At 47.7% G+C, this 144179-nt stretch overlaps 1 protein-coding gene across 2 annotated transcripts; it reads left to right on the top strand.

The window, feature by feature from the left end:
- Positions 1-23810: 23810 nt before the first annotated feature.
- Positions 23811-133783, top strand: LOC149339490 (uncharacterized). Of its 2 annotated transcripts, XM_089548269.1 has the most exons (7): positions 23811-24393; positions 48151-48195; positions 110278-110427; positions 124467-124533; positions 125203-125289; positions 126426-126531; positions 130449-133783. In XM_089548269.1, exons 1-7 carry the CDS (start codon positions 24153-24155, stop codon positions 130746-130748), a joined length of 996 nt encoding a protein of 331 aa, XP_089404395.1. In that variant the 5' UTR covers positions 23811-24152; the 3' UTR covers positions 130749-133783. The 2 variants fall into 2 exon arrangements, with proteins under 2 accessions (XP_089404395.1, XP_089404396.1); XM_089548270.1 differs by lacking the exon at positions 48151-48195 and having other exon boundaries at positions 23823-24393.
- The last annotated feature ends 10396 nt before the right edge of the window (positions 133784-144179 follow it).

Genomic DNA, 144179 nt, shown 5'->3' with positions numbered 1-144179 from the left:
AACTCCTACGGTCGCGAAAAATGTCTTGCAGCGGGCGGCCATGACCCCAAAAATCGTCACCAAAATTCAAGATTTGCGAAAATCAGTCCTGCATGCGCGAAAAAGCAGTGCGCTGCTAATTCTACCGTGGTTGTAAAACGAGTCTCTCCGGCCGGAACTAGATGCTGGACGTAAGCTGGCATGCGCTTCGTTCGCGATCATTCCAGGGAAGTGCGTGTCACGCCTTTTTACTCATATTGCGCCTGTCAAAGATGCAGTTGTATTATCTTCCGATTTGCGTCGAAGAACCATTCGGCAGAAAGAGCTGCTCGGACAGCCGCGGTTAAGAGCAAGAACCGTCGTGCCTGCAACCAATCACTTGCTTGTACAATGAGGCACCACGCAGCACCTGAATGAGAATTTTATTTGGCTGCGCATATACAGTTTTGAAACTCTGGGCATAACGCAGCCATGGACAAAATTAACCGGATGAGGATCTGCAGAAAAAATTTTTGCATGCATCGCTTGCCACTCAGAGGGTACCCTATCCAACATATAAATCACGCACTCACCGTCATAATTGTGTGCTTTTAATTGACATTGTTTGCCTGGCCACGCACTAATAATAACTTTTCCTTCACCGCGACTCCACAAACTTTTGTCCACGAGTGCACGTGAGTTTTATTCAACAAAGAAGTTCGCCAGTAAATTTCAACGCTTTTACAATAAACAGCCTACACTGTCAAATATGCGCTCTGAACTAGACGTCAGCATCATAGCTCCATTTTTTCAAGACCAGTGATGTGCTTACTTCCCCGTCGTCGCGAACACAAATCCTATTCACGTGAATTTTAGCGCCGGCATTTAGCTGTCACTTAAGTATGGTTTCGCGTCAGGAGCAAGATTTCAGAGCTCGCGCTTTCCCGCGGCAAATTTGCGTATCGCGAACTTTAAAAACTGAAAATCTCACTCAACAATCCATTCACATCGTGCTTCAACGACGTCTGCCCTCATTAACTGCACCGAGACGACGTACGCGCCGGGCTTCGACGACGGAAAAAAGGCCTTCATAAAAAAGCGCACCTCTGTGTCGCGAGTACTGATGTTGTTCATCATTCTTGATTAAGCCTCCTTAGGAAGCCCCCCTCCTCGCGATGGTCTTTACAGATGGCGCAAGCGTCGGCGTGAAGTCCACGCCACGCATTAAGTTTATGTCATTGCTTATGCTGTGCTCAGAAATGACCGCTGCCCATTCCGCTTCTAAAAAAATGCATACGAACGTCTGTCGTGTTCCGCAATTATTGTCTTTAGCAGAAGGTTCCGTCGTCACTAAAAGCAGCGAAAAGGTTGCACAAGTACTCCCGAATGCGCATCGAAGCGGGTAACGGCTTTGTCCTCCAACGAGTCGGCGAGGTCTTGATACACCCGATAGATGGCGCCAGTTACTTTGCAAGCTGTCAATTTGACACCGTTTGTAGGGATGTGCGGTAAAACCAGCGAGACGCTGGAAGTTAGGCAGACACTTTCAACGTCACCAGCGTTGCCGATATCGTACTGCTGTAATCCTTCACGGGTGAAAGCTCGGCGCGCTGAATACATATCGAGAGTCTTCGATGCTTTCTCACGCAAGACGACGGCGCGTTTAAATGCAGCCAAGAATGGTTACCGATACTCGAGAAGCATGGCGAACCGCGCGGTTGAGCGACTGGGAAGTTTCGTTTTGCGACAAGGCCGCTCGGCACGGTGAGCGCGCGGCGGCCCCTCTGTTTATCTCGTATCGCCCTTATCTCAAGACCATTCTCTTGAAAGAGGAGGGACGTGTGATGCCTTTGCGCAATGACGGTGGCAATGGCTAGGTTAGATGAATGCGACAGGAGTCGACTCCAGCCAACTTTTTGAGGGGAAGAGCAGGTTTTTAGAAGCAAAGGCGTGTCTCGTCCTCTACTCTCTTGTTCGACTTGCAAGTTTCCCTCAGAAAGTGGGCTGGAATAGACTTCTGTCGCGTTTATGTAAACGGGAGTGTATTTTACCGACACTCGAAGGCGGCTGCACGGGAATGCTTAGCGTCGTTAACATCGTTATTTCCCTTTCTGCTTTTATAGCTAGGTTCGCGCCTTGAGCTGGCCGTTATTTCTGTATTTTGTCGATCCACGAATGTAGAGAGCGCAATTTTAAAGAAATAAAATACAGGTTAAGCTACGCGCGACTAAATACGGTAGTTATGTTTGAAAAGAATCTCGCGGGTCCCTTGAGTCGCCTCTCCGCTAGGCATTGTTTCGCGGGCCCCGGCTCAGAGGGCTACTGCTGTAAGAGGAGAGCAAGAGAGGGTTTAGAGGAGATGGACTTCTAAAAAAGGGCTTATCTTACACGTTTATAGGAACACAACTGAAGAACGCCAACACATCGTCCGGTCTCCTTAAGCAGTTCACAATCCGTAGGTGTCTTACTGCTGATCCTTGCGGTTTCCTACTAGCCCAGTAACTTATCTGCTCTTTGAAGATAGGACACCTCATCGCAACGTTTCCGGGAAAAGGGAAAGGGGGTGTGAGCACTCCCCCTGACTCGCTCTCGTTTAAAGCCGCTCAACCCCTTGGGAGAGGGGGTTGTTTTCGCCCCTAAGTTGCTCACGACTGTAGTCTCCACACCAACGCTGTCATCGCAGCATGTATACTTCCACAAGGGGAAGCGTACTAAGACCAATGGAGAAGAGATCATTGAACCTTGGTCGGGGACGCGTCCATTGTCCACTCTGCCCAGCAGAACCACCTATCCAGGGCCACCTAGAAACTGACACTCCCATTGAATTTGTGGGATGGTATGCTGTGGCTGCTCGTCGGCCAAGAGAGACTATTACTTCCTTCGCCAAGATTGCGCCGTTAATGCCGGCACACCAAACGGAAAACGAATCAAAAGGGTCGTAAATAACGCAATAAAAAGACAAGAACACATCCTAAGTGAAAACTAATCTGCATGCGATCAGATGGGGTGATCACGACAGAGAGAAAGAACTCTCCAGCTCTGAGTGTCCGCAATTTCCTCACCTTATTCGCCAAATATTAGCTAATCGATCAGCTAATGCGATGCTTTAGCCATTCCCGCATCGCGGAAGACGGGAGTGGGTAGTGGTGTGGCTCAATTTGTTATTATAAAGCTTCAATGAAATGTCGTAATGCCATGTGCTGCAGCATATCCCAAATTAATAAAGCTGGGTAATGAATCACGACTTGTGCGCAGCTGTGGAAAGACAAGTATTTAACACCACAGCGTGAAGGAGCTCATATCGCAGAAAATCGGGCGTCGGTGTCGTTGACCGTGAGCGCAAAATCGACGAAACATTCCCAGAAAAGCAACCTAGGAGGCAGGTGGGCCACCTAGGTCACTTGACATTTCTGTGTCATCACAAGCTGCCCACCGAATTATGAGATTATGAGCAAACTGCCCACCGTGAGTGGTGGCAGTTAAATCAATGACTGGTCGTTCGGGAAGACCAACCTGTGTCGCACAAGGCCCACCGGTGGCAGCACCTGCCTCCCCAGGGCAATGGCGCATCGCTTAACCACTGCACCACTGCGCAAGGAGTAGTACGCAAGGATCTATGAATGTAAAGTATAGAGGATGCCCAATTCTGAATATATGTGCGTAGACCTATTAAGCTATCGCGTTAAACCCTTCAGGCGAAGCCTAAGTGTCGCCTCCAATTTTTTTTGCTTACCGCTAAGCAGATTACAGCTCACATCACCAATGAAAGAAAAAATGTGAGCTTGTTACGTACTAACGAAAATCCAACTTTCTGGTACTAAAGTTGCGCTCCAGGCTCTACAAAAACGCAAGAAAAAGTCAAAGATTAGGTAGCAACCTTGCACAGATAGCTGTTATAGGTATTGCCTAAATTGCATCTGATATCATACTTTCCTGTCTGTTAGCTGCATAGGCGATAACGAGAAGACCACAATAATATGAGAGAGAGGGAGAAAGAGAAGAGGAAAGGCGGGGTGCGAGAAATTTTGTATAGGAAAACCATTTGAAGTCCCAATTCTTTTTTACGACTCCGGAAGTTCCACAAATTCAAGGCGAAGATAGGATACTCCCCCCCCCCCCCCCCCCCCCCCCGCCCCGCCCTCTTTCATCCACTGTCCGGTTTCCTACCTTGCACTGCGAGAAAGAGGTGACAGGATGTACAAAAGGGAAAGACGAGAGAGGTGTAGCGTGAGGTGCAAGGGGGTCAAGAAAGTACTTATATTCTGCAGAGTCACAATCAGTCGAGCGAGAACGACGCACTCAAGATTCGAAGATTTTGCTCTCCGTCAGTCCGCGAAGGTCGAGTGTCACTAGAGGACTGTACAGCGTTTCTCTTTCAGCGCTAAGCACAGGACGCTTACAAAACAGATTTATGAGAAAAACAACCCCTGTCTATGTCGTTAAATCTCTCTTTTTAAAATGGTCGCACTACATGGCAGTGCATGAATAACTACGCAACAAACGTTCAGTGCAAGTCACTGAAGTCTACACAACAATACGCTCAGTGCAAAATGATGATGCATTACACGCCCAATGCCAGCACTTGCGGGCGTGTGTTTGCAAGGCAACAAGCAAGAAAAACATCGCCTTCGATTTTGAAGGCCTTAAATTTCGAAATACAGAGTTGTTCCCTGAGAACAAAAATTAAGAGGTTGGTTCGTTCGCTTTACGTAATCATCTCTGTATCGCACTCTGCCGCACAAATAAACTCCTCATAACCTACCATCCACCTGGAAAGACTCAATCGACGTATCGTTCCGAGTTTTTCAAAGCAAAGTGTGCTGTACTGAATTACTTAAAGCGTACCGTATACATTAGAGCTAGTCTTCACACGGAGGGACCATGCCCCAACCAATCGTTCATAATTAAAATACGTTTCGATCCTTCTTACATTGTGAACACGACTCCCATGGTGTTGTGGAAACGTCTCTTGATTATTAACGATTGGTGAGCGCTTGACATTTCGTCATTGCTATTCCCGATGAAATGCATTTCCGTCCATGCAGCCATTCATTTTAAAATTAATTGCAGGTTTAAATTTTGATGCAGCGGTCTGCACGATGTTAGGGTTGAAAATACTTGCACTGCATAGGATAAAAGGATTGCGTGGCATTTTTTTTAATAAACGCTGTATCATCTCAAATTTTTTATCAGTCAATATGCTTCTATGCCTTAATCACCCGAATAAAATATCGCTGTTCCATTCACGAATATCTTATATAAAAAGAAACACTACGATTCACGAGTGAAATCCAGCTATGTTTGATTTACTCCACCGCTTCGAAGTGTGCTGTAACGTTCTTCACACCAAAATTACGGCCTCTATTAATTGCCTCCGCACAAACCCTCATTACAGTAAAATTATAATTTCAGTATTCAACATTTTTTTCTGTTGCGCCATTTGAAATACGTGTTTAAAGTTCCTAAACGGGGATTATTTTATTCAGTAGCGTGGCTTTTTGGGCTTGTTGGTACATAGTTCCAATACACTGTAGCGCAGCAAAAGACGAGGACACAAGAGACGAGAGACGAACACCACGAGCGCTAACTTCCAACAAATTTTATTCTTCTGAAGCTTCACATTCATACGCCAGAAAACAGTAATCACATGTGCGAACAGTACCAATTCCTCAGAAAAACGAGCTCTTTATCTGAGAGGAGAATGGAAGGTGTGCTTACACACGAGCATCCTGACCTATTAATCTTTTCGGCTTCAATGATTTCGCGCGTTACCCTTTCTCTGCTTTTTCCGAAAAGATGAAAAGCTAAGCCGAAACGATAAATAGGTCAGGATGCTCGTGTGTAAGCACACCTTCCATTCTCCTCTCAGATAAAGAGCTCGTTTTTCTGAGGAATTGGTACTGTTCGCACATGTGATTACTGTTTTCTGGCGTATGAATGTGATGCTTCATGAGAATAAAATTTGTTGGAAGTTAGCGCTCGTGATGTTCGTCTCTCGTCTCTTGTGTCCTCGACTTTTGCTTCGCTAGAGTGTATTGAATTATTTTATGTTATCCGCATAATGAGAAAAATCTTTGAATGTTTTTTTTTTCTTTTTCTCCGCGTAGTTGGGCAAGCTATACAGGGGGTTTCACCCCAAGACCTGATATAATCTTTAAAAATAGCTCATTTTTCTGCGCAACACTCTAAGCGGTGTAGTACATCAGAATACAGCTAAGACGTGCTAACTTGCAGGCTGGTTAACAAATATTTATTAGTTGTATTTTTAACTATTACTTTTAGGCTCCTTCATTATTATGAGGCGTGTAGCCCACCGTAAGTAATGCCCACATCAGATTTTAGAATTTCGAAAACGCGATTACCCTCGGCGCTGCGGCCCAAATATTTTTGGCAAATTCGATGAGTTCAGTTCGCATGAGAGGTTGCTTTCCCTGCAAGCTTCCAGGCAGCGCGTGTATTTTGGAGCGATGAAGCCAGAATTTGTTGGGCCATAGCGCCGAGGGTAACCACTTCTTCGAAATTATAAAAACTGATATTGTTGTTACCTGCGGCGGGATACATGCCACTTAATTATTAAGGAGCCTAACAGTAAGTTAACTATTCAAAATTAGTTAATTCGCCTGCTAGTTATCACGTCTTACCTGTATTCGTATGTGCTACACCAAAATTCTATGTCTAGAAAAGCGCTCTTGTAACTGAAACACCAAGTTTTAAAAATTTTGTAAAGTGTTTGGTGAAACACACTGCATACAAACAGACACCGCAAATTTAGAAAAATAACCTGGATGACTAGAAGTTTAGAGCCCAGAAGCCCTTTTCTGCTAGCCACAAAATCAAATAAAACTTTTACAGAAGGCCGAAATGACGCTTATGATCGGTGTGGCTTTTGGGGTCTTTTCAAAGCAGAGCCTTGGTTGCTTACTTCCGGGAGCAAGATACCAAAGTGTTTATGATGTTGCCAACAGGTGAGTGTGACTAGGAGCGGTAGTATATAGCGGGAAAGCCTTTTTGGCTTGGTTAGAGCAGTCCACCTTCGAGCCAATTTGCACGCACCTCTCCTAAAGTTGGATACAACTTACGAAAGAAGCTGTAAATAAAATCCCCTCCAGGCAAAGCCGTCGACCGGTTCCCATGATGTCGTGGTTAATCCCATTGAACACGGTAACGTGGCATCGAAGGGGGCTGCAAAAGCAAGGAGATTAACCACATATTAACTTCGCGTTCCAAGGCGGTATGGTGCTAAATAAAAAGACATGCCTTAATTGTCTCCCTGTGAGCACAGTTTTTTCTCTTCCTGTCTCTGTTAAATGTTAGTAAATTATCTTCCATGCGTTTTTGCAGGGGAACACAGGAACCGAATGCGGAAGAAATTACTTCCGTTCCTAATGCATTTCCTTTTTGCATTTTTTGCATTTTCTGTGCCAGCAATTAAGGAAAAGCTTATTGCATGGCGCCAATTTCAGCTGAAAAAAAAAATTGTTGTGAAGACCGCGCTGCGCCTGGAGCCGTTGTAATCTAGAATTTATTTGGTTGTACAGAACTTTATTTTGAGGGAGTTTTCTATCGGAACAAGATTTCGCGGCTACTGTGAAGCAGAAACAAAAGCGCTAAATGCAATCCTGCATTAAAAATAACTGCGGAAAACTGGTTAATGCAAAGGTTTTCTATGCCGAATGATTTTTCCTGCAATTTCTTAACTGATGCTGAGCTTCACGTTTGTGTTAAAAATAAAAATAAAAATCAGTACACTGTACGCAACGATAGGTTTGTGGCAGTGCTAGACTCCTTTCAGCAATTTTTAAAGCAACTGTTACGTGCTTTCAAAGTTTCACGTATCAAGCAAGAACATCAGTAATAGACTACTATTAACTTTTTTTCTGTCGGGCTTTGTCTTTCAGGCATATCTCTCAATAAGCTGCCAATTAACGCATATTTTTTGGCGAAGATATCCCTGCCTTCCCTCTTCCCTTTTATCTCTCTCTCTCTTGGCGAAGATATTACCTACGTGCAGCTCTTCTTTGTCGGTAATAACTCATCATTATCAGCCTGACTACGCCCACTGCAGGGCAAAGTTAATTAAATTAAAGTTATTTAGGGGTGGGATTTTCGGGACATGTCCCTGTTTTGAAATGTTTTTCGATCGTAATTCTAGGTAGTATCGGACACCTACACAACTTTCTGCGCTTAATTCGGCCTAACTTTCTTGTCCCGAATTGTCCCGGCTTTACACTGCGGGTCCCAGGAATTTACAGATTGTCGTGGCTGTCCTGATATTCCCAAAAATATGTGTCGTTATTTCGCAGACACTCCGCTCCTAAGCACTTTTAAGCCGTGGCCAATATAATTATAAGACAAGAAAGTGAGACGCTCATTTCGCTAATGCTGGACCCTGATTAGAGTGCGTGAGCCACGTGTGATTTCCGCCGCAAAAGCACGTGTCTTTAGGCGACCCGGGACTCTGGATTACAGTGGAAGAAACAAGTAATTACATATTTCCGATCACCCATTTGTCGCTACACATCTCCGGCTTCAGTGTAGGAGTTGGCGCGGAGCTCGTCAAAGTGACATACAGAGACGGTTGGCAGCATCGGGCAGCGTGTTTCCAGTGGTCTGGTGCAGTTTTACAAATTCACCTCTCTACCTACTCTCAGAAGTCTTGTTTTTCCTTCATGTTCCCTTCTGTGGCAGCACTGGCTTGCGGCAAACGGCGTTCTACACACAGGCGCAGCCACTGCTGTCATCAGTGCGAAATATGCTCTGGAAGCTCTGGAAGTCAAGCACTTTGAAGCCTACGCGCACTTCCGTCTTCTTGTTTGAACAAGGCTTTTATTTTGAAACTGTTCTCACCTTACCTTGCATGTGTACCGGTGCAAGAAAGTTGTTGGTATGGCATGTCTGTGAGCAGGTTTGAAAGAATGGAAAAGCGAAGGCATTGAGACCAGAGACGGACGCACGTTGTGATCTGGATATGAATGAAGTATTTAAATCATCTGAACAAGGGATGGTATGGTAGAAAAAGATCGAATTAGCATATCGAAACACAACTTCACTAGAGAGAGAAATAAGAAGTCATGTTTCTGGGAAACGAGAACGCATTGAAGACTTTTCCCGATAGGAGCAATGCCTCTGCGATCGCTAGCGTCCATTAAACGGCGATCTCGCGATATCAACTGTGAATGATAGCGTTGCATTTCAAAAGATGGATCATCCAATAGTTAAGAACTTCATTTCAAAGTGGGCTGAACAGAACTGCCCTGACAGAACAACTCTGATGTAGCGGCACCTCAAAACAAGATATAGGGAAGAACACTCAAAGCGTTCGGGCGAATTTGGCTGACCCAACCGTACTTCAAATTGGACGGAACAAATGATCCTTGCCACCGTTTCGTTGTTAATGTATTCGTGTCTCCATTGAACGGATACTTTTGTCGCCCTGCGGTCCTAAGTGCAAGCTTTGTGGAGGAGGCTAACAAAGTGACGATTCAAGGTTAATTTATTAATGCCTGCCACAGGCTTTGTCCCGACTGCCTTCAGTATGAAATACTGATTGCGGTAACAACTGGCCAAGCTTCATATATGAAAGCCACGTTCCAGAATGTCACGTCTATGCTTCCTAACCTAAAGCATGTCACTCGCATTGCATCCGCTCTTCACCGATTCGCAGATACACCCTAGGGTAAATACGTTTGCGTCCGAAGTGAAGACAGTGCTCCGTAAATCTGCGAAGTGACGTTCGCTTTTCGTATTGTAAAAATCTTCCCTTGCCTCCTGAACCAGTCGTAACCTGACGGGGCACATCCTAAGAGCAGCGAAGTATTAAGCAGGAAACTGTGTCAAGGTAGAAGAAGGCTTTGTAAAAACTTCGGCGCGACATCTGCTGTCGCGGAGTTGCTGCGTGAAAGTGCGACCAGTGATGCATTCTCCGGTCAGCTATACAGCACCGAGAAGCACACATTTATTGCGAGAGCCATTGCAAAACTGGAAACGGTGGGACTCGAGCTTGAGGCCCAGTTTGAAGTTTTTGGTTCCGTTGCAGATAAGCTGGTTGGCACGCCAAACAAGAAGCTTGACAGGTCGCTTGACAAATATCCGACTGCGGGTTATGGATTCGCCCTTAAAACGAGCACTGAATCTGCCTTTAGTCACTGTAGAAGTGGAGCAATCGTTCCCTGACTTCGAGCATATCTTAACGGAGAAATGAAACAGCTTAAGCAAGGAGACCCTGGAAATGGTACTAACTACTTCGTTAACTCACGAAACTAAAATAAGCGTTTAAAAATAATCACTGCGGCGTGGTGTTGTTTCAGCTAAAACTAATAAAAGCACTTTAAAAACACTCACGTTGTCCAGGAAAGCGTCCTCACTTCATAGCGTTTTCTGTCTCGATTTTTCTCGCTTTCAATAAAATTTTGGTCCTGGTACTCCCGGCTCTGGTAATAAATCATCAATATATAAAAGGTGCGAAATACTGAGGCACTGTTTCTTGAGGATTGTTCCTCGCGACGACCTGCTAAGCATGCCATTGAAGAGTGGATCCCAATTCGGTCCACATTTAAAATGACGAGCGACAAGTATTGAGAGTTTATATTAACATTAAAAGCTACCCCGTTGGCAGTCATGGATCTTTCTAGACTACACAGTTTGAAATGTGTGGCAATAACCAAGATCTAGTGTGCAATATAAAGTGAAAGTGCGGAAAGCAGCTGCCGTTGTGGGTCAGAAATAAGTCTCATCAAGAAAGTATGTTGGTACTGCTACAGTTATTGTTTTTAATTTCGAAATGATATAGACTTTCACGATTGCTTTGAAAGAGGAACGAAAAGCAGTTGAAATTGAAACGGGTGAGTGATACATGCAATCAAAAGTACAAAATTTATTTTATAAGCGTCGATAAGTACATGATTGAATTCCATCAGTATTGTTTCACAGCATCTGGGCTACAATTATGTTTTTGATAACCAATGAGTTCTGATAAGTAGGCGGCCTTGCGCAAGATTGTGATCGCAATTCCAGAAACCGTATTCGAGAAAGGTATGGTGGTGGTGTGCCGAGTTGAACGTCCCCAAAGTGCTGTTGGATTACGAGAGGCAAAATTGGAGAGCTCCAGGGTGATTTCGTCACTAGTTAGCTATTTGTCAACCATGCTGGCTTGTTTTGTACGCTTATAAAGGTTAAAAAGCGCATTGTGCCTGTATACGACTCTAAATGGCCAAGAGGGCTGAGGTGTCGTCCCGATGTTTGTCTCGTCTATTCGAGGCGGTACCGCCGTCGATGCCGAGGAGGTTGCTGCATGGTACATATGTGCTTAACACTCTCCCACACCTCCGTAAAAGCGATAAACACTAAATACAAAAGGCAATTTCCTCTTCCTCCCAAGTGGGTACATGTACTTTCCTTCCCTTTAAAAAAAAATTCGGGTGGCGCCAATGCCTTCCGCATAAAGATATCAGGGAGTTACCTATATGTCTAAAATACTTGTATTTTGCTTCCTTTATATATTTTTCATTAAAATAGGGCGAATTATTTTGCAATTGTATGTAGTTCGTTTGCCCGAGCTCTTGAGTTAAACCAAACCGCCTTTCTTGTCCGCCTCTTAGTTTTCCTTGGTAGGGGTCACTCGGAAACAGAGCACAATGGAATATGAGAAAGATTCTTTCCGAGATTTACGGAGTCGCTTTGCGAGGCAAGCGTAAATTTCGCAGAACATAGTAATATCAAATTTTTGCGTTGATCTGCTGGGGAGTGACAGCCTGCCCCAAGTAGGCCTGGACGAGGGCCTACTTAGGGCCGAAGGGCGGAGACAAGGCTCAGGCCTCTGTCGCCTCAAGAACCAGAGCACAGAAGAGTTTTCCCACGTCAAATAACGTTCTGCTTTCAAAATTTCCCGTCACATAAAAAAGGAAACCTTCGAAAGAAAAGAACGCAAATCGATCGGAGGGTGATGCGACAAATCTGCGCTTTAAATATTGGTTGTGCATTTCGGTTTTGCTTTGACCGCTTCCCCATTACGTCTTTAAGTTTGATTTCTCCGTCATATTTCAGTTTCGGTGCTGCATTGGCTTCTGATGGTGAGTGAGGGGTGCAGGCCTTCAGAAAGCTGTAGGCGGGTGAAGAGTGGAGGCCTTCTGGAGGGCAAGTTGGAAGGGTGATAGCGGGAAGTGCTTATGGAGGGTGGAGTAGGGGGGAGGCTTCCGAGAGGGTGTAAGTGGGGTGGTGATGGTTAAGCTTCAGGATGGTTGAGGTAGGTGGATGGAGCTTTTGGACGGCGGACATGGTCGGGTGAAGCTTCTGGAAAGTTGAGGTGGGTAGTGGTCGTATGCCGGCGATGAATTTCAGCTGTGGGTGCTCCGATGCGCACCCATTGAAGGGTGCTTACGGACAGCGGAGACTTAACACGCATACACCCTCACACTCACAGATCACATTTTTTTTTTTGAAGGAGAGAGTATTGTACTCCTACCATCGAAAAAATGCCTGGCTACCTCCCACCGTCACCACGAACAACATTCTATGCGAAGATGAAATTTCAGCCAATTACTCTTCCATGACTGCACCCTCGTATTCTACTGCGTCAGAAATATAGTGCCCTTTTGGGCGAAAAGGCGTGATCAGTTTGTCCGTCTGAAGACTCCACTTCGAAGCGCCCCTATCGGATCAGAGCGGATCCAGGCACGCTCTATAGGCATCCTCCTTGGCCCGGTAAAAATGCATCTTCACCTACGAGCCTACGGGGCATTGTCATGCGGTGTCCCTGACTAGGGACGCCGACCATGTAGCGGGGCCACTCTGTGGACAGGACAGAGCTCCTGTCCTGTCCTCACGCCTCTTGCGTTTTTCTTCTTCAACCCCTTTGCGCAATTTTATTCCTTTAATTGCTGTTATGAACCAACTCGCCCAGACGAAAGTGCTTATTGACCTTTCAGAAGCTCTGCAACAATCGTAACTCTACCCATCGCAAACCTATGCCGCAGCGATCAAAAAAGCGACAGCGAAATCACATCCAAAGGTCCAATGGATATGCGATCAACGTAAAAGCGAATTGTACAAAAAATACTGCTAGCCCATATTTGTCTCATCACATCGCCTGATCGCCTACGCACTCAACTTCACAACTGCCAGTTGTTTTTTTTTTTTTTTGCAATCACCGTCCTAAAGTTTCGTGAATGCTTGCGCTAGCTGTCCATGCGTGCCCCTCAGCTTCTCGTTACTGCCAGCGCAGGGTTTTAGCAATCTTTAGGTAGTCGTTGGTATTTTTTTCTTGGCGTCATTGAATGCAAAGCCAGAGATGGACGCTATGAAATTGGCGGAGGTTTTCACTGGCGGTGCCTGGCAGAGAGCGATAAAAAGAGAGAGAGAGAGAAAGAGTTGCCACATGTAATACAACTGACAACTGTACGACTTTTTGCCCATGCACCCCCGAAAGAGTGCACAGCGCAGAGAGAAAGAGAGAAGCTTTATTACTATGATGGCCGACGGCGTAACCAGAGGATGACGACCACGTACAGTAAGCACCCTTCGGGCAGATAGCGAGGAAGGAGCAGTGACGTGACCTATAGCGTCGCTCGAACGCGGCACGGCAGCGTACCATGCTGAGTGGCCCGAACTCAGTGGCGCCATGAGTTACAGCGTAGTTCATCTCCCTCGCAACTCCTCCCACTCATGTGTCCTTCTCCCGAAACGCAAGCATAGACCTCGTCTTTGAGAATAAGGAATTGGTCCAGCACCTTGAACACGTCTTCTGCCCCTTATCGGATCACAAGGCTTCCTCATGACTGTCGAGGACGAGGTCTGTCAAAGCACTTCACGATCCACATTTACTGGAGCAACACTAGAAGAAAACATCTGGCAGCACTGGACGCTCCACTGGAAAGATAAAATACCTTTATTCTTTATATAGAATAAAGGGTGTACTGCGTCTTCTTTATTAGACGAATGGTCGACTGCCGTTAGAAAACTTGGGAGCCCAGCGAATTGCGCCAGCTCTGGCTGATTTGGGTATGCCCTGGATTCCCGGGCGCTGGGGACCGTATTGAAAGTACAGAAGCCTGGGCAGGCGCTGCTGCAGAGCGAGGTCCCTGCCGACCAGCAACTAGCTCCAAGAGAGGAATATGTCCCGTCTGCTGCGCTGTTTTTACGCAAAGCAACCAGATGTCCGCCGGGCAGCTGAAGCCGCGAAGAACCAATGTATCTTCGCCGGTGTTTAGTCGCGTAGGACCCGGCCTCCTTCCTGCGTGCCAGGGGCTAGGAGTAGGGGCCCTCCTACATCGGTGGAAATAAAGTGTTAATCATCATCACCACCAAAGGTGGGTGGGGGCAGGAGAAAGCAGAGCGCTGAGGTTGCGAGACTCCGGCTTCCTGAAGGGATCGTACGCACGTCCCGATGCCCTCTCGAGTGATTTGATACTTCTCCCGCATACCACTGCCAGCGCGTGAACAGAACATATGATTCGGAGTGGCACCGCGGCCATGTTCTTCAGTACAGTGGCAGTAGAGGGGAGCCGTCGTTGGGGCTGTGGCGCGCAACTTCAAATTTTTTCGCCTGCAGAAAAAAAAAAAAAACAGTAAAAAAGGCGCCGATTAAAAGTCTCTGAGCAAAACAACGATAAAACTAGCTATCAATCAGACCACATTTTAAATTCTTACTAGGCACACCTGTGTATTAAATTTATGGACAAAAACGCGGCAAAAGACACGTTTTTGGAAGTTGTACACTTTATTCCTGAAATGTGTTCTGTGGCATTCTCCTTTAAACTTTTTGATGGGATAGCACGTGTTATATAGAGTCGTTCAACATTTTTATATTTCTCATGAATGTCACGAGTGGGTTAAAAAGAAACGATGCATTCTAGGACAAAAAGTTTAAATAAAGTAACGCGAAAAAGTTTGTACACAAAATTCCTTTCTGTGTAATACAAAACCACAATGCATATGCATTATCCATAAAAAGTTTCAAGCGTAAAAGTAAAATATTTGATTTCTAGCAAATTTTTTAATGAGACCTACTTCTGCACTCGTCTAAGAAATTGAAACGACTGTCACATGACCGAGAACCCTTTTCCGCAACTTTATTAAGGGCAATATACTTTTGACGGTTCAATAGAGAGCCACAAATTTTATGGAAGAATTTGGAGAGGTTGAGCGCAAGCTTTTTTGCGCTCGGCATGGAATGACCCATTACACAATGGTAGCCGTCCTGTTAGCTTTTTTTCGCTAGCAATTTAACGGTGTAGGTATCGGCTACGACATAGCGTGACTCCCGCGGCGACGTCGCCGCCGTCGACATCGGAGCAAGAGATGTGGTTACGTACTTTCACATAAATAGAGAAATTGCCTACGCATCATTTTACTATATTGAGTGCCATAACGAGGTATATGCATTGTTTCTTACGTCTAAGAGCCGGCGGTGACGTGCGCGTCTTTAAAAATATCAGGCTGAATAATACTCAACACAGGTGTTTCAAATGGCAGTAACTATACCTGCCATGCGCAGCGCTCGGAGCACATCGTTGGCAGCACCGGCGCATGCATTGAGAAATGCATGCATTGAAAAGTGACTTCACCGTATGCAGGTAGTACACAGGAACATACTGATATAAGGCATGTACAGTCGGCGTCAAAAGTCTCTGATCCCCCAAGTTCCCAACCGTGCCGAGCTGCATGCGGGCGCCACCTGACGACACCCTCCTGGTGTCGAGACTGGTGGTCAGAGACTTTTGACTCCGACTGTTCAACAAGCTGCTGACCAAAAAGGGCACGTGATATATAATAATACTGCAAGCAAACTCAGGGTACAGTGTGTAGTTCATTTCTGCCGCAAATGAGCAGAGAATTCAGAGGCATTCGCATGTACCACATCAACAAACTAGCTGCTTTTGTTGCCAGACTTCTAACGGTGTCTCTTCTTTTGCCTATAGCAGCAGACATAGAAAGGAATTACCTTGCTGAAATTGCAGTATTTTTTCACTTTTTGTAGTAATTAATAATGCAAGTTGAGCAGCGTTGAGGTGCACACTGGGGTTTGCTACACCTCAAACACGTTTCCTTGCTTATAACGCTGTTGTCCGACCAATCTTAGAATATACTGTAATGATCTGGGACCCATACATTAAAACCAATATTCCCAAATTAGAAAGGGTTAGAAAAATAGCAGTGAGATTTATCTGTAATTTCTATGGCCACACCTCCATTACTGACCTCCTCAGAAAAAGTTCTCGTTCTGGTTTATGGGGGTTTAACGTCCCAAAGCGACTCAGTCTGTGAGGGACGCCGTAGTGAAGGGCTCCGGAAATTTCGACCCATCTGTTACTGATAGGAATCGTATTTGTCGCTTGAAATTATTTTTACAGCTGATCGATAGGCATTTAAACATTGGCACCTCGCAAATAATTTGTTATTTAGTGGCTACGCTACACGCATGCGACATTGTTTCATTAAAACCTTTGTCAGCAAGAAAAAACTGGTATAAATCTTTCTACTCCCCTAGAAACATTACAGAATGGAATAACCTTGCTGGTCTTGTAGTTACATTGAATTCGTTGTGACTGTTTTAGTCTTGCCTGCAATAGTTGGTGCTTTACATACTAATAATATACATGGTGATTTGAACTGGTTCCTTCAATTGCTTAAAGATTTTCGATTATGCCCCAGTGGGGGATGACGTCTGTGTGGTGTCGTTTTCTTTTATTTTAATACTACTGACGTATGGTCCAGTTATTTTGTTGTTGATGACAACTTGCCTGCTGTATTTCCTTCTCGTATTTTTGTCCTTTTATATTATTGTGCAATTGTGTGTATACCCACCTGCCTGGTCTTATCTAAGACCCCAGAATTTATAAATAAATAAGTAAGTAAATAAATAAATAAATAAATAAATAAATAAATGAAGAAGTATCACTCCTTACGCTGGCAATTTCCGAAGGAATGCATTACTATTATGCAGTGATTTGGTCACAAACGCGATTAATTATTAGCAGAATTATTTTTGTTAAACAAGCGCGCTTGCTTTTCTTCGTGTCAGCCCCGCTTTCCGCTCGTCTGCTCGTGATCCTGGGCCAGCGAGCTGTGAGAGCCTGGGCCCGCCTGGGCCAGCAAGCAGCACTCACGGACGAACGGTGATGTGCGGGCAAGTATCAGACACCGCTTTGGCGACGAGTCTCAAGAGAAGGACAGCTGCTCATCTTTCGGCACCGAATACGCTTAAGCACGTCAAACCGCCACAGGCTGGACCTCAAGGAGCTTTCCGTGGAAAGAGCATGCCGTATTAACCTATACGAACACACGCACTGCAAGCGCTTGAGAGAGTCCTTCCCTGTCGACCACTCCGTATTGTACACGTCGCCGGACTCCCATTAACTCTCGACTATAGTCGGGTACAATTCAAGAAAAACTCTAGTTTGGGCGAGTTGGTTCATGTTGAAAGAAAAACTGGTAATGGCGCAAGAAACGGTGTTGTGTTTCTACCCCCCCCCCCCCCCTTTAAGAGAACCGTCATTTTTCATTTCTTGACTTGGTCAGTGACCCAATTTTCCTTTGTGAATAAATAACACAAAGGGAGTTAAAAGGGGGGGGGGGGGGGTAGAAACACAACAACGGGGACACAGAAGGCACACAAAAGACAGGACTGGCGTCAGTACTGTCTTTTGTGTGCCTTCTGTGTCCCCGTTTCTTGCGCCATTACCAGTTTTTCTTTGAACAATTCAAGAACCAAGCGACTTTGCCCTGTCAAAGAGACCCCTTCCAGCCAATGACATCGGTCAATTCTCATGATCCTGCTGGCGTGACAATGCAGGGAGTGTCAGATGAAAGGGGATAGGCCCCTTCCTGCATTGTCACGCCACTCCCTGCATTTGCCAACCTAGCAAGTTCACGCGAATCGGCTGACGCCACTGGCTGGAAGGGGATTTTCGACAGGGAAAAGGCGTTTCGTTCTTGAGTTGCTTACGACTATCGTATTTACGCGCAGTCGGCGACAGGACAGCACTGGACACTGGCGGTCTTGAACGCACGGTCTTACTCAATCCTTCTCTACTTTCCGATTCCTTAACTGACGCAGGCTTTACACGCGTAGCTGCTGATTTCGAGGCGCACTACAGGGCGTACGAAAGACCAACGCTTTGCCTATCCACAGAGCGGTGATGAATTTTAGGCGAAGTAATTTCGGAAGTAGTTAATTACTTTTGCTACAAAATTACAACTCCAAAGTAATTAATTACTGTAGTAGATTAATAGAGCAGGAAAGTAATTCATTACAATAAACATTACCTGGGAAATAATTAAGTTAGTGTAATTTTATGACAGTACTTTAATTACTTCTCCGTCTGGTATTAATAAATAAACTCTAACGAACTATACGTACGAAAATTAAAAGCCAGTTGAGCAGGGCAAATTGCAAGGTGCTTTTATTTACGTTTTATGTCTTAATCATAAACACTGGCAGATGTCTTTAATTGTTGGAGGATTTGTGCTCCCAGTTGAATACGTAGAAATAAGGGCCCGAAAAAAGTTTGAAAATTCAGAAAGCAAGAAATGTTTCTTTCGGCTTTTTTCATTAGCAAAAGGATAGAAAAACATTTTTTTTTCCGAAAGGAGATTTGTTTACAGTGTCTCATCACAATGCACTGTGAATATTGGTTTCGCTTTCTTGATGTGTCATGGCACTGTTTATCTAACCCTGCATCGCTGCGTCCGCCAGGAAGACCAGACCAGATATTCATAGTGGCGGCGAGGAAGGAACTGTGTATTTATTGGCAGTCCCTGTTATTACTGACAGGTTTTTTCACATATTTCACCAACCGACTAGCCTAACATGGGGTGAGTCGGCTATGTAATTATCTTACACCACATCGTGTATCATATACGATCATTACGGCGCAGTTTTCTTGGCCTAAGTAGCCGTCAGTGAAAATAAAGAAAGTCTTGCCTATTAAGCATCTCAGAGGGCTCTCTCTGGCTACCATGTCTGCAGTAACTCAAGCTTCGGGACGATCTCTGATATGGTTGTAAAATGTACGCGGAAGCATTGTTTTGTGTTTCTTGCTGAAGTCCGATAGGCAAAGAAAATATTTTGTTCACTCTAACTCTAGGTGGCGTTGTAAAAAAAAAAATATTACTCTATAAGGACACTACTCTTGGTCGCTCTATTACAGCATTTCCGGAGCGATACTCCTTCAGATTGCGTTGTGAGAGGTTATTACTTGCGTATCTCGTGTGATATAGCATGCAGGTATGGGTGACGTTGCCACTAAAGGCATTTGCCACTTTGCCACTTGTGGCGCTCCGTAATTTCAGCAGCAGAAAAGAAACTCCGCGCAATCGAACTCTTTTACATGCTTATGCTCGTTCAGAAGATAAGACGCCTTTCTTAATCGACCGCCCATCTTAATTAAACCGGTGCTAGAACCCCAGAAAGTTTTGTGGTCGAATCGGAAGTAAGCTTCTATACCCACTAGCCAGATGGTGGCAGGAACGGCGCTAATATACTGCGTGGGGAAGATGAAACCCATGATGATGATGTTGAAAACATTCTGATAATGGTGGCTGGTACCCTTATTCCGGGAGTCCATTGGACCTTGCAGCCGCTCTTGCGCTCTCGGTCAGTTCCTGCTGAGCTTTCGGGTCGGAGCTCGACAGAATTACCTCCCTCCGCTCAATCGTCGGTCCTGTTATCTTTTCTATTAATGTGTTGTTTTGGCAGGTCAATGTGGTATAGGTCCACCTTTTTGCCACAGTGTGCGTATTGTGGTGAAGACTTTTTGGGCTTGAGTATGGGTTTGTTTGTTTTCTTCTCAGTGTAATTTCCTGTTCCTTGTCTAGTTCTGCATCTGGTGGGACGCATTCTCTTCTGTCTGTGCTGTAGAATTTCTGAGTAAGTGGTGAGCGAGGTTGAATCGTGGTGCTCGTTCGTGTATTGGGGTTCCCGGTCGATGATCTCCAATACAATTAATACGTTTTCATCCTCATCACCTCCGGTGTGTAGAAGGAACGAAAAAGCGAGGAACGCAAGATGAAGATAGGAATGACGTATAAAAGAAGAAAGAAAGCAGTAATGGAGCTGTTTCTGCAGTATTAAGTAGTTAGAAAAGCAGCCCATAAAACAAGAGAAAAGAAGTCTACAAATGAATATTTAGTAGAACTTCAATTTGTATAAAACTTTGACGGAATGAGCATGGTCGCTGCACGGCAAAGACGAAGATGATCGAAGACGGAGACAGTGACGAAATCGTGAGGTGAGTTTTTTTTTAATTATTGTTATTCTCGCCAAAATGTTCTTTGTTATTTCACTTCAAATATTCTTCTGTCGTTTTTCATGAATACATTTTTCAAAATTCACGTTTAATCCTATGAAAATTTTCTTATGTATACCACTACACCTTGGCCAATCCCCCCACGTGGGTATGTGCCATTATAAAGAGGCGAAGAAGAAGAAGAAGAAGAACCGGACACGGCAGGACGACAAATCATGTCTCAGCCTACCCTGAGCTCACGCTCAACAATAATACCAGGTGAAACAAAGGGAGCGACGCGATTAAGCTCTCAAACTGAAGAGCCTTTCGAGGCAACCGAGAGCATGGCACCTTTGGTGCCGCCCCCTATTGCTGATGACCGCTTGGGCAAATCAATTACCCCTTTGCATAGAGCGAATACCCTGTGCGCCGCCGCCCTTGTGTCTTCCCGATTAACGCTCCGACTTATGCGACAGATACTCTGTCTCAAGGCATCCCACCAGCTTCGAGGGTTTGCATTGAGAGCGCACTGCGCCAATTGCCAGGGGGATAGTGGCACAAGAAATGTTACTATAGTCGTACATTTTTAGGGACTATCTATAGCTGGAGCTGTAAAAAATACTGTTTTTTCATGAAATTGTAAATGTGTCATATTGCATTGTATCCGTTGTTCAGTTATGGCTGTTTAAATGCAGTTTTAGGTGGTCACAAAGTGTACCCCAAACTGCATGATTTATAATGCATGATACGCGACGATATTTTATTCAAATATTGCGCCACATATATCTTATCTGAAGACTAAGGTTGTTTTGGGTCTTTCCGTCTCAAACTGAGCTCGCTAAAATTTTCGGCGAAAATAAAAATTCATGCTGTTGGGGGATATATCAGGCTAAAAACCCTACATAAAGCTTGTCAAAATGCCAGAGATCTCAAGTATGTGAAACGAACTCACGCTATCGTTGCTACTTTCAAACAAAGGCAAAGCTCGGAATGCTGGAAAGGCAATTTCACGATCCTCAAGCTGGCGTTGCGCTCTGGCTAGAGAGCGTAGTGAAGAATAGATAAGCATTCCAAGAAACTGTAATCCGGAGAGATGGAAAAGTGAAAAAATCCCTGCGGCGAGCCGTCTTCGTCGGAGATTGGTTATCGAAAGCCTTGCAGCTTCTTGGAACTGGCTTCACCGATTTATGCAGTAACTGTCATGAAAGAGGGGAGCGCAGATATCGTCCCCTATTGTTTACTGCCACCAAGAAGAATGAAAGGGGCACTAGCATGAACATGACCACCCAAATGGAGAGATATGTGCAGCCGTGGAGAGGGTCTATATGACGCTTACATTCCAGACTAAATGCGTCTATCAGCCGACCGCACACCGTTCTATTGGCACTGGGAGACTGCTTTCTAACGCCGCTGAGTATCGAACTTCGAGAGGTATTTTGTCTAAAGGAGGCATTCGGGAGCCTTCAAAACATTCGGAGCCGACCACAAGATGGAAAAGTTTTTGTACTGATGCTATTGCGGCCAATCCTCTTTTTACCGAAGGATCGCAGTGCACTGGATCAGGCTTAACCAACCTATGATGTCTTGCATGTAGGCGACTCCGAACTTCCTCACCGTGAACATACTGCGGATGAAGCACGTTGCATTTCGACAATGTGCGTACTGAGGTGCTCAGCAGGCTCACTGGAAATCGTTTGCATAATTGGTGTATGTGCACTTGAACCTTAAAGTGGGAACAGGTGCACAAACAAACATTTCCCACGCAGCACACCAGCAGTGGTAAATGTGACGAGTCAGACAGATACAATGTGTTGTATCGATGCTGAAGCACGCGAAATGTCATCATCTATTTCTGAAAAGTTTGTGCAGGAATTCTTATTTTTCTAAAAAAGGATAATTTCTTACCCCTTTCAATGTAAAAAAAAGCAAAACAAAACAAAATGACAGCTCTTAACGACAGTTGCGTCCTTGTTATTTTCCAGTCTTATATTTCACGGGAAACAAAAACTGTTTTTTCTTTCCCAGCTTCCAATATTTTTATAAATCTTGCTTTCCCATATCAATGCTCCAGAGAGCTGCCCACTGCTCCCAAGTACTGGAGCCTTAGGACGATGGCGTCAATTCTTGAAACTTTCATTTCAGAAATCGAACGAAGAAACTGTCCATCCTTCGCTCACAACGCAGCACTTGAGAAAGCACCGCACAGACTCGCTTCTACCATGTGCTAACCCCTCGTTACTGCCGTTTTTACTCGCTTTTTCAGGTTTGTAATTGCTCCCCCCTTCCTCCGCGCATTTTTTTCCGGCCGTCTCTGGAGAATGTGAGCCACCCCCGTTATTCAAAACCCAGCTCGCACGCGCGGATGCCTTCGCCAGGCGCGCGCCGGCGCTCTCGGGAGCACGCGTGATGACATATGAAACCGGAAGAGAAGAACGCAGCCCCCCCACGCACAGGCGGAAGTAGGGAGAGCTCAGAGAGGCAGGAGATGGTGGGGAGGGCGACGAGGCACACACTCCTTTACACCCCATCCCATCCCCCCGTCCGAAGCCGTGATCGATCTGAGCGAGCTTCAAGCGAGAGCGGGGCGCGGGCCGCTGCACAGATTACAGTGGTCATTGCACTGGCTTTTGCTTGCTCCGCTCTCTTCCCTTCCCTCACCACGGCGTCAAAGCGCCGGCCTCAAAAGAACAATGGGAACACCAAGCACTAGAGAAAGGCTGAGTGGTTTGCCTTTGCAATGCTGGGGGGGATAGCGCCGTGAAGAAAGACAGGCGTGGAGGGGGTCTGGACTTCGAGGGGGAGTGGGGGCGTTGAGGGCGAGGTGATACTTGCTTGGCGAGGGAGTGTTGCGGGAAAGGAAGGAGGTAGGCAGTGCAGTTCCCAACTGAGCGCAGAAGCAAGACAAACGGCGGTTGGGGCTGTTGGTTAGCCGCCGCCCTCGGGTCGTTTTTTTTGCTGCTTTGTTTTTCGCTTTTCCCTCCAGCCTGCCTGGCACTGTTCGACAGCACGAGCAAACCCTGAAAGGGGCGTCAGCAGCAGAGACGGAGGGGAAGCGGGCGGGGCGGGCGGACAGGCTTCTTTCTCCTGGGCGCGGAAGGGTCCCAGCCTAGCGCGGTGGCCGACGGAGAAAGGGGGGAAAACCAAGCAGGAAGGCAGGCCCGGGGAGGGCTGCGGAGAGTCCGGCGTGTCACTGCGGTTTCCGTGAAGAAGGATCATCAGCCGGTCGGGCTTGGAGGGGGGAAGAAAGCCATCATTCCGGGGCGGCGAGAGCGGATTGAAAAGGCTCCCCCTCCGCCGCAGCCATGACCGCGCGTGCGAGCGGCGGCGCGGCGGGGTAGCGGCGCAGCGGCCACGCACACGGGCGGCTGCCGCCGCCGCTGCCTGCAGCCTCCTTCTTATCGTCTAGTCGCGTCTGGTCGATAATAATAGTAATAAATAGAGAGCGAGGAGGAAGTCGCTCTCTCTTCCTCCTCCTTCTTTGGCCTCGAGTGGAGAGGAGAAGCAAAGAAGGAGAGAGGGGCGCGGCGATGCCTACTGCTGCACCGGGGGGAGGAAGGAGCGGGAGCGGGGAAGCGGCGTCGCCATGGCAACCATTGCCTTGAACGTCGTTAACGTGCGCGCAGGCGCACTGCATCCGCTCCTAATGATAATTAAACGGGGCTGTTGCGTGCGGCGGCACCCGTCGGCGCTGCGCTGCTAGTCGGGACGGGCGAAAGAAGAACCGCGCGCCGAGTGCGTCGCCGGCTGGGAGTGCGGACGAGCGGCGGCTGCGGCAGCAGCAGCAAAGCACGGGCGCTGTCGGCGGCGGCGGCGTTTGAGCGCGGTCTCCCCCGTCAATGGCGGCCGCTCCATCTTGCCGCTGCTGCGTGTGACTATCGTCAGGGGGTGGTGGCGGCGGAGGCGAGGCCCAGTGACTGCGGCGCCGCCCTGGTGCCCACTGCGGGCGACGTCGACGAGCCGCGGCGATCCAATATGGAGCTGGTGCGGCGGTCCAAGAATTTCAGCGTCGCCGAGAGCGACGCGCTCATCACGCTGTGGAGTGACCCGGAGACTCAGAAAAAGTTCGACTCGGCCTACCGGCACTCGGTCATCTGGGAGATGATCGCCAACAAGCTCCGCATGCATGGATACGAGCGTTCGTCCATCGACTGCAAGACGAAGATTAACAACCTCAAGGCGACGTACTTCAAGTTCCGCAGAATCTACAGCGCCGGTGAGTACGACTTGGACGGGACCTTTCCGCGGTTGACGCGTGAGTCCCGGTCTGCATGACGCGCGCGCGCGGTGGCCTGCCCGGCTTTCGTTCAGCTTTAGCTTTTCTTCCTATCAGGGCCCGTTTCGGAAAGCGCGGTTTCCGGGTTAACCCTTCGGGTACGCTCCCGCGCGTCGGGCGCGCGTCAGAGTGAAATGAGCAGAGGGGAGAAGGGACGAAAAAAAAGTAAAGGAAGAGCAAAGGGAGCGCTGGAATGGAAGGAAAGCTGGAGAGTGAGAGGGCACACCACAACACGGAACGGCCTCGGTCGCTCGGGGTGTCTCTGGCCCGATCGATAGCACGCTGGCCGAAGTCAGCGAGGCGGCAATGTTTTGATTTGCAAAGGCGCCAGCCGGGCTCGCTCTCGCTTTGCAGGGGGCGTCGGAGTGTTCGCGGCGCCGCCGTCGCTGCAGGAAGTCTTCCGGTTTGCGCCTCCTCGCTTCCCCACCGCGCTTCCTTCCTTCCCGAACGGACTCCGGCTCGCGCGCGATGTCATCATCGGGACGACCGCGAGCGGTCCTGGCGCCCGTCGAGTTGGACGCGCGGGGATGGATCAATTCCTGTGTAGGGCTTTGGCCATCCCCCCGATTGTAATGCCTTTTGACGCAGGATTATCTCCATTCAAACTCGTGTACGCAGCGTTCGCGCATGCTGTGAGGTGTTGTGGGTGCTGCAAAGCTGCTGGCATGAATTTTTCCGTGGCTGCAACTCTCTCAAGCATAGAGGCAGTTCGAAGTTTTTACATGAGTTTAGTGCATTGCTCTTTAAAAAAATGCAGACTTCACCTTTTCCTTTTCGCTAGCGTACCTCAACGTGGCCACATAAGTTGCTCTGCACTGAATCATCCAGAATTTCACCGCTTACATGTTACCGATGACTTGGAAGTTTAAACGACATTCATTGATCTCTATCTGAAGCATGTGTTCGAGTGCGCCTCTCACTTTTTTCCTTTTGTTATGTGAAAACTTCTCAAGAGTACACATGTCTCACCGGCTTCATACAGCCATATCCAAATAGGGATTTTATGAGGAAATTTGTCTTTTCATTTCCGGCGGTTTAGCTTGACAGCATATCTCCAACGTCAGAGCACTTTGAACATGGAAGTTGAAGCCGAAACTCAGATCATGCCAGACCTCACAAAGACATCGATCTACCTTTGTGGCATCGGTATTTGTGCGCGCCTTTGAGGCATTTCCTCTAATAATGTGCAGAAAAAAAAAAAGACTAAACTTTATTTACATGTCCATGTGTGTTCCGCTTCGGCCGGTCAGAAATGTCTTCGGCCGCTAGGTAGCCTTCTCGAGTAGACGTGCCTCTTCCGCTCCATACAGCCGTCTCCTATGCGCGCTTTTACGAGGCATTTTTAATTTTGATTTGTGGTGGCTTAGCTTATTAAATCGTACACACGATCTCTCAACTCTCGGACCGTTAGGCTATCTGCTTCAGGAATTAGCGTATTAGCGTTTCTCCTTGTGATTCAGAGTTCGGCTCATGGCGTCTATTTTAAGCACCGGATACGTGGTCATGTACCTGTTTTTCCGTCTGTATAAGTTTTCATTCTAAATGAAGGCCGTGCAAAATTTTAGTTTATACTTGTAAGGCACAGATATGCAAGCGCCTCCGACTAATGTCGAGTGGTTAGCGTAATAACCCCGGTAACCACAATGAACTTTTTTTTAAGAAACTATGGCCTATATCTTGCTTTTCTTTCCGACAAGATGCCACTTGTGAATTTCTTCGAATGGCGAGTCTGTGGCAAGTGCCTCACGAGCTTGTTTGACTCCTAGACTTGTTGACGTAGGAGAGCGCTCTCACAGTCTTCTCCTTTCTCGCTCCTTTCTTTTGTTTTTACTTTTTTTTATTTTGAATCGTGTGACGTAATCAGGAAGAGCTTGCTGTTGGCTTAGGGTCAACTTTTGTGGCCGCTGCCGCAAGACCCAGGCTTCGCGATATGGTCTGTGTGTAAACTGACCTGCAACCTGATCTGGTCGCAATCGCTGTCAGTGAGTGTGGCTAGCGTATGTTTCCCTTCATGACCTCAGAAAAGCGTCTGCAGTGCACAAAATGCGGCAGCGTTTTTGTCACCCAGTGGTTTGCAGTTCTGCCCGGCAAATGCTAGAGAAAACACGACTCCTTATACTTTGAACCTCGTGACTGCTGCCTTACGGTAGTTTTTTTGTTTTTAACGACTGGGCGCGTACTGACACAAGAAATTGGTCTGATAGGAACTCATGTGCACGGGCACGAACGCCCATTGAAAATTTCTAGACTTCTGTCTGTGAAGTCTATAGACTGTCTATAGATAAAAGGATAGGCAATACAAATGCCACAGACAGTCTATAGACAATCTATAGATTTATGGCCATACACTTTTAGTAGACTTTTGTCTATAGACAGTCTATAGACTATGAATAGACAGAGCAATACCTATAGCAAGTCAATAGAGTCTATAAGAAGTCTATGGGTTGTCTATAGAGCATTGTTATGAGAGAACTGCGGCGCTTTCTTAAATCGAGTAACCGTTTCTTTCAGCTTGTCGAGCGTGTAAGAGGTCACAGCAGTGGATTCTTGAGAGATGTTCAGGTGGATGAGCTATATACTGCGTGACATGACTTGAGCTACCGAGTCTTTCAACCTCGCACGCTGCATGCCGTGCGACGGAATGGTGTCTGCGACGCGCTCACCATGCCTCCTTTCCCTTTCCTGGTTTGTTTACTGCGCCCGCAGCTTCCGTCTGCTTAGCTTTTCCTGGTGCTCCAAGGTTCAGCAGTTAATGTTTTGCAGTCGGAGCATGGCTGCATGTGACGTGACGCGCGAGCGTGACCTTCGTCTAAATGAAGCTAACGCGAAGCGAAGCAGGTCTGCGTCGCTGCTCTCGAGAGTGCTCTCTTGCTCGCGTGCACAGCGCCGTCCGCGCACTTCCTGTGTGCGAAATCGGCGGGCGCGCTTCGCTTTGCACAACCTTGGGCCGGAGGCGACGGAGCAAGAATCGCCGATCGCACTGCCGTGCGTCTATTCTGTGCGCTGTGAAGATGGTGAGGGAACAGCGCGAAGGAAGAGACGCAAGGGACCGAACGTTGAAAGACACACGCACACGGGCGCTTTTAGTTTCGTTCCTCGTGTCTCGTCCCTTTCGTTCTTCCCTCAGCGTGCAAAAGAGCCTACTGGCTCGCCAACTCGCTCTTGAGAAATGAGTCAAATAATGAATCAAAGAATCAATTCACCTTTATTTGATTCAGCGATGGCGAAGAGATCGAATGCCAACGCTCGCGATGTTTGGTGGTCACGAATAGTCCGCGGTTTTCGGAGATTCCCTCTTTGTTTCAGCAGCACCTTGAAACTCTCACAACGTAAAAAGGTGCACCGAACAGCTTTCCTCGAGAGATAGAGAGAGGGAGAGAAAGTGTTTTCTTTCTCACCTTTCGTCTAGGGCTTCCTTTGTGAATTCCGGGGCGTTTCTAGTATACTTCCGGGCATTCATACAAGAGCCGGCCAGAAGCTCCCATAGCGTTTCATCCGTCCCAACTGCTTGTACATCTTTAATGACAGCTCTTTCATGGGTTGGCTTGCACGTCCAGCAATTTCCAACAGCAGTGGGGCATTTTGCTGTGAATGATGTTCAGTATGCATTTCAGTGCCTGTCGGGCGTGAGGGCGATCGCTACTGATGTGTTTTCGTTTGGAACATCATTGGCATTTTGTTTCGTTTTCTTGCGTGGGGTTTAACGCCCCTAAGCAACTCAGGCTATGAGGGACGTCGAAATGGGAAAGCTCCGGAAATTTCGACCACCTGGGGTTCTTTAACGTGCACTCACATCGCACAGTACACTTGCCTCCAGAATTTCGCCTCCATCGAAATTCGAAATTGCGGCCTGGATCGAACCCATGTCTTTCGGGTCTGCAGCCGAGCACCATAGCCACTGAGCCACCGCGGCGGCTCATTGGCATTTTGTTTAATTGGTTTGTTTATATAGGTTTGTTTGTTTGCCCTGCAGTGGGCTTAGTCGGCTTGATGCGCATGGTGATGGCATTTCGGTCATTAGGTATCGCCTTCGTGTGCGATTAAGTGAGGCGTTATGCGTACCCTGCGAAGGAGCATGGAGTCCAGGCACTTAGTCGGTGTACCTCGTGGCTTTGCAAACAGTAGCTTTGACAGTTTCACACTCTTCGAGTTGCGTAACGAGACAGGCACGTAGTCAGTTTTCTTTTTTTTTATGGAACGGGGCCCAAGGTAGTTTTCTGTACACAGCTAGGGACGGCAGGTCCGCAAGGGGGTACATGTCAACCAAGAAGAACGCGGGGGTCCAAGGCTTGACGTCTAAGTACGGCGAGGCTTCCTTTTTGTCGCATCTCAGAGAGAGAGAGCAGTAGTGCCGTTGTCACATATTCTCAATTGGCTACCGGAATAAAACCCCTCCCTCAATCCCCCAATTCTTTATTTGTAAAAAGCGTGGTGTGTCACCGTTTCGCTTCACCCGCTTATCTTCTGTGGACGTGTCGACGTTTAGTCTCCTGAGCACATGCGCTGTAGGCGGAATACGCGAAGGAACCTTCGTGTGTTCCGCCTACAGTGCATGTCAACTTGCAGGCCCTCAACCATACGGTATCATGCACTGCGTCTGTGTCACCCTTGCAATGCTTTGTGCGATAACGTATCATGTGATTCGGTATGTGATCATGCGACTCCGTATTGCAATTATCGGAGCGACTGCACTGGGGACGACGATTTTCTGCAGGTAGTTTTTTCGCGGATGTTGCCTAGACAAAGTTACGTTTCATCATGGATGGTCAAACTCTTTGTCAGCGTTGTGCGAACAAGGGTCGCTTAGAAATGCGACTTTACCGCGTTGAATGTAATAGGAAGGCAGCAACCTGCTCCTTCACAAGAGTGCGTGCGATCCATTGCAGTTTTCTGGGACCTCGAAACGTGAAATGCTGGGGGCACTTGAGCTTGTGACAGAGGCCAGCTAATAAAGGACCTCTCCGGTGATAGGTTACTGGTTTCTAAAACCATTGTTTTGTACGGCTTATGTGAGCGACTGACTAACTCGTGAAAGGTAGTCAGAGTTAGCAGTGCGGGCATTTTCTCTAGAACAGTCTATCTCGAAACATGGGTGCAACCAGAGGTAACGAGACAAAAGGTAGAAAGGTCGCATGCGATAAAGCAGATAGCAGGGGGATACGGCTGCCTTCTTTGATCGAGGCCTCGCCATACGACAGAACAAGAAAGGAGAAAAGAATGTGAGGATGATAAAGGGTGTGCAGGTTATCACGGACGCACCTTGTAGGTACTTTGAGACATTTGTACCGAAGCCTGGCATAGTCAGGGGGAACATCCTCAAGGATCTCTCACCTTGTAGTGTAATTTCTGCACTGTTCGAGACCGTTATCGCGGCCTCACGAAAAAGTGACGTCACCTTTTTGCATGACATCACATGATTTTAGCACATCGGAGATGATGACGATGATCAATTTTGATGACGCAAGATCAGCTTTGGCCAAAGAGTGCCAGACCACAAGATATTCGTTTTACACAAGGTGGAGGTCAAATGCCCATTTCTCAAGGATTTTACCTCACAGAAGCCGAGCGCCAAGCCAGGGTGTAGCTTGTATCCATTGTATCACAGATGGGTACCCGCGACGGCACTGAGGATCGAGCCCCGCGCCTCCCGAATGTGAGGCGGTTTCCCACACCACTAAGACGTAGCTTATGAATTGTGAATCGAGTTTTCTGCATATCTGCGCTGATCCACAGAAGACGTTTGCCGTTAACGCATTTGGCGCGTAGCCGTCTCCACCACCACAGCAACCTTATTTCACCGAATACAAAGCTTAGCTTGCGTTGCGAAATATCATGTTACAAAAGTTGCGGCCACACAGAGTATTTGTAGGACTTTTAGTTACATGTTCCTCGTTCACTGTGTCGAGCTAAAGTTGCAAGTATCTAAATGCAGGTCTTATCTCGCGTTTAAGACAAGGCAAGCTGTATCATGGGTAAGCCGACATCACCCGTGCTCTACACCCGGGGAGCCCCAACCGGACTTTGCAGAACAAAACGAGCATTTACTAGGTTTTCGCCGCCGCTGTGGCTCAGTGGTGATAGTGCTCGGTTGCTGGTGCTTGTCTGAACCCGAGTGACGCGGGTTCGATCCCGGCCACGGCGGTCGCGTTTGCCTGGAGGAGAAATGGTAGAGACCCGAGTACTGTGCGATATCAGTGCACGTTAAAGAACCCCAGACGGTTGAAATTTCCTAAGCCCTCCACTACGGCGTCCCTCATAGCCAGAGTCGCTTTTGGACGTTGGCTCCACATACCACCACCATAATTTACTAGTTTTTTTTTTTCTTCTACACTATAGTGTCTATACGGTGAATATGGAAGGGGTGACTGTCGCGTAGCCACAGCTTTTGCTGCCGTTTTATCATTACCGCTATCTATATCTGCTGCGTTTAGGCGACCGGCAGTCGCAGAATAATCTTTTTCTCCTCCGTGTTCGCCGAAAAATGTGCTATCTCCGCTGGCTTTTTTGCGCTATCTTTTTTAAAACGGATGCTTTTTTTGAGGTTTTTCTTTCTGTATTCGTGTTATCTTTCCATTGTGCCATTCACGCTGCACTAGGACTATACGGTAGTGGGATCTTTAATGTTTGCCACCAATTCACGATTCCGGAACAGCGCTGCCTAGCAGTGTGTGAAGGCTTGTAAGAGCGCCCATCCATGGATTATAAAATCCATAGAGCAAAAAATTTGCGACCTTAAGGGTGATTTTTACGTATCTGTAGAAGGCACCCTTCCAAAAGGTTGCAAAGTATACTTGTCACACTCGTACAGTAAGGGTGTGATCGTTACACTGGCAAAGCTACTGAGGAGACAGAGTTCGAAACAGGAGACGCCTCTTTAGCGCGCAATTATTACTTTACCATGACGGGCATGAACCTTCTCCAAGTTTATGTAAGCCATTGGAACGAGCCCCCATTTAGGGTCATCTATGCTTAGCATCTTCAGCTAAAATGATTCAGTTAATTGTCACATTATGGTGGTGCAAATTGTAGTCATAGCTGCACGCATCAAAGCTGCAGTTGTCATTTAATGGGAAGCTCGATCAGCTCACATCATTTTAAAGACATGCTTGACGGAACTATACTGCAAAGTTGTTCAAAAGGTCAAAAGAGTAGCCGTACACCTTTACGCACCCTTGCACCGGAAGGAGCTGCAACAACTGCACCCGCGCGTCTTTGATGGGTACATAGGTGCATTAACGGCGCTAACGTGCTAAACGCACCCTGCTTAAAAAAAAATTAGTAAGAAAATGAAATGTAAGGGAAGGGTGCCGTCATTAGTGCTTAAAAAAAAAAAGAAAAGTGCACCTCGTACAGGGATTCTCCAACTTCCCAACCGGCCGGTACGCACTGGGGTGATTATCGAAACAAGACATGCTCTGTCTGTGTATTTGTCAATCCACAAGCGTCACTACACTGATCCTTGTGCACTGACCCCTGTTTCGTCGCTGAGTTTTGGAGAGTTGAAGACTATCCCCTTCTCTCTCTAGTGTCAAGGCCCCAGCCTCTCGCATGCGCGATGTCCTGCTGGTCGACTACATAAACGTTACTAGCCGAGCATTGTAGCGTTGTACAGGTTCTTCAGTTAGGACATTTACTCAATTTAGTTTGGCTTAAAGCCGGATTAAACGACTCGCGAAACACCACAGTGAAAAATATCCCAACCATGACATGAAACTAAGTCTTCTCTTTTTCCATCGGTGTCATTCATAATCGCAAGATTCTATAGCTGTGGCTCGTACAAGCCCATTAATAAACGATGAAAGGGCTGTTATGATAGTTGCTTCTGAATAGATCTGCCTTTGTCTTCGGGGTATATATAGCACCGCTTTAAAGTAAGCGACTTATCTGCGGCAGTTTCTGCAGAACTTTTAGCCTTTGAAATTTTCTTCGGTCATAAATTCACTGAAGTCGCTTTAGCTGTTGTGGCTGGCGTTGGCTGCCGGATGAAAAAGTATTGCTAATAGTAGTCTGCGGCTAGCTGATGCTAAGACGCGTGTCTAGTAGGGATCAGGAGTCAGTAGAAGTGAGTAACTGAAACGAATTGAGGTAAGCGTGTTTTCTGGGGAGCTTTCACTGCTCTCATTCGGAACCGTAGTTTTCTTCTCTGAAGGTCTCAAGTTGCACGGCTGGAGACCTCATTTGTGCACGTACGGTTCATAGGACAATTCTGAATTTTGTGGACGACCCACTCTACGTACTCGTTTTTGAAGCTTTGAGGTCAGAGTCGCTGTGACGTCTTACTAGGCGCTTAATTTGTCGCCAAATAATACGCGTTCTCGCTCTCTCTCAACTACAGAGCTTTCAGGATGTCGTTCAATGCACGTCTTCTGCGGTCTCTCCCTCTCTTTTTTTTTTCTTCCTTGCGTCCGCTCATTCTGTAACCACCGCACGCGCACACACGCACGTTCACTGGTTTCTAGTCAGGGGCGCCAACGTTATAAATTCTCACGGCGTTTTCTTTTCTTTTTTTTTAAGAGGGGGGGGGGGGTGGCACCTCGAGCGTCAGCGCATACTGTGGTGCAAAGAGATAGTGAAAGAGAAAAGAAAAAAAAAATACGTGTGGTGGCCGAAGCGTCGCTCGTCGAGAGACCGCGTGAAATACGTGTACCGTTAACTTTTCCTTCCTTCCGGGTTTCTCCTATGCCTACCCACTCCGCTCGGAAAGAGGGCGAACGATTGGCCGAGCAAGATAATAAAAAAAAAAGTCGAGATTCAAAGAGAACAGTGGACTCAAGGAGAGGAGGGCAAAACAAAAAAAAAAAGGAAGAGAAGAAGCGGGACGTCTCTCTGCGCGGGTCACGATTCTTGCCCGCGTATCTCGCAGCCGGGGCTCGCCCCCTCTTCTCTGGACGCTGTCCAGCGAAAGCTGATGACGATGGCGCCGACTAGAACGTATACCGTTGCGTGCGCTTGACTATACGCGGAGGCCACGTCGTGCTTTCTGGTCGCCGGTAAGGGTAATAATGATAACGATAATGGTGCCTGTACTGCCGGTGCCGTGTCGTAACGTGCGCTGCCATCGGTGGAGTACACTACACTGCGTCTTCCGCCTCTGAACGTCCCGCTACCCGTTGGCGTTGCACCGACGCCGCCCGAGCGGCGCATTTTCCGTCATTACGGCTCCGTGGTTAACGTGCGTGCGAAGTTGCGTAGCGCGCACTGTCGTTAGGTGGAGTCCCCGGCAGCGCTTGATTTGCGGCCCCGCGGCAGATACGCGTTATTCGTGGATTAGAGCTCTCGCATATGGCATTGCTTTTGGCATTGAGAGTGGCTGCCCACGGCGCGCTAAGCGCGCGGGATGATAGCGCTGGTGATGGGCTGAGCTTGCGCGAGTCGCCTAGGATGGCTTAGTCCTTGCGCGCGGTATATTGAGTGTATAGTTGATAGCAGGTATGGAGTTGGGACGAAATCTTCCTTCTCATTGCGGATGGTCTATAGGTGTATCAGCAGGCCAGATGCCGTTAATAGGACGGAGCAGACGCGTTGCGAGGTGTACAGTTGGTTCTGCAGGTAGGCGTAATGATGTTGAGTTGCCAGCAGAAGATCCGGCTCTAAACACACTGTCAAAGGAACGGATTCGGAGGTTTCATCCCGGTAGCCAAATTTCCATCGAAGCGAAAATGAAAGAAAAATTGGCAGTGGTTTAGCCCTTTATAAACCTGGAGGATTACGAAAGCAACGAGGAGAGGGAGAGGCGATGGAGAGCGCGCGGCAGCGGCGGCGGCCCCGGCACGCTAGCTATGCGCCGCTATTGCGCATGCGCAACTGGCGAGTGCGGCGGCGGAGTGCCAGCCGTGCGCCGTGTGACGTCACTGCTCCTCGCGCATGCGCAGTATGGCCTTTCGTCAGCTCCGCAAAATGGCTCGGCGACTCGCGTAGTGTTGCTTTCGCAACAAAAAAGCCTGTGTACTCATACGCCGATGCACGATGAACAACTCCGGAGGGTTGAAATTAGACCGGTACGCTCTACAGTGGCGTGCTTCGCAGCCTATCGTGTTGCTTTGTCATGTAACAAAAAATGGAAGGACACTTAAGCTTCGCCTGAAAGGTATGACGCGATATCGCAGTGGATTAATTCACATATACGCAGAATTGGTCTTCTATACTTTACATTCATAGATCCCTGAGAGTCCTCATACCGCTCCTGGAGCAGTGGTGCAGCTGTTAAGCGATGCGCCACTGCCCTGGGATGGCAGGCTGCCAGCGGTGGGGCTTGTACGACCCAGGTTGCTCTTCCCGGGCGACCAATTATTAACTGCCACCTGCCACGGTGGGCAGTTTGTTCACAATCCGATGAGTAGGTTGAGATGACGCCACATGGTCACGTGGCAGATGGCTCGCGTGGGCCACCAGGGTAACGTAAACTATGACACTCAACGATGACGCCGATGGCGATGCCGGATTTTCTGCGACACGAGCTCCTTAACGCTATCGTGTTGAAAAAAAAGCATATATGTTAGCCCTTTAACCGCCTTTAACCGTCGAGGAATCCAGAGGCGACATTTATTTGTTCCGAAGTGAGCCAGCATGGGCGCCGCCATCTTGTGAACGCATTCCGTAACGTCCCCGTAGCGCGCACGCTATAATTTTTAGCCTGCGTATACGCCCGCAAGACCTTGTGAGATGCGTAGCGTTCTTCGCAAGTGCATTCGTTGCCCGCAGAATCGCTGCGTACGACCAACTAACAGCGTCTACAATCACTCCTCCATTCTCATGAAAAAGAGGCTTCTTTATCGCACTCAGCGATGCTGCAAGCCGTAACCGCATATCCTTTCAGTTAGAACCCAAGTTCTCTAATTCAGGCCATTTTTCCCTCCAGCCGCTTGTAAACTACATGAACTTGGAAAAAACGAGACAGTTGTGGTTCTTAGTACTCTCTGAAACTCAGTTAAAATCCCGCGGTCTCGTCAAATTTTACGCGGAAATTCTCTGCAAAAGGGCAAATTTCCAGAGTGGAACATCACCTGTCGCAAAGAGCCTTGGCAGAGTTCAGTGCATTGTACGATATGACCCCCCCCCCCCTCTTTTTTTCCCCTCTATCCAACAGTCCTCTCCAAGAGCGGCTTATTAATCCGCCACTGCGCATGCGCGAGGGCAATCCGTATGATAGACTAGCAAAAAAAGAAAAAAATAGGCGTTATGGCTTGCGACACACTGCGACTTCGTTTCCCCTGAGAACACCATCCACACACACACACACAAAAAAAAAAAGCCGCGCTTTTTATGAGCTACACGTGTGTCTGCGCTGGTTTAACAGCTCAACCTCGTTATAACGAAATTGAAGGGGTCCAGTGATTACTTCGTTATAGCCGTAGCTTACTTCGTTATAGCCCGTGTTGACCGACCTTCCAAGAGGAATCGTCATTCCTTCGTTATATCCATTATTTCGTTATAAACAGTTTCGTTATAACCAGGTTCGTCTTATTACGAAGAACAGTGGCTTATTGGCTTATTGGCCATGACAGAGCTTTAGACAACTAATACGCACACTGCACCAGGCCTCAGCCGCCCCTTTGCCTTTCTCCTCCTCCTCATATTTGATTTTTCTGCAAGCTTGCCGGGAGTACGGGAATTGCTGAACCTGTGCGGCCGCACCTGCGCGCACCGTTCACACGCACACCGGTCGAAGTCGCGATCGTGCAGACTGCCTGACTGCAGGTATTATACTGCAGGATGCGTGGCACATGCGCCCGCACGTCAGCGCCGTGGCCTTTCCATGCGTGCGCGAGGCTTCCTCCCGACCGGACTGCAGCCGAGTGGCTGATGATTAATTAGCACTCTGTCACGTCGGAAGCGAGCGTGGGGGGGTCGACCGCAACCAGGAAGAAGAATAGCGCCGAAAGTGGCAAAAGCGATGAGCGAAACGCAGCTGGCGCGCCCGCCGCGTCTTTTGTAGTCTCGCGAGCGGTTTACGGTTTCTCTCTCTCTCTCCCCCTCACTTTTTCGCCCCTTTCTCTCTCCCTCTCTACTCCGTATTCCGAGAAGCATAAGCGGCCTGACATTCGTATAGTTTACCGCCCGCCGTCCTCCGGGAAAGGGAATAAAAACAAGATTTTTTTTCTTTTTCTCGGAACCGTCACGCGTTAAACGGGCGTGCCGAAGAGCGCTGGCAGACATAGCCTTCCCCCTTTTTCCCTCGCTCGCTTAAGATTTTATAGAGAGTTCTAACAAATGTGTGTGTCTGGAGGGGGGAGGCGAGCCAATATACGAAACCAAGCAGACACGCCGAGAAATAAATGAGAACAAGAAAATCTACGACTGTCTGGAGCAGCGATGGATGAAGAAAGGGGGGCAACAAGAATGAAAACGAAGTTCGCCAGAAGCGTCGTTGTTCTTGCGCTGAGAGCGCCGGTTGTAGAATTCTCATTGCGAATGGCGACCGAGTTGCAGCTGCTTTTTCAGTATTAAGGCCGTATGTCGCGGCCGACCATATTTTCAGCGCTTTTCTTTCTAATTCTGCCGAGCCTATCAAATGCACGGCGCGGAGGCCGCGTGAGCGGACGGATTGTTTCGGAGAAGCCTTAGGGGCGCGCAGAACGAACGCGCGGAATCGAAAGGCCCCGGACCTTTTGAAGGGCGTCATTGATACGTGGACGTGTATACAGGCGGCATAGTTTAAAAGGCTGACACGCGAGCTTTTGTGAGAGCGTATTGGCGTTTTAATTTTTCCGTTTTGCCTAGGAAGAGGCATAAAGGATGATGGAAAAGGGGGAAGGAGCTCGATGGGAAGCAGAAGGGCGGAGAGGTTGGCCGGGGAAGCTTTCTTCTCCAGCACAGGAAGAAACACTTACGCAAGACATGGAAGTCGACAGGACAGGCTTCTTCCTCGTTGCCCAGTCGATTTTTGTTCACTGGGGGATTGGGAAATGCCTTTGTTATGTTGAAGGCTTAACTAAGCTGCTGCTGCTGCTCATTGTGATGATGATGATGATGCTTGTGCTGAGGATGATGTACCAACTTGCCCAAAAAGCAACCCATTTTTTTCTTCCTGCGAGGAGTAGGGTCAGCAAAGAAAAGAAGTTAAGTTAGTGTACAGTCCCCGCTATTATATTACCGAGAATGCTTCAGCGGTCAAGATCTTGTCACGGCCTGGCTAGCGAAATTTAGGAAGCACTTTCTGCTTGTGCTAACACACGCTGCTGGTGAGTTTGCTTATAAACCCAAGAAACCGTTTTCTGCGGAACGTGGCTAAACAGGCGAACAAATGCTGTCCACACTGAATGGTGCGCTGTCAAGCAGATTTCACATAATGAAGGTCAAGGTAAATTTGTCTTCCGTTGCATGAGGTAACATGAAAGCAACATAATCCCAAGCATGCTAAACAGGCACAGACATTTCTTTTACCTTAGCTGCCTTCCTTTGTGCGCGCCGCCCCGTCTAAAGTAATATGAGATAAATGCTATCCTCTTGCCCTGCTCTTTCCGTGGTTCCTGTTTTGCATTTGTTCTTCTCTCGCGGACTGGCTTCAGGTACCACGTATTTACTTAGCGTACTTCTAATACCGCGGTTCGTCCGCGAGGCTGCCTGGATTGCGGATGATAATGATTGCGGATTGATGATGATGATAAATTGTGTTTTGGATCTCAGAGTGCATCGCACCTTGATACTGCGTTTCATCGCACCAAGCTTGTTCACTCCTCTGCGCGGGCACAAAGAGGTACTCAGATCAGTGACCTTGAAAGCTTTAAGCAACACCTGTGACACAGGTGGTAGGCGAAGCAAGTATAGCTCTGAGCGCCTAATCGGTATAACCCCCCCCCCCGCTCTCCCCTTCGAACTGCCAGTTTGTCTGCGCTAGAATCACGCTCGTGTAACCTGTAAGTTCTTAAAAGAAAGCCCCTTTGTATTTCTAATTTCTTCCTTTTTTTCATTTCTCTCAGCTCCTGTTGCATTAGACCACGAGAGCCATGTCTCCCGGGACAGCTTAGAACACTTCTTCGGTGTCCTCCTTCAAACCAATGGCCTCCTCACTGCCGCACAGAAAAAAAAAAAAATACCTGCAGAGCCACGTTGTATGCAATAAACCGACCGTGCACTGCCGAGGAGGCTGTAGTCACTCTGCTTACGGGAAAGCGCACAGCGGGCGCCTGTATAACGCGTTGTTATTGCGTTCTTTATCGCTAATCTTTATGACTGCGAAGTTCAGCGCCCGATGAAGTGGCCATAGTTTAGATTTCCGCTACCTGAGGTGACACGTGCCTGAAGCGTAGGAGAGCAAGTGAGCGCGCTTTTGACATTCCTGTGACAAGAAGAGTATGTTTCAACCGTTCTTTCCTTTAGGGCGCGTCTGCAGTCCTCTTTTAACCAGGCCATGATCATGTGGGGAGATTTTGATAGAAACCGGAAAACTAGAAAAAGTGCTAGGGGTTTAACGCAATTGAACCGAGTAGACGTGCGAAAGCAGGTGTTCATTCTTCACGTGGAAGGGACACTTAAGCTCCGCCTTGAAGGAATGACGCGATAGATTTGGTGGGTTGATGCCGATATATACAGAATTGGTCATTCTCTGCATAAGATTCATACACCTCTGCGAGAGCTCATGCCAGCGCAGTGGCGCACCGGTGGCTGTTTCTGTCACAGCCACCGGTAGGAATTGTGCCACCCATGCTGACGAAACCACAAGGCAAGATGACAAGACTCGTGACAAGACTCGTGCCACTAAAACAAAGAGGCAAGAATAGTTGACAAGAACTTCTTAAACAAGCGCTTTAACCACTTGTTAGCGATATTTCGAGAAACGAACTAAGCTGGATTACTGTTCCAATAGCCACTTTACTGGGCGAGCCCTGATGCGTTTGTACCTATTTGACACAAACTTTTATATTTGACCCCCCTTACAAAGTGCCCCTCTTGAGGCCTGTAAGGTATGTGTGAGTAAATAAATAAATAATTCGCTAACGGTTGATTTCTTCAACGGGTCTGTTCTTTCCATCGCGATTTCGACGTTCAGGCGCCGGTTGAACACACTCTTCATTCCCACGCTGTAAGTACTCTGCCACGACGGGGATAACTCTCGAAGCTTGAGCTTACACCCCATTATTTCTTTGAGCAAATGTTGTTAGCGAGTTGTCACAACTCTAAGCTTGACGTAAATGACTGAGCACCATGCATATGAGCCTTCGGGTCGTTTAGTTTTGTGTTGTCAGTTCAATGCTCATGCCATGTTCTTAAGGCAATTTCTATAGGCGGCTTGTAACAAATGAGGCAACGAGTGATAACGCAACTCTGCGAGATAAAGCGGAAGTCGCTTGAAGCAATGCCCCTCGCGACGCGGCGTCCGATGTAGGCGGCCGTCGCCTGCCTATGCAGCTGGTACACCCACGCGAAGTGACGAGGCTTGGCGGCAGAGTGGCACGTTGCAGCAGTATTGTTCGCTTGCGGCCGCTTCAGTGTTCAATCACCTCGCGTTGTCGGGCAAAAAGACTTGCACTGCTAACCTGTTTTTTAGACTGTGAAGTGCAATTAAACTTTGATGAAATTCAGTATATTGTTATACATTACAGAGAGAGAGATACAGAGAGGGGGAAAGGCAGGGATGTTAACCAGAAAGGTTCCCGGTTGGCAACCTTGCACTGATTACAATTTTTAATAAAATATATGAACCAAAGCTGCAGTGCACAGTGACGCCTCACCGCATGAGGCGCCACTGCCTCATAAGCATTTATGAGGTGTTGAGACTTGTAATTAGGGAGAGGTTTTTCTACTACGCCTTTTTCTAATCCGCAGCTCCTAACAGTCTTTCCTTGAACTTTTCTGATGCATGGGTGATAGCCAAGCGAGCACCGGCTGCTTCGCCGAAACCGCGCTAGAAACGAACTTCGCTCGCAAAATAGATGGAACTCATGTACGAGGCCTGTTAGAAAAGTATCCGACTTTATTTTTTTTCACGAACACCTGATGGATTTGAAACAAGCACGCTTGCACCAGCCCATCTTGAACCTTCGCGCGCATGCACAAATTTTTTCCCGCCTGCCGATAGCGTCAGTCACTGGCAAGCAGCGTTTGAGTGAGGCAGTGCGCAGTGCTCTCGTCGGTTTTTTATTGCAAGGAAAATGGCGGAGTGACAGGAGCAGCGCTACCGCATCAAATGTTGCCAGAAACTGGGCGACAGCCAAGTGGAAACCATTCGGAATATTCAGTACGGCTTTCGGTGACAATGCTATGAGCAGCACACAGATTAAGCAGTGGTACAATTGGTTTAAAGACGGCCGCACATCGATGCAGAGAGAGCCACGCTCCGGTCGGCCGTCAACATGCTGAAATGACCAGGTCATTGCCGAAGTGAACGCTGTGGTGATGCGGGGCCGTCGTGTTACTATCCGAGAAATTGCGGAAGAGGTGAACATCACCAATTTTTCTGCACATTCTATTATCACCGAAAATTTGGCCATGGAGAGAGTTGCGGCGAAATTCGCGCCGAAGCTGCTCACAGTGGAGCAAAAGCAGCTTCGTGTGGAAGTCTCACAGGATATGCTGGATTCCACAAACAGTAACCCCGACTTCATCAACACCATAATCGCTGGTGACGAGTCTTGGGTGTACAGCTACGACCCAGAAACCAAATCCCAGTCGTCACAATGGCAGCATTCACGTCACCAAGACCAAAGAAGGCCCGCCAAGTGCGCAGCAATGTCAGAGTGATGCTGACTGCTTTCTTTGACTCCCTCTGTGTGGCACACCACGCGTACGCACCCCACAAAGTAAACATTGACCAAAAGAATACTACAGGGATGTCCTCCGTTGCCTGCGTGCTGCTGTGCGGCGCAATAGGCCGAAGTTGAGGTCAACAGGAAATTGGCGCATCCATCATGACAATGCTCCTGCACATTCCTCGCCCTAAATTCACACTATTTTCGCGAAAAACCAGACTGCTGTAGTTCAACAGACTCCTTACTCTCCTGATATGGCCCCCTGCGACTTCTGGCTGTTTCCCAAAATCAAGAGGCCATTAAAAGCAGCGCGATTTCAGACAAGAGAGGACATTATGGCTGCAACGACAGCTGAGCTAAACTCCATTCCGAAAGGGGCCTTTTCGGAATACTTCCAACAATGGCAGCACCACTGGGAGAAGTATGTGGAGTCCCAAGGAGACTACTTTGAAGGTGATTAGGTTTCCAACGCTCCAGTTATGCCAGTTTTTTTTCTTCGGCAAAAGGTCGGATACTTTTCTAACAGACCTCGTATACCCACAGTGCCTTCTGCTGTTGGTTAGTCTCGAGAGCCACTTCCGCTTGATAGGCGAATTCGTCTTTCAAAACAGGACCTGAGCGAAAGTGGCACACAGCCTTCCAGCTCATCGGGTGAAGGCGCAGCCGCATGCAGTTAGCACTTTAGTCGTCGGGATTTCGCCGCGTTATAATAGTAAAAGAAAGCAAACAATGGCGTCGCGGATAAATTTCAATTTGCCGTGTCGTTTCTCACGTTACGTGTGCTAGGAGCTGAATCGAATGTTCTGCAGCCAATATCTTTCAATGGGTTTGACTTTACAACGAAACACTTTTATCGAGCCGCCGCGGTGGCTCAGTGATTATAGTACTAGGCTGCTGACCCGAAAGACGTGGGTTCGATTCCGGCCGCGGCGGTCGCATTTAGATGGAGGCAAAATGCTAGAGGCCCGTGTACTGTGTGACGTCAGTTAAAGAACGTTAAAGAACCCCAGGTGGTCAAAATCTCCGGAGCCCTTCACTACGGCGTCCCTCATGGCCTGAGTCGCTTTGGAACGTTAAAGCCCCAGTAACCAACTAATTCGGCTCGTTAAATTCCCCGAAACTCCGTAGAAGTTTTATTTTCGCTAAATATTACTGATAAAATTCTCTGAAAAGGGGAAAATTCCTCGAATGGAACGTAACTCAACGTCGCCATATTTGAATGCTCGTAGAGTGTCACCTTTCGCAAGTTTGGGGAATCGGTGAGTTCCCCACTGCCACCATAGGCCACGCGATGTAGTACGCCTAGAGCTCGGTAGGCGGCGCGATTGTCCACAATTCAAATCCTCGAAGAGCTTGCTGAACGCCCTTGACCGCATGTTTATACCACGTCGCGTGGCACGAGTCTCCCCTTGATGACCATGAAGGGTGCTGCGACCTAATAGCTTTAGCAGTGTATGCTGACAATCTCGCGCCATACAGAACAGCCAGGAAGGAGTAGCCAACACCACATAAATCCCTCAGTAGGTTAGAAGACTACAAACCCACACATACCCAACGCCAGCTAAGTTACACCAGTGGTACCCTACACTATACTCTCTGCAGTGCCCACACTGGAGAGGTAGCTAACCTCTACCACATGGTGTGGGCATGCCAATTTAATCCCTTAGTTGACCCCATTCAAAACCCCTCAGAGGAGCAGTCGAGCAAAGGCAAGAAAAAATAGGGTGACCCCATCAAGCGGCCGTATGACGCCGAGCACGTTGAGCACCGCCATTTCAGCAATATTGTACATGTCGTTCTTGTATAAATACTCGCTACTGGCCAGCCTCAATGTGGCGTAAGTTTTCCCGACATACATGCCGAAATTGTAACGCAACCGTTTTATCGTGCACCGTTTCGGGTGGTGTCATACGATTTTTCGTCGCATATAGCTTACATGTGCTAGACAAGTTGGATGCTAGCTTACGACAGGGATTCGGACCGACGACATATGCACCTTCAATTTAATGTCTTTCCAGACTTTTGTATCAAAATTCTTATGCCGAATTTTTTTTAAACCGCCAGGACTGAAGCATTTCGCTCGGGCATCCAACTTTGTTGTCTCATCCGCTACACAGTTAGGACGAGTGCATCGTGAACGACGCGCTGACGTCATACTTTTTAAGTTGTCAATGATAAATTTTCCCGAGTCGTCTCACCATTTCAGATTCGTATATGTGTGTGTAATGAAACGTTTGTCCGCGAACAGAAATCTCGTCTCGTGTTTCGTGCACTGCCCAGCCGCGACAACGCCACTAGCCCCAAGTGAAAGCATCGCTGTCGTATCGCATCGCGAACAGCGTGTCTCGAGTAAACAACACGGTAACAGCGCGGTCCGTTGTTTATCCAGCATGCTTATCTCTGCGGGACATTCTGTTTGGCATAAAAGGCTAGGCATATACAGCGGCTAATCACCATGCTGTGCCTGTTCGGAATACTCAGCCTGAGCGTTTGGATCCACTGAGCGGTCGAGTGACTCATACGTCCTCTCCGCATCGTGCCATTCTTTACTCTTTTTTTTTTTCCCCATCATTAGCTCCCGCCAGAGCTAACAGAGGAGTTAAGCTGTTCTTCAGCTCTATTCCTCTATTCTTCAGTTGAGCACGTTTGGAGTTCCCTGCAGATGACGTAGTAATCTGTGCACCTGTGAACACCAGCTGCGCGTACTGTGCTTACTCTTGCTGATGCGAAGACACAGAGAGAATCACTTTCAAAGGGCGGCAGGTTAGGCGCTCAAAAGATCGTGGGCATGGAGCCCCAGATAGCTCTGGACGTCTGATTGGTCCGACGCTAGCCAGTTTACTCCAGGTAGAGGGAGAAAAGGGTGATTGGATGGCCACTGGGCATTGAAAGAGACAGTGCTCCAGGTTGGCGTAGTGTTAGGGGCAGTTGGGGAAGGAGGGGTGAGATCCTAGGTGAAAGAGTTGCTGGCCACCTTGCGTGAGAAGTTTATTAATGTGAATCTTGCGGAGAATATGAGTCTGCGAGACGCTGAGTTGAGGGGAGAGGGGGAGGGGGGGGGGGGTGGAGTGCTTCAGTTTCACTTGTCATGGTTTACTCGGCTGGGTCATTCCCGGACCACTGGTTGTCGATACTGAGCACTGCATGTACAGCATTTGCCAAAACTGTATACTAGAAGTTATTTTTATCTAAACCATGTTCTAAACCATGTTGCAGGATCCGTGGAAGCGCTAGCCTTCGGAGGGTAATGACCAATGTTCTTGTTACCACCAAGAGATTTGGAAACCTGGGCATACATAACGAGGCAGACGACGTGACCAAGAAACAAAACCGCGTGAGCTGTAAACTTTTCGCAAAGGCTCTATCGAAGTTAGTAGCCTCCGGTACTAATCAAATCCACGCGGGCGGTTTGTCAACTGCGAGGCGAACAACGGAAGTAATTTGAAAACGAAAGTTTTTTTTACATGTGGCACCAGTCGCCTGCGTAACTACAATCGGATACAACTCAAGAACGCAGCCGCAAACACCCTTGAAAGGGCGCCCTGCAGCCAAAATGGCGTCGGCCGATTGTCATGATATCGCTGTTAGTATTCTTCGTGGAGCATCCTGCTTGCCACTTGCGATGTCACGATGCCTAAAGGTCGACGCCAATGGCTGGTGGGCCTCCTTTGAGAGGCATTTGCCGCCGCATTCTTCACTTGTGTCCAACTACAGAGCGCTACGCGTCGCACTACAGATAAGATTTTGATGCAGGAAGTGTCGCTATTAAAACAAGGAAGCTGGCAGATCTAATTGGCCCTTTTGGCTGTTAAGTGGTTAGGAAGGTGTTTTCGCTAAGATGGACGAATAACTATACAATGGCGGAGTCTTGTGTCACGGTTATTAGCTCAATTAAGGCACAGGTATTACGCAATACATTATTGTACCGGGGTCCGTATTTTACTACCGTAAACACAATTTGGCCAGAGCGTTGGAATAGGCGGAAATCTTAAGCACACTTGTTTTTTTGTTTTGTTTTGTTTTTGTTTTTTTTGGGGGGGGGAGGATCTGGAAGTTTTGTGTGTTTTCACATAATACCAGAATCATTGCGACGGGCGACTGTCGGTCGTATTAGATAGTGTCACGTAAAGGGAGATCGGCTAATGATCTTCAACCGAAACAGTTTCGAATCTGGCGGTTCTTCGTTTCTGTTACAGCAGTTTAGTTTTCGTGCTAATGATCTAGATCAGCTAACTGTTGCCGTGTGTTCGTATGTGCCCCGTGGTGTCCTTGTCGGTGTCGTCTGCATTGCGGCACTTCGTTTACACATAATCGACTGCAACAAAATCTTCCGCCGGCATTTTTGTTTATTGTGAGTTCTTTTCGATCGGAGAGAAGTTCTCGTCACGTGACGCTCAGATGTGTATAGATAATTTCATTATACGTGGATCGACGCGTGAAGCTAAGTCTGCTGTAGGTTCCGTGAATGTAAACACCCCGCCTTATGTGGCTTTAGTTGGGGCCCGACTCGCAGGGAGCAGATCGCGCCAGGAAGGGCAGGAAGCAGGATACGATCGACCCCGGATGTGATGGGAGTGGGAGGCACAGCCCAGCTGAGCGTCGTCACCTGTCTCGCATCGCGTTTCGCGGCTGTTTGAAGCGTCCACGGACGAAGGTCGACGGTCGGGGAACGATGTTGCACGTTCCCGGTGCTATCAGTAGCGATGGATGTGGCGGAAGAGACCTGTAGGTGTGGTGGAAAAAGCTGTAAAAAGAAACAAAAGCTTGTTTACAAGAGCCCTCACAGTCGGGGCTTTAAACTTGTCACTGAGGACAACTTCATCTAATTTGTTTTAAGTTGAACCTCGTTATAACGAAGTTGAAGAGGCCCGGCGATTACTTCATTATAGCCGTAGCTTCGTTATAGCACGTATTGACCGTGCTTCCAAGAGGAGTCGTCATTCCTTCCGTATATCCACTATTTCGTTATAAACCGTTTCGTTGTAAACAGTTAGTGTCGTTTGGTGGCTCGACTTATGTTCTTAGACATATTCATTTTTTTCAGAAATCCGATATTGAAAGTGGAATGTTCTTTTTCGCCGCTCGATCCAAACTTGAGACGTTAATGATGACGTGGGCTGAAATGCGAGAACTGAAAGAAAACAACTTACATTCGGTGCGAGCTAGCCTCAGGGGCCCGCGCTTAAATCACTGACACGATCGATATTTGTTTGAGGCAAAGGCTGAAGGCGGCGAAGCATGTATACCAATTTTTTGTCTTTTAAAAAATGTATATATATTGGCGTTAAAGCGTTGTGAATAATCTCTATAGGCCTACATCAGACTGTCGTGTGCGCTGGCGCCTTCACGCATACAACGCTAAAGCGCGTGACGCAGTTGTAGTGAATCAAACTCTTTGCAGGCCTTTTTAACCGTAGTTGAACCGACTTTACCACTGCACCGTTTAATTCTCGTTGAGCATCGTCGATGGCACTTGAGTTGAATACAGGCCGGCGTTGCCGGTTGAACGCGCCTCCTGACACTTGGTCTAGTCCCGTGGTGACCGACTTGACAACCTTTACTCGCCATCATTTCTGCGCTTGCAATGCGCAGCGTAACTGACCTTGTCAATGTAGACGCGCATATGGGCTTAAAGGCGCGAAGCGGCATCCGGAAAACATCCAGCAAGAGCTATGAAGTGGAGTGTCCTTGGACCCTGGCACGCGCGAAGTGCAAAACTTGCGCTGCAGTTTCGCGTAAAAGAAAAAAAGAAAAGAGTACGGAGGTCATTTAAGACTACTTACGTGCTTTGAAGGCGAAAACATACATTTCTATTTTTTTTTTTTCAGCCTTTTAAATTAAACAAGTTCTAATTAGCATACAGGTGTAAGGTGACGCATACACTAGGTTCACGGTTATTCTCCGAGAAGCAACGGGCATGGTGGGCTCGTATTACACAGCTTAGTGGGTTTTTTGGCATATAAGCATACTTAGATTTTCGTTTTCTTCATTATTTACATGCAGTAAAGAAAAAAGTGGCGTCTCTGTGTCCTATGGGTTGCATGATCGCCTCGCAGTCTGAATGTTCCTGGTTCGACTCTCTGCGTCTTCAGAAGAATTATTTTTCTTTGATGATGACGTCATTGGGGTTTTGTATACCTGGACGCTGGGTTTCGTTGTTGATGAGTGGTATAAGGCTTTCGTCTTAGAATAAGCAAGAAATGAATTAAGCGCTTACAAATAAGGCTAGCGAGACTATATGGGCACGTTTTATCGATTAACGGGGCGTACGACGCTGTCGAGGAGTTGATGAAGTCGGCTGCGTGGAATGCACTGCGCAGCCGCAGTTCAGTGACCGTCGGGATTGATGAACTGTCGTTGGATTTAGCGGCAGTTGACACTTCCCTTTTGACGTCGGTATTTTATAGGACGGACAGATTTCGGAAAGGCGAAAGTTGACTGTAATGGCCAAAAACTGACATCCGCGGCTAGCGATAGTTCATAGCACTGTCATTGTACGGGTCATCAGAACTGAGGGAATGAAGGCAACAAATGTCAGCCTTTCTACCAAACTGCAGAGACAGAAAATACGAATCGAAGTCTGTTCTTGCTTACAGTCCGTTCAACTGTAGGCAGACGCAAAGTAGGCAGACGACGACGCAGTGGTGCGCTGTTATGAGCGTTGTATTTTCCATTCCCCAGGGTCACCCTTATCAGAGCTTAGAGATTATACCACAGACCGTTTGCAGTGCACAAGTTCAACCTTTGGAGCAGATTTCTAGGTTGCCTGCCTGTTATGCCTTTCTGTGTCAGTAATAGTCTGCTGACGTTTAGACAGCTTCCTTATTGGCCTCCAAAGGATCGAAGTTGGAAAAGCGACACGATCTGTAATTTCATTCAGTTATTTGCGTACTGATGTTTCTGTAAGCTTCTTTTCGGCGCGGTTAACTTTTTTGGCGATGAAACCGCTAGCAACTTGAAGAGATCGGGAAGCAACGGAAATGTTTTTTTGTTTTTCATCTTACGACAGATGTGCCCCTTGAGATGTCCGTGGACGGTGAGCCGAGCGCTGAATGTAAGATTTTATTTATCATTTGGCTCCCGCTGTTTGAAAAAAAAAAAAAAAATCAGCCAGGCAGCGTGATTCTTCCGGAAGGTGTCTGCAAATTTTCGAATCCGGCGTTTATTCTGCGTCGCGCGGGGCTAGAGCTTTACAATGCTCCTAGAGTTAACTCGGAACCTGCACTTTGAACACGAATACCACTAAAAGGAAGTTGAAAAGGACTAAGCTGTACTCGAGCCCATTCAATTTTATAAAAACTAGTGCGCTGGTGGTCAGCTCACTCCCTGTCTAATCCATTCTGTTTAGAGTGCGGCATTTTTCTCGGTACTTTCGGCGGTCCCGTTTTATGCAGCTTGGCTCTTCGGCTAATCGGACAAACTGTAACACCAATGCTTTCCGGGCCTCACGGCCTCACGCTCGTGGATACTATCAAAGAGAGAAAAAAAGCGAATGTTTGTTGTTTCTTGCACTTATCGCCACTTCACGGGACATATCTCTTCCCCCCTTCTAGAGCGGGTGAAATCAACAAGGATGCTGCGCTTACACTCACGACATGCTCAAATACTTATCCGCTATCTGCGATATATCTTTAGCAGCGAGATAAGGAAGCGATGCGGCGTAGAAGTTTGGCCGTAAATAACAGAAGGGTCGAGAGCTGCGCGTGTCGCAAACAGCCGGGAATGCCTGGAAACACAATGGAGTGAACTGGGCGATATGCGCTTCCTTTTTCCTTGCATCGTCCCGTCGTCCACACCAGCCGCATGCGCATCTGCTTGACGAGTTAACCCTCGCCGTACTTCGTTCACCGCAAAAGGTCGTAGAATAGCACCTGCGTAACTCGATTAAATGAAAGAGAGAGGGAGAAAGACATAGTCAGAAAAGGAACTCAGCATTCTTCGCGGCATGTAGAAAGCAAATGTGGTAAAAGCTTAAAGAAGCTCACTTATTGGCGTGTATGTTTTGTGCACGTGTTGAGGGGTCTTCATGATCACAGATGAAGTAAACAAAAAGCGCTCTAGGTACCAACGCCTTGCGCTTAGCATCGTATGAGCGGCACTACTACTACTACTACTACTACTACTACTACTACTACTACTACTACTACTATCACTACTACTACTGAATACTACTATCACTACTACTACTGAATACTACTACTACTACTAGATACTACTACTACTACTACTACTACTACTACTATTACTACTACTACTATTACTACTACTACTGAATACTACTACTGCTACTACTACTACTACTTCTACTACTACTACTACTACTACTACTACTACTACTACTACTACTACTACTACTATTAAATACTACTACTACTCTTCCCTCATTAATTCCCTCATTGCCTTCCCCAGTGCACGGTAGCCAAACGGAAACCTTTCTGGTTAAGATCCCTGCCGTTCCCCCCTCTCTGTGTCTATCTACTACTACTACTACTACTACTACTACTACTACTACTACTACTACTACTACTATTACTACTACTACTACTACTACTACTTGATTCTGCTTCTAGATATTAGATTGGGCCTTTCAGCTTAGAGTGGAAAGTGTTGAACGTCCTAATTCTGGAACAAGTCTGTCTTATTGGTGTGAGCCCAGGAGCGACAAACGGAGGTCTGGGGTTCGCGGTGATTGTTTCGGTAACGAGCGACTTCTTTGATTTCCTCAGCGTGAAGCCCTAGCATTAGACGGAATCTCGGGTGAATATCAGAGGCAGGGTATAGCGGTAAACACGTACTGTCGTTTATAAAGAAGCTTCAATCTGCACAGCTAACCGCGTACCCTTTGGTTATATCAGCTGGTAGAGGTCCCTCCCACCCCCTCCGCTCCCTTAAAAAAAAGTGGCGTAAAAGCATGCATCGAAACTATTTGTCATTTTCTCATGCATAGGGTACAAAAGAAAATACGATTAAGAAGGGTACCTTAAATTCACTTAAAGTGCACTGCTCTTCAGGAACTGCAATCCGATAAACCCCCAACGATTTTTACACACTGAGAGTTACGAAAGCGATAAATTAGCATGCATGAGAAAGTTTGATAGCGGCGTCATTCATAGCTAGATGGTACAGCAGGCGCTGATGCCGGACTGGTCATGTACGCGAGCGCGAGTTGATTCGTAGTCTTGGTGAATGAAGAGCACGTCTTTGGCCTGTGAGAACGCTAGTCGTCAACTGGGTTGTCAAGCGCCTACGGAGACGTTCACGCGGATGCGCTCACAGGGCAGGGGCACACACGTATGCGCAGCACAGGTACACAGGCGAACACTTGTGTCTTTACGTACGTAAAATGGCGCGCGCCCAGAATGACGCTTAATTCACCTCACTGCGTCGCATGCAGAGCTGTGGCTGTGCACTGTAGTAAAAAAAAGAAAAAGAAAAAAACAGCTGCGTGTTTTGCGGCCTTCGCGCGCCGTCCCCGCCCCACTCTCCCCTCCCGCTTCCTGGCTGACCTCCTCCTCCTCTTCTCGCTTCTTGTCACTCTCTGATGGATGCATTACACGTTGTTGTTGCTGACGCCCGCGAAGTGACTAATTCGTGTTCATTCATTAGCCCGTTGAATGGTCATGGGTGCGCGAAGATGGGCTTCCACGCTCGACAATTTCTCCTTTGTGTCGCACCAGCACTGTCTGTTGAAGCGGAGCCTACTGCATGGTGGATTCTTTCATATCGAGAGAAAAAAAAAAATGAGCAAGTTTTTGTTTGAAACGAAGTGCGAAAGAATTGCACAAAATAAAGTGAGCATGTCCGCTACGCAGCGTTTCGACAAGGAGACTATAGTCCTCTTGCCGAAACGTTGCGTAGCGGTCTGAGGCTCCCCCTGAAGCCTTGTTCACTTTGTTTTGTTTTGTTTTGCTGGGTTTTAATGTAAGCGACTCAAGCTATGAGGGACGCCGTAGTGAAGGGCTCAGGAAATTTCGACCACCTGGAGCTCTTTAACGTGCACTGACATCGCACAATACACGGGCCTCTAGAATTTCGCCTTCATCGAAATTCAGCCACCGCGGCCGGGATCGAAGCCGCGTCTTTCGGGCCAGCAGCCGAGCGCCGGAACCGCTGAGCCACCGCGGCGGGTTTTTTTGTTTTGTGTTGTCAATAATCTCAACTCCTTGCCCTGTCTGTATACCTACGAATGAACTGATCACTTGGGTCAATAGGGAGACGAAGAACTTTATGCGTCTAAAGGCACACACAGGCGGGCTTTGGCAGACGTGTCGATCCTGGTACTCTATAAAGGACGTAAAGTCGGTAAAGCAGTCTTGTTACTCGAGGGCTTATTCAAAGTTGTTTCTCCGGTCTCTCGTGCGTAAAGTGAGGAATGCTTGGATGTCTTGCGAATGACTTGCAGTCAGTTCTGGGGCCACGTCACTCAACTGCCGGTTTTCAAACACGTATGTGTCCAGGGACTAACATATCTATCGCTAAATCGCGTGTTGAGGGCAAACACAGAGTTTTATGATGCTCCGATTCACGGAGTTGGTTCAGCGGAGCTGGAGAAGCTCTACAGGAGATCCGGTGCATCCACCCCGCGTAAGTGCGACGCCTGTAGTCATGATTTCTATGAAATATTGGCTTGGCGTCCAAGCAGTCCTAGCGGAAGCCTATAACCAGCGTCACGCTGGGGATAGGGTTGTACTGGCGCCGTCACGCTGGGCATAGCATAACTGACTATGAGCCTGCCAAATTTCAAGGAAATAAAGGGTAAGTAATGCCAGTTTCGTTCGCGCGTTCACAAGACCGTTTACATGAAATCCACAGCAACGCGCTGGGGCACAGGACGTAGTACGATGGCTGCTGTCTTGTGCAAGGCAGCGGAGCGCGACTTGTTTTCACTTGTTTTCTTCCAGTAACCTATATGGTATGAGGCATTTTGGTGCCAGGAAAGGTTTCCCTGTGAAGAAACGAGAAAGCGGCCCTCACATTTGAGAAACTGCATTCACTGAAGGGTAGTCACCCCACTGTTCACGTCTTATTATTGCGCGCACTGTAAGATGGATTTGCCTGAAGCTGGTCCTTCTCAGCGTATATCTTCGGCGCACACGTATTCATTGTCGCGCCGGACAACAGTACACTCTGATTGGAGTATATCTTGAGCCAGGCACGCCATTTGATGCTATGAGACTTGATAACTTGATAGCAAGGACGCCCTCACCGCATATTATTTGCGGGGACTTCAATGCTCATAATGAAATTTGGGGCAGCTCACATACATGTGCCCGAGGTGCCAAGCTTGCAAAACTTCTCTCCAAGCATTCGGTTCAGCCATTAAATGATGGCAGCATCACCTACCTCCGAGGCCCGACGACTACCAGCAGCATCGACTTGACATTTGTCACAAGTTCATTCGCCCACAACTTTGGCTGGTGCACTGATTTGGAGACACGCGGAAGCGACCATTACCCAATCCTCATATCGGCTTTCCATGCGCAGAGGAACCCAAAGAAATTCCTTACAAAATCTACAGACTGGGACGCATACAAGGGCGCTGTAAGCAGAGGAATTACTGCGGCAACTCGCAATGAGGAATTAGCATCAACAATGGCGTATTGCCTGAGAGCGAGTACACAAATTACAACTAAAAATGATAGCCTACCTTCAAATTATGACACATTTCAAAGGCTCTGCGCTATACGCCGGCGAGCTGAAAGGAAAGCTCTGCGCACAAAAAGCCTCGATGACCTACGTGCATGCCGACGGGCACAACGTCACATTCGACGCTATATGGATAAACTCAGTCGGCAAAAGTGGCGTGACTTTTGTTCTACGCTGGATGTGCGCCAACCAGTAACCAATATTTGGCGGATAGTTAGAGGTATGCGCACGCCACCTCAACAACTCCACCCCTTCGCTGCACTCTCCCTTCACGAACAAAAATCTATAAAAGAAGTCTCAGAAGAATACTGCAGGCTACTGTCGGCAGGGTCAGGGCATTCGACACTCTCCGCAAATGGTCAATCAGGCATCCCAAAGGCGGCAGTGCCAGCGTTAGACCTGCCTTTCACAATGGAAGAACTATCCACAGCTATCGCGGAGACAAATAGACACACGTCTCCGGGTCATGATGAAGTGACCTATGAAGCCATTGCAAAGCTACCCCACACCTCCCGTCTTCGACTCCTGGAGTATTACAATTCTTCCTGGATGACTGGTGAGGTCCCCACGGAATGGAAGCTGGCGAAAATTGTGCCTGTTTTGAAACCCTGTAAGCAGCCAACAAGCTACGCATCATTCCGGCCCATTGCCCTACTGAGCTGCGTAGGTAAGCTCATGGAGCGCATGATCTGCAAACGCATAACTTGGTTCCTAGAAAGCCGAAATGAGTTCCCCCAAGAAATGAACGGGTTCCGTCAAAACAGGTCTGCGACTGACAATATCATCTCCCTCGTCTCATCAATTGAGGAGTACCTTCATGCTGGGTACATCCCGACAGCCGTTTTCCTAGACATCAAGGCCGCCTTTGACTCTGTCTTTCACCATGCAATACTCGCCGCCTTTGCCAGTCTTGGCCTTGGAGGAAAGCTATACAAATGGATTGGGCATTATTTGAAAGAACGGCAAATTTTTATGACCACTCCAAACGGTCCAACACGCTTTCACGCAGTAGAGAGGGGCGTACCACAGGGAGCGGTGCTCAGCCCTCTCCTGTTCAATATTGCCCTTATACACATAAGAAGAAACCTTCCGCGAGGGGTCCGTATAACAATTTATGCTGATGATATCTGCATCTGGACCGCATCACGTTCGCGCTATATCACCCAGCAACGTCTACAGAGAGCGCTATTGCACATTTCAATGTACCTGGCTTCCAGAGGTCTTCGTCTCTCGCCAGAAAAGAGTGTTGCAATGGCGTTTACAAGAAAAACGATGACCCGATATCCGCTGCTCCTAGGCGGACGATCGCTACCATATGTACAATCTCAGCGATTCCTGGGTGTTGTAATCGACTATAATCTTTCATGGACACCTCAGATAAAAAAACTCCGCGAGAGGATCACTGCAGCATCGCAAGTGTTTAGGTTCATGGCGGGAACAAGGTGGGGCAGCAACTGCCGATCAATGCTTCTGCTTGAAAAAGCCTACGTTGAAGGAACCTTGCGCTACTGTCTACCAGTGTTTCAAAGATTATCTACATCAAGCAATAAGTCTCTCGTTGCCGCACGGAACAACTGCCTGCGAATATGCCTTGGCCTCCCAAAGGGTTCCTCTGCATCAGGAACAGTAGCGGAGGCAGGATGTCTCCCACTAGAGGTGATTGCCGCCCAGGAAACTATGCGTACCCATCTCCGCCATGTTCTTCAAGGGAAGAAGCACTTCCTGCACCGTGTCCACCTAACTCACAGCAACTCTAGCTTTGGCCAGGCAGTGCAGCTCCTGCCCATCCCTACTATTAATCAGCCACAGAAACTACTACCTCTGACCTTTCCTCCATGGACACTCTCTCCTCTAAAGGTGAAGAAGTTTGTTCCAGGTGTGAATGCAAAGAGCCGCATGCCACAGGCAGGTCTTCTGCAAACTACTCTCGCCTACTTAACGGTGGAATATAGGCAGCACACCCATATTTTCACCGATGGTTCAACAACTAAAGAAACCTCTTCATGTGGCCTTTATGTGCCCTCAATAGGCCATGCCCTTTCTTACCGGCTGCAGCGGAGGACATCCTCTACGACAGCTGAGCTTCACGGCATTAAGGAAGCTGTTTCTTACATCCTGCGCCGAACCGCCGACCGTTGGGTTATCTTCACCGATTCGAAAGCATCTCTTCAGATCCTGGCCAACCTGCTGAAGAAAACGAATCACCAGCCAGTTTCCCTGGACATCGGATATCTACATCATTTAGCTATTGCCGCAGGCCACTGCATAACATTTCAGTGGGTACCTGCTCACTGTGGCATTCAGGCTAATGAAAAAGCAGATGAAGCGGCCCGTAAGGGCCACCAACATCGGAGATACATTAGAACTTTTTTTACGAAATCTGATGCGTCCCAGGTGGCCAAAAGTTTTGCTTCCGAAGAAATGTATCGGCTTTGGAGTTTGCCGACATATCAGTACCAATTTCTTCACTCAATCGACCCACATCTTAGATCAAGACTCTCACCCAGAATTCCTCGACATCTGGAAACACTTTATCATCGACTTCGTCTTAATGCTGCATATACAAACGGCTTACGATACCGTTTCAGACAAATGGACAGTCCGCACTGTGACAACTGTGCCGCGATAGAAACTGTGGAGCATATCTTGCTTGAGTGCCCTGCATATGCCAACGAGCGTGCGTACTATGAACATTGCATGCAGAAGCTCTGCTCAGTGCCCCTTACAATGGACAAAGTTTTAGGTCCCTTAGCCTGCCTTAGGCAACAGAGACTTGCAATGACTTTTCTATTCACATATTTAAAAGACATTGGACATCTTGATAAGCTTTAAACTCACTTGCACGTCACCTTCATGCATTCTTCATGCAGTGAACTTCGTCAGCCCATTTGACGGACTATGCACTCCATCACTCCATAGGTTACATCAATTCTCGCCATTGCATCCTTAGTACCCATTTCATGGCCGCATTTTATCTTCGTTTTTTTACCTCTTCCACTCTGCTCTCCTTCTGTCTTTATCTCCCAAATTCCCCTCCCTACGCAGAGTAGCATGCCAGCGATTTTTAAGCGCCGGCTAAATTCTCTGCTCTTCATTAAAGAGTCTCTCTCTCTCTCTATATCTTCGGCTTCACCACATAATCTGACCTTTCTTTCCTTTTCTCTTCCGTCTTCTCTTGCATTTCTTCTTTCACTTTTTCGTTCCTTCCTTCCTCTTTCTTTCTTTTTTTTCTTTCTTTCTTTCTTTCTTTCTTTCTTTCTTTCTTTCTTTCTTTCTTTCTTTCTTTCTTTCTTTCTTTCTTTCTTTCTTTCTTTCTTCCTTTCTTTCTTTCTCTCTTTCTTTCTTTCTTTCTTTCTTTCCTCCTTTCCTTCTTTCATTCTTTATTTCTTTCTTTCTCTTCCTGTCTCTTCTTTCTATTCCACAAGCCGGTCAACGTGTTCCAAGCTGAAATCCAAAACGTTTAATGACCGCCGGTCACGACAAAGAACAAAACAACTGACGTTTGTTGTGGAATTTTACTGCTCCTATACAGTTAACGGCAGCTGCTTCCTAGTTTTTCATTTCATGTCTCGTCGGTGAGCCTTCTTCATTGCTTCTTGCTGACGTAAACTATTCGAACATTTGGTTTCATGAAGCGGATTTTTTTTTTTCTTGTATATGGCAGCCCAGCGTTTCCGTGTTAATTTCGGTGAGGCTTCAGTACAAATGACGAAGCTGCCCAACGAGCATATATCGTTACGCAACCCCTTCTTGAAATGAGTGAGTATGTAGCAGAGATAGTTCTACAACACGCTGTTAGTGATGCTATATTGTTCAGGGCATTTTCCGGCCGATTGAAAGTGCGTCGCGAATTTTCTGGATGAAAAATCGGCGCGTGATTTGTCAGAAGTGCTTCGTTTGTGGCAGTTTCAAAGGCCTTATATATTAAATAGTAGGTCTTTCTGTGCGCTAACTAGGCAGCAGGACAACACCGTAAACGGCTTGTGCGCTGCTGCAATGGGGTCATCACGAGAACCTTGTCTCTATAGCAACTGTGTACAGATACTGGACGCTGTATAAGAAGACACTGCATTGTTTCGGAATCGCACAACCTTTTTTGGACATGCTAACGTCACTTCCATTCTATCCGGGCCGCGCGCGTCGAAACTTTAGCGCTCAACCACAGTAGTTGAGGCGGCTGTGTTTTGTGCGAGGCCTTTGGGAAACGCTCATCTGTTGATGGCCTATGAGAAGCCTCCAAATATGCTAAGATCTCGCTTGGAATAACGGAAACTGCGGTGGTCTGAGGTTAGGCAAGCCCCTTTTACGCATTCGCCTGCTTCGAAGTTCAACCACTCCGTAGCTGTTGCAAAAGCGCGATGAGTAGCTAGCGTTTCGCCGTCGCTACGATTTCGTAAGGCGTGCATTAATGCTCTGCATTGATCAAGTGTGTTCTCGCGAATGTACTTCACAATGCACATATATATCTATAGCACTCGTAATTCTTTAGAAAGGTGCAAAACGTGCGGCCCGTTTTGTTTCTTTCTTTTTTTCACAACTTGTGAGAAGTCGCAACTGTTCCTAGAATACCCTCCTTTAAGCGAACACAACAAACTCGTTGGGCTAAACGCACACCATTTTCCAAGTTCGAAGTTTCGGTGTGCGTTGTAAACCACAACGGTTTCGTTATATTTATGTATTTTGAATTCATTCACCAGCCGCAAAATCTATTTTACAGAAAGCGACCAACTGTTTTGACACGCAGTTCGACAACTTTGTTATTATTCTTATGTTTTTTTTTTATGAGTTTGGGCTGACAGCTCAGTTACATTCGTTGAGGGTCGGCTGTCTATAGCCCCTTCTGTTTGGAGCGGGAGATATGACTTTATCGGCAAACTTTCGACAGAGAAATAAACCTTAACGCCGATGGGTTAGTATTGCTTCGTGCCACTCTATGCGAAACTACTTTGCACTAAATGTTTCGCTCCCACTTTGGCATCCTCAGAGTCCGGGTGCGTGTCTGTATTCTTAATTATCTGCTTTTAATTATTTGACTTGGTTTGTGGTCCAAAACTGTCGTGATGCCGGGGCCGAATGTTAGATCTGGTGTCACCTTATAACATCACCAGCGTCGTGCCAATCTTGGAACGCGCGCTTTATCAACGGATACATTGATACGCTACACTCGCTATACGTACAGGCAGCTGCAAACAAAATAAAGTTCTGAATTAGTGACTAGGCTTTTAGAGATTTTAAATACCAGAACCGATTTCGAGGAACGCATCAGTTGTAACTCCAGATGCCTTATGTTGATGGTGATGATGATGTCCTCAGGCTTAATGGCACATACCCACGGCGGGGGATTGGCCAGGGTGCATAGCGGATACAAACGCACTCATGTTGCCTGAGGGCAGCATGATTTCTTTTTCTTTTTCATATTAATGTCTTTGATACTTGCTCGCCGTTCACGCATCGCATTCCCACGATAGACTGATTGGTGTTTGGAGCCTTCCACGCTACGTAGCGATTAGTGTTTTCAGCGGCGATCTTTATTTTATTTTTTATTTTTTCAATCCTTCGGGCGCCTCCGCGACAAGAACCGGCTCCGGGTGTTGCTGGCGCGGTCACGAACATAATTAGCGGCGAACCGCGCTATTAATTGCGCATTAGGCCCCACCGATCTAACCTTCGCTCCTGTTTCCTTCGAAAGAGACCGCCAGGCAGGAAGGTTTCGCCCGCGCGCTGGATGTGCTTTGTGGCGTAGTGTGTGCATCCGCAGCGGGTGGTCTGTCATAGAACGGTGTCAGCGCCCTTAAGCCTCGAATTTTTGCCGGTCGGGGACGCTCGCGGGCGACCTTTCGTTTCACCGCCACAGCTGCGGGCAGCATTTTTGGACACATTTTAGCTTCCGTTCATAAAGAGATGTGTTCCTCCCGCCCTTGCACTGAGGGCAAGAGGACAGATGTGGTGTTTGTTTCCTTTGCGTTGCTCTTGCTGTTCCATGTTTAGTTGTACTACAGTGGCCGAGAAATGAGGATTCAACGCAGTGATTGGCCCTGTCAGAAGGTATTTTGGAGACTCATTCGGAAAATGTGTCGAAATAATGACGCCAGAGAACCCGGCATCGGACTGTCTCCTTTGCACCAAGTGTACTGTCTGATATCTACTGGCAATAGAGAACAAAAAAGTGATCGTTGAGTGGTCGGCGAAAATGGCATTTGCGGCACCCGAGCTAGCGCATTCAGCGTCTGCGCATGCGTAGTATCGTGAATCAAGAGAATTTAACGTCGTCGCGCCCTTCCATGTCAAGCCTTGAACGACGCGCCCGAGTATAATTTTTACTGTTAAAAAAATGGCATTTTGAGTGTAAGGCGAATGCTACACGTCCTGAATACAAGTTGGGCATCGCGGACACGACATAAGGGGCAGCGGTCACGACTAGTGAAATAATGAGCCAAGAGTGCTTAATATTCAATAATTTAAATTGGGGTTATATTGTGACTGTGTTTCCCGTTTCTTCTCTCTACCCTCTTTAATCCCCTCATTCCCTTACCCTGGGCAGGGTAGCCAACCGAAATACATTTCTGGATAACATCCCTGCCTTTTCCCCCTCTATGTATCTTATCTAAATTGGGGTTGATATTACAATCGCAGCCTTCAAAACTGTAGTCATTGCAGGCTACTCCAGTTTACATAACATGCTTTGGCAAGTCTTGTGGTATCGTTTTCGGATATTTGCTCATGACTCCTCTCTCCCCTCCCCCTTTCTCTCTCTTTTCGAAACTGGGCGTACACAGCGCTGGAAGTCCCCTGTAGGGTAATTTGTCATCTACTGATGAGCTCATGCCGATACCCGCTTAGGGCGCTGCGGCGTGACGAGCTCTGACGAGCACCTCAGACTTCGCGCGAGAAGTGTCGCGCGCTCGCGGTGCACTATATGAATGCCACCGAAGGGAAGTTCACGCTTGCAATATTGCATTGCCCTCTGCAGAGCGTCGCCGTGCGTTCGACTGTCTCCCCTAGCAACAAAGCGTTAGCGTCACGGACACAGCGATCTTCACTTTTTATGTTGTTGTTTGACGGCGGACTTAGGCACCTCTTACGCGTCGCTTCGGGCGTGCAAGTTTTTGACAGGCACTTGGGGGCTTCTTTGTTATTGTTGTACTTGTTTTGGTTAATAATCCGGGAACTGCGTCCAGCTCCGAATGCGTTCTGCCCTGCGCCAGTAACTGTGGCTGAGCTGCTGCGTGGCCTGTAAAACAAACAAAAAAAAAAGTACGAAGAAGAAAAAGCGTTTTGATCCTCATGATACGCCCGCCTGGAACAGTGCTGCCATTGGGTTTGCTGCGTTCGTGGGATTAGAAAACCATGCTGCAGTACTTCACGCCTAAATGAGCGCGTCTTGACGAACCGCGTTTTTTCACAGGAAAGCGGCGATTCAAACGGCACCAGCCGACAGCCATTGATACTGCGCCTTGGAAACAAAAATTTGTTTACACATTAGCAGGATTACATGTATAATCGCGCCGACTTCCTCCATCCAACTGAAGAAAAAAAAAAAAAGAAACGGTTGGTTGGTTTATGGGGTTTAACGTCCCAAAGCGACTAAGGCTATGAAAACGCCGTAGAGCAGGGCTCCGGAAATTTCGACCACCTGGGGTTCTTTAACGTGCACTGACATCGCACAGTACACGGGCCTCTAGAATTTCTGCTCCAAAGAAATTCAGCCGCCGCGGCCGGGATCGAACCCGCGTCTTTCGGGTCAGCAGCCGAGCACCATAACCACTGAGCCACCGCGGCGGATAAAAGAGAGACGGAAAAGTAGGATACTAGAGTGCAGTGTTGGTACAGCACAGGGATTCTCGTAATCGCTCTCCGGCCCCAGCGTTTACACGCGCGGAGTGCAGGCCGCAGAGCGAACGAAAGGGCGAGACATCTGCTCCTGACGTCACGAGCGCGCTAGCGCGCCTGATTACTCAACCCGCCCGCACGCGAGTGGCTTTCCATTCATCGGCCGCGAAAGGAGGAGAAGAAGAAATATCGAGCGGGCAGCATGCTCCAGCGGCGGCGGCTGCGAAAGCCGTGAAGAAAGCAGAGGGAGCGAAGAGGGGTGGGAAGGGACAGCCGAAGGACGCGCGCGATCCCGGAAGTCAGCGAGAAACAAGAGCACATCGTCGGCGGGGGATGGAGATTAAAGCACGCTCTGGAAGAACGTGGGGCCAGCTTGGAGTCGTGGCGGCGGAGGTGGGTGGGAGGAGCGGTGTGTGTAGCACGGGCCTTGCGAAATTCCTGTCGAGATCCGAGCGGTCGATAATATAGCCGCTGCGTGCTCTCCCCGCTCACATCCTCTCCTGGCGTTTGGAACGCTGCCTTTTGAGCTCGCGCTGTTTTCTTCTTTTTTTTTCTTCTGAGGGAGAGGGGGGGGGGGGAGATTTTTACAGTGGCTTAGCCCCCCCCCCCCTCGTTTTCACACACGCACACACACCGTTTTTTGTTTTTCCTTGTTTTCTTGGCTCCGTCTTTCTTTCTGTGCCGTACTCGGTTTATTTTTACGCCACTTGGAGAGGAGTGTGTCCGTCGCGCGCGGGCTCCGATGAAGGGCAGGAGATGTGCTCTCTCTCTCTCTCTGTCTCTCTCTTTTTTTTTTTACCCCAAGGCTTCGGTTCATTGAGCATGTCTGTGTCCGGTGCAGAGGTGGTGTGTCGTGTATAGAGCGAGATCTTCTGTGTTAATAGGCACGAGAATAAAAACAAAGGAATGAAACGCTGAAAGTACAGTCGCTCACTATTTATTTTTTGTTTGTCTTAATTGAAACGATATGTTCTAGTTCTGCGTTGATAAAGTAACTAATTTTGTTTGTGGAAGCCACTTAGACACAGAAGTAAGGCTGCTGTTTGTGTACTAGCGGTCATTGTCTCTGAAGCTTTTAGCGCGTATTGTTCGAAATGGACGGTACTCTCTCCTCTGCATCAATTTTGCCGGCGGCGCTTATACAGCGTTCGTGTCATCTATTTCCCCTTCTTGATTCTATGCCTGCGCTGGTCGACATCATGTACGTCGGTGGTCCCAGACAAGCTTTTTTTGTCTCCTTGTCGATTCTGCCCACATAACATTCCAGGAATTGCTCTGAAGGACCCAAAGTGCTGCAGAAAGGGCATTGAGGTGCACTAAATGCGAAATGAATGGTATTGGCCCTCGGTCTTTTCCCACGTCCTTGTCCTTCAAACGCTAAGAATCACCTACTAACCCTAACCGAAATTCTTCTCCAATGCTGCAAAAATAATTTGCCCTCTCCAAGGCTTCCACGGTTCTAGTAATAACGCGGTGGTGTTAAAGGCACCGTCTTCAGAAAATCTGGCGTCGGCGTTTTGAGCGAAAACTCACAACTGTGACTCTGGCAGGTGGCGCTCTGAGAGTAACCTAGGAGGCTGGTGGGTTGCCTATAGGCCACGCGACATTGCGGCGCCATCACAACCTGCCTACTTTTGCAGGTGGGAGGAAAATTAATGATTGGTCGCTCGAGAAGAGCAACCTGGCCGGCACAATGCTCACCGCTGGGAGCAGCTGCCATCGCGGTGCAGTGGCGCATCTCTTAACCGCTGTACTACTGCGACAGGAGGGGCATGAGGACTCACAGGTATCTATCAATGTTAAGTAGGGAATCACCTTCTGCATATATGTCGATTAACAATCCTGGTGCCACTTAGAATTCTGGGAATTCTAATAATTGTCTTGGAATATGTGAGTAGTTCGGTTCCGAAGATTGGTGGATATGATCTCGGCAAGCTAGCAAGCTTGAGGGGCATGAGTTCGGCGGTGCTAGTGCTTTTCGCAGCGTGAATAACGGCAGTTTGCTGTGATCGCTGTTTTTGTATAAGATAGATCGTTATTTTCAGGTTCTTTCGAACGATGTTAGAGATTAAGGAAATAGAGACCCTACCTAAGTACGTGATCATAATCGGAATGCATGATATCGAAATCAGTAATTCAGTCCGATTTTCCCGCGACTGTACGCGTAGTGACAATATATATATATATATATATATATATATATATATATATATATATATATATATATATATATATATATATATATATATATATATATATATATATATATATATATATATATAAAGAGAGAGAGAGAGACGAAACAATGCTTCCGCCTTCTGATTACACTACGTCACCACACTACGTGGGGTAGGTTTCTTTTACTGCGTTTTGAGCCCTTCACTACGGCGTCCCTCATAGCCTGAGTTGCTTCGGGACGTTAAACCCCAATAAACCAAACCAAACCAACTCTTATAATAATAGCAGTGCCATTTAACACCCTTACTGTCTGCTCTAAGCGTGGCTAGCTTGAGCTTTCGACAAAGAGAGGAATTAAGGCCCTCGGCTTTTTGCTCCTTCGTGTGCCTCTCTCTTGTGTCGTTGCGTTCGTCAGTCTCGAAACGATGCACCATTTAGCTCTAGAAATCATGCTTCAACGTAGCAAGCGGGGGCTGTGGAAGCCAGATCACAGCCTTGATTCTCCTTGCCCCGGTTCTACTCCCGTCGACCGTGGCTGCACCTACTGGCAGATCCGGCTGTGATAGTGGCGGTCATCGCGACGCTGCGACCGATAATGCTGAGCGAAAAGGATAAGAATCTCGTAGAAATGGATGAAATTGTTGCGTTATCCTTATACGGAGACCTTATTTTTGTGATTACTGTTATTCACATCCGATCACTGACACTAGGAGTAGATGGGAGTCCGAAGGAGATGTGTGTGAGTGGATGTGAGTGTGAGGACGTGTGAGTTTGACTGAGTGGGCGGACATGAAAAATATTTGTGCGTGAGTGCGAGACAAGATTGCCATGGTGCCGAGGTATGCTTCCTACACCGGCCTGCCTTGCCGTCGCGTTTTGGCATCTTCCAAAAATAACTGTGGTGGCGGAGGGGGGCGTGTAAAGGAATGAGCCCTGAATTGAATCGTCACAGAGTGCACCATATTTTCCAGAATAAGTGATAACTATCAGGGCAGTGTCGTGGCAGAAATTCAGGCTACGAGATTGTGCGACGCCGATAATGTTCAGCAGGCGCCTTTTAAGAGTAATTTGTGCTCATGGGATCAATCCGTTGTGAAAGCCCATCTGCGGATTAGACAGGATTGTCGCTGCTTCTCAGATTGGTCACATTTTTCTGATACTTGACTGACATATCGTACACATATTACACTACTTGTCAAATGCAAGGGCGAATTTAACAGGGTAAAGGGGGCTGTGCAGCCAAGAAATCTCAAGAAATGCGCGATGCAAAAAAAAAAAAAAGAAGACCCTCCGTCGCCAACCAGCCCCGCAAAGAATGGCCCATAAATCCGCCCCCGGTCGGAGGGAACCCTTTTGCTCTGACTCACCGCAGTGTAGTGCTTGCGGTTTAATTTTGAAGCTCCTGGGCTGCATTTTTTAAGACTGCTCCGCCAACCTGGCTTGGCACAAGAAACATTCAGCTTCTTCGGTTTCTGCTATACACTCCTGGGGTTGGGGTTCTATGACGTCTTTATCGTCTTTCAGGGATGCTTCTGTAGTTAGCCGCCATCGCTCCGCGGCTGCCGCGGTTGGGCTGGAACACGAGTACTAGCGCTGCTTCAGAAGCCACCGGCCGCCGTGACGGGCGACTTGTTCCGCCCGCGCCCTGCCGCGGTAGAGAGGCACGCATACGGCGGCTTGGCCTGCCTTCGCTCCCTCCCCTCGGCCGGCTGTACGGCCCTCATAACCGGAGGCAACCAGCACGCGCTCTTCACACACACACAAGCCGGTCCGCGTGCGCGCGTGGTGCGTGTGGCCGGGGCGTAAATCATGCGAGATTTATGCCCGCGCTGCGGCCGGCGGCGCCTCTGTTGGCGGCTTGCTTGCTTGTACAGGCAGACCGCAGCGGCAGCCCACCGGCCGCCGCGTCCTTTTTAAACACGGCCGCCGCCGCCGCAGCGCCGATAGCCTCGAAGGGTCGTGCGGCGCCTTTCTTGTGCGTGCGTATGCTTGCGTGGGCGCTCGGCTTTTTCCTAGGCTGTGCGCTCAGTTACGCCGCCCCACAAGTAAGGCGCGCTCTTACAAAAACTTCAACGGACCGCCCCTCTAGTGTGTCGATAGTCCTTACAAGGCTGTGGCGAGTCTGAGGTCGTGAGCCGCCGGCCGTTGTAGTGCCGCTCAAGGTTTTGGAGTAGTTGGTCTATAGGTGCAAACTCCTGTCACTGTGTCTTCAGCCACGGCTTTCGCTTTTCATATGTTGTCCCCTGCTAGCATTTTCTTTTCAGTCGCTCCGTTAGTCGTATATGCCTGTACAGACCCATCTAACTTTGCAACCTGGTTTCAACTCTTTGTTCCCCGCGTTTCTTTTGTCATGCACTCAAATGCTGCATTTCTTTTCAGTCGTTGCGTTAAATTCACCAATGCTTGTGCTCATCTAACTTCGCAGTCGGGTTGCAACTCCATTTCCGTTTTGTTTCGCAAGTTTCTCTTGTCGTATGCGCAGGCAGACAGTTCCCTATTTGGTTGCCCGACGAGTTGCGTAGCTGGAGCTGCCTGGAGGCTTAGGCGCAAGGAACCGAGCGCCATATTTTGTAGGGATCCTTTACCCTTTCCATTCCTGGCATATTCCCTTTGGTTAGCCCCGTCTCTCATGTCAGGGCCGGCAAACGTCGTTGGATGGTGAATAACAACCGCAGCGTCGCAGGTTGGAACTGCCAATTGTAAACCGGAAAAGGAATCTTTACAGAATGCGACCCCAGGAATTGACCAGAGTGGGTGGCGACGGCCACTTATATGTTATACCTTACTGAATTTGTGGTCCAAGTTGTCTATGCCATAAATTGAGGAGGTATCTTTTTTAGAGGAGGGACTATATAGAGACACATCCTCAGTGCCCCTCAATACCCTCTCCCCCCAACCCCCTTTCTTCTATGTACACTCCTCTTTTGCATCCATAAGCTACTGCTTTAATGGCAGCAACAGCTGCATGCTGCGCTTTCCAGGCCTCGTTGTTAATGGCACACTGCAAGACGGATGCGTTATAGCTACACACGCACACATAGTCAGACCATATCGTGGTTACGGCCGCCGTGCTCGCCTGTATCGCCTATTCACTGATCCAGAGCGACAAAGATTTATATGTGCGGCGAGAGGAAAAAACTGGCCACAATTGTTCGGCATCTGGGGCAAGAGTCTTTTAAGTGCTCCGTCGCAGAACGAATGCAAGAGTTGGAAAGAGAGAGCTTTAGAGGAGGGACATAGCCGCGTGTGTTGAGGCTTCGAGCCTGAAGTCTTCATGGTTATGTTCTGTAAACGTGCCAGATAGAATTGGGAAGAGAATTTTCGCGCACGGCTTTGTTTTCGAAGAGAGAAAAAAAGAAAACGCGCATGCAAGTATGGTAAGGCCTTGCTCAACGAGGTTGTCGGATAACCAGCTCGAAAGCACATGCGTCTCAGTGCCCTTCGCATTTGCGAGCTGCAAGTATTGTCCATTATGCGCAGGAAGATGGAATGGCGCCCGCACAATGACAAACTCTTCAGCTGTACAGATGCGCCGTACGTCTTAACTGTTTTCACGTGGTCCCTTGCGACGAGCACTCTTACGTCTAACTATTTTTGTTACGATAACTGCAGGCGCCCGGAGGCAGTGAGCTGTCAGCGGTTGACGAGTTTCATGCCAAGAACAGCACAAAGAGACGGGCACGTCTATAGGGAAGTTGTCATTTCATGTCGCAGCCAGTTCGGCCTGTAGCCGGAAGCGACTATCGTCACGTGGTCGTATCGAGCTGGTCTTGTTCAGCATCGAGCAGACGATTTACGAGCTAGTCCAAGAGAACAACATTCTCTGCTAACATGCAGAGAGCGTCACGCCTAGAGTCACGCTTAGATTCACGCCTTGGTCGCGGTTTAGTCGCGCTTAGGGTCACGCTTAGAGACACGGCCAAAGCCACGCTTTGGCCATGCTTTGGTCGCGCTTAGGGCAGAGCTGTAATATTCATAAAGCGAAATGGCGCCGGGGCGCGGACTTGACGCAGGTTGGCTCGAAAACGCTGCGTTGGCTCCCTGACGACATCGTGTCTGAATACAGCCCGTGCTCCGGTGTCTCCAGCTTTGTAGCAAACACGACGGCTGTCACATAAGCTGCCTGCGTGCCCTGTTGGCGCTGGGTGAACGCGGATAATGCGGCAGTGGCGCAGCTTGCCGCTTTCTGCACTCGTGGTCTCAGCATAACGAGCTGGTGGGGGTTACGCATACACTGACGCACATATATGTGACGATGAGCAGGTGGCGTGGGGCACAGTGCGTCTCAAATAAGTACCCACAGCGCATGGAAGAAATCCTATGAGAGCCGACGTTCTGAGGTCCTGGGATCTAAACGCGAATCTTCGTCAACATAGTCTTAAGATACTAATACGTTGTTAGAAACACCTATATTATTAGTTAACGTGGTTGTTGCTGTAACCATTTATCGATGAGAACAGTGCTGAATCAAATATTTTCATCCGCTTCAATGTTCAACATTTCTTGGAGTTCCTATAGCTGGGGATGTTCAGTGATTATACAGTATACACGTTTCTTTCTATGTACAGTCGCCGTCAAAAGTAAATGGAAGGCGACTTTCTTAAAAAAATTTAATTTCTTTATATCTAAAGCATAATGGTTCATGTTTGTTGGTGCACACTCGATTCGCACGATCACAATTAGCCTGGACATATAGGATGCATGAATTGAGCTTGCAATGATAAAATTTTTTCGTTAATATTGCCTTCCATTTACCTTTGACGGGCACCTGTACATATATCGGCTTCTTAGTTCTTCATAAGGCTTACGTATTCTAAGCTTTCATACGAATTGTGATAACAAAATTGTAGACGCTCTGTATAGATTCTCGTGTTAGAACTGAATTTGAGAACATTGAGCCCTACATTACGAAAATGTACTGCGCTTATATAGGGTGTTTTACCTAAAGACTGTTAGCAATTTTTTAAAACTGCTGTCTGTCTTTAGCTTTGATCCCCGGCGTTAGTTCAAATAAGCAGCACAGGCGCACGTACAGATCACCTGCCTTACGTGACACTGTCCGCCGTTTCAAAGTCGAAGCTTAACGCGCTTAACCAACGGTAGCTGTAGTGAGTTCTGCAACCTGCTGGCGGAGCTTTAAGGCTATGCGTGGGCAGGATTTCGTGTGGTGCTCTCTTCAAGCGATCTTCGGCCCACTACGCCACAACAAAGCGAACTGAGAAGTAGACAACAGAAAACTGCAGGGCAATATCAAGTTTCTGTGCTGCTTTAACGCTTTGAGACGTATAGTATTCTGTATCCTACAGAATAGAGGATACAGAATACTACGTCTCAAAGCGTTAAAGCAGCACAGCAATTTGATATTGCCCTGCAGTTTTCTGTTGTGAACAATGCGGCTTTAACGAAGTAGGGCTTCGACTGTGTCTGAGAGGAAGACACAACTGCGGTCGCTCAGAAGTTCCTTTGGGGAACCATGGTGTAGTACGAGATGATGCAAGATGAAAGACGCAACGTCTTTTGCAGACGCGGATGGCAAAGATGAGGTTTCGACGTAACGGGTAAGGTGATCGACTGCCACTATGGCCCAGCAGTGTCCAGCCGTACAGTCGTGAGCACTCTGAAGGGGAACAAACTTTCTGAACGCCCCGCCTCGGTGGCTCAGTGGTTACGGCGCTCGGCTTCTGACTCGAAAGACGCGGGTTCGATCCCGGCCGCGCCGGTTGAATTTCGATGAAGGCGAAAATCTAGAGGCCATTGTACTTTGCGATGTCAGTGCATGTTAAAGAACCCCAGGTGGTCGAAATTTCCGGAGCCCTTCACTACGGCGTCTCTCATAGCCTGAGTTGCTTTGGGACGTTAAACCCCATAAACCATAAACTTTCTGAACGAAATCTCGAATTTCCCGGTTGTTTCTTTACCAATTTCAGAATGGCTTTAGCATATTTTACGCCAAGAGGATAATCAGTTAGACAAAAACAGTGCTTGTAATAGATAATTATGTAGATCTCAATAAACGGATGCTCGAACTTGGCTCCCTCGCCATATTACTCTCGACTGCGTGTATCGAGACCTGCATTAGGTGAGCGAAAAGCGTAGCGTCGTGCTGCTATCGATTATAAGATAAGCACGTTTAGCTTTTCTTGCCAATCGTGCTTTGGTCTAGCCGCATATTGACGACCGCTGTGTGGCAAAAGAAAAAGTTTTGCACGGAGGCTTCGGGTCGCTCCTCTGGATTCGCTGGTAATGAAGTTTCACCACCACCACCGAAAGGAAGCAATCGTCTACTACTAATCGAATGCATTAGTGGTCGAAATTGGTCGAAATTTCCGGAGTCCTTCACTACGGCGCCCCTCGTTTTAGGACGTTAAACTTCATAAACCGCAAGCCTTTCAGCAGTGCTCGGCTTACCGCTGTGCATGTATGTATACATTACACTCAAAGATGAACTCAAGAACCATTGGATTTTCTGGTGGCTTGATACTGAAAGAGGTAAAAGCGTTTGAATGGTTTGTTCAGAGTGGCGCGAAGCACTCGCTGCCGTTTTGGTTTTTAGTTTCGCTAATTTCATTTTATCTTCCACTCTGTGCTCTCCATGCAGGCCATTTTTCTCCCACATGACGCGTCCATACCGCACATAGCCGACTTAGCGAGACGAAGGTGGCGTGGTTATATGTATCAGCAGCGCGAACACAGCACGGGAAGAAGAAGGAGAAGAAGGTAAAGAGCTCAACGCTCTTTACCTTCTTCTCCTTCTTCTTCCCGTGTTGTGTTCGCGCTGCTGATACATATGAATCGCAACCAACTAGCCCGACAGATGGTGTTATTCAGGTGGCGTGGTTGGGGCGTATCGTTCTTGGTTGTGGCGATCGCGATGAGAGTATGTCTGCTGACGGAACGAAAACTGCCCAGCTTTGTCGCTCAGTAGTAGTGCTCCAAGCGACTTGTTCGTCAAGCTGGCTGTTTCCAGAGCATAGATAGCTAGTTTATAAACTGGGTTCCCTTATCGCCTGTATCCAGTGCTCTCGCTTTCCCGAGTTATCTTCGAGGCCACGCCGAATCTGCCTGAGAGCTCCACACTGCGTCCTCGCGCCGAAGCTCGAGATCTTGCATCGCTGATGGTTTGTTTACCGTACAACAAATAAACGTGGAACTTCTATTTCGGGACACATCCCCCGTCTTGGCTATGTTGCAGAGGCAACGGGACGTTATAGTTGACGATGGGTCTTGTACGTCATACTTGCAACAATATTGTATACCTTGACGGACTTCCGCCATATTGTCGGGAGAACTAGCCAACGTGAGCCGGTGATAGATTACTCGAGGGCGACGGCTAAATAAATACATGCGGACGTGACCATTGTGAACGCCCTCCAAAATCCTTATCACGCAGAAGCTCTCAAAGCATGTGCTGCCTTTGTGTGCGTTTCTTCTTCAAGAAACGTTTGCAGCGAAGGGCTCACGTTGCGACAGTTTCGCATGGTGAAATACGGCCATTGTATACGCTGTTCTCAGCAGTGTTGCGCATGTCACTTTGAAGGTTTTCGTGTTCGTCGTATCTGGAAGAAGACTTAGAAAAGTTGGAATTAATATTCGTTGTGTACCATCGCGTACTTTTATGAATTACCATCACTCAGCCGTCATAAGCATCATAAGTATTCAGAAGAGCGGATAAAGAGGCGATATACATAGCGACATGCATAATCAACATTTCTGGATAAAAGCATTTTTGAGGGGGAACAGGTTATGCCCGCATTGTTTTTCATATAAGGTAAGATTTCAGTATAGCGATCAATATATCCGCAGACCACCCGACGACAGTCTTGTATTTTCGTTGCTATTAACGTGTTTGCTGCCGTCAAAAGCGTTCCCCATCGGTTTTTATATGACAGTCTTAATTGCTTGATGCGGTCGATGGAAACACGTTAAAAGAAAGATTTTTTTACATGTCAGAAGAGTGGACCATTACCCTCAATATTTCCATAACAGGATCTTAAAATTTTTCAGTATTCGATATTTTTTTTCAGAGAATGTTGGGTGTGATCAAGGTTTGCGTGTGTTTATTCTTATCTTTGTAACTGAAACGATGGTCTTCATAGATATCTGGCGCCCTTTACGGAGTCTAAAGTAGCTAGAATTGCCGACAGTCTTTGCCACTGGTTCAGTGTGGTAAGTGCCGAAGAAAAGTGAATGAACACAGGGAAAATACGCAGCGCTTGTCTGTCCTTATCTTAAAATCTTCGCTTTGGGTTCTTATAATCATTTGGCGCCCTTCTGCGCGAATTATCAAGATTTCCCTATAGCGATTGGGACTGAGATGAGGATTTTATGGGGACGGGAAAGGCGCGGTCGGTGTCACACCTTCGACAGGCTCGAGAACAGCACTGTTAGGATGGGCTGAAATCACTGAAAAAAAAAGGGGTGTTCCCAGCCACGTTTTATTCGGAACTTTGGTACCAACTTGTCACACGCCTGCGCGCTGCGGGCTTCGCGATAGTGAGAGGACACCCTCGGTTCAGAACTGAGGGTTGTCGCCATTTCTAAAGCCTTGCCATTCTAGAGAAGCAGTAGTTCTTGGCGAAAATCTGCAGTTCTCTGTACGCACAAGCCTAAACGAACTCTCTGCGCTGGCTGCGTCAACCTGAACTTCTCGTTAGGAGTCCAGCCAAGGCACGCTGGAGCGGCTCGTCTCCCAACGAACTGTCATGGCGGATGCGCATCAACCGAGATGAGATGGATACTGAGGCGCTGTGTTGCTGAGGCGACTGTTATACTTCTCCCAGCCGTAGTATTTAGGAAAGCCTGTGCTAGCACTTTAATGGCTTACATTTGGCTCTTATCGGTTTGAAATTGAACTGTGTTGTCTCTCTTTTCCAGCCGGAAAAATTTTGCCATTCTCTCGCTGGAACCGCAGAGCGATGTGTACATTAGCGATACGGTGCTGTAGCTCTGATCCCAACTTCCGTTACTCCTTGCTAGGCAGCTGGTACGGCCCAGCGTCTTCAACGCTCCCGATACTCTGCCGATGAGTTCAGACCGGCGGGGACGCTCGGCAAAAAAGAGGAAAAAATCGCGACGCGTTCTATTGAGTGAACTACGTCGGCGTCTGCCGCCGCTTCTGCTAGACGGCTGGCGACCTTCTTCTGTTATGACTCGCAGCGCGGCGCACGCAGAACGAGGAGCGCTGTGCGGTGTAGACGGGGCGGGGAGAGCGCTACGAGACGGGCGATGGTGGCGAGGGCCGCCGCCTTATCGCAGACGCAAGCGAACATAAAAATACGCGAGACTGCGTCGTCGGCCACCTGCCTAGAGACAAGCGTTCCCCTTTCTCGCCTGTCTGAGATGAGGGGCTGTTGCGGCGACGGCGTCGGCAGGGAGGAGGATCTCGCCCGGCCGCCGCAGCTGGGCCAAGCTGGGCATCTCCCGTGGCTGCTTCGCCAGACACTGGCTGGACGACCGCCATTCCTGCCCGGCCAGTCGCCCGCGTGTTTACCCAGCCCCTCTCTCTCTCGTTCTTCCTACTGCGCGGCTGGCGGCCTTTGTCACCGGGTCCATTGTGAAGCGACGACCCCGGCCGGTAGTGGCGGCGGCGGCTAGCGCATCACCCGCTATCTATCGGCTCTGTGCCCCGCTGTTGCCACGCCGCCGCCGCCTAGTACGACGAGGTCGTCCGCCGTCTCTCCCCCCCCCCCCCCCCCCCCTCCCCTGTGCTGCTGCCAGCCAGCCTTCTTCGCCGTCTGAGACACAGCTGCCTCTCGCGCGCAGCTTTTGTCGTCGTCTGGCTGAGTTGCGTCGGGCATTCCCTCGCCTTGGATGTGCCCCACATTTTGTGCGCTGGCTTCCACGCTGACTGGTGCCAGTGCCAGGTGCCCTGTGGCAGGCGCCCGTGTTAAGCCTTTTCTTTTATGTTTATATTTGAAATCGTTAGCTTGACATGATTGACGGAGGCCCAAGAGGCGAAGTGATGCGAGGCTGGCGCGTGCTGAGGAGCAGGGATGTAGCTGCCGTGGTTTCGGTGATGACGTCATTACGCGCTGTTCATGCTCTGATTCAGCGTCTATGGGCTGGCTAGGCTGGTGCCTCAGTAGTCCTTAGTTCGGGATCGGACAAATTGTGGAAGGCTTAGTGTTGAGATTTGTGGCTGATGACTGGCATAATGCAGAAATTCGTTTCCTTTGATTTCGTATCATTACCTCTCGTCTTGGTAATGAGGTGATCTTGGCGATTTTGGAGACGTTGCTTGGCTTGAGCCAGTCACTTAGGGCGGGAAGAATCGACAGGAAATAGGAATGAGAGCGATTTATTTATTTATTTATTACCTCAAAGGCCCCGGTTGTGGGGCATTACATGAGGGATTATCAGAACCAAGGATCCCGAAGTTCCATCTCCGTCAGCATTTCTGCTCGAAGCAACGCAACGCAGTAATGCTTGTTCCTTTGCTCTCCGTGGTCAGGAAAGCGCAGACTTCTGTTAGAGTTTGCACGGAGCGTGGCAGAATAGGTCCTGGCTTCACACAGAGGTGTGATTGCGTGGTAGTGAGACGCCTCAGTAGTGAGTGGTGGTGGCAAGAAAAGAACTAGCCATTGGCATCAACGTCACAAAGCGCTCCCTGAATGAGTATCATTTTGAACTACCTTTTCTATATTGAGAGAACCTTTATTTCCTGCCGTCGGGCGAACGGTTCGAGTGGAACAGGCCTGAGTTTAACGCTGCTTAGCCTATTACTCGTTGTAGTTCTTACAAACGCTTTTCGTGACGCGTCTGTTGGCCTATGGTCGCTCGTACGACGTGATTAACGACGTCTGGCGTTTTTTTTTTTGTTTTGTGCCTGTATAGAGAGAAAGGAAGACACCACTTGTGGGAGCGACGTCATCTTGTCTTTCTGTTTTGCCTCGGTTATATATGAATAGCGTCTGTCTGACAGGGGAGGAAAAAGGAAGCAAGAAAAAAAAAGCATGAACGAAGACGCATTAGGCGCTAAAGAACACAGACAAGACACGCAAGTTCAGCTGTTCTTTCTAGCGGTCGTACCGAAATGCCCGAAAAAGCAGCGATAAGGTTGGAGAAACTCAGCCCATTGGCAGTGCGGTTACGACAGAGAAGGCGAGCAAGAGATTCTACAAATGCCGCTACTTTTACCAAACTCCTTTTACTTCAGTACGTGAGGGCATTTAAAATGACATTAATTTGTGATTATGTCATAAGTTTAATAAATATACAAGGCGTTTCACCTAAAACTTCGCGTTAAATACAAACGTCACTGCCTACGTGAACACCAGCGAGGGTCCCACTAAAGGCGAATACCACTGCCTGGGCGAACATCAGCAAGCGTCACACTAAACGGGGACGCCACTACCTAGACGAACATCTACGAGCGTCACACTAAAGGCGAACATCTTCTGTAGCTGGAGCTGGACGTTCCCGCCTTGTCTTTGGGCCAACCGTCCACCAGGATTCCAAATTTTGCTGATCGAGGGCGAAGCTACATAAAAGCGAGAAACTGGCTTTTAGGTATAGCATATGCTTCTGTTCTCCTATCTTGGGCGTTTCGTTGCAACTGCTGCCTGCAAGCAGGCAAACAGGCTGCCTGGTGAGGACCGCGGCTACTTTTTTGAAAAACAACGCGCGCGCGGGTATATGAACGGCGAACTGGAAACTCGCTTATTATTTTTGCTCAGTTTCGCTCAAATTTCTTCGTACCGAATATCATCATCACAATCTTTTATTTTTCTTTAACGGCGCCTATGGGGCATTACATAAGGAGGCGGAAGGAGGAAAATTTATTGTGATCTGCGTATCACGCGTTTTGACCTGGACGCTCGGAATCCGGGAAGAGCCAGCTATCAGCTTTATCAACAGCGTCACACCCAACTTTTCTTATCTTCACTGGAGCGATTTTCTTTCGCGAATGATGTGACCTGAATGGGGGTGTTTTACAATGTGCCAGTGAAATCTGCAAATATCCCACCAACGCGATCGAGTATCGTTTAGTACTTGCATTATCCTGCATAATCTCAGTCGACTTCGTAGGGTGCATTGTTTGTAAGAAATGGCACACAAATTTGGATTAGATCTTGTTCATTGGAGTGGTGCAACCCTGCCGGCCATGGAAGGCATACATTGGTTTGTGTAGCTTCTATACATAATGTTCTTATACTGTTCCAGTGGGATGCATCAGCAGCTTTTTTAGACTGAGTTCCGTGTTACTGCTCCGTCTTGGTGTGACTTTCGTTTGCAAGAAAACACTCGATTCTATAACCTGCATTTAGTAGAAAATCTTAGTATAGAGTCACCTAGGCACATCGGGGCACAAAATGCTCTGTCTTAACCCTCGGGGGAGAGGGGGCTGGGGGGGGGGGGGGGGGGGTTCTGTCAGATTCGACGAAAGACAACGAGGAGAGGACAGCAGGATGGGGTTTTATACCACGCGAGAAGTAGATCCCATGGTCCAGAAACCTGCACGCAGATTGGTTCAAAACTTGAAACATGCATATCGGCCCGCCTCCTGTGACAAATGAGTTGGTTCCTAATAAATTTGCCCACAGTTCTGGGAGCACCACCGATAGATGGCGCCAAAGCTCGTGGGCGGCTCCTCATTTTGATGATGATTATCATCATCGCAGCTGTCATGCTCACCGTCGTCGCTATCATCATCAGTAGAGTACGTCCACTGCAGAACAAAGGGTTCTACTAATGTTTTGGATCGCCGCCGCGGTGGCTCAGTGGTTATGGTGCTCGGCTGCGGACCTGAAAGACGCGGGTTCGATCCCGGCCGCGGCGGTTGAATTTCTTTGGAGGAGAAATTCTAGAGGCCCGTGTACTATGCGATGTCAGTGCACGTAAAAGAACCCCAGGTGGTCGAAATTTCCGGAGCCCTCCACTACGGCGTCTCTCATAGCCTTAGTCGCTTTGGGACGTTAAACCCCATAAACCAACCTAAACCAACCTAATGTTTTGGATCCGTCACCGTTCTGTGCCAGCCACGGAGGTTTATAACTATAGGCATCGGACATCTTGAATTCTGAATTAGTTTCGTAACTATTTTTTCTGAAGGACTTCTGGGTCTCATCACGATTCGATGCCGTTTCGGCTCTTCTTCAGTGAGACCTCGTGGGCTACTTGTACACTGAGAAAATTATTTTTCTGCATGAAAAAAAAAAATAGACGGCGATTAACAAATGTAGCAGATGTGAGTCTCAAGTCCCTTTAATAGCGTTCTGTAAAGAGTGCGTTCGGTTAGAGCGGTGCCATTTCATTTATTAAATAGTAATTCCGTATTTTTGGGTGCTCTAAGCACGATGAGCTTTAATACAGTGAAATGCAGTCTGTTTTTATTCAAAGCCGATGGCACAATCGCACCACGTTTTTGTGGCCTGTGAACTGTGCGATGTCAGTGCACGTTAAAGAACCCCGGGTGGTCGAAATTACCCGGAGCCCTCCACTACGGCGTTGCACATAGCCTGAGTCGCTTTGGGACGTTAAACCTCATAAACCTCATAAAACCCACAAACCAAACATCGTGTTTTTCAGACTATGAAAATTGCATTGAGGTGTGCGTGTTAAATTGTTTTATTCGTTGTTGTGAGCAGAGCATGTTAAATAATACTCACTCAATTAAGGAACCTACATTTTCTACTTTGTACCTCTCACTAGCATTCCAGCTATGGCCCATACAGATGAGTCTACACTTATAAAGGAAGTATTCATGCTTGACTACGCGTAAAACACAACCAATAGCAGCGCCTTAGCAACATCTCTGCAAAGTGAAAAACAGCCGCCTATGTGGCTCAGTGGTTATGGCGCTCGGCTGCTGAACCGAAAGACGCGGACTCGATCCCGGCCGCGGAGGTCGAATTTCGATGGAGGGTGAAATTCTAGAGGCCCGTGTATTGTGTGATTTCAGTGCACGTTAAAGAACCTCGGGTGGTTGAGCCCGAGGTTCCGGAGCCCTCCACTACGGTGTCCCTTATAGCCTGGGTCGCTTTGGGACGTAAACCCCACAAACCAAACCAAACCAAACTGAGAAAAAGATGACGAGGCGTGAAATGATATAAAATACAATGAAATAAAAAGCAGGTAATTGCACCGGTGAGATGCTCGGAGTACGGCGAAATAGCGACGCACTAAAGCACCTCTCACTGAACTACCGCCAAGAAATTGCGACCGGTAGCATTCAGCAAGTGGGCAAGTGTGATCAGCTACAGAGCATTTTTCCGCAACGAGAGATGCTTATTAATTCTCGCGATAGCTGATGAGATAGGCTGCGATACCACGCGTCGGTCTGAACGGCGATTTCTGTACTGCTACGCACGCGTAACGCGTTTGAGTCTATAGCGTAGCGGTTGCCAGCTGTGTACCGTTTCACTATTTCACTTGTGCGTGACGTTCGGTTCACAATCATTTTACGGGAGCCCACGTCGCTGCGTCGGTTGATTGATTGGGATGCGTATCGACTATACGTCGGCTGCAACTGCCCGCTTAACCAGCGCGACTTGTGCTGGAGCTGTGGGCGCGATAAATCAACGCATTGACGGCTTCAGACGGAAGTCCTAGCTCGCTTTGCCGCCACCGTGCAGACAGAGACAAATGCGGATTGTTGCGCCACTGTGCCGTATACGTTAATAATGCTCTGGCTGACCGGTCTTCTCTTGGTTTTTGCCCATTGTCGGAGTTTTTAGTACGCCTGCTGCGCGAGGCACTCCGATAGGCATTTCAATGGACGTCCTGAGCTTGTCTTGCTCTCTTTTATCTTCTTTTTTTCACTCGGTGTGGGCTTAACCTCTAACGAAATGAACAATGTAAAATGAAACACTGTGTGATATGCTTTGATGCGACTGCTACGCATTGGGCATGGCATTCAAAAGGGCACTGGAGATTGTTCTTGGGATGGCGTTTACTGTATTTCGAACACTTCCTATCTTATTTTTTCTATCAGGAGCCAGGAGGGCTTCTTGCACAGCCGCCGATCTTATTTCCCCGGCTTTGAACGCAGCTGGTTTTGGGACTCGTCCTTGGCTTTGCTGCCTGATCGAAATTTCAATTTCAATTTCAGTTTGTTTATTTCATCGTATACATGGTTGGAACTCTTGGGCAAAAAGCTGCTCGAGGCAGTTTGGTTGGGCCCGAGAGTCCACAGCAAGGTAGGACAGCTTAAAGAGCTCATTGGCCCGGCTTAGTGATACTGGCTTTGCTAACAGGCCGCAGCGGTGGCCTAGTCGTTCGAGCATCCGCCTCGCATGCAGGAGGTGCGGGGTTCGCTCCCCACTACCGCCGGAGGCTCACCGGTGATACAATGGGTACAGCGGGCGTGGTGCTGGGCTTCATTGGGGTGAAATGTTTGGGAAATGGGTCGTTGACCCCACCTTGAGCTGATGAAAACTAAAATAATAGAGCGAGCTTGATTAAATCACGATGTAAATCGTTATTTCGGTGCTGGTATGTCAAGTGGAAGGTCCACGAAACCTGCCCTGGGGCTTTAGATTAATTTCGGCCACCAGGAGTTTTGTAACGAGCGCTGATATCGCGCAGCTAGCACTGGGGTGTTTTAAGTGTTTGAAACGCCTTTAGTTCCCATTCTCGGCATACTCGAGGGAACGTAGACCTGAAACCTCAATAAAGCCGGCGCCGGAACTGTAGCCGAAAGTTTCAAAATATTTCCATGCGAATAGTATCAAGAAAAAAATTTAAAGTAATAAAAATAAACGGCACTGTATCTCGTCGCCGAGTGCAGCTGCAAGAATGAGACGTGTTGCACGAAAAATTGCCTGCCGGACGTGTCGCCATCTTGCCCCGTTTCGTGTCTCCAAGCTGTGCATCGAGGCCGATTTTTTAGGGTTGGGATAACAGTCGCAAAAAAGTAAGGCCCTTCGGTGTTAAAATTTTTTCTCAAAGTTTAAGGTGCGCCACTTTTGCGTTGCCTGTGGCAAGGGCGCGTGCAGTTTCTGGCACAGACGCGGGGCTAATCTCCATCTTCTGGAGACCCGTTTGGCGTACGGGCGATAGAGCCTTGGACCGCTATAATGAAAAAATTAATTAATGTAATGAAATTCCGCCTGTGTAACTACCACTCTAAGTCAATGACGCCATTACCTGGCGCATCATTAAATGAGCCGACGCAACTCCTTGCGTTCGCTTCTCGTTATAGTCTTAATCCCATGGCCGGCAAATGCGTGTCATCAAAATGGGATGAATTTCAGAATTATTATGATACGCCTGCCTTGTGTCTGTCATGCTACTGTCTTCATCACTGCCATTTGGCGTGCCATCCCAATCAGTTTCAGTTTCAGTTTATTTCCAGAAAAAAAATTCTGGTGGGACACCTGGGCTAAAAGCTGCTTTTGTCAGCTTGACGAGGCCCAGGGGCCAGCATACAAGCATGCAATGCATATAGCCAGGCTGTAACTCCAACAATATTAGTGCCTTCATAGCTCTGTCTTTCTCTCTCTCTCTCTCATCGTCATTGTACAAGGTGTTTATTTGGCTAGATTCACACTTCGCTGTTGACTGCTGTTACTTGATGAACAAGTGTTCCGAACAAGTGTGCTTGCAAATGGCAACTCGTGAGTCGTCGGCTTTTGACTCCGTTACGTTTTGCAGTGAACTCGGCCGTGCGTTGACCTCGAAGCGCCGTAAAAATCGCAAAGTTTACTTCGTCGAGCTATCGCAGTAAAAAAAAAAAAAAGAAAGGTAGGAAACGCGGCTTGCACCAAACTACCGGATCAGGCTACCACCGCGTGCAAGAGTAAAGTTCAGTGCACAAGTCAGTTACCCGAACGTATTTTCTTAACTTCCTTCTCCACTGTTTGCGCTGATTCCGAAGTGTTTTCTTTTAACGTTTGGAAACTGCACGGGAGAAGCATGGCTAGAACGACCTACCACCAGAGGTGCAGGTGTTTCGAGGATGAACCTGGGATGATATATCTCGTTAAAGAGATGAACTCCCAACCGAGTTCGTCCTTTTTTCTGTCTTTATTTTACTGGCAGAGCTTCCTCTTCGCCTTCGGCGGCTTGCAATGACGTCGGGAACAAGCTTGAGTTATTAGCAGCAGTCGGCGACCTTTCACATATGTGATGAGAAGGTGGACAGACGACATTGAACTCGACGTAGAACGACGAACAGCCGTAGGTCTAGATGAGATCAATCTTGAAAAAAAAAGGCAATCATAAAACAAAAGAAATGTCTGTTTTCCGGTCGTCTTCGCGAACTTCCCCAGAGTGTCATCAGTACAGGCGGCGAGGCGTTTGACGTCATGGTTGTGAAAAAGGTCGAGTGAAGAACCTATTACGAATGGGCATATGAGACGAATTCCTGTTGAGAGTAATGACCCGGTCAATACACTGACCTGCCGCTTTCCAGTTCTGACTGTCGAGGTGTCATACATATACATACATGCATGCATGCACGCACACACACACACACACACACACACACACACACACACACACACACACACACACACACACACACACACACACACACACACACACACACACACACACACACACACACACACACACACACACACACACACACACACACACACACACACACACACACACACACACACACACACACACACACACACACACACACACACACACACACACACACACACACACACACACACACACACACACACACACACACACACACACACACACACACACACACACACACACACACACACACACACACACACACACACACACACACACACACACACACACACACACACACACACACACACACACACACACACACACACACACACACACACACACACACACACACACACACACACACACACACACACACACACACACACACACACACACACACACACACACACACACACACACACACACACACACACACACACACACACACACACACACACACACACACACACACACACACACACACACACACACACACACACACACACACACACACACACACACACACACACACACACACACACACACACACACACACACACACACACACACACACACACACACACACACACACACACACACACACACACACACGCGCACGCACACACGCGCACACACACACACACACACACACAATGCTTAGCCCCGCCGCGGTGGCTCAGTGGTTACGGCGCTCGGCTACTGACCCGAAAGACGCGGGTTCGATCCCGGCCGCGGCGGCTGAATTTCGATGAAAGCGAAATTCTAGTGGCCCGTGTGCTGTGCGATGTCAGTGCACGTTAAAGAACCCCAGGTGGTCGAAATTTCCGGAGCTCTTCACTACGGCGTGCCTCATAGCCTTAGTTGCTTTGGGACGTTAAACCCCAATAAACCAACCAATAAACCAAACACAATGCTTAATTCCAAAAACTGAAAAGGTCTCCGGACTAAAAGCTGGAAGCTTGACGAGGGCTAGGAGACCCACTATATGGCGGTAGTGCAGGGTACAAAATTGTGGGGGACGTTCACACGCAATGTGCACAAAAATAGCTTACATGGATAAACTTTTCACGGCATACATGCGATATTCCTAAAGCAGAAAAAAAGGTTTCGCTTAGTCAAGAAAACCACTAAGAATTTCAGTGGGCAGTTGGATACGAGCATGTTATTCTCAAAACAAAATAAATACATTTGAAAACAAGGAAACTGTGTCACCGATCATGGATTAATAAAATACGAGCGCAAATACATAAGACTCAAGGCATCAGGGATATAATATTTATTGAGCAAAAACAGGAATGTTATAGGTCAGGCATTGATATTTGTAGAAGGTGCGAAAACATGAGGCCATCCATTTATCTGTATTTCTTGTGCTTATATTAGCATTTGGTATGCATTTGGAATGGAGTGTTTGCTAATTGGGGAGAAGAGTAGAAGGCTGCCTGTAACAAACGAAGTTCGTGTGGATAATCTACGCGTGTAATGTTTAGGAAGGGAAATGATTCCTTGCAGGAAGACCTGGGTTCAATATCTTCGAAGCAACGGACGATCTTCTTCTGCATAATTGCAGGGTTGTTAAAGTTAGATTTAGCAGTAGTGCCCTAAACTAAAATAGCAGTACACTTAGTGACAGTTAAATAATGCATTATATATTTGAAGGTTTACTGTTATCGGGAACAACGTGCGACAGCGTGATACTACGTCTACAATTGAAAGTTTCGTGCTAAGGTAATTTACGTGCACATTCCAGCTTAAAGTTGATGACAAACGTACTCCGATAATTTATTGTGGCTGAGGTTATCAAATTTTCTTTCCGTCAGAATTAACAGCTCCAATCGTTGAAACCGGTTTATTTCTAGAATGAAACATTCTGCCTTTTGTTTTAGATTAGTTGTTCCGAATTCGATGAGTTTCGACGAAATAGAGGGCTTGCATTGCATTTTGTAATGATGTGCTGAATATTGGGGCTAGATATTAGCATGGTGATGTCGTCAGCATACATAATGAAATGAACTTTAGTGTCTATGTTTACATTATCATTCACATACATATTAAATAATATGGGACCTAATACACTTACTTATCGAGCACCATCTGTAATGACAAGGAAGAAAACAAGTGATAGCCTGTACAGGATTTTTCACCCAAATTTTTCCACAATTTTTGAAAATAGGCCTTTTGAGTTATAAAACTGCTTTCTTTTGCACAGCACTGTCAGTGGTTTAGTGCATCAAATACAGCTACGACGTGCTAACTAGCAGGCTGGTTAGCTAATACCGAATTTATATCTTTAACTATTACGGTTAGGCTCCCTAATTTTTGAGAGGCGTGTAGCACACCGTAAGTAATACTCATATCAGTTTTTAGAATTTCGAGAACGCTGTTAACCTCCGTGCTGTGGCCCAAGAAATTTAGGCTACATCGCATCAAATACATGCGCTTTTGACAAGCTTGCAGGTAAAGCAACCTCTCCAGTGCGCGTAGCTCGTCGAAATAGCCAAAATTTGTTGGGCCAAAACGCCGAGTGCAACCGCGTTTTCGGAATTTTAAAAACTGATATGGATATCAGTTACGGTGAGCTACAGGCCTCTGTTTAGTTAGTAAGGAGCCTAACAGTAAGCTAAAAGCTAACTATTCAATATTAGTTAACCGCCTGCTAGTTGCAGCAGTCGTCTTAGCTGTTCGATCCTAGAAGCAGATGCTGCAAGATTCCTGCATTCTTTACACCATTTGTCCTTTGCTAACTCGCTGATTATCATCACAAACAAGACAAAAGCTGTGCTCTTTAGACACAGAAATTAGTCTGTATCTGAGCTAGTGTTGCCAACAGGTTCGTCAAAAATACACATTTCCTCATCCGTTAAAAGCCCAGGTGTCACGTTTCAGGAGAATTTATCATGGTATTTTCACGTTGACATGACGGCTGCTGAAATTTCTAGCCTTGTAGATATCATATCCAAGTTTCGATACTTTTTTCAACAATGCTTAAAAAAATCGTATGATTGATTGTTCTGAAGTGTTATTAATTATTGATTCTTAGTTTGGGGCTCAACTACGGTCTCCAATATTACGAAACTTCATATACTACAAAAGAAAGCAGTTCGTGTGATTAACAACATTCCGTATGATGCACACACAAAGCCTGTCTTTGAGGTGCCACACAATGTACCTCTTACGCAATTGTACCCTGTCATTTTGCATAAGGGGTGTAAATCCAACAATAGTCAAGACACAGCGTTTCTGGCTAATATGTCAAAACTAACATGTCAAGAACGTACCTACACTACGCGCACCAACCACAACTGGTTTTTCCCACGAACGTGGACTACGGTAGACAAACGCTGTCCTATAATTTGCCGTTAATTCTCAATAACAGCAATGAACTGTAATTGGTATAGCGCTCCGATTTTCCTTCAATTTTCCCCGCAGAATTCATCATATGCGTTATATGCGTTATCAACTTTTGTTTTTCTCACAATATCCTAATTTCTTTTGCTACACTAAGTTGAACATTGCTAGGATGTTTTCGCTTGATTTGAACCCTTGATGTTTGTGTCCAGTATGAATGCTTTGTAAATGTGTAATTTTAAATAACATATTTGTTTCTGTTATAAACATGTTGATAGGCATATTATCTTTTAGGTTATGTACTCAAGTTGCTGTAGGGGGCGGGGACTCCCCCGTCAAGCCTGTACCTTTTTGTCTTCGCCCTTCACATCTCTGATGTGGAATAAACCTGATTGATTGATTGATTGATTGATTGATTGATTGATTGATTGATTGATTGATTGATTGATTGATTGATTGATTGATTGACCGTAGCAATCCCATTACCGTACGCTGGGTGGCAGTAGGTACAAAACGAAAAGGCTGGATCAGTACATTGTCTCTACAACTTTCTCTCTATTGAATGATCAGTAGGTGCATCTGTCATTGAAAACGCAAGGAATTATTGACGGCGCGTCTGCTTCACTCTCTCCCGTTCAACGTATGTCGCTTGTGCGGAGTCGAGAAGTTGCGACACACGTCTGCGGCGGCGAAAACCGGCGGAAGGCCTGTTGTCTCACTATTGCTGCTCGGGCAGACTGATGAGCCTGCTATTGTGATCCTTCGTGAAAACCGCGCAGCAGAGCGTTGAGACGCACGCTGTAGTTTCCATCTCGGCTTGACATGTGTGTAAACTGAACTTTCCCAAACTAAAGCGGCGCTCGCGCGAATGTCTTAACCAGAAGCGACAGCCTCGTGGTTAACATTTTGAGAGGACGTGACGGTATTGTTGATCACAGCGCTAAGAACAAGGGGAAGGCGCTGGCAGTCGCAAAAGTCGCTTCCAGCAACCTCTGCGACACGTGCATGTGCCCGACGTTTGTCCTTTAAAGGGAAGGGTTTCGATTGGACTTGTTAGTTTTGAGGAAAAGGCTGCAAAAAAAAAAAAGAGAGAGCAGGATGGACAGCCCATAACCTGACGATGGCAGCAAGGGAAAACAAGAAAACAAAACGGGAAGGAGAAAAACGGCGGGGTCAATGTCGCAACAAGCAGTCTAGCTAATAACCGGTTTGGTCGAAGTGTCTTAAAGGGCAACTGAAGTGGTTCTAGAATTCGACAAATTTAAACGGGTTGAATATGTGAAACTTGAAGGTAAAGAATATGAAATCATTTTGTACTAGCATTTGAAATGTTGACGTAATCGAAGATTAAAACCGCGTCGGTGTTCAGGCTTCTCCGCACTGCACAGCGACGGGCAGTGGCCGCAATGATGACCTATCGTACAGTGACGCTATGTTTCCAGCGGAGAAACAGTTGTTTTAAGAAAGAAAACCGACGCCACCGAAGGAGAGGTTCATGAAGCTTTGTTTGGCGGCATGGACGAAGCACGGCAGTAGGTGGGCGAAGGCACCGGGCATCTGAAATTTCGGCCTCACTGACGTCGTCACGATTTTTCCCGCACTTCACCAATGCAGTGAGGAGGAGCCTGAACATCGTCGCGTTTTTAATTAGCGATTACGTAACCATTTTTAATAGTAGAGCAAAGTTACTCGGCACGCTTTATCTGGCGTAAGATCTGACGGGCTAGTTGGTACGTGATGTTTTGAAAATGCTGCGAGCTAAATTGACGCTCACATGCAAGCTATGCAAGCTCACATGCAAGTTATTGGAGCACCACCAGTTCTAAAAAAAAAAAAAATGTCAGCTTCCCTGGTTGTCGGTTTCTTGTAACCCTTGGTTGGGGCGTGCCGCGAATGGCTGGAGGTTTGGCACTGTTTCTCACGAGCTTATGGAACCATCTCAACCCGGGCATCCGAAATAAACACAGAAAATGCTTGTTAAGACGTACACCTACGCGTTCTAGCGTAGTGGCTCTGGTCTGGTTCCGATGGGTATGTGGTTTCGTTTGCTCGTTTTGCAAGCGTGCGCGCTTTTAAGTCAGAAGGGCTTTACAATTTTGGTACATTGAATGCGGTGTAGACTCATGGTGTGAGCATGCGAGGACCCGACAGGGACCGCATAGTGAATAATAAGGGGGTTTAGTGCGCTAGAGTCTATAGTGGCCATTCCCCATTTAGCCATTCTGTGTTGAGGCGAAAACCATTAATGCCTCATCGTTGTCGACAGAAGGTTGTGAACAGAGGTGTCACGCTTTTTCTAATCAGACCAGAAAAAACTCTTTGTGCACGATGGGGTTCGAACCACCATCCTTCTTTTCCGCAGCCGAGCGTGCTACGCTACTTCCTGCCAACGCATAGTATTCTCCTTGTCCAGGACGCTGGAGAGTGTCTGCAGAAAGGCGTCGAATCAGACGGATGCCTCCCAAACGCCCTCCAGTGTCTCCAGCATTTAAGATGCACAAACAATTGTGTACTTAATTAACATCTTAACCCCACATCAGTGACACAAGCAGCAACACCGCGCTAAAGGCTTTCGCCTCACCGCACTTTAGGTCAACAAAGCGCCCCCCCCCCCCTTAATTTTTGCCGTAAGGATCGGCGAATCGGCGCGCCTGGCGATATAAATGAAATAAAAGAATTATTATATCGGGCAGGTCCAGAATTGCCAGCTGTAGAGCATAGGCACCAGCATAATCTTTTTTTAACTTAAAAATAATTACGTTGATAATCATGAGCGGTAATGGCATTAAACAGTTTCACGCTTGTTTCTGAACTAAACAATCAAACATTCTACAGAAAATGGGCATCAGCGGAATTAGTGTAATAATGTTGCTTTAAACCGTTTAAAAATTGCTACTTTTGAGAGATAAAAGTTAAGGATCTACATAATATGAAAGCCCATGCATAATTATTTCCGTTCTTAAAAAAAGTTTAACTCGCGTTAACAAACAAGTGGTACTGATATTTGATTTTGCATCTTCTCTAAGAAGAACGAAAATTATTTGCATGTAGACTAACGCATGGTTGTTCGTTATAGGCATTTGCTTATTGTGCGAGCGCACGATTGTCGTTGATGTCTGTGATATTTGACGGTCAACTTAATTAGTAAAGCATCATAATCGTTATTTGGTCTTAACGTGTCATTGCTGGTGCTAAATACACATGTCCCCAGTACTGGAAGTTTTCTGGAAAGCCTTCTCGGCACATATTATTTTCTCTTGTTATGCGAGTTCCTTATAGTTGTTTCTTGCTTATTCAGTACACAAGGTGTTTCACCTAAGACTTTACACAATTTTCAAAAATAGGTTTTTTTTAGTTAGAAGAGCGTGTTTTTCTTCACAGCATTGTCAGCGGTGTTGTACATAAGAATACAGCTAAGACGTGCTAACTTGCAGGCTGGTTAACTGAAATTGAGTAGTTAACTTTGAACTATACAGTTAGGCTCCTTAGTTATTGAGATGCGTGTAGCCCACCGCAAGTAACATCCATATCAGTTGTTAGAATTTCGAAAACGCACTTACCCTCGGCGCTGTCGCCCAATGCATTTTGGCTATTTCGACGAATTGCGTCCACTGGAGAGGTTGCTTTGCCTGCAAACTTCTCGAAAGCGCATGTTATTTGGTGCAATATAGCCACAATTTTTTGGCCACAGGGTTGACGGTTACCGCGTTTTGAAAATTCTAAAAACTGATTAGGATACTGATTACGGTGGGCTACATGCTTCTCAGTAATTACCTAGACTGACGGCAATAGTTAAAAATTGACTATTCATTATTAGTTAACCATCCTGCTAGTTAGGACGCATTAGCTGTATTCTGATGTACTACACAACTGACAATGCTATGTTGAAAAAGCGCCCTTCTAACTCAAGAATCCTATTTTTTAAGATCGTGTAAAGTCTTAGTTGAAACACATTGTATATGCTTTACTAGCTGTGCATGTCATAGGGACATAACTCTGTGGGGCTTGATGATAAATCTTTGCATACAATGCGCATGAAAGCCTTAGAGCTGTTAAAGAAACGTCCTTCACGTCTGAGGTTTTCGAAGAACTCTGTGGCAGTAAAAAAAAGTTAAAAATCATTGCTTAACCCATATATGCCTATTGTCCTACATGTAGGACACTGCTTTTTTTGCGCAGTAACTCTATAATGTTATTGTGTAAAGGCTAGCGTCAGCTAGCGTAGGCTCTAGAGTCAACATTTTTTCGTTTGTAAGGATTGCATTGTGTGCGTTCAGAAAGATTCCCCTTTTCTCTGGACGCCATTTTCGATAGTCGACTCCCTCGACTACATTGTAATTCTGCAAGAATAATAATTTTTGTGCATTGTCGCAAGGAAACAACCGCGCATGATGAGAAATGTGATTTTAAAATCGCTTTCAAATGTTTGAAGCTTTACCACACGTAACAGGCAGCGAATCTGCCTGATGTCCTATATGGTAGGACGGCTAAAAAGTCGGTGTGGATTAATAGCATAATGGAGCATGATGGATTAAATCGCTGAGCCTACTTCTTCCTGGAACCTTGGGGCAAAGGTGTGCACAACCGTGGCTACCACGCCCGCAAGCGAAGCTCGTGACTGGTGCTTATCATTGCAAACAGTTTGTTTATCGAACGCTAAAGATATGGTGCAGTGCGCAGTTCGCGCCGAAATATTTGACGCCACGTTTGGTCCACGCTGCAGCATACTATGCATGGAACGTTTTCTTTACCAAGTAGTGTCATAAAGAACTTGTTTAATAGAAGCGAAAGCTGTTGTTCCATCTCACAGCAGGATGACCGGCCGCATGGAGTTCTCTTTCTGTGCCTTTCGTCTGGCCCGTGCGCTGGCAGTCCTCAATGCGTCGATCTTTAGTCAAACTAAGTCCAGCCAACATCATTATAGTCAGACTTGTTTCTACCCCCATTCCCCCGTGTACACTAGTCCTGTTAGATAGCGCTTCCTGTCAGGTAATCGAAAATAGTCGAGCATAATGGTCAACTGAAATGTGTAGCATAAACGACAAGCTCTCGTACAATGGAGAAGCTGGGCTCGTCAGTTTTGTCTACTACTTTTGGCTTGGACAAGCGTGCGACAGCAGCCTCTGTGCTTGCGCACTCGCAAGCGCGCACACACGCAAGCACTCACTCACTCAGCCACATGCTCGCTCACTGTCTCAGTCGCTCACTCACTCACTAAGTCGCTCGCTTTCCCAGTCTTTTGCTCACTTCCTGTCGTTCACTCAGTCACTCCCTCAGTCTCTTGCTTCCTCTCTCAGTCGCCCACTGAGTAACTCACTCGCTCAGTGCAACATAATTTCAGTCAATCCCTCTCACTCAGTCTCTTACTCTCTCCGTCACTCACTCAGTCGCTTCCTCTCTCATACGTCCTTACTCAATCTCTTAATCACTCTCTCGCACACTCACTCACTCACTCACTCACTCACTCACTCACTCACTCACTCACTCACTCACTCACTCACTCACTCACTCACTCACTTCTCCCAGCCTTTTTCTCACTCCCTGTCTCTCACTCAGTCACTCGCTCCCTCAGTCTCTTGCTTCCTTTCTCGGTCGCTCAATGAGTCACTCACGCGCTCAGTGAATCACTCACAATTTCAGTGAATCACTTTCACTCATTCTCTCTCTCACTCACTCAGTTTGTTATCACTCTCTCAGTCGATCACTCAGTCACTCACTCACTCTCGGTCTCTCACTCGCTCAGTCATCTACTCATTGTGTCACTCACTGATTCACTTGCTCACTCATTAACTTGCTCAATCTCTTACTCATTCTCTCTCTCACTCAGTCACTCACTCATTCCGTCACACATTGATACTTTACCCTCAATCTCTTACTCGCTCAGTCTGTCTCTCTCACACACATGCTCGGACATACGTTCTCACGCGCGGAATTGATTGGTAAACTATCTGAGTGTGTAGCCACCACCCCTTTGACCTTGTCCATTAAATTGTTGCTTGAAATGAAACTTTTGCTACTTGAACCGAAGCTGCCTTGTACAGGCTTCAGCCGGATCTACTGCTTAAAATTTTCGCTGTACATTCTCATCCCCGCCATCGCCATAGCAGCCATTCGCTCGTACGCCTGGCGCCACCGCCGACGGGATTCGTTTCTGAAGATAAGCGCCTCGTTCTGGGAACGCGACCACTTGACAGCATGAGTGTACACCGCATTGTCAAGGAGCAGGTCGGCGCAGGGGGTCATCTGCGTTGACCGGGGCCGCAAAGATTAGATAAGGTCGCCGTTGGGCAATCCTCGAGATTGCCCAACGGCTTGCTTTGTAGTTCCTCGTCCGAAAGAGTACCTCGATGATGCGAGCGGAGCATTTCCATCTGAATCGAGCCATACTCCACGTTCTCTCCTTGATACTCCACGCGCGTGGCGATAAAGTCCCACGCGACGTGACAATGGGCGGAGGACGTCCACGTCCCGCCCACCTCCTGGGGGACACTAGTTTCCCAGAATCGCCAATCTCCCATTCGACCCTCACGCACCACTTCTCATAGAGAGCGCTTGACTTGCGTAAGATCTCCGGGAAGGCCAGCCATTCCTGAGAAGTCAGAGCCTCTGCATCATAGTCGCCGGAGACATTTTATATTAGCCCCTACTCCGCCTACGAACACTCACGGCTTCAATACCGCTCCTTTTGGCGAATTGAATTTATTCACGTTCACAATGGAGTGGTTTCCTCCATCTTTCTGCGAACGTGGCCGAATGGTCGGCCAGATTTTTATATGCCGCTCTATTGCAATATGCTTTCGGTTGTTTTGAGCATATTTATGCCTCCAAAAAAAGAAACCAAAGGAACGAAAGTACGGTGTGAATGGGGTCTCCTGTCTTATGCGACGTTTCTTCGATACAGTACGCAATGCGGGTTAAAGAGAGCAGCATTTATTTGGACGCAAACTATCCACGCATCAAGATTCCCTGAAAACGAAAGTGGGGAGGGTGATATGTTGTTCCATTCCTGTATTATTTTGCGATGATGTTTAGTTTATTTTGGTTTAACGTCCCCAAGCGAGTCAGGCTAGTGGGACGGAAATTTCGACCACCTCGGGCTTTGTAACGTGCACTGACATCGCACAGCACACGGGCCTCTAGAATTTCACCTCCATCGAAATTCGGCCGCCGTGGCCGGGTTCGAACCCGCGTCTTTCGGGACAGTAGCCGAGTGTCATAACCACTGAACCATTGCGGCGGCGTACTTTTTTTTCCCGATGAATTTTCCCTAGTCACACGTTTGTTCAGTAACGTACGTTAGCTTCTTCCTGTCGCTCATTGAATCACCCTCAATTTCAGTCAATCACTGTCACTCAGTATCTCACTCTCTGTCACTCACTTAGTCGCTTCCTCTCTGATTCGCTCTCACTCACTCGGTATCTTAATCACTCTCTCAGTCAGTTTAAAGTTCTGGTAAATAATCCAGCTTACGGATTTTCGCGAAATGTAATATGCCTTGAGATATTCACTCCTCTGCTGACCTCTGAGCTGTGGAACTGCATGCTGAACAGCTTGAATCCTATTCGTAGTTAAGTGGCGTGTAGCGACGAGTTCGAACAGGACACCCGTAAGCGACAGCGTACCTGCACCTCCGTACAGCCAGCTGTGAGTGCGGCAGACATGCCCTCGAGCTGTACCGCCAGCGGCTTTGCCTGTGGTATGTCACTGCCCTGTGAAGATCGCCTGCATATCTCGGCTGCATTCGCGAAAGGGTGTTAGCAATTGCCCTACGCGCTGGCGATCTTCACAGGGCAGCGAAATACCAAATGTACACGCAGCCTACGGTGTAGCGGTGTCAGTGCTGCTCGAGGGCCTGTTTGCCGCATTCACAGCTGGTAAAGGTGAGATGCAGGTTCTCAGTAGTGAACGAGTGTCGTGGCCGGATGGTTGGTCTCTGACTCAATGCTGTCGGCGGGGCTTTTTTGAGAGCCTAGTATATGAATCGGGTGGAGAAGGAGCCGATAACTCATAAGTGAATAACTCAATACGTATTGCATTTTGGCAGCTTCTGTACACTGGGTTAGTTTGTAATCAATACAGCGTTGAATTGTGCCACTTCAACGCGACGAATTGTCGGATGAGATGATTGGCAAATGAAATGATTGTGGAGGTTAAAAGAAAAACAAAACGAGCATTTGTTTAGACATTCTTGGAACGTTTTGGTCAACGTTTCCGTTTTTATTTACCGCTGAACTGAGAAATAACGTGTAGAATTCTTGTGCGACGACTTTTGGGTTGTGTCCCGGTGCATTTTACTCCTCTTCAAAGCGCTAGTGGTTGCAAAAGAAAGAAGGAAATTAAAACGGCAGCATAAATTAGTAGGAGTGAGTAGTGAATTTTTTTAGGAGTGAACGTGACCTACGAGAGGATGGAGCAATGACCGCTGCTGGCACGGTTCTCAGGTCGAGTGTAGCGCGTGGGTGTAGAGCGAATTTTCTTTCCATGATTCTACAAGACCTCACTCCTGAAAAAAAAATGGCAGTGGTTTAGGTCTGGTTAAACCTGGAGGATTGCGAAAGCAACGAGGAGAAAGAGAGGCGATGGAGAGCGCGCGGCGGCGGCGGCGGCCCCGGCACGCCTGTGCGCTGCTACTGCGCATGCGCAAATGGCGAGCGCGGCGGCGGCACCTCTGAGTCACCCGCGGAGCGACGGCGGCGGCGCGCCAGCTGTGCGCCGTGTGACGTCACTGCTCCTCGCGCATGCGCAGTATGGCCTTTCGTCAGCTCCGTGCAATGGCTCGGCGACTCGCGTAGTGTTGCTTTCGCAACAAAAAGAAAGCTAGAGCCACTTTGATGGCGATAATATTTTTATCCTTTATATAGGGATCGTATGATTGTTAGCAATTCCGACTGAAATAAGGAAAACTGGGTTATGGTAGCGATATTGGAGGGCAACTCATTCCATTCTTTTATTGATAAGGTTAAAGGCGAATTCTTGTACTTTTCCGTACGAGCGAAGATGGGGTTAACTTTGTAGATATGATCGGTGGGACGTGAAGTATGAGGTGGCGGTAAGATGTGCGACCGGGCAAATGATGTACTGCTGTGAAAGAGAGTGTGAAAAAAAGATAATCTGGCAAATTTTCTGCGCATTGCGAGGGGCGGCATGTTGAGCTCTTGCTTCAAAGATGAAACGCTTTGAAATCTCGAGTACGATGATAAGATGAATCGCGCGGCTTTATTCTGAACGGCTTCAAGTATATTGGAGAGGGTAGGGATGCCAAATGATTGACGAATATTCCAGTGAAGGGCGAACAAGAGAATTGAATGCTTGAAGCCTGGTGTCCCTGTCGGCTAGATATAAGCGCCGCTTTAGAAAGCCAAGTTTTCTTTGTGCTTTAGATGTAATATATTCGATGTGGTCTGTCCATGTTAAGCTAGAATTTAGCAGAATGCCGAGGTATTTAACCGATGAAACCGAGTCTACTATGCTGTCATTTATTAGGTAAGTGTTTGGTTGCGATTTTGGAATAGAAGTGAATTTCAAATGTTTAGTCTTTTCTCTATTTATTTGCATCTGGCATTTGCCGCACCACTCTCTTAGTTTGTTAAGGTCAGATTGCAAAGCTATGACGCCGTTAGGACTAGATATGTCTCTGTAAATTACACAGTCGTCGGCAAAAGGCGAACTGTCGAATTGATATTTAGTGCTATATCATTAATATATATTAAAAATAAAAGCGGTCCTATTACTGAGCCTTGAGGGACGCCAGACTTGGCAAGGGTTAGGCTGGAATTATTATCATTTAATTTAACCGCTTGAGAATGATTTGTTAGAAATTGTTCAAGCCATCGAGTTGTATTGCCATCAAGTTCGATGCTGCGCATTTTCAGTGTTAGTCGTTTATGAGGTACACGGTCGAAGGCTTTTGAAAAATCAATAAAAATACCATCTACATAATGAGAAAGGTGCAATGAATTATGAAGGTCCGTTACCAACTCATAAAGCTGTGTTTGGCATGAAAGCTTTGGGCGAAAGCCGTGCTGGTTGTTTGCAAGCAAATTATTTCGATTGAGGTGGGCCATAATGTGAGTGTATAGAATATGTTCAAGAAGTTTGCAACTAACAAATGTTAGCGAGACAGATCGGTAGTTACTGAAGACAGTGTTATCACCAGATTTAAGTATTGGCAGAACATGAGCTATTTTCCAGTCTTCGGGTATACATCCAGAATCGAGTGATTGTTGGAATATTAGTGAAAGTATCTGTGCTGAGAAATGACTGCTTAGTTTTAAAAGTTTTGCACTGATGCCATCGGGCCCTGGACTGGTCTTGAACGGCAAACGGTCAATGGCGCATTTTACGCCGTGTGCGGTGATGATAACAGAAGGAAAGTGAAACGGGATACTCTGCGGCGGCGGCGTTACGGTATTAATAGGATGCTTATCTGTGAACACCCCAGGGAAGTATGCATTAAATTACTCGGCACACTCGACTGGTGATAGCACGTTGCCATCTGTACCTAACATGTATGGTACCGCCTGATTTTGTTTGGGATTTACTACATTCCAGAACTTTTTCGGGTCAGAACGCGCTGGAATCCCAGCGCGTTCAGTAACCAGATTTGCTTTTATATCACTTTCTTGCAAACTAGTATGTTCTCTTTCTTTGTTATTTGTGCATTTTTGTAACAGTTTTTACGTTATGTTCTTTCTCAACATGACGTATTAACCACCTAAAGTGCTTTTTTGCCTTTGAGAATTGTGCTCTGATTTGTCCCCCCCCCCTATGTAATGCCTCCAGTGGACCCTTAGGGTATTTGAATAAATAAATAAATAAATAAATAAATAAATTAATAAAAGTGGCAAGGTGGAGTGGACCAGGTTCACTGTGCGAATGCTTCGTCATATAGATACTTATACTGCGACACATCAGTGGTTGGCCCTCTTCATCTTGCTTATGCAGCGTCGTTTTGTGCTGCTATCGCCCGTTCCTCGTCATATCGTTCAATGAGCCGTAGCATTGCATGACAGCGAGCAAACGCGGCAAACGCGGAACTCTTCGGAAGCGTACCGCGGGTTATCTTCAGGCCACGGCGAGTTGCTACCTGCGCATGTCGAAAAAAAAAAAAGGAAAATGGCGCAAGACTTCGTTATAGCTAACCGGGCTCGCGGGCAAAGGAGTCAGGTGGTATCTACGTGACGTCACTTGTGGCATTTCGTTGTCCACCTTGTAACGTCAGCAGTGCAGGATGGAGCAGGAGGCGACAATCGCATATTAGACACGTCTGCAGGCTTTCTCAATACTCCATAGACTACTCAATGGCGGCCGCTGTAAAGTCAGTGAATACTCCCTATAGCATTTTGCGGGCCTCAATTAATTGACGCATGGCGTAAAAAGTAATAAAAGAATTCAGTCACGAAGAGGAAATTGATGTTTTCGTTTCCTGCTTTGAACTCGCGCTTAAGCAATGTTTTTGTCTTAAGATTCTTGCCTGCTTATCGTCAGTGTTGAGGACTGCTGAATCTGGCGTAACTGTCTCACTATTTCGTATCCAACCACTTTCAGCTAATCAAGTACTACGTACACTACGTGTAATTTGATTGGCATTAGGAGGATCTGTTTCTATTCAATAGATCCGAGATGCTAAGCGGATTACCCAGTGAAGGAAGTCGCGCAGAGCTGCGGGTAAAACGTTTTATTCTTATCCACAGAAAACAAATGACGCGTTTGTGCAAGCGCGATCCATGACGTCAGTCGTAGCCGTAGCCTGTAGCCATCACAAGCGCTGGAAAAGAGATAAAGCATACAAATGCCGACGAAACCGAAGCGCACCAATCGCCAACGCTTTCGAGAGTTCGTTCACAGTGGAGAAGCCGAACCTATCTGCCCAGATTTCTCGCGCGTTCTCGTATAGTACGAGCGAGCGCGTCTTTCCCTTTCATGTTTTGTTTGTTCCGCTCCGGCGCATAATTGGCCGCCCGCTAGAAGAAAAAAAAAAGGAACGAAGATGGCAAGTAAGAAAAGAAGAAGCGGCGGAGCGAAATGCAGCGCAGAGAAGAAAAAGAAGAAATGCAGCGCACGGCCCGAGAGCACGACGTGCTTACACAAGCCGCCGCTGCCGCCGCCGCCGCTGGCGCGAAAACCGAGACCGGCGGAAGCAATAAAAAGAAAAGGGAACGAAGGGGAAAAAAAAGAACAGAATCGAGGACGAGCAGCAGCAGCTTCCTGAAGGGAGTGCCCGCTCGTGGGTGTGAGGAGTGGGATGAGAGGGCGTGAGAGCAATGCGGGAGAACGGGGGGGGGGGGGGGGGGGGGGGGGTGCAGGAGGATCGAAGCGGGAGCATCGAGTGAGAGCCCGCTGCGCGCCGCGGCTTTTTCGACGACGCCACTGCCGCTTCCGCACTGTGGAGACCGGAAGGAGCAGGCAAGCCGGAAGGAGTGGGGACCTCGCGGGAGAGAGCCTCCTCCAGGAGCAGTTCCGCGTTCTATCGATCCGCGTGTCGGCCGGCTCGTTTTGTGCGTGGGCCTCGCTCTGCTTGCCCCACCAGCTCTCCGGTACCGACACTCGACGAGGACGCGACGCTGGGCGCGCGTCCTCGCCTGCGCGAAAAGGCGGCAGCCAGCGAGCGCCCTCTTGGGACGGCGTTGTCAACTTTTGTACGCGTATATTTGTTTGCTTATTCGTTCGTTTCTGATGTGATTAATCGGTTCGAATTTAATAGAGCCAAGAAACCGTTTATTCCTTTCGCACAAAACTTTTCTTAGTGACCGTAGTATTTAACAGAGACAGGAACCTTCATCTTCTTTGAAAGTTTCATCTTCTTTGGAAGTTGGTTTTCCCACTTTTCACCTCCTCCAGATAGTAGCTCTGCTGGCCAAGGTTCAACAAGCATACTACATGGTGAGAGCCGCGCGTGCTTGCGCTTGACACTTCTGCGTTTGGTCATCGCAGGAGCTACGCCACACCTGCGACGTAATCAATGAACTAGCATGTATTTCGCGCATTTAAGAGCAAATTTAAGAGTGAAAAAATCAAGAGAAACAGGAGGAAAGCATTCCAAAACAATTCTGATGCCACAGACTAAAGAAAACGTTTATCACTTCTTGTTCTTCTCTGGAACCATAGCCACACGCACAAAACAATAGCCACATACCACAAGAAATCGCGATCATGTCTTCTGTCGAATCCTTTGTGTCTGCAGGAATTTGTAACAACGCTCGTTATACCTTGTGTCACTATTTCCTTTCTTTCGTTTGTACGGCTCATTGGTATGCTTCTTTTGTTCATGATGTCACTGTTCGCGTCGTCTTGGTTTTGTTAATTTTTTTTTTTTACATTTACAATAGTATGCATTTGTGCGCCTTCTTTCATGGCTACCTGTCACATTTTTCTTTCTCATTTTGATCTGTAGTGCATACTACTTGACTTTGCTCATGTACCCACTCCTGCCTGGGCTGCCAAGAGGCAGTTGGCTGGCAGTACCAAATAAATAAATAAACAAATTGAAACATATGCAGCGTCGCGATGTAGCTGGCTTAACAGGCAGGAAAACGGTGTCTCCAGTGGAAGTAGCCAAGAAAGGAACCCGTGCAGTACTTGCAGAAAGTCTCAACTACGAGGTTTCTTTAGAGGAAACAGTAAATATCGATGAAAAACTGTTTGATTGGAATGAAAGTATTGAAAAAGCTAGCCTAGGCTATTGGATTAACGGGGGATGAGCGGGCATTGCGGAGCTGCGGGACAAGAGGAAAGGATGTGCTTCCCATTGGCGGGCGTGGTTGGCTACTGTGGCCCTTGTCGACTAGCTGGCCATGGCCCCCCTCGCAGAAACACTGCCTATAGACGTTACAATGACCTATGATGAAGTCTTTTTCCCTCTCTGTTGAACTGTGTTTGAGAAGAAAACAAGCCACTTCCATCAGGGGAAGACCTGCGTACCGGAGCCCCTCATTCTTCGCCAGTGTTCCCCCCTTACTCGCCTCAGGTAATACTGTTCTTCCTGTTAAAGGAAGCAGGCTTTAGACTGCTCTCTTGAAGGCGAACTTCTTGCAGTTACAAAGCAAGAATTCTAGAGAGGAAAAGGTAAAGAAGGCCCTTACATCCCCTATTTGAAGTATCGGCAGCATAGCACCGTGCTACTATTTCGCTCGTTATTTTGAAGTCGCATGCGCCGTCTTTTCCGAAAAGGTTCAGTTCAGCTATTGGCTGCTACTAATGGGTCGTGAAGTCTAACCCGCATCATGTCTCGACCACTTCTAATCTCGGGCCTCCTGCGACACACTCTCTCTTCTAGGCTACAGGAACTGTGCTCTGTGGCCCGGTAGGACATCCGGGGCCCCGGGAACATACGAGAAAGGTGGTACCGATGTGGCTGTGGCCTTTACACTCCTGTGGCCTTTAAGCCTTTACCCTCGGACGTACCGCCTGAAAAGATATTTAGCCGGCTTTGGTGGGCGTACCGCCTCGTTAAGAAATTCAGTGGTCGGTCGACAGGCAGAAAAGAAACAAAATGAACGCTGTCGACGTTTTTACTTTTTTTTTTTCCTGACCGGACGATTTTAGGCCCGATGTCGCAACGCCTTACATTAAAACTCCTATTTTTCCGCACCTCCCTCCCTCCCTCCCTCCCTCCCTCCCTCCCTCCCTCCCTCCCTCCCTCCCTCCCTCCCTCCCTCTCTTTCTTTCTTTCTTTCTTTCTTTCTTTCTTTCTTTCTTTCTTTCTTTCTTTCTTTCTTACTTTCTTTCCTTCTTTCTTTCTTCCTTTCTTTCTTTCGTTCTCTCTTTCCTTTTTTCTTCCTTCGTTTCTTTCCTTCTTTCGTTCTTCCTTTCTTTCCTCCTTTCTTTCTTTCTTTCTTTCTTTCCTTCTCTGCTTTCTTTCTTCTCCTTTCTTCCTTTCTTTCTTTCTTTCTCTCTTTCTTTCTTTCTTTCTTTCTTTCTTTCTTTCTTGTTTCGCCACAAGTTTCACGGGAATCGGGGCCGCGCGAGCGATTGTGCGCTCCTGCTGTTCTCCCTGTTTTAGGCTCCCCGCGCCCCCTCCCCCTCCGCACTCGGCCCCAATCGCATTCATTCCCCGCGATGATGACGGACGCCCAGGGGCCGCTGCCGCTTCTGCCCGACGCACCTCGGCGCGCGCGCCCGCTCTCCTTGGTTGCACACGCGCTTGTGCTGCGTCCTTTCTCTAAAGTGGGCCGCGCTCCGTACAGCGAACCCACCCGCACGTGTCGCGTTGCCGCAAATGTGCGGCGGCGGCGGCCCTGAACCGGCCCTGCCCCGATATATGGGCAGGGCACCCTCAGCTGGGATCGCTCGCGACGTCGCCATCTGTGGACCTTGCGATATCCCTGCACCGAGCGAGCGGTGTTGTCAGCGCCTATCGTTGTAGGCATTGGAAAAGTTTCTGCTTAGCTTCGGTTGGAGTTCTAACTTGATGGTTTTTATGCAGAGCATAGTGTCGAATGCATCAGCGTTGCCACCCCTGGTTTCCTGTCGCGTCGCGGAGCCCAGTTTAGTATACATATACTGTTCGCACGCGACGCTGCAGGCGTCGCGTGGACGAGGAATATTTTTCTCGGAGCAAATTGAAACGGGCGGTGATAAGCAGGCTAGGTAAGCGTGCAGATTTTCATGAAATACCAGCACAGATGCCGCATTGATGTCACTGCTATCCATCCATGGCTTTCATCGGCTGCTGCCAACTGTATGGCAGGTTTACTTAAACGGAAACCGCCCCTAGCGTCATTTTCACCGAGCTCTCGGCTTATGAATTAATGAGATTTCTATGATGAGACGAATGCATGGTCGCATCAAACTTCAGTCGGCTTAGTATCATATAAAGGTGTAATTCTGACGACAGTTTGAAAGCAGGCGCGAAGTATGTTCGAACGGCCGCTACCACTTTCCGTGGTGCTGCGTGGGAGGACTGTGCCGTAACTACATTCTAGTAAACGTATCGAGACGCGGCTTGAAAGGGATTTGAGCTTTGGCACGAATATAACCGGGCGCGTTTTCATTACGTTAGCTACGAAAGAAGTACCTAAAAGGGAAGCGTTAAAACAAGGGCTGTTTCCACTCTAACGACCATTTCCGTTTCGTAAGAGGCTGCATGAGTCGGCCATGCGTACGGGAAACAGCTTTAATCTACGTTGTAATCCAGTTAGATCCGGGTAGGGATTGAACTAAGTTTGTCCTGTTAGACGAACGGCTGGCCTCAAAACATTTCATCACGTTAGGCACCTTGGAAACGCTCCAAAATAGCAGTTGTAAAATGGCGACGACTTCCAGAGGAGCGCTCGTTTCTGCATATATAGCGTCGGCTGCAGCGCCCGCGGCCTCAGCTCTAGCTGCCGCGGGTGGTTCTGCTGCCTCCACCGCTGCGCCGTTATTTCTTCGTTCCTTACATCCTTACATCGTGCGTAATGATTGACTTCCTTGCACGACGCTCCTCATTGAACGTGCTTTGCACATTGCTGCCGCCCGCATGAGAGTCTGCTTGGAAATTTTTTTCGCTTGCATGCCAGGCATCACTGTCATGAAGTGTCCCTGGCAGTCGCAGACGAATGCTTCTCCTAGCCTGTCGTGCTACTGCACCTTTGCGTGCCTCGCTTAGTTCTTTTTCTTTCTCTGTTGAGGTCAACTTCGGGCGTTCGACTGCAGAACGAAATAACGTGTGATTCTCCCTGTAGCTAGTGCATACTCCTGCAAAACAGCGTGAGTGGGCAGCAATTTCTAATCTGTGTGCAGAGTTCCACTGTACACACGTCGACAGCGATGCCATTTAGCTCCAGGAGGAGCCGTGCGAGCGCACAATGCGCATTGTTTCCGACGTAGAGGCTGTGTGTGGAAGCTACTGCGTGTCGTGTCGCCCTTGCTTGTTCGATGTTATGAGAAATATCGGAATGACGCATCCCACTAGGCGTATCACTGCGAGCGCCGTGATTCGCTGATCAGCGAGAAATATCGTTCGAAGTCGCTGGACCTTCATTATTGACAAGGGGTGAGGGAAGAACTTTTACCGTGTAGAAGAACGGGAGAAGAACGGAAGATTGGGCGAGTTGGTGTTCCATGGCGAAAGTACATATAAACAGCGCTAAACGACAGGACGAGAAGAGGAGTAGACAAACACGGCGCTGAACTTACAACTGAATTTATTGGAAGGAAAAAATTTCAATATATACATACAAAAACGCGCACACGTGCGCACAGTCATCAACAAGCCACGATGGTCGCACGTGTTGTACCTGCCTTCAAGCTACCCTTTGTGCAGCAATGTCATTTCTTTCTTTGACAAAGCTAAAGAAGTATTGCTAACGCAACCTTTTGATTTTCTAGTGATATGGAATGCTTCGGCGACTTCTCTTGTAATCTTGTCAGTATGAAAAAATAACAATTCTGTATCGTCAAAGAACGGCACGCATTTACATACACTGCAATGACTTGACAAGTTAGTATCTTTTTTTTGCAACGAATTGGCATGCTCCATACCTTGTACTCCACGATAACATTGTTCGGATTTTTTGAAAGCCAGAGCGTGCTCAGATGTTTCTGCCTGAATCATCATTCAGGTTTGTACGAATACAAGGCTGATCATGTTAAGTCCTCAAGAAACGAATAATATATTGGTCTTAGATTGTTTAACATCTCTTCAGAATGGCGTGTATTGAATTTTCGGGCCGATCTGTTTCCTAGCTAATATCAAATTTAACAATTTCAGGATCACCATATCTTCGTTACGCCTAGGTGCTACTGTAAGGTAACTGAACTTTTTTAATCGGACTGGATTGTATCCTAACACGCGACGACCAGGGCGTTGACGATACCTGTAAGAGCAGAATACGCTGCATCTGTGCGCAACCTGTTCAGAAATGAAGGGGATCGATGAACCTGTACGGGCCTTCGCTGTCGTATCTGCCATGGAAGCGAACTAGTGGCATTTCAATTAGAGGTGTGCGAGGTATCTTGAATATCGTAGTTGACCACCTGGGCAGCTTTCGGCAACTTCATGGTGCCACTAAGTCGTTGATTGCCACCATTTCGACGGGCTGTCAATTCCTGTTTTACAGGAACGCCGAACACAGCGATAGTAAAAGACCCATAAACAGCATTTGAAAAGCATGCGTGTTTGTTAAGCGTTCCTGCACGTGGATATAATCCGTGTAAATAGGAGCGGTAAAAGCGGGAGCATGCAAAGTAAGGACAACAAAGTGGAAGCTTGGGCGAGTTGGTTCAACATTATCGGAATAGCGCGTACACGTAGGCGTGGAAAACACACAGACAGCGCCCTGCCTGTCTCTTTTTCGCGTCCACGTCTTTACGCGGTTCGGATAAAGTAAGGAGCTCCTGTTATCAGGTATCTTCACCAAGATCGTCGCTCTAGTCGGAGATGTTCACGTCCTCCTGGTATATCAGTAGGTGCATTTTCGAGCCCGTAAGAATTCCGAGCGCAGCGGTAAAGGAGTCCGCTAAAGGCCAGGCCCCGCGGTCACCCAAGTGCGACGACTTCTGCACGCATACACAGAAGCGCTGAAAGAATGAACACCTGACCCAGACTTCAATCCTTTAATGCCTCAAGGCCCGTTTTCTTGTTGATCCGTTATACGCAGTGCCTCGCGCGCAGTTTTACAAAGGCCTTTGCTTTCAGTAAAAGTGCGCGCTAGACCGTGATCGGACGAGCTTGGCTGAAGCTTTTTTTCCTTTTCCTCACCTTTAAGCTGCACGGTGAAAAAGGAGAGGTGGAGACATTAAAGAAGTGAAGTGTTCTGGAGGGCGACGTTCGCAGTCGCAGCGTCGTCGCATATGGCGACTCAGTTTGCCCAAGAAAGCCCGAAGACATTCAGGCCGTCAGGCGCTCTAGGCAACTCAAGCGAAAGATAAATCGACAAAAGACAAAAACAGGAATGCAGCACCGTGCTGAAAGGTCGTACTCGAAAGAGCCCTTGACGGCACGCAGTTGACATATGCACGCTCGGGATCTTTCCTAGGAAGCAAGAATAAGTTCCGGTAAATCTCCGAGAGGCATGTCTATGTGCATGCTATAAAGCCCGCGTGGAACATTACGTGGGGTGAGGTTATCCAGTGTGCCTGAAAGAAAAAAAAAATCCCGTAGGTTTCGGGCTCTTATTTCAGTCATGTTTTCTCTTCTATAACTAAGCATTTCCCACCTACAAAACAACGCGTTTGTGTGTCGCCGTCCGCTCTATATTTCTGCTAGCGACTTCTCCTTGGTTTGACTGAATTGAAGGTTAAAGCAAAAAAAATGGCTGAGGCTTAGCTAAGGCTAAGCCTAGTCAGATGCGAAGCATATTGATGGCTAGGCTTGGTAAAGTTCCTCGCTTTGTTCTTCAGTTGTTGTAGAACGTTGTCGCCGAGCCGCATATTGAGCACGCCGCTTAGCCAGACGTTCATCCCGCTCTTCATCGGTCTCTGTGGCACGCTGAAGCTTTCGCTTCTCGTTCAAATCAGCCCTGCTTCTAGGCGGCATCCCAACACCTGGCCGCCTCGTAAGTGCCCGGAGAGCGAGGCAAGCTCAGCTTTATACCGCTGCTGTAGAGTCACGTGGTCAGCTGCAGCGCCTCTGATGTGGAGCCTCCACCGCCGCGGCCGACCGCGCGAGCCGGCAGCCCATCTCTCCTCTGCTGTGACGTCATGTTGTCACGTGGTGTCACGTGGTCACGCTAAAGGTCAATGGTAGCTCCACCGCCGCGCTCGACGGGCTGTGGTGTAGCTCTAGTAATATGCTTCGCATAAAAAAAAATGGACTGGCTATCACTCGATTTTATGCTATAACGCTGGCAGTATTGTTTGTACTATCGAGGACGAAAGTCATCAGGACGCGTAAGCGGTAATCCAAGGCGATATCTTCGCTTATACATGAGGGGTGAAAATCACCCTTTCAAATGCTCGGTCGTCAAATAAATCATCGCCGGAAAAGTATTGTACTTATGCGTCGAGATCTCTCTCAACGGGTCCTGGGGTTTTTGTACCAAGACAGTCGCTTTTACTTTGATCGCCTTTCCACTGCGTCTTTGACTTCCTCGTCGCGTTTTTGCTGGGCTGTTGCGTGGTCTTCTGGTGAGTGAAGGTTGTCCATTGTACCAGGGGATCCTCGCAAGGCCCTTACAAATTTTCTTTAGACAGTCTCTAGACTATCAATAGATTTTTGTCTATAAAGCATATAGACATTCTACAGACAAATTCTATAGACTAGTCTATAGGTAATACAAATCCTATATAGACAGTCTGTAGACGAACTTCTAGATATATGACCGTACACTTTTAGTAGACTTTTTTTCTATTGACAGTCTATAGAGTATGACTAGAAAAAAGCAAATATATTAAGGAAGACAATAGTCTGTAAGAAGTCTGTAGCCAGTCTGCAGACCATTTCTCTAAGGGTGTGCCCCTATCCGTGCGCGCACACTTAGAGGCAAAACAGCGAATAACGACCGAAGGGAAATCGAGTGTTATTGTATCGGCGCTTTTTGTACGTAGTTCCCAGTCACATTTCTTCCGTCATGTATGTGCGTCAAAGACCCTTGAAACAGCGTGGGCGTGATCATAATAGTACATGTATTTTTAAACAGCCGCTACGAATCTTTTCTCGTTGCTTAACTACGAATTGCAGGTTGTATTTTCCGTCTGCGCTTCGGCGCCCCTCGTTTTCTTTGTTTTGGTTCTGTGCTCATGCTTACACAGTCGGGAGCGTTGAACCTAGGGTTTCGTAAGAAAGCAGATGAAAGAAACGAAGAGCCGATAAGATAGATTGCATTGGCCAATTCGCTCTTGTTTCTGGGGTCAAAATGAGACCAATGGGCCCTGTGAGAAGATAGATGTAAGTTAGGTTATAAAAGGAAAGACGACCGGCGCGCTTAGCTGAATAGTTCATCGTATAGGTTCTCGTAATTCCAGAATGATGAGGTCCGAGAACAATGACACTATCAGAAAAGTAAAGAAGTATCATTCATTCATTCATTCATTCATTCATTCATTCATTCATTCATTCATTCATTCATTCATTCATTCATTCATTCATTCTATTCGCCCCTCCGTTTACCCAATGCCGGAATGCGATAGCGATAGGTGAACTGTCGTACTAAGCAGGTTCCTATTTTGTTTCTCCAAACCTGCTTAACCTATTCAACCTCGACAGCGTTCAGACGCGCCGTGCGTAGCCGTTCGGTTCACAAGCGAGCGACTGAGCGGCGCGCCGCAGCGAAAATTTCCAACTTGTTGGAACCACGCCGCTTCCCGCCGCGACGACTAAAAACAGGTTTCTTTGCCGCGGCGGCAAGATTCGCTAGCGTTTTCGCTTGCTTATGAAACAGCTTTTTTACACGTCCCGACCCGCTAGCATTTACATGAGCCTCACAGGAAAACTTCAGCTTGGGAGACAGACTCGACCGGATGTTGTCGAGTTCATTTGAACGTCGCTAACTGCAAGTTTACACGAACTCGGCAACGTCGAATCGAGTAGGCCTGTCGGGCTGAGATTCTCCTTTCGAAGCCATGTAAACCGTTAGCGGATTGGTCTGTGTCAGGCAGATTTTAGGGTTTAGGTTGACTGTGCACGACGCGGCTGGCGAGGTGCATGTAAACGCTGTCGAGTAAAAGAGTCGGATTTGTGGGAGCGGAGAGGAAATGAAAAACAAGAACCTGTTTTTCGCTTGCACAGTCGCGCCTCCTAAACAGCGCTGACGCGTCGCGAACTTGGTGCTTACTTTCTCATGGTCGCACTGCACTGCTTGACGGCGTGCGTCGCTGCAGTTGCGCCGGTCTCGATTCACTAAGATCGAGTTCGTGAAAACGCGCAGTCGTGGAGTCCAGGACGGGGGTACCTTGCTCAGACTCACTACTGACTCGACCCGCTGCTGTCAAACTATAGACGCTGGCAGCAAACAAGGGACGTCACGAACCCTTGGGCAAGTTTCCCATACAGAGCCGGCAGAAGTGCGACCAAGGCTTCGATAGAGAAGACAGCGAGTGTAAGGAAGCAAGGTTGCCGGCTCTCATTATGACGTAACACGCGGATCATGCGTGGCCTTGAGTGTAAGCACGCTTTTAAGATGTGTAGCCGTCTTTCGGTTCGGCCCGTTAACTGGCACTTCCTTGAGACAGTTACAGCTGTCTGTGTCCTTGGGCACGCCTCTGCAGCACTTTCATCGCCGAATTTCTCAGTGGCGGATGCTGCGCCTGCGAAAGCGGCCCGCTTGTTTTATACTCGGAGCATCCGGGTAAAGTCGGTTTCGTCGCAGAGGGCCATGAGCTACAAAAATAGCAAAGAAAGAAAGAGAGCGAAATTGGTTTCTGCGTTGCCTTTTCATATATACAGACATATTTTCCAAAAGTCGGCCTTTTTTTTTTTTCAAAAAGCAAGGGCACCCAATGTTCGATGTACGCAAGTACGTCATAATTTCGCCCGCTGTTCATGCTGAATCCCCCGGTGTGAACGTATCATGGGGAGAGAAAAGAGCGCGGAAAACGCCCCCGGTGTGTAAGCGTTCCAAGCAGCCATTTGTACGTTCTTGCTGCACCTGTTTTAGTCGCTTAGCCGCTCCTGTAGCCATCGCGAGTCGTAGTTTTGTGCATCTTCGCGCTGTTTCCCACGTTTCAGTGGGCACAGGGTGGAACGAACGCAGTTTTATCCGCACATTTTCAGAGCGTAAATGGCGAGCGCGATGACGCGCATTTCGCGAAGGGAGCAAAACCGCGTACACAACGTTTCGAGCGATATGTTCACAGCCGAGAGCGTCGTCGAAGCATCTTTATTTAAAGGAGCCAGGATTGACAGCTATTGTCTACAGCTCCAAGCGCAGTCATACCATTCATTCCCATTCTTCTCTTTTGACCTTCGGAGGCCCGCTGTATGCAGTCACGGAGACGTCGCATTAAGACGGATGCTCCAGCGCTCCAGCTAAGAATACGGCTCACCAGACGCGCGCCAGACGCGCGTCAAGCAGCGATGCCTGTGGAAACAATCGACACGTGGTCTTAGTTTCTCGCTGTTCCCTCCGAGTCGAGGCTTTCTTTCTTTTTTTTTTCCTCCCGTTCTCTGCACCGCTGCTCGTCGCTCGCACTGCTCGGCGCACCGCAGGGCCTGTGCGCGGCGTGCGAAAACGGACACCTGCGCAGGCCGCGAGGAGCAGCGCGTGGCGTCCGTGGGAGAGGCCTAGCAGAATCGGCGCCGGCGGCTTCTGCGCCGCTGTTTTGCTCTGTAAAGCCGGTCTAGAGAGCCGCGAGGAGCTTCGTTAGTTTTCTGCGCAGAATAGGCCTTGCACCTGCCGCTGCCTGTGCTGCTGTGGTGTCGGCGCGCGTTTCGGTAGCGGGCCGTTCGTTATACGCGGGGGAGGTTCGGGTGATTGGGAACGGTTCGTCGTGGCATTCGCTTCTGCCGAAGCCTGTCGTCGTCGTTACTGTGGACGTTATTCGTTGGTGTTGGTTTTGGTGTACACGTGTGCGCATGCGCGTTTCGGCCTCGCCCTGTCCGCCTTGATGAACTTGGTGGGACCTGCCCCGACGATGCTTCAGGGTGGTCAGCAGGATTACGCGAAAGGTCGGTTCCAACTTGCGGATTTGTGGGTCTGAGATTACAAATGCCAGCTTGTCTCTATAGGCTATCACTCTACTGTTCAGCATGTTTTTCTCTTCTTTTCTCTCTCGCTCTCTTTTTGACGCGTGGAGCGGCTTCGGAGCGCATTCAGTGCAGCACTCGCTCATTTCTGCAACCATCGCATGATGTGCTTTTTTGCCTTGCGTGCGTATTGTTTCGGTTTATTGATATTTACTCATAAGGTCAACAAGTACTGTTGCTAGTGTGTAAAATCCTTCCCTGGGTTTGGAGCGTATTAAGTATGGTAATTGTTTCTGATTACGAAGCGTCTTACACGACGTGCATTCATAAACAACTGATTACGAATCTGTTGACCTGTACCGATATGGCTGGCTTGAAGGCGTTCATTGTCCACGGCTAGCTCACGTGTTGAAATCCTGTGACGAACACGAGCAGAGAAGGCGTGAACTAAAGGACTTCAAGGTGCGACGATATGTGCCTGAAGCCTGTGTGTTCGGCGCTGTTTTAAATAACGGCAGGCTAGGGATGGACGAGCGACTTTTTTATTCCAACGGCTCGGAGTTTGCAGGTTGTGAAATTTAAGGAGCTCAACTTGCAAGACCAAGGTAATGTAGGAAGTGTCTTGCTGTGCATTTCGAGCTCTAAAGAGCATGCAGTAGCATGGAGACGAATGGCTTTACACATTCCGTATGTGGTGGCAGCAAAAATTAATGCTGAACAAAGTGAGCGTTCTTGTTGCCTTTTATGTCTTATGTACTAACAAATTTATTAAGGCGTTCCTGTAATTATGTGGTTCATTCGTTCTTGTAATTGTCTACAGCTTAAATAGAAGCAATATCGTAGGTTTACAAAATTTGTCAAGCTGATTTGTGGTTTATGCACATGTTATTGTTCAACATGTGCAGAACAAGAGCGTAAAGCAATAACGTGAATGAAGTTTGCAATCTGGGAGCACATTTATAGCACCAGCGGCCAGGTAACAATTGAAGCGCAGATTTACTGTCCTGGGCACATATCGCGAAGGGTGAGAACCCGGTCGCTTCCATAGCCGCCACACTTCGCACAAATTCTACCCGAATCTGCCGAGTGGTGTGCAGCACGAGCGAAGAGCGCTGTGAAACAATGTTTTGGCCCGAATTCTCGTTCTGTTTCCTTTTGCATTCAGGCCGGTACTGACGGAAGCTTTCAGTATCACGCTGTAACAAACGCACTGGGCAGATCAGGCTCGCGTATAACCGTAGTGGCGGTCGTGTTTCTGATTCATCTACCTCACCCCTTCGCATACGACTAAGCAGGATGCTGGAGTTGGTGTGATTCCATTGTTGTGAACATTCTATTACTATTCAGGCGACACACGTACAGACTTTGTCAAAAGTAACCAGGCTGCATGGTTTGCTTGTAGCTTGTATAGTGGAGCCCTTGTGGCTTTCCTAAAGATCACAAGGTGTTGGAAGGTAAGGAGACCCCCAGTCCTTACCTTTAACGACCATTTCAGTTTCAGGGAAGCTGTAAGGGCTCCACTGTACGAGCTAGAAGCAAACCATGCAGCCTGGTTACTTTTGACAAAGACTGTACATGTGCTGTCGCCCTATCTCTCGGCGTTGCGTACTATACAGTACCACACTGTCGGAATAGCCGCCGCGGTGGCTCAGTGGTTATGGTGCTCTGCTGCTGACCCGAAAGACGATGGTTCGATCCCGGCCACGGCGGTCGCATTTCGAGGGAGGCGAAATGCTAGAGGCCCCTGCATTGTGCGATAAAGAACCCCAGGTGGTCGAAATTACCGGAACCCTCCACTGCGGCGCCCCTCATAGCCTGAGTCACTTTGGGACGTTAAAGCTTATAAAACAAAGCAAACCACACTGTCGGGACAGAATCGATGGGGTCAGGAAAATTTCCACTATTCGGATTCAATTAAGGCTAACGCTGGCATTCGGACCGCAGTGGTTGGGATTCGAATAAAGCGATCGCACTGGTGGAATGGTTGGCTCTGAAAAAATCTTCACAATACTGACTGAAGTGAAATGGCGTAAGCTATACTGGTGAAAGAATGTTGGTGATTCTGAGTTCTGGCCGCGGATTTTTACATTTCGATGTGAGGCAAATGTGAAAACGCCAGTGTGCATTGTCCTTGATGCGCATCAAAGAACATCGGATTGCCGAAATTCGTACCGAGTCCTCTGCTGGGGCGTGCGTCGTTGCCCGCGTTATGAATTGGGCGCTTAATATTCTGGAAGAGATAGACGTCGTCCTGGCGATACTGTTCTGCCTCGCCTGATTATGCGTTATGGGCAGATGGAGAGACAGTAACTCGCTTCGCCCTGCTTCATTTCAACTTCATGTCGCAACACGAAAGCGCACGGCCGCCGCGGTGGCTAAGTGGCTATGGTGCTCGGCTGCTGACCCAAAAGACGCGGGTTCGATCCCGGCCGCGGCGGCTAGAATTTCTTTGGAGGAGAAATTCTTGAGGCCCGTGTACTGTGCGATGTCAGTGCACGTTAAATAACCCCAGGTGGTCGAAATTTCCGGAGCCCTTCACTACGGCGTCTCTCATAGCCTTAGTCGCTTTGGGACGTTAAACCCCACAAAACCAAAACCAAACGAAAGCGCACGACGCGAGAGCTGAATGGCTGTCCGCGTCGCGATAACGCGATCGTTATCTACACTCATGGACTTGCAGGGCACGCACTTTATGCGGTTAACTGGGCCAAGCGGTCTCGATAAGCAGCCGGTGTCCACTCACAAGTGCATTGTTATCTCTGTGTTTGCATTGGCCGATCTTGCGGTTGAGGGTTGCCAGGCCTGCGACTCTACTCCACGACAGCTCTGGCACTCGCTCTTTCTGAGAATAAGTATCGGAAGAAGTGAAAAAGAAGCATCGCGCCGTCTGGCGGGAAGCCGCTTAATTTCTTTTCGCTAAAGTTTCTCCCCCGCGAGCTAGTCGTTGCTCGCATTTTTGGAGCTGTTGCCGCGGGCTAATCCGCGTTTCATCTTATCGTTGTCGGGAGTCAGCGACAACGGTGGGTGCTACCTTTTGTCTGTGTGGGAGGTTTTTTTTTTTGCTTCGGCCCCCGCGTATAGCCGCGGGACGTGTGGCCGTGCGTCGTGTGTGTGGCTTCATGGACGCGTCTAACGGGACGGCCTTCTCCGACGCAGGCTACCCTGTGGAGTGGCCCCACTGGCAGAAACTGCACGCCATCTTGGGCAAGAGGCCGGTGCCGCACTCGTGGAACAACTACTACGACGACGAACGCACGTCCGAGAGCAGGATCAGCCGGACCGAGAACGGAAACTTGCACTATGACGGTGAGTGGAGTGCCTCCTCGGACGTCCTCGGACGTCCATCCTCGGACGTCCGGGTGGCCGACCGGCCCGCGGTTGTCGATCAGTGAGCGAGTGATGGAGGAGGCATTCTTTTTATCAAGTCGTGTAAGCCTGGTAATATGTCTTGCTTGTCTGGTTGGAACTGGGAGACACTGACATCAATTAGTCGCTTGACTCAAGTTCACTCAGCCGCCGCGGTGGCTCAGTGGTTATGGTGCTCGGCTGCTGACCCGAAAGACGCGGGTTCGATCCCGGCCGCGGCGGCTAGAATTTCTTTGGAGGAGAAATTCTAGAGGCCCGTGTACTGTGCGATGTCAGTGCACGTTAAAGAAGCCCAGGTTGTCGAAATTTCCGGAGCCCTCCACTACGGCGTCTCTCATAGCCTTAGTCGCTTTGGGACGTTAAACCCCATAAACCAAACCAAACCAAGTTCACTCATAGGTTTTTCCCAAGGTGTCCCTTCGTGACAATCAGCCCCGAACCCTCATTACCGCTTAACCACTTTCACTGGCAGGTGCTCGTACTATAGAGTCCTGGTGGAATCTCGGCTCAGTCTTCTGAGTTGTAAGCGATGAATTGAAGCTACTGCCTCTTCAGGCTGAATAGTCGAGGTTTGAACGAACCACGCACAGCGATGAGCACATCGGAGTTCTTGATGGCCCGACTTAGTGCTCAGTGTAGTTTGTGTACGCGACATTAAGGCTGATTCCGTGATGTCACGCGTGGTCGCGCCTATCGTTAGCGCGGGAAATCAGGAAGCCGCCGAGTGGAATGGATGGACGCATGAGCGAGTGCAACGGGTGGCTGAACGAGTGAGTGAGCAGAGGGAGAAATGAAGAGAATAAATGAGCAGGCGAATCAAGGAGTTCGAGGGACAGGGAAAGAACGGCAGTTTGAAATGGAACGAGAGGGTGACACAGATGGAGCGAGACAGTGAGTGGAGTGACTGAAGGCGTTGTGTGAGCCAGAAGCTGATGAATGCGTGCATGCATAGAGTGACTGAGCAATCAGGGGGTGAGGAAGAGTTGATTGAGTGAGGTTGAAATAGATAGGTGCCGTGCACGAGCGAGCACGGTAAAGGAAGACATACTAGAGTACTGTCCGCACAGAATGCACCTCTTGGACAGCAGGTGAGACAATTTTAGTTTAGGAAACAGAAGTTCTCAGCGTATTTGACATCAGAAAGAGCTTGTTCATGCTTTCAGCTGTTGCGTTGGGTGAAAGAGCAGTTTACAGCGTGTCTGCGGGTAATTTGTAGGCTGCGCATGCTACTCAAGAAAATGTGCACAGCAGCAGCGTTTGATAACCTCCAGTCTGACTGTCGCACGCAGGACGCTTGCTCAGTTTTTGACGCACGCTCGGATCGAGACGTATTTTCAGCGGCTTTTACTGGAAAGTTCTCCCTGGTTATTTGCGTGGATTCAGAGCCGGCAATCTAAGTTGATTGTAGCTCAAACTGTATGTTACCAATAAAATTCAAAGAAGGCAATGAGCTATGGAGAGAGAAATCGCCGGGGTAGCGTTAGGAGAAAAACAGCAGTGTGGGTAGCAAAATGAAATCGAGTACTTTATATTTTTTAAAAGAAATCACAAGGAAAAAATGCGCTTCGGTGGGACGTCTCTACTGCTGGCAGCATATAATAATCTGTATCGGATAGAAAAGTGTATTCTGAAAGAAGAGAAACGGAGCCCGGAAGTGGCAGAGAGTCGGATCGGAAAATGAGATTAGGGCATTTGCTAGGATGAGGAGGCAATGGTTTGCACAGGACGGTACTTATTGGAGGTCAGTGTAACAGGTCTTTATTCTTGCAGTGGACGTAATCGTGTTGATGATGCTGTTAGTAGTAGTGACAACGATGACACCTTAGTGTTTTTAGGGTCTATGAGGAGACCCAAGTGTTGTGTAGGTGTTTCGGGCTACCTGTTAGTAATTCATGTTTTGAGAGGCGAAAGAGGAGCATTAACGAGGGGTTTTGGTTCTTGGTGGAGTGCTGTTCGCGCTCGCACCCGGCAGGAAATATAGGGCGCTGAGTAGGAAATTTCTTTTTTTGGAAAATCAATGGGAATGCGTCGTGGCACGAGGACGGAACATCTACACAGTATTAGGGTCTATTCCAGTAATATTTCGATATTTCAAGCAACATTACTTCTTCAAGAAACTGTTTAAATAGTTACGTATACTTTGACTGTTTTGTGAACAGTCAAAGTAACAGTCAAAGTGAACAGACATGTTAAGAACAGTCGAGAGTTTTTGTTCGCATGCTGCACTCAGTACCGCGCGATTTTTTATTCGCTGTGAAACAAGTGCTGAGCTTTATGCGCACTGTTTGAGTTCTCTAATGCTGGTTCTTGGCACTTTTTGTTTTCATTGCCCTTTAAATCGTTGCTCATCTGTCTAAGAACTAGAAAGTTTGTGCGAGAAGTCCGCGAGTATTTTGGCGGTAGAATCAGTTTAGCATGCACGTTGCCGCGAAAATTTGCAGGAGCAGAAAAATATTATGAATTTCTGTGGATCTTAGGCCAAAAAGTGCCATGGCGCTAGGTAGTTTCATTACACGACGTGGAGTAAATACCCATTTCATAGCATTTCAATCCGGAGAGGCCGAGCACGAGGCCAGGGGAAAGCTTAATTGTACCATTGCATTCCCAGTGGGTACCCAGCGGCGCTGGGGATCAAAGCACTGGCCCCCCGCGTGCGAGGCGGAGGCTCAGACCACTATGCTACCGTTCCGATGAAAGAGGAACCGTAGTGCTTGCGGCGATGTTATGTTCTGTCATGAAGATACTCTAAGCTGGTTAATGGCGAAAATGCAGCAGCAGCCAAAGATTGTTTGATAAATATACGCACATGGTAGAGAGATAGCAGGTTAATAGGTTTCTTGATAAACAAAAGTGAACAAGGAAGGGGGAAGCCTCTAGGGTTGTTAGCCAACGTTTCGACAATGATTACGTCAGTGCTGGAATGTACCTGAAGGGTTCTAAGTTTTCTTTAGAGATGTTGATCCTTCCTGGTTAAAATGTTTTAAATCTGTGGACTAGGAATGCCTCTCCACACGCCCAGACAAATGCAAGTCCTCTTGTCGAAATGTTGGCTAAGCATCCAAAGGTCAGTAGATGCAAATAAAAGTCAAATGCCTGTGACACTCCTGGATCTGGCGCGATGCACGGCTTAAAACATGGCTGCATATAGGAGTAGCAAGGGTGTACCACGTAAGATAGGTTAATGGTTAAAACGAAAGCAGGTGTCCAGATAACAGTTATAGTAAACGTATGTATGGAAGCAAATGTATACGCCAAACAAGAATGTTTGGTCGCTGAGGGCTAGTATTCCAAAGTAGTGTCTTATATAAGCTTCCAGAAACAAGCTCATAGAGCGTGAGAAGATGCACTTTCATTTCTGTGAAATAAATTCAAGTCTTTGCGCAGTAATCTGGCAGTCGCGTGTCTACGTAATTTGTCACTGCCAGCGGTGCTTTTGTGTCGTATGAGCAGCACTTAGTTTTGCAACGAAACATAAGAAAGAAAATCTGACTAAGCAGTTAGTCGGTAGGCCTGAAATTGTTGTTTTCTTAAAAACTGCTTTCTTTCAAGCTCCTGTCAAAGTCGCAACATGCCTGTGTCCGTACGCTGACAAGCCTTGCCTTTCGACAGCTCCTAACTGTCTGAGTTCATATAAAGCTTACACGTATACCTAGAGCAAAGTAGCATTACGACGGAAAGAGGGTCACATACACGAGCCTCAATTCACGCGAGTTTAAAGTTCACTGGCAATTATTCACTGAGGAGGGACTATCTATTTTCAAAAAACTCTTTGCCGCCGCGGTGGCTCAGTGGTTATGGTGCTCGGCTGCTGACCCGAAAGACGCGGGTTCGATCCCGGTCGCGGCGGCCGAATTTCTTTGGGGGAGAAATTCTAGAGGCCCGTGTGCTGTGCGATGTCAGTGCACGTTAAAGAACCCCAGGTGGTCGAAATTTCCGGAGCCCTCCACTACGGCGTCTCTCATAGCCTTAGTCGCTTTGGGACGTTAAACCCCATAAACCAAACCAAACCATCAAAAAACTCTTTTGCAGAAACCGACTCATTCCAAGGGTCAGGTCTCCGTTACGATTACCGTGAAAAAGAATTAAAGGGGAAAAACGCCGACAGTTTTCCTTTCTTCTCTGGGCAAGCAGAATAGAAAGTGTCCCTCCTCCTCATCCCCCACAAGTGCATCCATTTACCGATGTCACGTGACCAGAGATGACCTGTTCTCAGAACCACCACATGCGCGATATGGCTCAGACCCCTGTGGATAGTATAGATGGATATAGCAGTATTTGGGGCTTCAACGTCTCAGTGCTTCATCACAGCCTTTGAGAGACGCTGTAGTGGAAGGCTCCGGATTAAGTTAGACCACTTGGGGATCTTTAGCGTGCACTGAAATTGCTTAGCATACGGGCGTCTTTCCTGTTTCTCTTTTTTCGAGGCGCAGCCTCCGAGGCCGTGGATTCGATCACGCGTTCTTACGCTCGGGAGCCGAGCTAAACCACCGTAACGAGTGGAATAACTTGAACGCACAACGCGGTAGAGAATAGAGAAAGTCTTAAACGCAGCACCATGTCCGGCGTCAATTAGCGAGGATAGCTCTAGCATGCTTAATTAAAGCTGCAGTAAACGTCAGCCGCTGAGCCAGTTGGTTTATGGCTGTCCCTGAAGGAACCGGCGGAAAGATGGCGGAGGATTGGACATAGAAGGAGCGGTGGTGCGCGCTCCTTCTATGTCTTGCCCTGCGTCATCATTCTGCTCGTTCTTACAGTGTTAACCAAAGCTTCCTCGTGTGTTCGGAGAACTTGGCGCGGTGAACGCCAGGAGCTTTGGGTGGAGACGGGTGAACGCCATGAGGGTGACTTCGCTTAACCCCGGGCGGGCCCACCACACACCTGTCGTCGTAAAACGAATTAAACAACTGCGGCTTATTTCTTGCACCGTCCGCCGTCGTGACAGAGCTGCTCGCTGGCGCTAGGAACTCGCGAACCGCTCTTACCTGCGAACATCTTCGTTAGTTGCGCCCGCCTCTACAGATGGCCCCCAGTTCTCGCCTCACTCATACGGTGTTGCACACACTCCCAGTGCAACAAAGTACGGAAACGTGGCCCCATTAAAAGCGCGCCGGCATGCTTGCATCAATGGCGCAAAGCCGCGGCCGGCTTGGCAGGGCTAGCGCCAGCTGCTCCGAGTGGGTATCGCCTCTGGCACTTCCCCCGTGTCGTGTCGAAACGAGAGGATCGTCGATGCGGTCTCGCCTCCGTAGCTGCACTTTCATGAGCTGTTTTATTGCGGCGTGGGGCGTTATCTTTGAACACATGTCGAGCTGCTTTTGTTAACGTGCATTCTTTTTTATTTTGTCTCTCTCTCTCTCTCTTGGCTCTTACGTTACTATTTCTGAGTTTTCTAAAATAGCGCTCTCACATTGCGGCACGGAGTCCGTGTGGGTTGTAAGCACTGCCATTGTCTCGGCACATGATTTAAAAGGGCTCGGGTTTCTCAGCAGCCCTCTATGTTAGCAGCTTTTAGGCATCTTTTCTGGCGGTCGAAAAAAAAAAGTATGAAGGTAAATGTTTCGTGGCACTACGCCTCATTTTTCAGCGAGCGAGGATTTTTTTGCACCAAGTGATGAATCCGGCCGCGGTCACTGCGAGTTTCTTAGGCTCGTATGAAGCTGCGGGTAGTGAATGGATTGTTTACGTGCAACGCTGTAGTGTTTTACTCTGCCCCATTGCTTTTTTTTTTTACACAGTTTTCAGTCTTGCTATCTTTGTTTCGCTGAACTCTTTTTAGGAGGGAGCTAAACTGCAACTTGTTCTTCAGTGAGGCGACCGGTCCGAAACACTACAATTTCGCGACATTTGGGTATCAGATTACTTAGTATTGCACGACCCATAGCTAGCCGTCGCTGGGGTGCTTCCGGCCTTTCGCGGTATACTTTAATCACACAAATTATCACATTTTTTAACAAGCATGAGAAATACGCTGTTGGATTTATCAAAGAGTAGCTGTTTGGGTGGTGGGCGGTATCAGACTGCAATTGTCAGCACACCGGGTTTGGTAAGTAAAGGTAATCAAACCGGAACTCTGTGTGACCTTTCGAAGCTGCTGAAAGTTAAACACGGTTTCACTGACGCGCTCAAACGGGTCGTTGCCGAAACACCGATCAAAGATATCAAACACAACATTTAGAGAAATTTTGAAGCTGATCTATAGATAAGTATTGACCTTGAGATGAATTCGAGGGAGACGAAATTTTAGAGGCCCGTGTACTGTGCAATGTCAGTGCGCGTTTCTCGTCGAAATTTCCGGAGCCCTCCACTACGGCGTCCCTCATAGCCTGAGTTGCTTTGAGACGTTAAACACCCGTTGTGGGGATTGAGCTTCTTGGGCTACCCGAGTGTGCGCCCGCTTCTGCCGTTTCGTTCGTTAGAGAGACCCCCCGTGGGGTGTCCGCGAGCGGAATGGGGGCAGCCGCGCTGCTTGTCCTCCCTTGCAAGGGAAGCTCTTCCGAGAACCACAGTAAATCACCCTCCCTTCCGTTCTTCCCGCTTCGACCTCGCTTCCCCATTGGGTCACACCGAGTGACAGTTGGGCGGCGTTATTTCGGCGAGAGGTCCCGAGCGGGAAATGAACGGGGAGATCGCCACCGACTCGGGCAGCAGAAAGGTGCGTAGAGTTTGGCTCCCGGGTGCCTCGGCCTTTGCCGGGGGCCCAAGAACGCGGGTGTTTTGACGTGCGCATCTAGTTTGTATGCCTGAGTCCAGGACCGAACTTCCGGAGTCGTGTAGCCCGCCTGTGCGGGGCCGACGCGCTCCGGATTCGGAAGGGCCTGATTTGGCTGGTTCTCCGTCATCGCCGGCCATTGCTGGTGACGACGCGCGATGAGCCATCGATGTGCGACCTGCGTCGTCAAGATGTGCTCCGCGTTTACCCCATCCTTCCTCGTTTTGCGCTGCGCGTGATTTAACCCCTTTGGTTGGCCGCGCGGCATGCGATCGCCCTTAGCTGTGCTGTCCCGCGTGTATGTAGTCTTTGCTTTGCGCGCGCGGCTCCGCGGGCCCGCTTTCGGGTGCTGCGGCGGGGCTATGGGTTGCACCGAGGTCTGGGGATTAGTGCAGTGTTATGTAATGCAGCTCTCTGTGTAATAAACACTCGTGCTCTTAAATAACTGCGCCTTCCTTCCTTCGGAGCGAGAGCGCAGGCGCGCACCAAGCGCTGGCAATGCCCTCAGCTTGCTCCGGCCCGAACCCGCGATATGTGGGCGAAGTGCTACCTAATTAGCACACCGTCACACTCGGATGATGACGATCCCACACCGTAAACCATAAAATATCTGCTGAAGCTATATGCTAGCTGTTATGCTTAATGCTGAACCATCGCTTAGCATAGCTGCGGTAAATCTCCTTGCCGAAGGGACATCCTGAAGGGCAAGCGTCTCATTGCATGAAGTAGCCTAGGTTTGTCTTCTTGAATTCACTTGCAAGCTCTCTCGGTACTCCGAGGTCGATGTTTGCGACATACGGCTTTCCGGTAACTGGAAAGTAGAATCTGGTTAGTTCGTGTTTTTTCGGTTGTCAGTTCACCGTGTTCGGAGGGGGACATGCATTTGAAGACTCGCGGGCGTTGCGGCTTGCAGATTGTCCTTTCCAGTTCGCACCACGTTATTCTTCTTACGTGCGCTTTTGTGATTTTTTTTAGCTGTTGTGTGAGATAAACTATCGGTTTGCGCCAAGTTCTCTACCCATGCAGCACAGGTAGTCCGACCAATATTTCCATCGGAAATGAATGGTTTCACTGTGGTCATTTGTTGGACCAGCATTCTCCAATACATTTCCAATATCGTGCCTATTAGCTGTGCTGCTGTGGTAGGTGGTATTGTTCATGCGTGCTTACCATTCCGATTGTCGTTGAGCCCCATGGGTAATGTGTTATCAGTCATTTCTTACTGCCCATGACGTTTTCCTATTTTTGCATACATTTTTTAAGTCGCGTTCCTTGTTTATCGCCGCCAGTACGCGGCGTTATCATTTTCTCTTTTCCACGTGGGGCGAGTCACCTTACGCATGTTCAGTTCGGGACTAGATTGCTCCCGGTGGATCGTGAATGTGCCCACAGATGTGAGCTACTTCGAAGTTTCGTCCTTAAATAGAGCACGGCCAAGAAGCACGGCGTCTCATCCCGACGACAGTGTCGCCGCCGTCGAGTTACTTTGCTACGTTTGTGGAGAAAGTTAAACTGAATTTCTATTGTAACTTTGCTTTCTTTATCCTCTGCATGCGTGACAGCTGCGTAACCTGATTTGTAGAGGGATAGGCTTTACTGTTGTTCTAATGCCGCAGTGTCGGCGATCACGAAGCAGCATAAAGTGACGTCAAGAGCAACACATCTCGGCGGCAAAGTTATTCTTTTCTGATCCTCATGGTATTGCCTGCTTTGTGGCCAGTGCATAAGCTCCATCTTTTCAACACCGGCGGGTGCAATGCTTCCGGCTCCACTTCTTGAACTCTTCGGTGTAGCGTCCACGTTCTTCCGGCCTTTCCCGAAGCGAGGCAGCTCCCCTGTGGTGACCGTTCCTTGGAGTTACTTTCAGGATTCCTTCCGCATCGGAATGGTTTATTGTCGTGCCTGCGACGTCTGCGGTTGCGAAGGGAGGCGGTATATAGACCTCGTTCTGCTGCCAGCGATAGTAGTCGGTTGAGACGACTGCCCTCGACAGCAATGGCGGTCTTTACGACTCACCATGCAATATCTAAGGGAAAGCTTCTTCGAAGCTGTATCCATCGCTTGTCAGCTGACATGGCTAAGCGGGCATGTCTTGTGTTTCCTCTAGGCGGCTGGGATCACCGATTGTTTCAGGCTGTGTCCTCCGGTTCTTCGGGCGAGTGTGGACGTTATGACCTTCCTACCATTTTACGTTTCTTCCCTTCGTCCGGTGCACAGTAACTGTTATCAGCTTAAAAGCGCTCTTTGACTTAAAAAGCACAACTGCCTGTAAAGTTTACATTCCCGATTTAGAATTCATCGTGGCGCAAATGTTTTCCTGCCGATGTTTTCGTGCGCTGAATTCGCTGCAGTGGTAGGGAAAAAAAGTGTCACGGCTGAGAACGAAAGAGAAAGTTTCTCTAAGCTGATTCGATCGTTGATTTGTCATTGGAGTTGTGTCTTTAACTGGGTACAAATTTTCCGAATTGCCGTAAAGCTTCCTGTCGTGCAAACCAGCTGGAAAGCGTCCTTTGCACAGACCACACGCCGCGGATCTTGTCACAATTATCTGAAGCTGCGTAGCTTGGAACCTGCGTAGCTTAGAACGCAGGAGTCTATAGGCCACGCGCCGAGCTGAGAGACCGATAGTGCACGGAAATATTGGCAGAGCTCTTTTCTGGCCTTCAGTTCTAGGGCGTTTCATGTCTCAGGCGTCGCGTGCTAGACGTGATTCGTTGCCTTAACATAGACGCTATGGGCGTACACACTCAAGTTTTGAAGCTGTCGTGCATGATTTCTTTCGGGGATATCTGTGCTCCGTAGCCACCTGTGATGGCAGTATAACGTCAAGGGGAAACCTGCTGATGGTTCATATTCTTCTAATACTTGTGGGGAAAAAAATAATAACGTTTGTTTTTCTGTGGAATTATAAACAACATATACTCTAAAACTTGATTCGTTCCTGTGAATTCCCGATAGAGAAGCAATCAAGTAACCAAAACCAGGTTACAATATTCCAGCGGCGGTAATGACTGCCTCCTGCACTGACTGCACTGACTTCCTGAATGTCTGCCCTATTGCACACCGGCCGATGAGAAGAGACCAACGGTTATCAACGGGGCCATAGACCTGTTTCGACGTCGAACTCCGTGTGTTGCGCAAAGAGAACACTGGACAGCTCTTGCACGGCAATTACCGAGATATCGGTGTTCGTCAGCCAGGAATTCCACGACGCTGACGCTACGGTGTTCGTGTACTCAGCACGCATAAGTCACCACTTTGGCGCTTTTCCTTCCACTTGTGGATTATCTATGTTACTGACCCCTTTGTTCCATCATACCCGCAGTTCTGGACAAAAGCATTTCCGAGCGGGAAACCGTTTATGTGCGCAATTTTTATGCGGAGCATATTACTAGAACTACACTACAGCCCGTCGAGCGCGGCGGTGGAGCTACCACTGACCTTTAGCGTGACCACGTGACACCACGTGACAACATGACGTCACAGCAAAGGAGAGATGGGCTGCCGGCTCGCGCGGTCGGCCGCGGCGGTGGAGGCTCCACATCAGAGGCGCGGCGGCTGACCACGTGACAACATGACGTCACAGCAGAGGAGAGATGGGCTGCCGGCTCGCGCGGTCGGCCGCGGCGGTGGAGGCTCCACATCAGAGGCGCTGCAGTTGACCACGTGACGCTACAGCAGCGGTATAAAGTTGAGCTTGCCTCGCTCTCCGGGCACTTACGAGGCGGCCAGGTGTTGGGATGCCGCCTAGAAGCAGGGCTGATTTGAACAAGAAGCGAAAGCTTCAGCGTGCCACAGAGACCGATGAAGAGCGGGATGAACGTCTGGCTAAGCGGCGTGCTCAATATGCGGCTTGGCGACAACGTTCTTTCCATGGGTGCCAAGAATGCTGTTGTAGCCGGTGCTGGGGCAGCGGTTGTACACTCTGCATTGAATTCACCGATGATCCCGTATATAGCTGCCACGGCAATCCTTGCTACACTTCTAGTGGTTGTATTAAAATGACCAAGTATTCAACCAAGGAAAGCCATGTATTACCAAGCCTAGCCATCAATATGCTTCGCATCCGACTAGGCTTAACCTTAGCTAAGCCTCAGCCATTTTTTCATACAATGTAAGATTTCACTGTAACGATAACTATATTCGCTGATTACCCGACGGCAGTCTATATTATTTTTTCTATTAACGTTTTTGCTATCATCAAAAGCTTCCCCCATTGGTCTTCTACGGCAGTCTTAAGTGTTCGATACGATAGATGGAAACGTTTTAAAAAGAGGATTTTGCTACTTGTCAGAAGAATGGATCATTATCTTCAATATTTCCAGAACAGTATTATACAATTTTCCAGTTTTCAAAATTTTTGTCTTAGAATGTTGGACATGTGTCAGCACTCCTCAATGGAATAATGCAACCAGCGAGGAACTTTATACAGGTATACGGCTTTGCTTTCCTCTCTTCAAAAGCGCACAAATTTCGCGCGTGGGGAGCTCCACATTTTGAGCCGGAGTATCAGGGTTCGAACCCGACCGCGGCGGCCGCGTTTCGATGGAGGCGAAACACAAGAGGCGCCCGTGTGCTGTGCGATGTCAGTGCACGTTACCCCAGGTGGTCGAAATTATTCCGGCGACCTCCACTACGGCACCTCTTTCTCTCTTTCTTCTTTCACTCCCACCTTTCTCCCTTCCCTTGTGGCGCGGTTCAGGTGTCCGCCGAGGTATGTGAGACAGATACTGCGCCATTTCCTTTCCTCAAAATCCAATTTACCAATTTATTTACCACATTTTAATTACTATATTAAACGAAGTTCTAGAGGTAATCCGGTTTGTGTGTTTCACGCTGCTCGTCTCCCATCTAGAATGCTCCAAACTACGGCACACGCGGGACGCGAAACCGTTAGTGATCAGGGAAGAGAGAAAGCGGACCTAAGTGGAGGCTGTCCATCCGGAGAAATCCGTGCCGCGGCCAGCCGCGAGTACGCCTCGTCTTGTCGTCCTCGGCGGTGCTTCGTTCGATCGCTTTCGACCCGACCACCCCCCCTCCCCCCTCGCCGCGATCTCGGGCTCGATAATTGCTCGCCAATTAGCGCGTCGGACCGCCGCGGCTCGCGGCTAGTGTGGTCGATGCGGGCGGGCAGCTGGCCCGCGACACCCGGCGGCTCCTAAATGAGCCTCGCCGCTTGTGACTCTTCATTCTTCTTTTTCGTGGGTTCCCTTCATTAGTGTCTCCTTTGTTTCGCTATGTCTCTCTCTCTCTCTGTCTCGCCCTTTTTCCTTCCTTTTCTCCTGTGTGTTTTTATTCCTTCGTCCCGAGACAGGAATATATATCGCTTGCCGGCCGCCCCTGTGTTCGCGGGGGCCTCTTGTTCTTGACGCACGGTGTTACCGTGTTTGCGATCTTTACGGGTGACCGGCTGATCTCTAGCATGTCAACCCGTTGTCTTTTTGGGCAGTTTGTCTTTTTCGCGGGCGTGTGTGTTTTCCTTACGCTCCGGTTCTTGACGAGGGCACAGCCGCAGTGTTCTGACCCTTCTTTCTGGTACGCGTTAGGCATCAGAAAGCGAGAGCTTCCGCAGTGGTGCACATTTAGCTTGGAAGCGCTTAGACGCAAGTGACTTTTCTGTGATTAGTTGCTTTAGGTCAGGGAAGGGTGTAATGGGAATAGATGAAGGGTAAAAATTGTACGAAAACTGCATTCGTTGCACGCCAGTGCGGGAAAGGGATATGACAGCTTACATAAACGGAGAAGAACGGTTCACGGTCGCGTTATTTATAGTAGTTGTGCCAGATGTGGTGCATAGATTGGCTCCGAAGCTTTGAGCCCCGAGCTAGTGATTGTTCTCATCAGACTAGTAATCACTGGCTTTTTAACTGTTTCCTACTGAGAGACTGCCCGCACAGCGACTACAAGCAGTTCTTCTACCAAATGGATGGATGGACTCGGTGCAGGCTTTGCGACTTGGTTTTTGCAGCGTCCAAAAAGAGGTGTGTTTAGACAATGCACTAAAAGGTGCCTCTAAAATAATAACTCTCGTGGGCTAACAGTGGTGTCTATGTGGCTAACCTTGAGCCGCGTTATCATGACTTGTCCGCTTTCGGATACTTGTTCTTTGCTGTGTGAACGTAATCCGCGTCTCTCCGTGAAGCCGCTCCTCGTGTGTTTATGTGGCGCCACCTGCTGCGCCTGGGAGGAAGGTCTGGTGTAGCGGGCCTGCGTTTTTCCTTGAAGTGCCCCGTGCCGCGTGTGTTTGCGACTTCGCCGTTTATGCACGCTTGGGGAAAACTCTAGATCCCTGGTGATCGTTATCTCAGTTTTCAGAACCGTGATGCAGCATAAGTATTGCAGAAAAAAAAAGCTCATAATCTGAAATGTGGAATAAGAGACAGGCAGGAAAATATGCGTCGTAGCGTCGATAAGTGCGCAGCTGTGAAGCGGAAAAAAGTAATTTATTTGTGTGCATAGTAAGAAAGAGCAAAATTTTTTGACTAAACCACAGACTGAAATTGGCGGATGTTATTTTTACAGCGGCGGTAAGTGTACACATGATTTTGTACAGGTTTACTGCGCGAATGGCTTTCGGCCGCGAAGTCCCATCTTTCTTTCCTGTATGAATTCTTACTCACGGTTAAAGCACACAATCTACAAGACGATGTCTTCAATTCTGTATGGAGTTAGCAGTCGCTGTTGCGGAGGTAGTTCTTTGCATGTACTGGCATTACTGCTCAAGGGTGCATTCATTGACACTCACTGACATCGTGTCATGGGCGAACACGTGTAGAAGCGTGTGGAGGCGGCAGTGATTGCCACTGAGCTTGAATAGAAAGTGCTGTGAATTCTTTTGTCTGTGAATGTGACAAAGCTCAATGTGAGAGGAAGCAAGAAGCAGTATTGGTGCAAGAAGGCAGGCGTCATAATGAACATAAATGAATAGGAAGGTGTTTTTGTGAAGTGAGATTCTTGCTGGAATGAAAAGATATTTGTTGAGTAAGCTTCAGGTGTTTCACGGCGTTTTTTATTTTGTGCTTCATAAAAATGTAGTTGGTAAAGTTTTCTAGAACGAAAAGAAAAGTTAGCATTTTTATATTCGTTTGCATTTTCGTGCCATACTTAATATACTTTGCTATAAGCCATTCTACGGCGATTTAACAGAATGCTACAAATATAACTTTTGTTGTGTGCACTCTTTTCTCTAGCAAGTAATTTAACTGCAAAAGTATACACAAAAGCATAAAACAGCAAGTAAATAGAAAGTTCTATTTGAATCTCGTTACAGAGCCGGAGATCGAGTTCCCAGAATTCCGTGCTGGTGACTTGCAGTTCCAGAACCTTCAGCCAATCAAGTAAGACTATTGAGGGATTGCTTTGTCCACTTGCGAGCTTTTTTTTTTAATTTTACCTAAATGATGCTATAACAAATTTCAAGTATTGTCAGGATACTTTGCGTTAAAATACTTAAGGGTTGTGATAAATCATGAATACAGTTACAGGTTAATAGGGTAATAATAAAAACATTACACCCGTGAGTTAACCTGATAATGATGTGTTTTGACCTAGTGTTGGTTTTTGTAGATTTGTGCTGCGGGTTCTTATTCCGGATGAGTGTCATGAATAGCGGAATTTTAGAACCACTAGAGTCTGAACCAAGTAGGGTAGCAAAATTCTTAAGAAAATGTTATTGGAGTAGCAAAGATCAGGCAAACATACAAATAAAATAAGTGCTCTTTTTTTCTGTAATAGTTTGGGGTATGGAAGACATGTTTGTGCATGACCAGTTTATGCTGTTTTGATGCGAATATAACTGAACAGTGAGGGTGATTTCCTGCTTTCAAAATAACATCTCGGCTTCGTTTTCATCACAGTAGAAATACCAACGACATTTTTCAAAATTTTCGGAGTATAATTTGATGTTCATTTAAAAGATGATTTTTTGAAGGAAGATATTCACCACCATATCTGGCTCTAATACCTCTGATCTGCCATTTTTCATTTTTCCTTGTTCTGTATTTCAGTAATAGGCTGCCCATAGCACCAAAGAGAGAGCCCATCGAAGACATCACTCTAGAGCCAGAAGTCAGCATATGCTACGAAAATGACAAGTGAGTCTTGAACTAGAAAATATTTTTCAGTTGTGATATTCTCACTTCTATTGTAATAAGGCCTCTTGAATTCAACGGTAAGGGAAAGTGTCTTCTGTTACTGTGGTCTGGGTTCTACGGTCTCCATATAGTGAAATGCCTAATGAAAAGCTATTGAGACTAAATAGTAGGAAGCTAGGACCGCAACCGCATGTGAATTCAAAATACATCTAGAAAATGTATCTGTTGCTCACAAGTTTTGTTTCTCGTTGAGAGCGCCGTATGTATTCATGGTTTTTTACTCTGCCGCTTACACTTATCTGCTTGGAACTGATATCAACAAAAGAAAAAGGGGGAACTTCTATACAAGCGAAGTGTGCTTGTGAGGCCCTGTGTAATATTTTAAAACAGCACCTAAGGCTCGTGCTGTCTTGTTGAAAGGAGATCCGATCTGTCACTCATTGCGTGTGAGGTTGTGAGCAAGTGGAGTCAACTGAACCTCCCATCGGAGTACGTCTTCCACCGTAATAGTTTCAGCACATTTTCGTAATGCATTGGGACCACTGCACTGGCACTCAGTCGGTACCAGCATTGAAGAAGACGGCGGATAGCTGTCTTCTTGAAATTGTTTGGCCTAGCGCTCGAACGTAATACTAATGTCTTCGTTTGTGCTGATTGTTTTCCTTGCAGCGGCTCGATTCGTTCCGATGTTAGGCTGCGGCTGCAATGACCAGTGCAGTGATAATCCTCTCTTCTTGAGAGGTTTCACCCTCTCTGAGTGGTCTTTTCTGGCATTGCTACGGCAGGAGATTGCCAGCAAGGTGTTGGAATGCTGTTTATGGCCAGTACCTTTTTTGAACGACTGCCTTTAAATTTACTCTCATATTTGCATTTCTCAGCCTCTAGTAAATACCTTTAAATTGACGCTTCCTTCCTGATGTACTGCTGGAATGTGCAAAGAGTTCGCTGTGATAACTAGAGCTCATATCTTGGCCTAGTCGGCAAATTCTTACGGTGTGATGAGTAGCTCTGATATGTGCAGCTGTGTGTCAGAAAAAAACGCGGCCCTGTACCTCGAACAGGTGGCAGGGCATGGTGGTCAGCTATGAGAGAAGTCGAGGCCCGTAATTATGCTTCTATTTTCGTCCCTACTGCAGGTGTAACAAGCGCAAAACGCGAGATGACGGCGAAGAAGACTGCGAGCAGGATCCACGGAAGAAACGCAAAGAGGATGAGCTGGATCTTCTTCGGAGAATTTTGAAGGTACGTGCCACCGTATTGGAGATCTGGAAAGGGGGGAAGACTGGCTATTCTTCCATTTTGTCGGCAAAGCGAAGATGATTTGAATAAAAAAGATAATGTTGAGACTCGGACTGAGCCTCTCACAAAGCAGTGCGAGGGTCTCCTTCCATTTGGGCATTCTACATCAATAGTGTGACTGCTGAGTGCTGCAACTAATTTCAACAATCTCTTGAGTATGGGATCTTGAATTTGCATTCATGCCCCCTTCCTTCAGGGAAACCATTGCCAAAGCAACCACTGCCTGGGCGATTCCCTGGCATCGAATGGGTGTCCCATTAACTAATTTCCCTTCCACATTCGTGCAAGCTATGGCTGTTATCCCGCTGACCGGCCCTGCCGTGTCCATGTAAATTGCCTCTTCCATGCCGCTGAAGACGAGGAGAATTCTGGCCACCTTCTTCTTCAAGCCATTAACTGTTTTTGCTGAAGCTCTAGTAGATAAATTTTATCTTTATGATGCCCTCATTGTTGCAGTTTATTGCAAAACTTCATTGTGAACATTGCTGCAACAAAATCGGGGTAACAAAATGAGCAAGTGGAGCACCTTTTCAGCTGTTCTTCTGTGTACCTGTATTGTCGGTGTATGATATCGTGCCATATGCAGTGTAGACCTGCAAAATTTTGAGCACTGCGCTCTTTTGTTTTTCTCTCGCTTTTCTGCATTCTCCACCGAGTCATTCATAGAAAATTGTGCGAAGTAATATTTTATGGTGGACGTGGACTGTGGCATATTATTATGCAGTTTTTTTGAATCCCTGAAAAAAACTGGCTGCGCATGTTTTGAACTGAGCCTGACAAAGCTCACCGCACCAAAGCCTGCCAGTCTTTTACCGAACCAGATAAAAGCACACCAGTATCGTTATATTTACTGTGTGCGCCTATCGGAGGTTGCCGTATTTTTCCAGTGCCAAAAAAACTCTTCATTTTATGTTCTTTACCCTTTCTTTGACACCTATGCTTTCTATAGCCCTGGAGGCAAAGTTATATGCTGGGGACTTTAACGTAAATTATTGATGCGTGTGTTTACAACCCAACCTAACCTCAAACTAAATTTACCTAACCTTAAGCCGATCCTTACCTACCTGTAAACCTGATGCAAATAACTTCACCCAGCCGTAAAACTAGCCTAACCCAATGGGCCAGTGTCGATGTCATTGAAAGACTTGATACATTACGTCGCATAACCTATAAGGGCTACTGCGAGGTTACATCACCTCTGCACTTTTTTACCACAATTTACACCGTCGGTTTTCAGTAGTCTTCTTATCCTTGTGTCAAATTTCGCAGCCGGAGTGGGTTTTCTTTCAGTGCAATTGAATTTAAAATTTTCCTGTTCTGCGGACATAATGGGCAATTTCCTCAGGCAGCCTTTTGCACGTGACGGTACAAACTGCAAGCCCATTAGCACTCACTCTGTGTTTGACGAAGAAAAAGTTTGCAGCATGTTATTGGTCATTTCAGGTAAATAATAATAATCTGTAATTACATCGGGGGTGTCACTTGCAATCACCTATGTAGCCAATCAGCATGCAGAGAGGTTTTGTGACAGTACCCTTGACGTCACACTTTGATCTTTCGAGATGTCATACCTTGGTTGAAAAACAGTTTTGTTTCATGGCAGGTTCTCTCAGATCATGAATGGCAGTTTACCCAATATTCCTCAAGAGAAAAGTATACAACAGCTGTATCTTACCAGTACTGACCTATGTGGCAGAAACGTGGAGGCTAGCAAAGAGGGCTCAGCTTAAGTTAAGAACAACGCAGCGAGCTATGGAAAGAAGAATGATAGGTGTAACGTTAAGAGATTGGAAGCAAGTGGAGTGGGTGAGGGCACAAATGCAGGTTATTGATATTCTAGTTGAAATCAAGAAGAAGAAATGGGCTTGGGCAGGGCATGTAATACGAAGACAAGATAACCGCAGGTCCTTAAAGGGCAACTGCAGCACTTTTTTGAGAATTTCGCGATATTCAAGGAATCAAATCTATATACTCTGTAGGTAAAGCATGCCAAGTGTTTTTGCACTAGCATTTAAAATAGTGATGTAATCGACGATTAAATTTTTCGCTTCACCTTAATGCACCGCAAGAGTGCGGGGAAGTTCAGCGTGACGTCACGGAAGGTATTATTTCAAATTACTGCTGTCGTCAGCCACACCCTGCTCTGAGTCGTTAGAGGCTGCCAAACAACTCTCGGCAGGGTTCGCCTTCGGTGGCGTTGGTTTTTTTCCTTCAAAGCAGGCGTTTATACGTTGGAAATGTACTGATACCTTCAATGACATCATCATGCGCCCCCCACTTGGCGTTTTGCACTGCGGAGAAGCTTGAAGGGCGTCCGGATTTTAATCTGCGATCACTTCGCTATTTCCAGTGCTAGCCCAAAAAGACTTCGCATGCTTTACCTGCAAGTTTCACACATTCGACCCTCTTAAGCTCGTTGATTTCTAAAACCTATGCAGTTTCCCTTTAAGGGTAACGGAGTGGATTCCAAGACAAGGCAAACATAGCAGGGGGCAGCAGAAAGTTAGGTGGGCAGATGAGATTAAGAAGTTTGCGGGTATACAGTGGCTGTAACTGGCAAAGTAGAGGGTTAATTGGGGAGTCATGGGAGAGGCCTTTGCCCTGCAGTGGGCGTAGTCAGGCTGATGAGGATAATTGTTTTCACCCTGATTTTGATTCATCGCAGCTAAGACAAAGAGGTCCAAAATTATAATGAAATAGCAAACTCAAAATCTTAAAAAAAGATCCTCAGAAGTTGCCATTTAAACGAAATCTAAGCCTACCTAACCTAGCCTTAAACCTAACCTAATGTGCCGGGGTTCACATCAAAAATGCGAAGCAATGGAAGCGTAGCAAAGCATTTTAAGGGCTCAGTGTGGTGAGCTTTTGTCCGGAGTAGCGACAGAAACAGGTGAGCTGACGTCCGGTGAGCTTTTGCCTTGCACCCAGCTATGCTCGGCTAGGTGCAGTCAACGATGGTTACAGCTTTTAGGAATGAATCGTGAGAAGCTCTAACCCTAATTCAGGAGAGCACAACCAGAACTCTCCGGTGTTCTCTATGTTTTTGGGATTCTTCAGTTCTGCTATTTCGAAGCTATGGAGGTAGCAGTGGCACCTGTGACCATTTTACTCTTGCGAAGTCATGAGAATGCAGATGTGGTAAGCTTTAGAAAAATGGCAGGCGATTCCATTGCAGTGACATTGAAATTAAGTTTTGTGGGCAAAAAATGGCAGTGTGTTTTCTTATTTTTTGTACATCATGTTTTCACATTTGCACGTAAGGGTGCACTTAGTGCTGAAGTTTGAGGAAAAGCAATGACATTGCGATAGTTGAGCAGTCTTTGCATCAGCATTATTTGAATTAGCTCATAATACTTTGCTGCATGTACATTCGAAATGAAAAGTGACTGTCGTGAGTTCTTTAACTGTACGGTAGGTGCAATTACTTGGCCATATTATGAGCAAGAAAATCACGCCGTGTTAAATAAAGATCATCGTCTCCAGAACATAAACACCTGGGGTTGTTGTGCACGGAAATATGTGAATGTTAAATACATACACGGACAGAACTGATTGGAGCACGGAAGCTGGGGCCGAGCTGCATCCCAGCACCATCTGGTTGGACCGTGCGGAAACTCGCGTAGTGTGGCATGCCACTCCGCCCTTAGCTGAGGTGGAATTCCCAGTGCTCTACATGTCTTCATGCTGCAGATACATGTGGTGCAGCTCTCTTTCAAACGAAAATGCCACTGGTATTGTGCATGCTGGAGGTGATGCTTTGCCTTGGGCCTTGGTGCAGTTTCGGGAGCGCCAGTAGAGATCGGCAACATACTAGCCGAAGGCATCTGTTGTAAGTGAAGATGTCTCTTTTGCCTGCATAGGTGGAAGAAGAAACTCTCGAGCTGGAGAAGAAGCGCGCCCAGGAAGAAGCCGAGATCCTGAAGGCCACCATGAACTTTCTTGAGGCGGCCACCAGCTTCATGCAGCGTGAGAGAGCAGAGCGACCCCGCTCTGCACAGTCCTCGCAAGGCCCCTCTACAGCTCGTTCCCAGGCGTCATCGGGATCCTCCTATTGCAACGGCGTCGGCGGTTTGCCTGTCGTGGGCGCGCCGCTGTACACAACACAGCCGTCCTTCTACTCGTCCTCCCCTGTAGACTCCCCCGGCAAGACCGACCCGTGAGGCGAGATGGTATCGTACCGCGCCCAGGGGTGTTGAAAATGGGCGGCGGTTTTTAGAAGAAAAAAAAATCGTGAGACTGCACGGAGCAGTGCCAGCGTTCTGACCGCTCCGTACCACCATCCGCTGCATGCGCCATGGTAGGAAACCGCGGCACGAGTGCCCCGCCAATTCGGCCTTGCCGAAGGTACCAACGAACAGAGCTCCGAGACAGTGCGAGGAAGGGCAACGTTGAAGCCTCCACTCATCTCTGCTATTCCACCACCACAACACATACACACAGTCACGAAGGTTTGCGTGGGACCTGTACAGTGACTTTTGCGGTTCTGAGTTAGACGGCCTTTGAGACAATTTCAAGCCATAGCCATAGTGGCCGCAGCAGGACGCGTGGACGACAACGTGCTGCCATGGTGAGGTGAAGCAAAAGCAGCTGCTTGTGTGTCAAGACTTACGGAGTCATGGACAAGTGATGTTCAGTGAAGCACACAGGCTCTGCCATCTTGTTTGTTCGTTTGGCTGTTTGTTTGTGTTTTTGATGAGAAATAAGGTGTTTTGTGTGCATCCTGTTCATGGCTTCAGTGTGCTAAAATATTATCCATAACATTTGGATTCTCCCTGAGCAAGCACATCCTTTAAAAGAAAAAACATGCTTTGCTCTGGCCATCTCAATTTGATTGTGTTGAGCTCAAGAGGATGGCGCCTTGATTGTGTAGCATGAAAGCATCTATGTTAGGGTGTTGTACAGAATCTATGCTGTGTTAAATGTGCAAGAGTTTGCATTGACACATTGGAATTGGAGCACTTGCTTGAGAAGGATGGCACAGTCAAACAGATGATGTTGTCATTGGCTAGCAGAAGATGCATGAGAACTGCTGCATTCTCTGTAACAACCTAGCGTTGCCAAGTCATTGATGACTGCAAAAATTAAAGCTGTGTGAAGACAAAATTTTATAGTTGTAGTGCTGGACATACTGAACTTTTATATTGTATCTATCAAGTACTGGTATTGATGTTATTTGAACTGCACATGATCTATTCTTTATTATATTGGCCTACTGTACACCTAGAAAATGAAGCATCTTTGCTAGCCTACCCCATGCAGAAACCTCAACAAAAACAAAGCTGAATGGTTTGTGTTATCTCAGATAATTTTTTTGTTGACATACCACTATCCTATTGCCTTGACCACATTTCTGATCCCTGCAACATGTTTTATTGCCTAAATGAAGATGGCAGCAGTGCACAGTGTATATATGAAGCTGAACACTATAGCGAGGATATAATTTTTATCACGAATATCAGTATTTGAAAAATGTAAAGTAGGTGGTGCATTGATTAACTAATCGACGCTATCTTCTGATTTGGACCATTACAACTGGTGGCAATGTATTCGCATGCTCTATGAGGAGAGCACGACTTGGCGGATTTGGAAGCAGCTGGAATCAAGCACTGTAACATATGCTTGCTATTTCTTTGGCTTGAAAGCAGTGTGTTTATTCTTTTAAGACATTTGAGTAGAAAAGCATACAGCAGGTCTTCACTGCATGCTATCTGCATCTCCCAAATAACAGTCAAGAATATGTAATAGTTCTTGCAGTAGAAAACTCTACAGTGCAAAGGCATGATTTTATGCTGTTTGGACTGCCAGACTTGTGAACAATCTCTGGTATGCGTCAGCCTCAGCGCCTTCAGCAGCAGGAAGTTGATGTTCTACAAGTCTGGGACATCGTTGGAAGACTGCCTTGTGTGTGTGCTAGGGCACCTTATAGCCAGTAATTTATATTAGGCATGACAAACGTGTAATGGGAAGGAAGTGCTTTAAGAGGCTATTTGAATGTGCCATTTCAGCATAACATCAATGCTTCGCAGACGTGTTTTCTTTCCTGCTGCTTTGAAAATAACTATGATATACATAATAGCTACACATGCAGTAAATACTTATAGATGATATTATGTGTCTGCTTTAGCTGGTTATAGACAAAGCTTTTTCCCTTGTGAATGCTGTCAGTAGCCTGCTGCTGTGGTGGTGAGCTGCGATGGTCTGTACTGAAATATATTGTTGCCGTTGTTGTAGAATGCTGTTGACATGAACTGAAGAATGAGCACTGGAGAGGAAAGTTTCTGGGCAGGTTCTTTGTCCATGGCAGTCCTGTTGCCAAGCCACCGAATGTCTTCTCACAAAAACATTTATATTGTGTGCAGGTCATATATGCAAAACACCGTAATTGCAAGGAAAATAAGAGGTACCGTGTTCCGGATAGTTGAAATGTGGCACCAGAGAACAAGATATTATTCCTCATGTGAAATTTCACACGACTACATTTTTGTCTGCATCATTTTCTACCTTGAGTTTATCTTGTTTGAGTTAACTGCAGATCCAATGCCAGTTTGGTGTTGTTAATCAAAGAAATGATTGAAATTTCTTTATCCTGAATAATCACACCACAGTACAGGTCGCCAAAAACGTCTGGTATTCTGTTCTGAGCCTTATTCTATAATGATTTGCGCAAATCAGCAGCAAATGCATTTTATTTTTGATATTTTTTTGTTTCCCACTGGCAAAAAAAACAGTACATTGTAGGCTTTAGTAATTTTTTAGTTACCTTTTTATCTGTCAAAAAGCACTGATATGCAAAGAATAGTTACCATTCGAAAATTGCGGAAAAGGTGTTTTTCAAAACAGTTTAAAGCTCTGTGGTTTACAATGGCATACTGGTGTGCTGACAAGGCTGTAAATATTTTTCGGAGATGTAATGTGCCAGGCAAGTTTACAGTTGTGGACGGCAATTTCTTCCGATCTTTACTCGCGACACGGCGTTTCGGAGTGTGTAACCGACTATTTCTTCTGCCCTTGTGAACAACTTCTGTGGTTTGAAAGTTGCGTAGCGTCCTGTGGTTGGCCTCCGAGTCGTAGCCTGTGCTGTTCTTCGAAACCCTGCTTGCGTCATCGGGCACTGGACGAACTTGCACTTGCGCGCACAACTGTATTGCTTGTTTTACGCTTCCAATAAGTAAACAAAGTTCTCTTTGCAAGTGTTTATCTGCTGTCTGGTGTAGTTTCTTTGTGCTTGTGGGCATGTCTGCGACAAATTAATTTATCGCCACATATGAGAAAACAGAAGCATCAAGTTTATGTCTCTCATTTCCCTCTCTTATTTTTGAATATAAATTTTACTGCTTATTTTGCAGCATATTGTCGGCTTTATGAATATGCTTTACATGTTTCACTTACTACCTTGGGAATGTTTTGGCTTTGAATGCGATGACTCGAACAGTCAGCTTGGCATCAAAATCGGTTATGCAGCATATGTTCAAAAGCTGTAATGCCAATGGCTTGTTCATGTGGGCAGGGCAAACAATGAGCATGTGCTTAATGTCGTTTTGAACCTGCAAAGCAGTACGTATATTTTTAGTTTTTATGAAATAACATGTTGGTTCTTTTTTTTATAGGAGTAGGTTGAGACAGTCCGAGTACATCGTGCTGTGACACAATTAGAGAGAGAAGTTGACTTCTGGGCGATGACAGCCTACTGGATCACCGTTTTTCTAATACATCTCACTTTGTGCAGGCGCTAGTAGGCTTGTGTTGTTGCTTGGTATCACGCTGCAGCTGAATGCGTTGGTTCCAAGATAGGGTTGCCAAAATTCTTGAAATTCTGCGAGGCTCATAGCTCTTTTCTCAGTTTCGCGCCGTCGTCGCCGTCCGCAGTACAGACCTTGCAAGCGCTCCAAGTTGCTTCACTGAATAATACCTTGGCGTGTTCGTCATTTGACGGAGCTCCGACGGCGTTTCTCACTCTGCGAACTTCGTAGAGTGCCAGAACGCTGCTCCGTATCATACATAGCACTCAACGCAGCGGAGCTGCGGAAGTAATGCGTCCGCGTAACCATATTACTCCGCCACATATCATTTGTTCTAGAAGCCTCGGGGAGTGTTTAGGACGGAAATAAAAACGGTATAAAACGAAGAGGTAGCACTGAAAATCACAGCCGAAGCTGTGAGGCGCTCAATATTCAGACCATCTGGGTGTAATTTTTACCGAGTGTGAACTATTTTAGGTGCATATGGAGTAATAGTGATTTGCCCTACCAGCGGCGTATCAGACAGCCACATATCATTCTTGCTTCTCGGAGACTCGATGAGTCGCAGGACAGAATTGTGGCAAGAGGTAAAACAAAGTGCAGGAAGCTGCCAGTTAACGTACTTGAGATTTGCTGCAACGATATATGCCTATGTTCAATTTCGTTGCACGGCGAACTGCATACTGGGCGCAGACTTAGCCTGCGCGAACAGGCGCGCTAGCTTTGGCAGTGTTGGCTGCTATGTGCTGTGTGTGCTTACAATGTAAAGCCGGCGAGCACTCGAACATCGGACAGGAGAGTAGTAGTTTAAACCCGTTTAAACCAGAGCACTATAAAACGTCCTTTACACTAAAATACGACGGAATTATTACCTTCAAAACCCCAAGTGATTGAGAGAGCTTGAAATCTGGAGCGAAAACGCCTAGCCACTCATACTACAGATGACACTTAAACATTCGCGATACACACTCGTAACCATCCTGTGAGTGTTCCGTTATGAAAACTTTCGGAGAGGCGACAGAAGTCAGATTCGTATGGATCATGTTACGGCGTGGCTTCAAGTGAGGCTAAACTTCCAAGCCTGGATGTCCATGGGTACGTCCTGAACCAAAAATTATGTTTCGCTAGAATTAAGTGGCAGTTCTAAAAGTGCAGCAAAGAGGAATCTGCACTCGTCTTTTTTACACGATGAACAGCTGGACACCCCCACTCCAGCTTTTTTGTGCTTTGTGTCGTGCGCGTGTGTTTGTACTGTGTTCTACCAGACTTTCACGCGCATGCGACCTGTATATATTTATATTTATCATGTTTATATGTAAATAGATTCATTTTCAGTGTACCCCTCCCCCTGTCCTCTATACTATCCCCTCACCTCTTTCTTTCACTTCTACACACTGCCTGCTATCCTTTATTTCCGCTGCCCCAGCTCAGGTGCTTCCAGCAGCGATAGCAGATGCCGGGGCAGCAAAAATTCTTTTACCTTCCATATTCAATGCAAAATAAAAACCACTATTACTACTACTACTTTTTACCGCGGGAACTCGATCTACAGGTTCCGAGCATCCTTAGTAACTTCGAATAATTGTCCTGTGCGGCCGATTTCCCTAATTTAATCGGATTAAACGTCCCGGCTCCCGCCTTTTTTTGAACTCACCTCTGACGGTAGGAGGAGTCAACCAACGCGTGGAGTGCATTTCAGCCAGTCGCATGACTGCTTCGCTTTCGCTTTTATTTTGTTTTTTAGGTTTCGGTGAATAAATAGATCCAGTCAGAGACTACAAAGCTTCAAATTAGGCCCACGGAAATAATAATACGTGTGGACTCTTTGCTTTCTCCGATCGCTACGTATCACTCCGCCGATGGCAGAGCGGCAAGCCATCAGGCAACTGGCTGAAAGGTTGGTTGACTCCTCCTGCCGTAAGCGGTGAGTTAAAAAAGAACGCGGTCACCGGGACGTTTATTCCGATTTAAATTAGGGAAATCGGCCGCACAGGACAATAATTCGGAGTTTCTAAGAATGCTCGGAACATGTAGACAGTTCCCGCGGTAAAAAGACGAGTGCACCTTAAAAAATGCACCTTCAAGAGGCAGCAAGAATCGAAGGCGTGTACAGCACGAAGACATTCCTAAGGAGTGTTGCTTGAAAGGGGCAAACTGAAATAGAAACGTTGATCTAAACCGCACTACTGATTGGCCTTACTTTTAATACTCTTACTTTAATTTTGTCTCAGGTGGCGCTGAAACTGCCAGCATCTTTTATAGCCTTCTATTAATCTTTGCATTGGCTCAGTACAAGTGCGTTGTAGAGACTGCTTAGAGTTGATTATTTCCGCGGTGCATAGATACAAGAATGTGAACAAGTTTTCGGAGTGAATCAACTCTAAAATAGGCCGACAGTAAACTCTCTGCTCTTCGCAAAATAGGAAGTGGTGGTGTCCGACGGTAGACACGCTGCTGCCAGGTGCCGGATCTTGGCTGGTCTCAGTGCCGAGCAGAGAGTCGCATCAGGTGGCGAATGTCCACATCTACGTCGCGGCAAAGCACACAGGTCATCTAGGATGGGTGGAGTATAGAGGAGACATTCTAGTAATTGAAGAGTGTCGGCGTCGCCGCCGTATTTCGTTGCCGAAAAGTCTTTTAAGTGTTGACTTGCTTGCCAAAGATGTCCAGATGGTCGTGAGCCGCAAGACCAATGTAGGCTGTGGGATGTGGACACAATTCGAAAATGTGCTTTCTCTTGTCATTTCGTGGAAGTGGGCTGGGAAATCGGCGAGTTAATTAAGTGCGGGGGCAGGGGCGTATGCAATACAACCAGCGCTATCAGTTATTCGCCCCGAGTCAGTACGAGATGTCATTGTGTTGTACGTTTAGTGACAGATTCGTGCGCGAATGGTTGAAAATGCGCAGTGCAGCTAAGGGGTTTCATTTGTAGAAACTCTGAATGCAGCTGCATATATGCTTGATCGCTGTCCTGTTTGAAAATGTATTTGGTGGCTATTACAAGTCATTAAGAGACATCTGACAGTCTAACATCTTTTTAGTTCCTAAACGGTGCCGAAACCATTGCATAAAGGTCTATTTCGAGAGAATAGGACAAATTCTTCAACTTCTAAGTGGAAGAACTGCGAAGTAGAGGAGGTTTAAAAATCTGAAATCATGGTTCCACTTGTTTTCGGAGTGGCGCACGGGAATACGAAATAAAATAAAAGCTGTTATGATATCACTAATACTTTGTTGCTTAGTCTACAAGCATTAAGCGATAAATAAACACGATAGGATTGATTTAGCGTGCGCTTGTAAATACAGCTCAGTCTACGTTAGAGCAAGTTGCTCACGAAAATGAAACCTAATTATGCAAGATCAGAAAGAATGGCCAAGATGTACTCATCTCTTCGAAAAGCTTCAGCGGTTCATTCATACTGGTACTGTGCTTTAGTTGCAGATCATGTATCAGACGATGCGTTCTTTCTTTTACTCGACAGCTGGAATAATTTCTAGCAGCAACTTATTACACGTTTGCGTAAGAAGAGCTGTTAGTGCGAACGAAACTTTTTATTAAATCATCACATATATGTCCCACAAGTTGCTGCGCAACTTGGAGATTACATTCGGAACACTGAAAAACCACGATTAGACATCGTGAAGGGAAGTCGAAAACTGTAGTGGGAGCGAAAGCTTACCTGTTCACTATCTGCCGGCAAGAAAAATGCTCAGCCTTTCTGAATGTCCCACATCGTTGTAATCATCTCCAAAACCGGCGCGGAGACAATATAGTGATATCTTCAAACTCAGCGTTTCATCAGAAAAGCGCTTATTCAACGTAAAGGTTGGCATTATACATCCGAACTTTACCTTAAACCGTCCAAATCCACCCTACCATCTACCGAAGCCAACTGTGAAGTTTGCAGTTGTTTCTAAATATTCATCAAAATTTCACGTAAAGGAGTCCCCTTAGAAACAACAGATGAAGGTGACTTTCTAGCATCCGCGGGTAGTTTTTGGTCGAACTTGCGAGACACTGGTATTCCCGCATGCAGGAACTGGAGCACGAAGGAATGACGTGAATCGTGAGAGTTTGCAAACAATCCTCCGCGCAATTTTTCCTCGTCATCCAGAAACCAGTCACCTCGCTTCTTGACGTGGATCTGGTGAAGTCCAGCTTCAGCAGAAGGACATGCGTGCGCGGTGTCCATCCAGTAGTGTCTTTTCCAAGGAGAACGGAGTGCCTCACCAGCTTCCGTCTTGAGTCAAGTGCGTCGTGTGGCCTGTCGAGTGCGTCACAATGTGATGGTGGTGGTGAACTGGTACGGGCACGGGCACTGGAATAGGCACTGGATGGCCGTGGACCGGCGGCGGTGCTGGATAGTGCGTGGGGTAATGCTGCTGTGGCGGTGGCGGCGGTGGCGGTGGCGGGTAGTAGGCTGGAGCCGGTGCACCGTACGGCACAGGGATGGGCACGATCTGCGGCGACAGAGCCCTGCCAATGATGGCCAGTTTGGCCAGTTTTTTCAGTCGGAGCATCTGGAAGGCCGTCGTTGCCGCATCCCGCCTCCGGAGCGCTAGGAGAAGAGCCAGCGTTAGGATCACGGTCCACACTCTTCGCTTCCCCATGTTGAAGCTTGAAGAGTGCGTGGAAGGCCAAGGGAACGATGAGCTGCGTTATGGCGCGCAAACTGCGATGAGCGGCACCACTTTTTTCTTGAACAATACGCGAGGAGTCTTTTTATATGACCTCCTCTATTCAGCCCTATGTCCTCTCTCAATCCTTCTCGGACACTGCTGCGCCAATTGTCGTGTGGTGCTTCAGGAACTCCTATGCACATTTTCATTCCAGGACTGCTTTTGTATATAGATGTGGCGGTTGTGTTTTCTTTTTTCTTAAAGGAACAGACTCTGGCCACTGCAGAGAAGGCCACTGGCGGAGAAAGTCAGTCGGCCAAGTTCCTTGTCTCTCTTCTCATGCCTCCTTCCAGAAGTCTCGAGAGGGAAGATGGCGCGATTCATCGAGGGCCACGCACTGAACTTGCGCCCACGGCCCGCTCACGTGCGCCGAAGCAAAAGCAAAGAGGCAGAGCGAAAGACGGGGGAACACCAGAGTTCGACGCTCCGCAAAGGGCGGAGGACCACTGCAGTAGTCAACCGACCGCGACAATGGTAACGACCCGGGCAGATTAGCATCGGCGGCTCGCAGAGACTGCTTCGGCATGCATCGACCGCGAAAGCGTGAGGGTGAGTTGAGGCGGGGGTGGTGGGTGAAAAGGGGGAAACCAAAACCTTGTACGAACGCTTCGAGCAGGGAAAGTTGCGAACGCCGTAGCCGAGAGCGGCTCTTTCAAGCTTGTTCTCCGCCTCGCTGACTGCGAAATCGGGCATCAGCGTAGAAAGAGGCGAGGCGAGGCAGGGCTCTCTCCTGCGCTCTGTCCCGAACACTCGATTGATGGAGCGCGGGTGATAAAGAGTTCACATGACGAGATGAAGCCAAGAGAGAGAGAGGGGGGGCGTGGAGGCACGGCCAGTGAACACTGCTTTCTCTCAGCCACTTCGCGCACGTACTTCTCGCCGCCGTCTTCCCTCTTTCGAGCAGGATTCGCATGGTTGCTCCAATGCCAACTCATTGCTCTCCCTTCTCTGCATGTCGGATTCCGCGTGCAGCACTTTCCTTGGCGGGCACGATAATTAGGCAGCCTTGGACACGCCTTCTGGAGCAAGTCGTCCTAAGTAAGCAAGCGCCGCGGGTTGCGCGGAGGCGGCGAGGGGTACGTGGCTGCCTTTGAAGTGCGCGCACACGCCGTGTTCCCGCGACGTGATTTATGCAATGCAAATGAGCGTTGGCAAGTGCGGAGCAGAGAAACCGCATCGCGGGCGGCTTCCCCCCATTCTACTGCGGCCGTGGCCGCATTGGGAAAGTTGGGCAGCTGCTCGGGGCTGAGGCAGAGCGGGGGGGGGGGGGGGGGGGGGGGGGGGGGAGGCGTTCCGAGAATTCTCGTCAGGCAGGGCAGCTCTACTGGAACTAGCTGCACTCGGAGCTTGGGAGCGCTGAAACTGCGTGCCCGGGAACCGGAGGTTTTTAAAGGGTTCAAAGGAAGATTAACGGAAGCAGGCGTCTGGAAATCCGCCGCCGTGTATTGGTTTCGGTGAAGATTTTTTTTTTCTTCGCCGATAATGGACTCAATGCTTCTCTGCCGGGTATTGGGTTTTCTCGTGCCTAGCTTTTGCTTTACTGCGAGTTCGAGAGCGCGCACAAGCGCTGTTTAACACTTATTCTCTGTAGGCAATACATGTCAATGCATCCAACCCTCGAATATAGCCTTTTCTGCTGTGCTATCCAAAAAAGAACTCAGCCTGCAAGAAGAATCCACATAGTAAAGAAAACTGCGGTCCGTAGAAACGAATGCGATAATGTCAGGGACCAAATAGACTGTAACAAATGTGGGGGTAGCAGTATAGGTGAGATCACCAGCACTTGTAGCTGAACAGCGTTTATAGCTGAAGAGGTGTTTGCTGCTTGACGGAATGAGTTGGAAAGGCATTAACATCATTACACACGCTGATGTGAAAGATATACTTTTGGGAGCAAAAATTTCGCAGGCACAGGTCGTTCGTAGTGCATACAAGACACTTGGAAGCGCAAAAAGACGGGAAGAACTGGCGAAGGAACGCACAACAGAAGACTGGAACTGGGACAGCGTTTTGTGTTTCCAACACTCTCAAGAAACTTTTGGAAGCCCTAGCTGGGGTGGTCGATGCGACACTTCCAGCAATTTTAATTGCTGCATAAATGCACCATTAGTTGCACTGCTAAAAGCTGACATTGTGGTGAAACTTGAATAGTGCGGCAGAAGAGCACCATAAGCCTCCTACAGGTTTTGGACAACACAGCGCCCATAGCTGTCATTTGCTTTGCAGGCTGAATATATGTCGGCTGATTAACCCTGGCACAATAATTCACATTTGTCATTCGACGCGTTTCTCGTGATCATTTTGGACAGAAACTTAGTAATATAATAAACAGTTTTGACAAGATGGAGCAGCGGAATTATGAAGCAGCGTACGTTGGGCTTTGCACATGCGGTCTTGGATACGACAAGAGTTTGTTCAACGAAAAAAGTGAAGGAATAAGTCGTCATTCTTCACGTTTACTGGGCGCAACCAACCCCACATCAACGCAAGTTCGTGCGTTCCTCGTATTGCTCCAGTACTCTGCTATAAAATAAGCAAATGAAAACTCCAGTAGACTTTTATTTTAACGTCGGGATTGCACTCTTAGTAGGGCTACAAAATCTTTCCTCCAAAATTCGGTTAATCAAAAATCGTGGAGTGCCTGCGAATAACGTCAGGAGTTCTGCAGTTCTGCGGAATAGCACATCAGTGTTGTAGACATTTATTGTAGATTTCAGTCAAACAAAGTGTTGCAGAACAAAAACGAGCCACTCCGATTAGAACACGGAGGGGGGAGGGGGGGAGGGGGGAAGTGTGGTAGGAACACTGAGACACATGGATGTGGAACGTGAAGAGAGGAGACGTCGATGTTACAAAGCTTCTTGGTCCTAGCTCCACGCACTCCTCTAAAAAGACTTGTACACGAGCCGATTTATAGCGACGCACAGCAGCAATGTAAGTTCGTCATATGTTTGGGCGTATGCACATTGAGCTAAATAATGGCTGGTGCATCAGTCTTGCATCCGGCATAGGGACAGCATCGGAACCAGAGTTTATGCAAGAACAGCGCGCGGTGAAAAACCCTGTACCTTCAAGCACAAAGTATGCAGGTAACAACCACAGTACTATGAAACGTAGTTAGCGACGTAGAGAAACAGAGGACCATTTATAACTTGCCGGTAAATTCAGCAGTCTCCGTGATCAGAATGATATGAAAGGACAAAAATTTGCTGAAAAGAATGAACATGTGAAGCTCCTCCGTCCGAAATCGGCATCCAGCTGTGTGGTAGGATGAAACGATTAGGAGAACGCTGCAGATAAAGAATCCGTCTTTCAGTCATACTTTTTTCTTTTGTATTCGTGTTGGAGCGTTGGAGGCTTGTATTTACACGTATCGCTGACTCGCTTACGCTGATCACAGATAAAGAAGCGCAAAGAGCAACCGATCAAGCAAACGATGCACAAACGAGTGCAACATATTGTCACACCGGGGTGCACTGGAAGCAGAACAGAACAAGGTCAAGGTGCACGAGGACTTTGTTGCGGCCAGCCTGCCGCTGGCCTGTCACTGCTTTCATTCGTTCCCCTTTCATACCGTAAATAAATCCATCACCTTCGACAAAACCAGTGGAGTGTCTCGTCAGGAAGAAGACAACGTTAAATAGAGCTGTCGTTTGATCCCAGCAATTGTACAGTTCTTCTTGTTGTTGTTGCCTTAGTGACATGGCACATACCCACGATTGTACAGTTGCAGACTCATCGTTGGTTGGTTGGCCTCAAGTAGAATGGGTGATGCAGCCAGAAACTGACCTGTTCTGGGAATTCGCTGCCTCTATTGTAACCCGTCCCGTACGTGCCCGAAGGCTGACCGATGCCCGAATCCTTGCGGTTGGCCGGCCAAGCGTCTGTCCCGTCAAAGGTGTGCACGACCCAAGACGATTGTTGTTGTTTTTGTTATCTTCGTAGAACGGCACATGCCCACAAGGGGATCGGCCAAGAATTGGGGTGCACAGGGAGTTTTTCAGATCAATGTTTTCATGTCCAAAAATGAAACGATTGCTGGGGAAGAGAGAAGTAAACAAGAAGAAACACCGATACAAAACGGGAAATGTTGTTGTTGTAGCCTACGACAGAATGGCACATACCTACTCTGGGGGATCAGCCAAGAATCGGGTGGTAAAGGTTGGTAGTCACCTGTACGTAGTAAAGGCAAAAGGAAAGCACACGGGAGAGGAACACCACAAACCGGGAAATGCATAATGCACATCCACACAGTCCACTTCGTCCTCTTCTTCGGCACATTATTTTTTCTTTACTTTTTCTTCTCTATTTCGTTTTTCTCTGAGACTTGAAAAGAAATTAGATAAATTTCATTATCTTTTGTGCAAGAGCCGCTGCTTAAGCTTTGTTTTTTTCTTAATCTCTGGAGGAAGAAAATTTGATGTCAAGTCTCATATATGTTCCATCAACCCTCGTTTGGGAAATGGGAAAGCCAATTGCAGCAGTCGACATTCGCATGTTTTCTCTGCAGCCAGCGGCAGTGCCTAAAAGCAAGCGGCTACCCCGAAGGGATACGAGAAAATCTCCTTAAGTCGTACTCCTTGAAAGTGACAGGGCGGCGAGGTGATTCTTGAACCTATTCATAGTGTCCTCATGTTTTCCTAGCCTAGACAGCGTCCAATGACACAGCCGTATTCCGCTATCCACTGGTACACCCACGGCTCCAGGCGTGGCTGTTCCATTGAGGTAGATGACAGTGGATGCGCAGTCACGCTTTTGTTTAAGTACTATTTCAGACCCTCTATACGTACAGACCTGCCACCCTGCCTGCTGTTCTCCTTCGAACTCAACTCTTGCCAATGCACCATATGTGTTCAAGCGGCGTGGTTAACACACACCTGAGAGATCAATTTAAAAGAAAAAAAAAACGGGTGTTCAAGCTGACAAGTGCAACATGCGGGTGTTTACTTGAATTAATTCATAAGTGGCAGTCGCTTCTGCATGCAATGCGCCGCCACCGCCACGCTTCGAAATGAAGCAAATGCAATCCTCAATGAGTACGGTTAACAAGTTGCGCTTCTCGAAATACTTTGGGCTTTCAAAGCATAAGTGCCTCCGAGACACCTATGGGAAATGTACAGAGTGGTCACTGTAGCAGACTTGAGTTTTAATCAAAACTTCGTTCCCTTCTTT

This window comes from Amblyomma mixtum, chromosome 6 (assembly GCF_055824585.1).
Source record: "Amblyomma mixtum isolate Tamu chromosome 6, ASM5582458v1, whole genome shotgun sequence".
Taxonomy (NCBI): Eukaryota; Metazoa; Arthropoda; class Arachnida; order Ixodida; family Ixodidae; genus Amblyomma; species Amblyomma mixtum.
This window is presented reverse-complemented; position numbering and strand designations above follow the sequence as displayed.

Bases quoted from the DNA above. Each gene is read 5' to 3' on its own strand.
- LOC149339490 (XM_089548269.1), top strand. From the start codon at position 24,153: ATGGAGCTGGTGCGGCGGTCCAAGAATTTCAGCGTCGCCGAGAGCGAC. The intron at 48,196-110,277 runs GTAAGATTTTAT...TCTCCGACGCAG, and splicing joins CGGTGAGCCGAGCGCTGAAT to GCTACCCTGTGGAGTGGCCC. The intron at 126,532-130,448 runs GTACGTGCCACC...TTGCCTGCATAG, and splicing joins TTCTTCGGAGAATTTTGAAG to GTGGAAGAAGAAACTCTCGA.